Consider the following 121,896-nt stretch of genomic DNA (forward strand, 5'->3'; position numbering starts at 1 on the left):
ACATACCATGGAAGGGTCAAACTCATGAGATCTAGATTGAAAGGAGATGAGTTTAGGAGTCTAATGTTTGCAGCTGTTATCTGTCTACATCCGATCTGTAGGAAATTTGGCTGATTCTACAGAAAATTTTATTTCAATTCATTTTACCTTCTTTATTTCTACTGCTAAGTACCTAAAACAAATACTACTGTTGTAACAAATAAACTTTAAAATCATCGCAATGCTACATATTAGATATTTAAAGACATTTCAATGAAGTAAAAATGTATGTACAGAATGTACTATTATACTATATAACTTGGTCACTTTTCACAAATTTAACATACCCACATAAGTAGCCCTCAGATAAAGAAACAGAATGTTACCAATACGACGGAATCCTCCCTTTTTTCTCTTCTGGTCATTATCCCTCTCAAGGCTTAGCCACTGTGCTTACTTTCAAGGAATCAGTTCATGTTTTGAAAAGATTTAATACAATGGAAAACTATTTCCTGAAATTTTAAAGTCAAACATGCAGCATGGATGGCAGAGATTTTGTTTGTAGGGTGGGATGTGCCTACCCTACTCTATCCAATCATTCAGAAATTGACTTTGAAGGTTCTTCCATCTTCAACAGGTATCTACAGTCAGCCAGCAGATGGAGGAAGAGAGAGTGGTGTCACATGGGAGGTTTTTATTGGTAAGCCTGGAGGTCGTTTTCATAATGTCCATTCATAAGAATCCAACTATAGAGCACACCAAAATGCAAAATGTCCAGGATGTCCAGTCTCAATGTGTGTCAAGCAGGAAACATTTGTGATTAGACTCAGTGTCTTCTCCAGCTGTTAACATTCAAATCCAGTCTACCATTGCCTTCCACCTGGTCTAACTAGTAGCCTGTAATAACCTTCTGAAGAATCTTTGCTTCCTTCCCTCACCCAATCTATTTTATGTAGAGAAGATAAAAGTATGTTCTCTAAAATTTAACTCATTTTTGCTATTTCTTTACTAAAATTATGTCCTAAAACCTAATTGAATTGCAGACAGTGAGTAGCCGATAAGAATCCTTGGCACAGCTCCTCACTGCTCATCTTCATCCTCTTTCACTCTTTTCTTATTTGCTGTTACCAGTTGTAACGCTGACGCTCCTTCCATTCCTCAAGTTCTCTTTCACCTCTATCCTTACCTTTGCTCCTACTCTACCTCCAAATTCCAGGCCTCTAATTAAATGTATTCTCCACAAAAGAGTCATTCTCAAAAAAGACGATATGTGAGGAGAACTTTCCCTTCCTTATAGACTTTATCTCAGTCTTTTGTTCTTTATGACACCATTAATATTAATTTCTACATGTCTTTCTGCTCTCTCTCACTGTCTCTTTTATCCTTCTGTTCTAGATAACTCTTAGATAACTCTAAGTCATTTCAGGGCAGAAAGTTGTCTGCTATATTTTTTCATCCCTGTATACTTAGGATCTGGGGTCTCTGGATTATCCTTCAAACTAGAGACTGAATGTGTTGAAGAATTTAAAAATTGAGTGTTTTTTTTTTACATGAGATCAATTGGTGGTTATTCTGAAGTTTTGAGCGTGATGAAATAAGAAATAGACAATGTCATTAAGTAAATCGTAGAATAATAAGCAAAATCCTGGGAAATGAGCATGGAAGAAATTTGGAGAAGAGAGGAATAATGATGGGCTATTTTTTAAAAATATTCAATTCGAGGTAGCATCTCTATAAAAACCTTCTGGTGTAGTTCCTCCCAATTTTTAAATAAAATAAGCAGCTCTGAAAACTAATAATTCAAACTCATGCAGTTCTGGAAACATTTGAAAATAACTTCAATACAAAATATTTTAAAATGAGGAAAATATCTGTTAAAAAACAATGTTATCAAACCATGAAAAGACATGGGGGATTTTAAGTGCATATTACTAAGTGAAAGAAGCCAATCTGAAACGTACATACCATATGATTGTAACTCTATGGTATATTAAATAGCAAAATTATGGAAATAGAAAAAGATCAGTAGTTGCCATGGGCTGGGAAAAGGGGTTAGGGATGAGTAGATATAGACAGGATTTGGGGGGCAATGAAAATTCTCTATATGATAACATAATGATGGATACGTGTCATACATTTGTCCAAACCCAAAGACTCTACGTGGGAGTGAACTATACTATAAACTATGAACTCTGGGTGATTATGATGAGTCAGTTAAAGTTCATCAGTTGTAACAAATGTATCACTCTGACGGGGCTGTTGATACTGGAGGAGGCTCCAATATCACTTGTGGGTGAAAGGTTATGGAAAATCCCTGGACTTTCAAGTTTGCTGTGAACCTAAATCTGCTCTAAAGTAGTATTAGTAATAATAGTAAAAGTCTTAACTTTAAAAAAGAAAGAAAAATGAGAGAAAAATGTAAGTTTTATATCACAAAACAAGGGTCACTACCAATTGAATAAAATGAACTTCAATTCCTCTTTAGTTCCTTGTCTTATCTTAAAGAAACCAATACAAATTACCCCCAAAACTGCTCTTTATGACTCTAAGGAATTGTGTGTGTATGAAATGATATCATTATTGTGTTGTTATTCCTCTTTCTCAGAATATTAATTCAGTAAATTTATGATTCTGTTTTTATTAAAGGTATACATCTTCAAAGTTCAAAAAGTCAAGAATCTAAGAATCCTATTAATGGAAATTAGTAGTCCCTTGCTCCAGCCCTCATCCACCCCAACTTCTTTTCTCCACAGCCCTCAGGTGTTAACAGTTTTGCTTCCTCTATTCTATACATTACTACTTCTTAATATGTTGAGTTAGAAATTACTTACTGGCCTAAATATGAAAGATAAGCATTTGATATTCTTATATTTCCCATCCCTCCTATACACATCTCTTTTTTAGCTTTTTTATGATTTTGAAAATAATTGTTATTGTAATTATCAGTTGGATTTTTATACTAATTTACATTATCTTGACAGCGGAAATTTTCTTCCATCTGGGCCACATGTTGGCCTGTACTCTGTCTTTTTTTAAACAATGTTCTGTTTCCACTGGGTTTCATTTCTCATTAAAATAAATGCATAGCAGATGGTAACTACCCTTATTGTTGCAAGCATTTAGTAATACATCTAAGTGTCACATTACTATGTTGGGCACCTAAAACTAATATAATATTGTATGTCAACTATACCTCAATTGTTAAAAATTGCATAATGTAAAAATTCAATATTCTTTGTTCAGGTAACCTCCCAAAGTGCAGCTATGCCCTCAGTAGACTCAAATACATTTGGCAAACTCTCCCTTTTTTGTTCTCTTTTTTCTCAGCTCTAACAGTTTCTGATTTTTTTTTCCTTCCAACCTTATTGGAATTCATTGCTTTCAAGGCCTGATGCATAACTTATTGTATTGATTGAAATGCTTGTTTCCAATATGGCAACATGGAGATTCATTTTACCTTTCTCCTATTCCCAAGTGTGGATAGTTTGAGGATATTTAAGTTTCTTCACATTGCAGTGCTCTTTTTTAAGAAAACAATCCCCAAATTATGAATGCACATGTATAAACATAGAATTAGGAACAAACATGAGATTTGTTTAGGATGAAGACAATGATAACCAGTCACACATTTAATTAAGCTATTAAAATCATAAAGTCCAGAAAATAAAATTTGCATTAACTATGTGATATAATTCTCTAATACTCTCTTTCCTTAAAAATTTTAATTGTATTTTTGATGATGTTGCCACAGGGTTTTTTTAGTAGACCATTTTAAAGTCTACAGTTAAGTGGTGTTTAGTCCATCCACACTGTTCTACAACCACCACTCATATTAAGTTCCAAACATTGCTCACTCAAAAGAAAACTCTACCCATTTAGCAGTCATTTCCCATCTCTTCTTTCCTGAGACCCTGACAAATACCAATCTGTTTTCTATCCCTGTGGATTTACCAATTTTGGAAATTTCATGTAAGTGAAATCCTACCATGTGTGACCTCTTATGTTTGGCTTCTTTTGCTTAGGATCGTGATATCAGGGTTCATCCATATTGAAGCATGTATTAATACTTCATTGGTTGGATAATATTCCATTATGAATATATACCACATTTTCTGTATCCATCCGTCAATGGACATTTGAGTTGTCCCACTTTATTTTTTGGCTATTGCAAATAATGATGTTATAAACAATATTATACAAGCATTTGCAAACCTCCTTTCAGTTATTTGGGTCAATACCTAGAAATGGTGTTATTGAATCATGGCAATTTTATGTTTAACTTTTTTTTTAATGGATCTCTGGAACTTTCCACAGTGGCTAGGTCATTTTAGATTCCCCCTAATAATGTACTGGGTTTCCAATTTCTCTATAGCCACATCTGCCATAATTGAAGTGTAATTCACTATGGTTTTAATATGCATTTTTATGATAACTAGTGATGTGTAACATCATTGCATGTCCTAGTTGGCCATTTGGAGAAATGTCTGTTCAAACCCTTTGCACATTTTAAAATTGGGTTATTTGTGATTGTTTTCATGTTTTTGTTGTGGCTGATTTGTAACAGTCTTTATATAGTCTGGATACTAGAATCTTATCAGATATGTGATTTGAAAATATTTTTTCCAGATTTTCTCTGTAGTCATTGTAACCTATTTGAAAATTAATTGGCCATAGATGTATGGGATTATTCTAGACTTAACAATTCCATGCATTTTTTTCCATAAAGAACTGAGAGTTCTTTTCAATTCAAGTGTCTTTTATTTATTTATTTTTGTCTAAACCTTCTGGCTAGAACTTCAAGAACAATGAAGAATAGCAGATGGGAAACTGGACATCCCTGTCATGTTCCTAATGTTTAGGGGAGAGTGACATTAGCTGTGGGGTTCTCATGAACATTTGTTAGCAGTTAGGAAGTTCCTTTCTATGCTGAGTTTGCTGTATTTTATCATGAAAGGGTTTTGAATTTTGTCAAAAGTTGACTTTTCCTGCATCGATTGCAATAATCAAGTTTTTTCCCCCTTTATTTCATCTTCCATCTTTGATGTATTATGTAAATTGATTTTTTTATGTTGGATCACCTTACATTCTATCCCACTTTATCATGGAATCTTACTTTTAAATGCAGCTAAATTTGCTTTCCTAGTATTTTTGAGGATTTTTGCATCTATATTCATAAGGGATATAGATCTGTATTATTCTTTTTTTGTGATGTGTTTAGCTGGTTTTAGTATCAGAGTAATGCTGTCCTCATAAATAGGAAGGATATCATAATTTCCATATTTAGAAGAGTTTGAAAGGGATTAGTCTTAACTCTTTAAAGCTTTGGGAAAATTCATCTAGCCTTAGTCTTATTCAGAGATTTTAGATTACTGATTCAATTTCTTTAATAATCATAGGTCTATTAGATATTCTATTTCACCAAGTAAGTGGTAATTTTTGGTCATCTAATTTGTTGATACACAATTTCTCATAATTTATTTTGGTATCCATTTCTATTTCTACAAGGTCAATAGTCCTGAACGAACTCTGATTCCTGATTTTGCAATTTGAGCCCTCTCTCCTTTTTTCTTGGTTAATCTAGCTAAGGGTTTGTCAACTTTTGTTGACCTTTCAAAAGAACCAACTTTGGGTTTGTTTTTTTATATATATATATTTTTAAGATTTTATTTATTCATTCATAGAGACAGACAGAGAGACAGAGGGAGGCAGAAACACAGGCAGAGGGAGAAGCAGGCTCCACACAGGAGCCTGACGTGGGACTCGATCCCGTGTCTCCAGGATCAGGCCCCAAGCTGCAGGCGGCGTTAAACCGCTGCGCCACCAGGGCTGCCCCAACTTTGGGTTTTATTGATTTTCTCTATTTTTTCCCTTCTCCTCTATTTAATTTATCTTCACTAGTATTTATTATTTACTTTCTTTCTGCTGGCTTTGGGTTTCTTTTGCTCTTTTTCTATCTGTAAGTTTGAAGTTATATTATTCATATGAGATCTATCTTTTTTGTTAAAGCAGATATTTAAAGCTATAAATTTCCTTTTGAGCACTGATTTCACTGTATTTCATAGGTTTTGGTATCTTATGTGTCTGTTTTCATTTGTCCCCAGTGTTTTCTAATTTTCTTTGTGATTTATTCTTTGACCCATTAGTTGTTTATGGGTGTGTTTTTAACTACCACATGTTTTTTCATACATACAATGAATTTGGTCCAAAGCCACTGAGAAGGCAAAATGAAGAAGTAAACCGCAAATAGTTTATATTGTCTAACTATGTTTACATTACTCAATTTGGTAGCCACTAAAAAATTGAAATGTGGTTAGTCGACACTGAGATGTGCTGTAAATATAAACACACATCATATTTCAAAGACAGTACAAAATAGTAAAAGGTCTCATAAATTTTTAAATATGTATTAGATGTTGAAATGAGAATAATTTGGATGTATTGGGTTAAACTATCTTATTAAAATTAATTTCACATGTTTTCTTTCACTTTTAAAAAATAAGGCTACTAGAAAATTTGAAGTTACAAATGTGTCTTACGTTTGTATTTTGCATTATATTTCTATTGGACAATGCTGATTTATATCCTCTGCTTTTTAAAATTCACATTATGTATCTGTATGTTTGTTAAAGGTCTAATATATATGTTAGACCCTTTGATATTGTTTCTAGGTCATATAGACTCTGTTTATTAAATAAATATAATTTACTTTTTCTGTTTTTCAAAATGAGTGGTCTCTATTAATCATTAGGTTCACTGACTCTTTTGTTTCATAATCACCTTTCTGCTGTTCAGCCCATCCACTTTTCTTTTATTCTACAAAGCATTTTTGTTATAGTATTTAAAAATTTATTTTAATGTGCATATGTTTAATTTTTGTGAAGAATTCTTATTTATTTCAATTTTCATTGAAAAAAATTTTTTCATTGAAAATAATTTAGCCTTTGATATTTACCCCCATATTTACAATGTTTGGTATTTTTAATTCCTCCATGAAATTCCAGTTTTACAGCTGGATTCTGTTTTCCTCAGCTAAAGAACTTCCTGCAGCATTTCTTGTAGTACAAATGTGTTACTGAAAAATACTCTTAGTTTGATTATCTGAAAATGTCTTTTTTTAAATAATAAATTTATTTATTTTTATTTTTTATTGGTGTTCAATTTGCCAACATACAGAATAACACCCAGTGCTCATCCCCTCAAGTGCCCCCCTCAGTGCCCATCACCCACTCACCCCCACCCCCCATCCTCCTCCCCTTCCACCACCCCTAGTTCGTTTCCCAGAGTTAGGAGTCTCTAGGTTCTGTCTCCCTTTCTGATATTTCCCACACATTTCTTCTCCCTTCCCTTATATTCCCTTTCACTATTATTTATATTCCCCAAATGAATGAGACCATATTATTTCCATTTCATGTTTGAAGATAGTTTCACTGTATAGAATTCTAAATTAGCTTTTTTCCAGCACTCTAAAGATTCCCCTGTTTTCTGGCCTCCATAGCTTCTGAAAAGAAGTTAGAAATTGTTTGAGCCATTGTTCTCTAATATTCATGGTATGTAATGTAGCCTCTTTCTCTAGCTACACTTAAGATTTTCTCATTTCTTTGGTGTTTATCAGTTTGATGATGATGTGTATAGGCATTTTATCATGCTGAAAGATGAGGTATCTGTAAGAGCTCCCTTCATAGATTTCATAGACTTGTCGCCAGGTTCTCACAGGGAAGAAGGGGTAGGGGAGCTCTCAGGACATATGCCTTAGATATACAGAAGTGATTGTTACATTTCAAACACAAAATGAATAGGTATTTTAGGAAGGAATAAATGGATTAATAAATTAATGAAGGTAAAGGGGGTACATGGTGCTTTACTATAGTATATTTTGTACAGCATCTCCTGAAAACATAGTGGAAGGAGATAGGAAGGAGTCTGTGTATTTTGGCATTTCTTGTGTAGTAAACAAGCCAAAGATCCTCAGGGAAATATTGCTTCTGAATCTGAATTCCTTGGAGAAATATGCACACAGTTTACAGCATTCCCTGGGAATAAACCATAATCATTTGATAGGATAAATAGTTGTTTAATTTTAGTACTGTATTGTATTAGCTTAATAGGTAATCATGAAATGTCTATAAGTGTTAAAACTTATTTTAAGAATTACACATTTCAGCGTGATGTCTGGGAAGAAGGAAAAAAAGTAAACCTAAGTGCCTTATCCTGCGATGGAAATATAAAAAGTATGAACATCACCAAACGAAAACGTTTGCCTGAATAATTCTGTTTCTATGGCTTTAAGAATAACAGTTTGTAAGTTTTAGTGTTTTGTAGACTGATTTATAATTCACATACTGAAAACAAATCTAAAACTCTGAGTACTTAATTTATATTAATAATTTTTTATTCTAATTCATTTTAATTGTAGAGGATCTGAAATTGATTTGTTAAATGACACCATTTTTGACTAAAAGTGTTCATGATTTTATAGTTAGGGAAAATTTTCTTTCAGTTTTAAATGTAAACATTAATAAAAGTAATAGGCTTGCTAAACATTATAGCACACTGTTCCAGTATATCTAGGGAACTGGGGAGCAGGAGTAAAACCAGGTCTGGTTTGATAAAATTATTACTTGTGGGGGTGATGGATCTGTTTTTGACTCAAATGACTGTAGCCATTGTAATACAATTAGTTGCCTCAGGAATTGTTCCTTAGGTTTGGGAGAATGTGTGTTACTACTAGGAAGATGCTATTATACATTGGCACTAATAACAAGGATCTCTAGAACCTTCAATATTCCCTGTAGAAAACCGTTATTATATTCTCTCTGATAAATTTTTGTTAATTTATGAGTTTTCATTCTTAAACACCTTTTCACAGTGTTTATTCTACCTAAAATGCCTTACTCTGCTTCCTAAGCTATTTTCAATGCTTAGTTTTAGATCCATCTTTTTTTAAAAAAACAAAAACATCTGTTCTTATTAATCTCCTTCCATCCATAAGCCCCATAGTAAGAGTGAATCTCATTTACCATTAAGTTTATGGCACATTGTACATTGCTGTATTCAAACACAGATTTTGTCACCTCAATACATTGGTAAGCCACAATAGGCAGGGATATTGACATATACTTCCTTGACTCCTTGGTGTATAACAATGCATTCTCCATGGACCTAAAAAACAACTGGGAATGCAAACTGGTACAGCCATTTTGGAAAACAGCATGGACGTGTCTCAAAAAGTTAAGAATAGAACTACTCTATGACCCAGCAACTGCACTACTAGGTATTTATCCAAGGGATGCAAACACTTGCCTCTCAATGTTTATATGTTTATAGCAGCAATATCCATAATAGCCAAACTGTAGAGCCCAGATATCCATCGAGGGATGAGAGGATAAACATACGTGGTATGTATATCAATGGAATATTACCTAGCCATCAAAAATAATGAAATCGTGGGGCAAGAAAGCGGAAGAGTAGGGTCCCCAAGTCACCTGTCCCCACCAAATTACCTAGATAACCTTCAAATCATCCTGAAAATCTACGAATTCGGCCTGAGATTTTAAGAGACACCAGCTGGAATGCTACAGTGAGAAGAGTTCACGCTTCTATCAAAGTAGGAAAACGGGGGGGGGGGGAGAAATAAAGAAACAAAAGGCATCCAAGGGGCAGGGGCCCCGTGAGGAGCTGGGCTAAGGCCGGGGCGAGTGTTCCCAGGACAGGAGAGCCCCCCCCCCCCCGTCCCGGAGAAGCAGGAGCTGCACCAACCTTCCCGGGCGGAAAGGGGCTCGCAGGGAGTTAGAGCAGGACCCAGGAGGGCGGGGATGTCGCAGGGAGTTAGAGCAGGACCCAGGAGGGCGGGGATGCCCTCGGGCTCCCTGGGACACTAACAGACACCTGCGCCCCGGGGAGAGTGCGCCACACCCGGCGGCAAGCTCCCTGAAGGGCTGCAGCGCGCACACGGCTTGACCCGGGAGCAGCTCGGCTTGACCGGGGGGCAGCTCCGAGGGGCTCGGGGGCGGCTTCACAGAAAGGGGGCTGCGCGGCCGGGAGCGCGAATCCAAAAGCGCAGGCCCGGGAGCACAGGGCACCGGGACACAGCCCAGGATCCAGCCTCCCCCCGGGACAGGCAGAGGCAGGGAGGGCCCAGGACAGCAAGGACGCTCCTGCCCCAAGCTCAGCAGATCAGCGGCCCCGCCCCGGAGCCTCCAGGCCCCTGCAGACGGAGAGCTCAGTAGTTACTGCGGGAGCTGAATCCAGGTTTCCAGAGCTGGCCCTGCCACTGTGGTTGTTCCTCCTGGGGCCTCACCGGGTAAACAACCCCCACTGAGCCCTGCACCAGGCAAGGGGCTGAGCAGCTGCCCCAAGTGCTAACACCGGAAAATCAGCACAAAGGCCCCTCCCCCAGAAGACCAGCTAGACGGAAGTCAAGGGACTTAAACTATACAAAATCAGAAGATATTCCCCCATGTTGTTGTTGTTGTTTGCTTTTTGATTGCTGTTTGCTTCCCCCACCCCTTTTTTTGTTTCTTTCTTTTTCTCTTTTTCTTCTCCTTTTTTCCTTCCTTTTTTCTTTTTTCTTTTTCTCTTTTCTTTCCTTCTTTCTCTCCTCTCTTTTTCTCCTTTTCCCAATACAACTTGTTTTTCGCCACTCTGCACTGAGCAAAATGACTAGAAGGAAAGCCTCACCTCAAAAGAAAAAATCAGAAACAGTCCTCTCTCCCACAGAGTTACAAAATTCGGATTACAATTCAATGTCAGAAAGCCAATTCAGAAGCACTATTATAAAGCTACTGATGGCTCTAGTAAAAAGCATAAAGGACCCAAGAGACTTCATGACTGCGGAATCTAGATCGAATCAGGCAGAAATTAAAAATCAATTGAATGTAATACAATCCAAACTAGAAGTCCTAACAACGAGGGTTAACCAGGTGGAAGAATGAGTGAGTGACATAGAAGACAAGTTGATGGCAAAGAGGGAAACTGAGGAAAAAAGAGACAGACAAAAGACCATGAAGATAGATTAAGGGAAATAAGTGACAGCCTGAGGAAGAAAAACCTACGTTTAATTGGGTTTCCCGAGGGCGCCGAAAGGGACAGAGGGCCAGAATATGTATTTGAACAAATCCTAGCTGAAAACTTCCCCAATCTGGGAAGGGAAACAGGCATTCAGATCCAGGAAATAGAGAGATTCCCCTCCCCTAAAATCAATAAAAACCGTTCAACACCTCAACATTTAATAGTTAAGCTTGCAAATTCCAAAGATAAAGAGAAGATCCTTAAAGCAGCAAGAGACAAGAAATCCCTGACTTTTATGGGGAGGAGTATTAGGGTAACAGCAGACCTCTCCACAGAGACCTGGCAGGCCAGAAAGGGCTGGCAGGATATATTCAGGGTCCTAGATGAGAAAAACATGCAACCAAGAATACTTTATCCAGCAAGGCTCTCATTCAGAATGGAAGGAGAGATAAAGAGCTTCCAAGATAGGCAGGAACTGAAAGAATATGTGACCTCCAAACCAGCTCTGCAAGAAATTTTAAGGGGGACTCTTAAAATTCCCCTTTAAAAAGAAGTCCAGTGGAACAATCCACAAAAACAAGGACTGAATACATACCATGATGACACTAAACTCATATCTTTCAATAGTAACTCTGAACATGAACGGGCTTAATGACCCCATCAATAGGTGCAGGGTGTCAGACTGGATAAAAAAGCAGGACCCATCTATTTGCTGTCTACAAGAGACTCATTTTAGACAGAAGGACACCTACAGCCTGAAAATGAAAGGTTGAAGAACCATTTACCATTCAAAGGCTCCTCAAAAGAAAGCAGGGGTAGCCATCCTTATATCAGATCAACTAAAATTTACCCCGAAGACTGTAGTGAGAGATGAAGAGGGACACTATATCATACTTAAAGGATCTATCCAACAAGAGAACTTAACAATCCTCAATATATATGCCCCAAATGTGGGAGCTGCCAAATATATCAATCATTTAATAACCAAAGTTAAGATATACTTAGATACTAATACACTTATACTTGGTGACTTCATCTAGTGCTTTCTACACTCGAAAGGTCTTCTAAACACAACGTCTCCAAAGAAACAAGAGCTTTAAATGATACACTGGACCAGATGGATTTCTCAGATATCTACAGAACTTTACATCCAAATTCAACTGAATACACATTCTTCTCAAGTGCACATTGAACTTTCTCCAGAATAGACCACGTACTAGGTCACAAATCGGGTCTGAACCGATACCAAAAGATTGGGATCATCCCTTCCATATTCTCAGACCATAATGCCTTGAAATTAGAACTAAATCACAACAAGAAGTTTAGAAGGACTTCAAACACGTGGAGGTTAAGGACCATCCTGCTAAAAGATGAAAGGGTCAACCAGGAAATTAAGGAAGAATTTAAAAGATTCATGGAAACTAATGATAATGAAGATACAACCATTCAAAATATTTGGGATGCAGCAAAAGCAGTCCTGAGGGGAAATACATCACAATACAAGCATCCATTCAAAAACTGGAAATAACTCAAATACAAAAGCTAACCTTACACCTAAAGGAGCTAGAGAAAAAACAGCAAATAGATCCTACACCCAGCAGAAGAAGAGAGTTAATAAAGATTTGAGCAGAACTCAATGAAATTGAGATAAGAAGAACTGTGGAACAGATCAACAAAACCAGGAGTTGATTCTTTGAAAGAATTAATAAGGTAGATAAACCATTAGCCAGCCTTATTAAAAAGAAGAGAGAGAAGACTCAAGTTAATAAAATCATGAATGAGAAAGGAGAGATCACTACCAACACCAAGGAAATACAAACGATTTTAAAAACATATTATGAACAGCTCTACACCAATAAATTAGGCAATCTAGAAGAAATGGACGCATGCCTGGAAAGCCACAAACTAACAAAACTGGAACAGGAAGAAATAGAAAACCTGAACAGGCCAATAACCAGGGAGGAAATTGAAGCAGTCATCAAAAACCTCCCAAGACACAAGAGTCCAGGGCCAGATGGCTTCCCAGGGGAATTCTATCAAACGTTTAAAGAAGAAACCATACCTATTCTACTTAAGCTGTTTGGAAAGATAGAAAGAGATGGAGTACTTCCAAATTCGTTCTATGAGGCCAGCAACACCTTCATTCCAAAACCAGACAAAGACCCCACCAAAAAGGAGAATTACAGACCAATATCCCTGATAACATGGATGCAAAAATTCTCAACAAGATACTAGCCAATAGGATCCAACAACACATTAAGAAAATTATTCACCATGACCAAGTAGGATTTACCCCCGGGACACAAGGCTGGTTCAACACTCGTAAAACATTCAATGTGATTCATCATATCAGGAAGAGAAAAACCAAGAACCATATGATCCTCTCATTAGATGCAGAGAAAGCATTTGACAAAATACAGCATCCATTCCTGATCAAAACTCTTCAGAATGTAGGGATAGAGGGAACCTTCCTCGACGTCTTAAAAGCCATCTATGAAAAGCCCACAGCAAATATCATTCTCAATGGGGAAGCACTGGGAGCCTTTCCCCTAAGATCAGGAAGAAGACAGGGATGTCCACTCTCACCACTGATGTTCAACATAGTACTGGAAGTCCTAGCCTCAGCAATCAGACAACAAAAAGACATTAAAGGCATTCGAATTGGCAAAGAAGAAGTCAAACTCTCCTTCTTTGCCGATGACATGATACTCTACATAGAAAACCCAAAAGCCTCCACTCCAAGATTGCTAGAACTCATGCAGCAATTTGGCAGCGTGGCAGGATACAAAATCAATATCCAGAAGTCAGTGGCATTTCTACACACTAACAATGTGACTGAAGAAAGAGAAATTAAGGAGTCAATCCCATTTACAATTGCACCCAAAAGCGTAAGATACTTAGGAATAAACCAAACCAAAGAAGGAAAGGATCTATACCCTAAAAACTATAGAACACTTCTGAAGGAAATTGAGGAAGACACAAAGAGATGGAATAATATTCCATGCTCATGGATCGGCAGAATTAATATTGTAAAAATGTCAATGTTACCCAGGGCAATTTACACGTTTAATGCAATCCCTATCAAAATACCATGGACTTTCTTCAGAGACTTAGAACAAATTATTTTAAGATTTGTGCAGAATCAGAAAAGACCCTGAATAGCCAGGGGAATTTTAAAAAAGAAAACCATACCTGGGGGCATCACAATGCCAGATTTCAGGTTGTACTACAAAGCAGTGGTCATCAAGACAGTGTGGTACTGGCACAAAAACAGACACATAGATCAATGGAACAGAATAGAGAACCCAGAAGTGGACCCTGAACTTCATGGTCAACTAATATTCAACAAAGCAGGAAAGACTATCCATTGGAAGAAAGTCTCTTCAATAAATGGTGCTGGGAAAATTGGACATCCACATGCAGAAGAATGAAACTAGACCACTCCCTTGCACCATACACAAAGATAAACTCAAAATGGATGAAAGATCTAAATGTGAGACAAGATTCCATCAAAATCCTAGAGGAGAACACAGGCAACACCCTTTTTGAACTCGGCCACAGTAACTTCTTGCAAGATACATCCATGGAGGCAAAAGAAACAAAAGCAAAAATGAACTATTGGGACTTCATCAAGATAAGAAGCTCTTGCACAGCAAAGAATACAGTCAACAAATCTAAAAGACAACCTACAGAATGGGAGAAGATATTTGCAAATAACATATCAGATAAAGGGCTAGTTTCCAAGATCTATAAAGAACTTATTAAACTCAACAGCGAAGAAACAAACAATCCAATCATGAAATGGGCAAAAGACATGAACAGAAATCTCACAGAGGGAGACAGTCATGGCCAACACGCACATGAGAAAATGCTCTGCATCACTTGCCATCAGGGAAATACAAATCAAAACCACAATGAGATACCACCTCACACCAGTGAGAATGGGGAAAATTAACAAGGCAGGAAACCACAAATGTTGGAGAGGATGTGGAGAAAGGGGAACCCTCTTGCACTGTTGGTGGGAATGTGAACTGGTGAAGCCACTCTGGAAAACTGTGTGGAGGTTCCTCAAAGAGTTAAAAATAGATCTACCCTATGACCCAGCAATTGCACTTCTGGGGATTTACCCCAAAGATACAGATGCAATGAAACGCCAGGACTCCTGCACCCCGATGTTTCTAGCAGCAATGTCCACAATAGCCAAACTGTGGAAGGAGCCTCGGTGTCCATCGAAAGATGAATGGATAAAGAAGATGTGGTTTATGTATACAATGGAATATTACTCAGCCATTAGAAACGACAAATACCCACCATTTGCTTCAACGTGGATGGAACTAGAGGGTATTATGCTGAGTGAAATAGGTCAATTGGAAAAGGACAAACATTATATGTTCTCATTCATTTGGGGAATATAAATAATAGTGAAAGGGAATAGAAGGGAAGGGAGGAGAAATGGGTAGGAAATATCAGAAAAGGAGACAGAACATAAAGACTCCTAACTCTGGGAAATGAACTAGGGGTGGTGGAAGGGGAGGAGGGCGGGGGTGGGGGTGAATGGGTGATGGGCACTGAAGGGGGCACTTGACGGGATAAGCACTGGGTGTTATTCTGTATGTTGGCAAATTGAAGACCAATAAAAAATAAATTTATTAAAGAAATAACAGTAATAATGAAATATTTCCATTTGCAATGATGTGGATGGAACTAGAGGGTATTATGCTAAGCGAAATAAGTCTGTCAGAGAAAGACAATTGTCATATGATTTCACTCATGTGGAATTTAAGAAACAAAACAAATGAACATAGGGGAGTAGAGGGAAAAATAAAATAAGATAAAAACTTAGAGAGAGGCATACCATAAGAAACTTAACTACAGGGAGCAAACTGAGGATTTCTGGAGGGAAGTTGGGTGTGGGGATGGGCACTTGATGTTAATTAGCATCAGGTGCTGTATGCAACACATGAATACACTAAATTCTACCAGTGAAATTAAAAAAAAATGTTTAGGGATCCCTGGGTGGCGCAGCGGTTTGGCGCCTGCCTTTGGCCCAGGGCGCGATCCTGGAGACCCAGGATCGAATCCCACGTCGGGCTCCCGGTGCATGGAGCCTGCTTCTCCCTCTGCCTGTGTCTCTGAGCCTCTCTCTCTCTCTCTGTGACTATCATAAATAAATAAAAATTTAAAAAAAATATTAAAAAAATGTTTAATAAGTGATTCATATTGATGATGAACTCCTTAGAGAAGCATAACTGATAATGAAGTCATAAAACAAGAAAGTTGCCCTCAAGGGATGAAATGTTTATACCTAGGAGTTTTCATGACATTTAGCTTAATGAGAGCTTATGTAATATTCAACCACATAGTCAACTCCATTTGCACGGGCTTATCTGTGGTCTTACCACATTATTTGGGGGCAGTCAGCATTACTTGCAAGTGTCTAAAAACACTTGCTAAGTGACTGATCATCTGAGTAAAATTTGCCAGAGTTTCTTCTCTGTATTCCTCTTGGTGGAGGTAAATTACAGCTTTGCTGTAACTCATTTCTATCTATCAGGTAAGAGGCCCAGAGCTAAATACCAGTCACTGTCACATCTGAAGAAAAATCCAATATTAATGGTAAGTTTTTCTCTTTATGGTCTTCCCTTACTGTCTTACCTCTTTTCTACTTCTTTTGTCTTCCTTCTCTTGTTTACTTTTTCTTCTCTATTTCCCTTCTCTTTGAACACTTATTCACTTTATTTTGCATTTCACTTCATTATTCTTATTCTCTTCCTGTTTTCAGAACTATAACCAGAAGAAACACTGAATTTGTTTAATTCTGTTCAAGTCAATTTTACTATGTAATCAGATAAGTTTAATATTGGCATAGGAGGCAGTAAAAGTGAAGAAATGAAGAGATGGAATAGGGACAAAACACTGATTTACAGGAATAAAAAAATCAGGACCAAGAAAGAGTGTTCATTATCTAAGTAGAGGCAGTGCAGGCCAAACCAAGGAAGAGCTACAGTTGTTACCCGGAATTACTTCCAGAATTAAACTTAAATCTAAGCTTGATTTCTATTTTCAACCATCATAAGTATTTATATATCACCTTGTTTCTCTGTTGCACTCATGGTCAGTTCCTTGAGGCAATGATATTTATACAGTCATCAGGCTGAGTAGTACTGTGACATCTTAGCGCTTACATACTGAGAAAAGTAGAAATAATTTTTTCACATGCTTGTTCATTTCTTTACCTCATTACCATAAATCTAAGCCAGACTACAAAGATGATTTATAAGATAGTTTTTTATTCATCAGATTTGTAGAAAATATTTCTTTCCTCAAAAATAAAGTAATAAAAATAATAAAAAATATAAGTACTAGTTTTTGTTAGAGTTTATCTTACATTAATCATTTCAAAAATGTGCCCTATTAGTATGTATAATAAATAGCAACTACTAATATTCTGACATAATTATCTTCATAATTTACTATTGGTTCCTGTGCATATTGTTTTCTCAATATTTTTACCAGAGCAGAAGCGTATCAAGAGGTCAAGATGGAAAACCGTACAACTGTGACAGTATTGACGGAGGACCCAAAACTGAAGATTGTGCTATTTGCTTCCTGCTCCTCATCTACTTGCTAAACATCTCAGGCAACTTAGTTATTATTACACTCACTTTGCTGGACTCACATCTCAAGACCCCTATGTATTTCTTTCTTCGAAATGTTTCTTTCTTAGAAATTTCTTATACGACTGTCTGCATCCCCAAATTGCTTGTAAGCATGGCAACTGGTGAAAAAACCATTTCCTATAACTGTTGTGCAACTCAGTTGCTTTGCCTTCCTTCTTGGAGCATCTGAATGTTACCTCCTGGCTCTCATGTCCTACGATCATTATGTCGCCATCTGCAAGCCCCTGCATTACACAACCATTATGAGCAGCAAAATCTGTATCCAGCTAGTCCTTAGCTCTTGGATCACTGGTTTCCTCACCATCTTTCCAGGACTCATTTTAGGCTTAAGCCTGGACTTCTGTGATTCCAATGTCATTGATCATTTCTACTGTGACACTGTTCCCTTCCTGCAGATCTCCTGCACAGACAGACACAGACAGACACGTGTTGGAAATGATGAGTTTCATCTTAGCTTTGGTGACTCTGCTGGTCACTTTGGCATTAGTAATTTAGTAATTCTATGATACACATATATTGCCCTGACAATTTAAAAAATTCCTTCTTCCAACCAGAGAAAAAAGCTTTCTCCACCTGTTCTTCTCACATGATTGTCATCTCCCTCTCATATGGCAGCTGCATCTTTATGTACCTTAAACCCTCAGTCAAACAGAGGATATCCTTGATGAAGGGAGTGGCAGTTCTCAATACTTCTGTTGTTCCACTTTTGAATCCCTTTATTTATACTCTAAGGAAACAGCAGGTGAAGCAAGCATTTTATTTTTCTGTTCCATTGTAAGCATTCTCAATTTTTAAAAACATTTTTAAAAAATATTTTTCTTATTTATTCATGAGAGACACAGAGAGAGGGGCAGAGACACAGGAAGAGAGAGAAGCAGGCTCCCCTTTGGGAGTCTGATTCAGGACTAGATCCCAGGACCCCGGGATCACGCCCTGAGCTGAAAGCAGACGCCCAACCACTGAGACACCCAGGCATCCCAACATTCTCAAATTTGACTCATTTCTTCTCTGCTTCTTCCTTTTAAATGTAGCAAATACTTGAAAAATTATTTTAGTCAATTTTATATATTAGTTTATGGAGACTTAATTATTTTTATATCTATGCGGTATATTTTGTTCTTATATTTGATTTTCTGCAAAATCTTGATAAGTTCGAAACAATTATATATCTTCCTTGGGATTTTACCTTTCCTTGGCTTTTATGGCCTGATACACATTCTCTATTGTTTTAAATAAATATATTTAAAAGTGGGAAGTTGAGATTAAAATATCAATATCATCCTTTGTCTTGAGAATTGAAAAAAACCCCACTATGCTAGTGTAATAAAATATTATATTATTTTTATTGTACATTTTATGTCATATAAGTAAATAAGTAAATAAATACTGACTCATGTATGTGTACTAAATCAAGTAACTTTGATTAAGAATAAAATGCATCCTGGAGAGAGAGATCACATTTGATGCTTTATCAGCTATTCCTTATTCATCTTGGAACTGTGTTCCTTAAATTCTACATCTATAACATAACAAGTTTTTTTTATTTTGAGATATTTTAAGGCTAATTTGAAAGTATAAAATCAGTATTCTCCAGATTAAATAACAAAATAAAATGAAAACTTGTAGAATAAATTATTTTGATTTTATCTTGTAAAAAAATGCACTTCGGAGAGGTACGATAAGTTACTCTCGTCACATAGCTAGTCAGAGAAACAGAATTCAAATTCATTTCTGCTTGATTCCAGAGGCTATGTCTATCCAGTACCAGCAATCCCCAACCAGTTTGTAGCAAAGACTCGTCTACGTGTATTCTGAAATGATGATGGATTCAGTTTTGGGGTTGAGTGTAGAGATGCAATTAAAGATTCTCATGCTGATTCCATTGCCTGCTAATGTAATTTATTGTAGTGCTTTGTCATCTTATATATGTGATATTCTACTTAAAAATCTGGATAACTTCTTAATGTAGCAATTATGTACTTAGAGGATGCTTCCTACAGTTTTACCATATGGTCTGGTATAGAGTCAAATTGTTTTGAAGTAGATAATTGCTTTTGTATATCCTAAATAAGCTCCCTCTCTCTCGCTGTCTCTTCTGACTTTTTCTCTCTTTCTCCCTCTCTCTCACATACACACATACACATCTTTCTCTATTTCAATACATTTTTCTTTTTTCTTCCATTTCTTTTCTTTTTTTCTTTTTCTTCATTATCTTCTTTTGGTAGAATGACTTCTGTAAGTCATATGTGGATCTATAAACCATAGTTAGCTAATCAAGGCTTTGGACTCCATGATTAGTTCAAGACTACACTTCTACTCTGGGCTTTACAAATGATCATATTCTCTCTACAAATAAGAACTCAATTAGTGTTGGGCATGAAACTAAAGTCAGTTCAGTAAAACTTGATGTGATAAAAATTTTGTAAATGTTAGAATATTCTTTTCTGTTATAATTACAGCTATAAAAATAAACCCAGAACTTTCAGGAGTTCATTAAATAGAGCATGTTTACCTCACTATGAAACTAGGGTAAAGAAAAACAGAGCCAAGAAATAAACTGAAAGAATATGAATGCCAATAACTTAATTTGATTCTCCATAACCAATAATAATGAAAGCTCATCCTGAAATGGAATTTCAGGTGGGACTCATAACTAAGGTGAATCTATCTAATTATCCTATCTACTAAATGTTCTCTTTACCCCTTGGCCCTTGGTGGCTTTGTCCTCAGGTAGAAAGCAAGAGAAAATGAAAACTTTTATTCCCCGTTTTTTTGTCTACTACATTTTACTTAATGTTTATGCAAATACCATCAGGCCAGATAGTCCTAGAAATCTGTTTCAGAAAGGGACAATATTTAAGGTGCTAATTTTAGAGCACTTTTAGGTATACAACAAAATTGAAAGGAAGGTACAGAGATTTCCTATATACCCATGGACCTCATACACACACAGCCTTCCCTATTTACAACTTCCTTCAGCAGAGAGGTATGTTTGTTACAACTGATGAACCTATATTGATACATCATAATTACCCAAAATCCATATTTTGCATTGGTTCACTCTCAGTGAGTGTTCATTCTATAGACTTGGAAAAAATGTATAATGATTGGTATAAAGATATAGCTAGGTAGATGATATATAGATGGTTGATAATAATACAGATATTGATGATATATAGACATAAATCCTCTGTGGCCTGCCTACTCATCACTCCCTATCGCTCAGCCACTGAAAACCATTGATTTTACTGTCTTCATTGTTTTTCCTTTTCCAGAATGCCATGTAGTTGGAATCATAAAATTTCAGATTTTTTTTTTCACTTAGTGACGTGCACTTAAGTTTCCTCTGTGTATTTTCATGACTTGATAGCTCATTTATTTTTAGCACTGAATAATATTCTATTTTCTAGAAGTATCATAGATTATCCATTTACCTACTAACAGGTATCTTAGCTGCTTCTAAGTTTGGGCAATTATGAATAAAGCTGCTATAAAGATCCGTGTGCAGGTTTTTGCGTGGACATGTTTTCATCTCATTTGGGTAAATATCAAGATGAGTGATTGCTGGATCCTATGGTAAGAATGTGTTTAATTTTGCAAGAAACCACCAAACTGTCTTCCAAAGTTGCTAGATCATGTCACATTCTAACAGCAACAGATGAGAGTTCATTTTTCTCCACATCTTCATCAGCGTTGGGTGTTGTCATGTTCCAGGATTGTGTGTAGTGGTGGTATCTCCTTATTGTTTTTTTAATAAATTTATTTTTATTGGTGTTCAATTTACCAACATACAGAATAACACCCAGTGCTCATCCCGTCAAGTGCGCCCCTCAGTGCCCGTCACCCATTCACCCCCACCCCCTGCCCTCCTCCCCTTCCACCACCCCTAGTTCGTTTCCCAGAGTTAGGAGTCTTTATGTTCTGTCTCCCTTTCTGATATTTCCCACCCATTTCTTCTCCCTTCCTTTATATTCCCTTTCACTATTATTTATATTCCCCAAATGAATGAGAACATATAATGTTTGTCCTTCTCCGATTGACTTACTTCACTCAGCATAATACTCTCCAGTTCCATCCACGTCAAAGCAAATGGTGGCTATTTGTCGTTTCTAATGGCTGAGGAATATTCCATTGTATACATAAGCCACATCTTCTTTATCCATTCATCTTTCGATGGACACCGAGGCTCCTTCCACAGTTTGGCTATTGTGGACATTGCTGCTAGAAACATTGGGGTGCAGGTGTCCCGGCGTTTCATTGCATCTGAATCTTTGGGGTAAATCCCCAACAGTGTAATTGCTGGGTCGTAGGGCAGGTCTATTTTTAACTCTTTGAGGAACCTCCACACAGTTTTCCAGAGTGGCTGCATCAGTTCACATTCCCACCAACAGTGTAAGAGGGTTCCATTTTCTCTGCATGCTCTCCAACATTTGTGGTTTCCTGCCTTGTTAATGTTCCCCATTCTCACTGGTGTGAGTTAAAAAAAAAGAAAGAAAATTCTTAACAAAACAAAAACAAAAACAAAACAAGATCCGGGATGCCTGGGTGGCTCAGGGGTTAAGCCTCTGCCTGCGGCTCAGGGTGTGATCCTGGAGTCTGGGATCGAGTCCCACATCGGGCTCCTGGTGGGGAGCCTGCTTCTCTCTCTGCCTAGGTTTCTGCCTCTCTCTCTCTCTCTCTCTCTCTCTCTCTCATCTCTATCTCTCTTTCATGAATAAAGACAATCTTTAAAAAAAAACAAGATCCATGTATATGCTGCCTACAGATGCTCACCTTAGACCTATAGACACCAGCAGATTGAAAGTCAGGGGCTGGAAAGTCATCTATCACGCTAATGGACATAAAAAGAAAGCTGGAGGACCCATACTTATATCAGACAAACTAGATTTGAAACCAAACACTGGGGACACCTGGTGGCTCAGTGGTTGAGCATCTGCCTTCAGCTCAGGGTGTGATTCCGGGGTCCCAGGATCGAGTCCCACATCGACCTTCCCTTGGGGAGCCTGCCTCTCCCTCTGCCTATGTTTCTGCCTCTGCTTCTCTCTGTATATCTCTCATGAATAAATAAATAAAATCTTTAAGTTAAAAAAAGAAAGAACAAATACTGTAAGAAAAGATGAAGAAGGGCATTATTCCATAATTAAGAAGACTCTCTATCAATCTCTATCTGATTATCAGATCAAACAACTGTAAACATTTATGCCACCAACATGGGAGTACCTAAATATAGAAACCAATTAACAACAAACATACAGAAACTCACTGATAATAATACAATGACAGGGGATTTTATTTTATTTTATTTTTAATAAATTAATTTTTTATTGGTGTTCAATTTACCAACATACAGAATAACACCCAGTGCTCATCCCGTCAAGTGTCCCCCTCAGTGCCCGTCACCCACTTATCCCCACCCCCCGCCCTCCTCCCCTTCCACCACCCCTAGTTCGTTTCCCAGAGTTAGGAGTCTTTATGTTCTGTCCCCCTTTCTGATATTTCCCACACATTTCTTCTCCCTTCCCTTATATTCCCTTTCACTATTATTTATATTCCCCAAATGAATGAGAACATACATGACAGGGGATTTTAATACCCACTTACGATCATCTATGCAAAAATCAACAGAGGAACAATGGCCTTGACTCTCTGGACCAGAGGGACTCAACAGATAGAGTCAGAACATTTCATCCTAAAGCAGCAGAATACACATTCCTTTCAAGTGCACATGGGACATTCTCCAGAACAGATCACATCATGGGCCACAAATCAGCCCTCAACAGGTTCAAGAAGATTGAGATCATACCATGTACATTTTCAGACCACGACACTATGAAACTCAAAGTCAAGAGCAAGAAAAAATTTGGACAGACCAAAAATACGTGGAGATTATGAACATCCTACTAGAGAATGAATGGCGCAACCAGGAAATTAAAGAGGAAATTTAGAAAATGTATAGAAACAAATGAAAATGAAAACATGTTTCTCCAAACCTCTGGGATGCAGCAAAGGCAGTCCTAAGAGGGAAGTACATAGCGATACAGGCCTACCTCAAGAAACAAGAAGTCTGCAATACAAAAAAAAAAAAAAAAAAGTCTGCAATACACAACCTAACCCTACACCTAAAGGAGCTGGGAAAGGAATAGCAAACAAAGCCTAAAGCCTGCGGAAGAAGAGAAATAATAAAGATGAGAGCAGAAATAAATGATACAGAAACAACAACAAAACAGTAGAATGGAATAATGAAACTAAGAGCTGGTTCTTCAAAATAATTAATAAAATGGATCTAGCCCTAGCCAGACTTATCAACAAGAAAAGAGAAAGGACCTAATAAAATCACAAATGAGAGAGGAGAGATCACAATCGACACCAGAAAAATAAGACAATTATAAGAGAATACTATGAAAAATTATATGCCAACAGGGGATCCCAGGGTGGCTCAGTGGTTTAGCGACTGTCTTCCACCCAGGGCATGATCTTGGAGTCCCAAGATCAATTCCACATCAGGCTTCCTGAATGGAGCCTGCTTCTCCCTCTGCCTGTCTCTCTCTCTCTCTCTCTCTCTCTCTCTCTCTCTCTCTCTCTGTCTCTCTCTCTCTCTCTCACGAATAAATAAAATCTTTTTTAAAAAATTATATGCCAACAAACTGGGAGACCTAGAAGAAATGGACAAATCCCTAGAAATGTACAAACTACCAAAACAGAAATAGGAAGAAATAGAAAATGTGAATAGACCCATAACAGGCAAAGGAAGTGAATCAGCAAGGCACCTGGGTGCCTCTGGTTGAGCATCTGCTTTGGCTCAAGTCATGATCCCGGAGTCCTGGGATCAAGTCTCACATTGGCCTCCCTGCATGGAGGCTGCTTCTCCCTCTGCCTGTGTCTCTGCCTCTCTCTCCATGTCTCTCATATATAAATAAAATATTTTTTAAAAAGGAAAAAGATGAGAAAGGACCCAAATAAAATCACAAATGAGAGAAGAAAAATAACAAACAACAACACCATCTTATAATACGAACTATCATAAGAGAACATTGTGAAAAATTATATGCCAACAACTTGGGAAAACCTGGAAGAATAGATAAATTCCTAGAAATACGTAACATAGCCAAAATGAAAAAGTAAAAGTAATAAACTTGAACAGATAACCAACAAAGAAATTGAGTCAGCAATCAAAAATCTCCCAACAAACAAAGTCCAGGATCAGATGGCCTTCCCAGGTCCTTTCTACCAGACCTTTAAAAAAGAATTAATATCTATTCTTCTCAAAGTATCCCCCCCAAAAAAAAGAAAAGAAAGGAAAACTTTCAAATTCACTCTGTGAAGCCAGCATTGCCCTGATACCAAAACTAGATAAAGACCCCACTACAAAAAAAGAGAGAGAGAGAACTAAAGGCCAATATCCCTGACTAACAGAGATCAAAAACTCTCAATAAAAAACTAGCACAGTGAATCCAACAATACATTAAATAAATTATTCACCATGATCAAGTGGGAGTTATTCCTGGGTTGCCAAGATGTTTCAATATTAACAGATCAATCATTGTGATACACCACAATATTAAAAGAAAGAATAAGAACCAAGTGATCGTTTCTTTTTTTTTTAAGATTTTTTATTTATTTATTCACGAGAGAGAGGCAAAGACATAGGGAGAAGCAGGCTCCATGCAGGAAGCCCGATGCGGGACTCGATCCTGGGACTCTGGGATCACACCCTGAGCCAAAGGCAGATGCTCAACCACTGAGCCACCCGGGTGTCCCACCAAGGGATCATTTCAACAGATGCAGTAAAAGCATTGATAAAACATAACATTCAGTCATGATGAAAACCCTCAACAGATTAAGTTTAGAGGGGATGTACCTCAACATAATAGAAACCTTAGATGAGAAACCCAGAATATCTGCTCAACAGGGAAAAAACAAGAACTTTTCCTCTACAGTCAGGACCAAGACAGGGATGTGCACTCTCATCACTGTTATTCAACATAGTCCTGGAAGTCCTAGCCACAGCAATCAGACAACGAAAAGAAATAAAAGGCATCCAAATAGGCTAGGAAAATGTCAGGCTTTCACTACTTGATGATGAATGATTTTCTGTATAGAAAACCCAAAAATCTCTATCAAAAACTGCTAAAACTGATAAATTCAGTAAAGGATACAAAGTGAACTTGCAGAAATCTGTTGCATTTCTATGCACCAATAATGAGGCAGCAGGAAGAGAAATTGAGGACTCAATCCCATGTAGACTAGCACCAAAAACAGTAAGATACGTAAGATTAAGCCTAACCAAAGAGGTGAATGCCCTGCACTGTAAATCCTATAAAACACTGATGAAAGAAATTGAAGATGACACAAACCAATAGAAAGGCATTTCATGCTCATGGACTGGAAGAAGAAAGATTGTTTATCTTTTTTAAAGATGTATTTATTCATGAGAAACAGAGACAGAGAGGTAGAGACACAGGTAGAGGGAGAAGCAGGCTCCATGCAGGGAGCCAGACATGGGACTTGATCCCAGGACTCCAAGATCATGCCCTGGGCGGAAGCTGGCACTAAATCACTGAGCCACCCAGGCTGCCCTATTCTTTAAAAGGCTATATACTGGGATCCCTGGGTGGCGCAGTGGTTTGGCGCCTGCCTTTGGCCCAGGGCACGATCCTGGAGACCCGGGCTCGAATCCCACGTCGGGCTCCCGGTGCATGGAGCCTGCTTCTCCCTCTGCCTGTCTCTCTCTCTCTCTCTCTCTCTCTCTCTCTCTCTCTCTCTCTCTGTGTGTGTGTGTGTGTGTGTGTGTGACTATCATAAATAAATAAAAATTTAAAAAAAAAAAGGCTATATACTACTCAAAGCAATCTACACATTTAATGTGATCCCCATCAACATAGCAATGGCATTTTTCACAGAGCTGGAACAAATCCTAAAATTTGTATAGAACCATGAAAGATTGAAAATCGCCAAAGCAGTGTTGAAAAAGAAAACTAAAACTGGCGTTTCGGACCTCAAGTTATATTACAGAGCTCTAATGTGATCCAAAGAGCATGGTGCAGGCACAAGAAGTAGACCCTTAGATCAATAGAACAGAATGGAAAACTGAAACAACATACAAACCTGTAACTCTATGATCAATTAATCTTCAACAAAGCAGGAAAGAATATCCAACGGCAAAAAGACAGTCTCTTCAACAAATGGTATTGGGAAAACTAGGCAGCCACATGCAGAAGAATGAAACAGGACCACTTTCTTACACCATATATATAAAAAACAAATTCAAAATGGATTAAAGACCTAAATGTGAGACCTGAAACCATAAAATGAAGAAAAGATAAGCAGCAATGTCTTTGACATTGGCCATTGGATCTTCTTTCTAGATATGCCTCTGAGGTGAGGGAAACAAAAGCAAAAATAAACTATTGGGACTTCAGCAAGTTGAAAAGGTTCCACACAGTGAAGGAAACAACCGTAACTAAAAGGCAACATAAAAATAAGAGAAGATATAGCCAATAAAGAGTTAGTGTCCAAAATATATAAAGCAAATATAAATCTCAGCATCCTAACCACAAATTATCCAACTGAAAATGGGCAGAAAATATGAATGGACATTGTCTCTGACAAGACATCCAGATGGCCACCAGACACATGGAAAGACACTCAGCATCACCCATCATCAGGGAAATGCAAACCCAAACCACAATGAGATGTCACCTGACAGCCGTCAGAATGGCTAAAATTAACAACACAAGAATCAACAGGTATTGGTGAGGCTGGGCAGAAGGGGGAGCCCCCTTACACTCCTGGTGGGAATGCGAACAGGTGCAGCCGCTGTGGAAAACAGTGTGGAGGGTCCTCAAAAAGTTCAAAATAGAGCTACCCTATGATTCCGAAATTGCACAGCGAGGTATTTCCCCCAGGGATACAAAAGTACAGATTCGAAGGGGGACACACAGCCCAATGTTCGTAGCAGCGTTATCAACAACAGCCAAACTGGGGACATAGCCCAGGTGTCCACCGACAGATGAATGGGCACAGAAGATGGGATAAATATACACACTGCGACATCACTCGGTCATCAGAAGGGATGAAATGAAGCCATTTACAATGACGTGGGAGAAGCGGAAAGGACTTTTGCTAAATGAAATAAGTTAGAGAAAGACAAATACCATACAATTGCATTCACATGTGGATTTTAAGAAACCAACCAAACTGGCAAAGGGGTGAGGTGGGAGGAATGAGAGAAGAAAACCAAGAAACACACTCTTAACCATAGAGAATAAACTAATAAATACCAGAGGAAGGGGGGGGGACGGGGAATCGGAGGATGGGGATGACGGAGGGCACCTGTGATGAGTACCAGGCATTGTAGCCAACAGTTGAATCACTATGTGGTATACCTGAAACTATATTATACTGTGTTAACAAACGGGAATTCAATTAAAACTTTAAAATAACAATTGTTAGTATTGATAGAACGGATGCGCACAAGAGATAAAAACAAAAAGGAAACTGGAAATCCAAATAAAGAGTATTAAAAAAATAAAATAAAATAAAATAAAATAAAATAAAATAAAGAGTATTTAGAGCCACAAATCCCCTCCTGATCCCAGCTCAGGAGATGCCTGCCATGGCTATTGTCACCTCAGCAGAGGCCTGGAGTTTGATTCTCTGCAGAGGCCTCTGAATGGATGGGTGCCAGGCACATACGCTAACCCAAAACATAACTATAACGCTTAAAACTAACCAACTGAAGATACTGGGAGTCCCAGTGTCAAGCATATGACCAGATACAATCTCTACTTGTATACGGACAATAACCCTAACCCTAATTTTATTTTTTTTAAGATTTATTTATTTATTCATGATAAAGAGAGAGAGAGGAAGAGACACAGGCAGAGAGAGAAGCAGGCTCCATGCCAGGAGCCCGATGCGGGACTGGATCCCGGGACTTCAGGATCGCACTCTGGGCCAAAGGCCGGTGCCAAACCACTGAGCCACCCAGAGATCCCCACTAACCCCAATTTTAACCTAGCCTAACACTAGACCTATCAGTAATCAAAAACCAAACGCTAACCCCTAGTCCCTAATCCATATACCTAACCCTGATTCCAACTATAACCCTAACCCTAACTATAACCAGTAACCCTAATTCTAACCAGTAACCTAAACCATAATCTGTAACCCTAACCCTAACTCATAACTATAACCTAACCCATAACCCTAACCCCAAACAGTAACACTAACCCTACCAGTAATCTAACCCCTAACTGTAATCCAAACCCTAACCCTAACCCCGAGCCAAGCCCCACATTCAGCGTCCCCCTGAACACAAACCCTGAGTCTGAGCCTCATCCTCACCTTTGCCCTCTACTCAGCTCTCAAGGCAGATCTCGAAACTACCCCCACCTAGGACCCTCCAAAGCTCCTGGGCCCTAACCCTAACCCTAGACTGGGTTCTGATCTGACCCAGTCCCAGAGCCTGGCTCTGATCCCCAAGAGATTTCAGACACCTGAATGACACCAGAAGATTTGGCCTCCAACACAGTAGGAAGTGTGACTTTTGGAGATTGGCAAGGAGCAGAGCAGAAGAAATCTGGAGGAAACCTAAGCCCATGCGCTTGTTTAATGCCCCCGGAGTACAAACTGTGAGCCTGATCCTCACTCTAACCCTCACCAAATCTTGCCCTATACCGTAATCCTAATCCCCAATTCCTAAACCTAAACATTAATCCTAACTACAGTAAGAAAATTGGATTGATTGGATCCGAATGGTAAAGACATTTTAGACAGTGGGCAGGTGGACACAGGTGGGAGCTGTGCTCGGGTTAGGATGCGTCATCTGTGGCATCTCCTCCGACAGCGCTGTGTGCTGCGTCCTGGGGAGGGCCTCCCGGGTTACGCTGAGAAGGGGCAGCCGAGGTGAGGGGACGGAGGCTGGGGCGTCTGGGGGCTGGGGTACAGAGTGTCTGTGCTGCGGAGACAGGTTTCCTGCAGGTCTGAAATCTCGGCAGAGTGGGTGACTCCGCACCCACGTCAGCACCCCGCCAGGAGCAGAGGACGTCCAGCTCTGTGACGGGGGCCAAGTGCCACCTGCACCCAGCTCAGCCGCAGCGGGAGGCTGCCTGTCACCCAGAGGCCCCTGTGTCTGTGGCGCAGAAGAGGCAGGGGACTCGGATTTCCAATTCTCCACAGCCCTCCAGCAAAACCTGGTGACAAGTGTGACAGTGAATGAGGGGAACCGGCAGTTAGTGCACTGGGGTGTCTAGGCGGGGAGGCTGGAGGGGGAGCCCGCCCCGTGTCCAGGACAGGCCCCAGCAGGAGGACCCCGAAGGAGAGACGCCGGCGACAGGCCCCAGCAGGGGAAGCCCGGGTCCCCCACGAGACCCTGACCCCCGCAGCCCGGCCCTGAGGAACCTGCTGCTCCCGCCCCAGGGAATAATGAACAGGTGACAGGCCTGCTCCCCGACCCGCACCCCCGGAGACACCCAGGGCGACACACAGCCACGGGGACCCTCCGTGCTCGGCGACCGGAAGGCCCGATGCTGTGAAAATACCGCTCCCCGAGGCCGTCTACACAGCGCAGTCCTTCCGACCTCCCAGCGGCGTGGTCACGCGCACGGAGCCAACAGCCCCGAAGCGGTGTAGACGCGGGATGACCCTGCAGGCGGAGGCGGAGGCGGCGGGAGCTCCCGGGCTGCAGACGGCCTGAGGGGCCGCAGGACCCGAATCCGTGTGGCGCCTAACACGGCGAGCGCAGCCGCCCAGGGGATCCCGAGCCCAGAAGGGGGGACGCCCCAGCCCCGGGCACGGCCCCGCGCGGGGCCCAGGTCACCGCAAACACCGCCCGGAAACCCCCGCGTCGGTGCAGCGCGCCATCCTCCGCGGGTCCTGTGAGCACGGCCCCCTGCAGCCCCGCTCGGCGGCGTCTCCTCACCTGCTCCTCCGCGGCGGGTCCTGAGGGGGCTCCTGTCAGCGCGGACGCGCACCCACCTCCTCCGCGGCGGGTCCTGAGGGGGCTCCTGTCAGCGCGGACGCGCACCCACCTCCTCCGCGGCGGGTCCTGAGGAGGCTCCTGTCAGCGTAGACGCGCACCCACCTCCTCCGCGGCGGGTCCTGAGGGGGCTCCTGTCAGCGTGGACGCGGCCCCACCTCCGCGGCGGAGGCGGAGAAGGCTGGGCTCCTGCCACAGCAGGCAGAGACTAGGCCTCTGGTGCTCGCCCGCCGCCCTGCGCTGGTCTGGTCGGGAGCTGGGCCGGGGCACCCCGGGGCGGGGGCGGTGCAGGACTCGAGGGCACTCAGTTCAGGAGAAGCGCCCGCCCCTCCCAGGGCCCAGCTGAATCCAATAAATGCTAGAACTTTCTCAGGGAAATGGAGTACAATATCCCAGCTTCTCCAGAAATACCTAAGGAACAATTACCTGGAAAGCATATAGAATGCGGGCCGCTGGGTGGCTCAGTCGGTTAAGCGTCTGCCTTCGGCTCCGGCCTTGATCCCGGGGCCCTGGGGTCCCCCGCACCGGGCTACTTGCTCAGCGGGGAGTCTGCTTCTCCCTCTGCCTCTGTCTGCTGCTCTGCCTGCTGGTGCTCTGTCTTTCTCTGAGTCAGATGAATAAATAAAGTCTTCTTTAAAAAAGGAAAGGATATAGAATAAAATGTAGACAAAAACTTTATAACTTACAGTGAAATTATTATACATAAATTTAAAATACACAAGTATGGGGCACCTGGGTGGCTCAGTCGGTTAACGGTCAGCCTGCCTCTGGGATCATGATCCCTGGGTCCTGGGACACAGCCTGGCGTGGAGCTCCCTGCTCAGTGCTGAGTCTGTTTCTTTCTCTCTCTCTCTCTCTCTCTCTCTCTCTCTCTCTCTCATAAATAAAATCATGAGCGACACAGAGAGAGGCAGAGACACAGGCAAATTTTACAAAAGTAAAAAAGAATTGTTAATGTGAACTTCATAAAATTAACACTCCTACTATGTGAGTGACCTTGCTCAGAGAACTAAAAGACAACCCACAGATTGCAAGGAAATATTTGCAAAGCACATACCTGATAAAGGATTTGTATTCAAACTATACAAAAAACTCTCAGAACTCAACAATAAGAAAACAAAAAACCTGACAATAGGTATATCTGAACACACATCTGCACAAAGAAGTTATACAGATGCCTAAAATGACATATTCGTTGCTAATAATATCTTCTTTTCCATTCTCTCTCTGCCTTAAAGAGCCTTTCCTTTTCTACAACTCCATGGAGATGCCATCTATTTGCTAGATACGATGCTGCCAGACTCATGAATCATTGAATAAAGCCACCTGGATCTTTCAATTTACTCAGGTGGATTTTGTTTCTTTTTAAAGATTTTATTTATTTATTCATGAGACACACAGAGAGAGAGGCAGAGACACAGGCAGAGGGAGAAGCAGGCTCCATGCAGGGAGCCCGATGTGGGACTGGAGCCCGGGTCTCCAGGATCAGGCCCTGGGCCGAAGGTGGCGCTAAATCACTGAGCCACCAGGGCTGCCCTGGATTTAGTTTCTTAACAATAGGTTTATCACCCTTAGAGTTACAGATAAGAAGAAAAGGTTACAACATCCATGAGATGGTGGATGCAGTTGGAGACATCAATATAAGCTCATCCTTAGTTTAATGTGGATAGAATCGACAGAGAAACTGTCAACCTCAAAGATAGAATTACCAGTTATTTTACCAGCAAAATGAGTTGCTTTGGGAATAGCTGAAGAACTGCAATTCAGGACAACAAACAAAAGACAAAGGTAAGGTCAGTTTGTGTTGGGTTTAAATAGGAAATTAGGGAGTATTGTTGCGCACCGTTTAAAAATGGCAGCACTTAGGGGGGTCCCTGGGTGGCTCAGCAGTTTAGCGCCTGCCTTTGGCCCAGGGCGCGATCCTGGAGACCGGGGAGTCCCACGTCGGGTTCCCGGTGCATGGAGCCTGCTTCTCCCTCTGCCTCCCTCTGCCTCTCTCTCTCTCTCTCTCTCTCTCTCTCTCTCTCTCTCTGTGTGTGTGTGTGTGTGTGTGTGACTATCGTAAATAAAAAAAAGAAGAAAAAGAAAAATGGCAGCACTTAGACCAAGTTCTTTCTGCTGATTGTGGTTCAACCCGTGGCACGTGTGTGAGAGCTCCCCCTTCAGGCTTCCTGGCTCCAATTTAAGCAAGGTTTCCTTTATTTAATTTTTTACAAAATCTTTAAAATTGGGATGCCTGAGTGGCTTAGTGGTTGAGTGTCTGCCTTTGGCTCAGGGCATGACCCTGGAGTCCTGGGATCAAGTCCCACATCCGGTTCCCTGCACGGAGGCTGCTTCTCCCTCTGCCTATGTCTCTGCCTCTCTCAGTGTATCTCTCGTGAATAAATCAGTAAAATCTTTTTTAAAAATTTAAAATATTTTTAAAATCTAATAAGAGAACACTGGAAGCCTAGAGAAAATGGGTAACTTCCAAGTAAAAACACACAGTAACAAAATGGGCCCTGACATGATGAAAACAGAAACAGACCAATGAACAGGAAAAGGTCACAGTAAGGCTTGGAAATCTCCCATTGGAAAAGTCCCCAGGAACAAGTAAGTTCATAGTAAACACCCAAGTGTTCTGGTTATAGTATCAAAGCTTGATACTATACTACAAAGCTTGACACAGAGAGGCAGAGAAACAACAGGCAGAGGGTGAAGCAGGCTCCCCACAAGGAGCCCCATGTGGTACTAGATGCAGAACTCAAACCCAGACCCCAAGATCACGCCCTGAGTCAAAGGCAGATGCTCAACCACTGAGCCACCCAGGTGTCCCAACACAGCAACTTTTCAATGTGCATCCAACTGTCATATTGACAATTGTCAAACTGTCAACATCGGAAGAGAGAGGACCTCATGTGAGGCCCAGGGTAGCCAGGCAGCCACCCCACTCATACCTACTCAGGCCCCACTCACACTTGCAGCCAGATGCTCTCAGAGGTTCTCCTCTCCAAGAAGCAGAATCTGTGAAAAGTACTATGGTGTTCCATGGCTATGAAAGGCCAAAGCCCTGATGAAGGGACACGTCTGTAAGATATGTCCTGCTGAAATGCTACAGGAGAAAGTACAAATAAACCCGTGAGAAAGTCAGAAACAGGTTTCTGTGCTCGCCTACTGATGACACATCACTGGGGAAGCCGCCCTGAGGACCGTCTCCCTATTTTGTCCTCACAACACCAAACTGTCTGGACATCCCCACCACTAGCTCACAGTTTAGCTATGGCCAATTCACCTACTTAGGAAAGCCTGGGGAATCTCTGAAACTTAGAGTTCTGTGTATTCAGTGTCATAACTTGGAAATTCCAACTGAAAACAAACTACAAGGTCAATGTACAAGTCAATTGACATGAGGACTATGGTGTGAGTGTTTGTGTTCCCTCCAAATTCAGTGTTAGAATCCAAATGAAAGGTGTGATGGTGTTAGAACAGGTTATTAGGTCATAAGGGTGTGGTCTCCTCATAAAAGAGACCCCAGCACCTTTCCCTCAAGTGAGTATACAAGTCTGCTGCTGGGGGATCCCTGGGTGGCTCAGCGGTTTGGTGCCTGCCTTTGGCTCAGGGGCGTGGTCCCCAGGTCCCGGAATTGAGTCCCTGCATCGGGCTCCCTGCATGGGGTCTGCTTCTCCCTCTGCCTGTGTCTCTGCCTCTCTTTCTGTGTGTCTCTCATGAATAAATAAATAAAATCTTAAAAAACAACAACAACAAGTCTGCTGCCAGAGATACCCTAATCTCAGACATGCACCCTCCAGAACTGGAAGAAATAAATGTCTATTGTTTATAAGCCACCTGGTCTGTGATATTTTGATAGCAGCCTAAATTAACTGAGATGATCAGCAATGATATACAGAACAAATGGACATGAAATGAAAAAAAATTACAGCACAAAAATTAAGGTTCTTAGGTATAAATCTAACAATGTACATAAAAATATTCATAAAACATTAAAACACAGATGAGAGAAATCAAATAACATATAAATAAATGCGCCTTTTGCCTCGTGCATCCAAGAGAGAGCAGGATGGCTCACCAGCAGCTGCACTGGAGCCATCTGAGGAACTTGGGTCAGGGTTCCTTTCTTCCACCTCTGCTCAAACCCATGCAGTCTGACCCGGAAATACTGCCTCAACAGGTGCTGCCAGAGTTTCTGTCAGTCCATGAGGGATACCAGCTTCAGTAAATTGGATTAAATGAGTCTCCTTGAATGGATCATCCCATTCAAGATCCCCATCCTTCTGCCTCAATGCAGATATCCAAGATAACCCCCTCTTTTTAAAAAGATTTTATTCATTTATTCATGAGAGACACAGAGACAGAGAGGCAGAGACACTGGCAGAGGGAGAAGGAGACTCCCTGCAGGGTGCCCGAGGCGGGACTCGATCTCGGGACTCCAGGATCACACCCTGAGCCGAAGGCAGACACTCAACTGCTGAGCTACACTGGTGTCCCCAGGATACCCCCTTAATGTCGACTCACTGTACATAAAATAAAAATACTTCAATTATGAAAACAAAAACATAGATAACTGCAAATAAATTCCTTGTCCAGGAGCAAAGCACTTGATATTGCTTTTTTTTTTTTCTAAGATTTTATTTATTTATCGGAGAGAGAAAGAGAGCATGAGAGGGGGGAGGGTCAGAGGGAGAAACAGACTCTCCACTGAGCTGGGAGCCCAAGGCAGGATTCAATGCAGGGCTGGATCCTGGAACTTGATCCTGGGACACCAGGATCATGACCTGAGCTGAAGGCAGACACTTAACCAACTGAGCCACCCAGGTGCCCTGTACTCAATATTGTTAGGATGGCAATTCTTTCTTTTTTTTAGGATTTTATTTATTTATTCATGAGAGACACACATACAGATGGAAAGAGAGAGAGAGAGAGGCAGAGACACAGGCAGAGGGAGAAGCAGGCTCCACGCAGAGAGCCAGACGTGGGACTCGATCCCAGGACCTCTGGGTTACGCCCTGAGCTGAAGGCAGACGCTCAATCGCTGAACCACCCAGGTGTCCTGCAGGACCAATCCTTACAGAGATTTTTTTTGAGGGTGTGATAACATGTATAACATAAAATTTTTCTCTCCTTAATTTTTATTTTTAATTATGGTAAAATATACATAACAAAATTTACAATTTTCAACATATTTTTTGAATTTTTATTTATTTATTCAACAGAGACACAGAGAGAGAGACAGAGGGAGGAGCAGGCTCCCTGCAGGGAGCCCCATATGGGTCTCAATCCCAGGAACCTGGGGTCACACCCTGAGCCAAAGGCAGACAGACGCTCAACAACTGAGCCACCCAGGCATCCCATTTTCAACATTTTTAAGTGAATATTCACATTGATATGTACCCCTCACCAGTATTGTTTCTCAACTCCATCCACAGAGCATGAGAATTTCAATTTCTTCACATCCTTGCTAAAACTAACTTCCATTTTTTAGATGACAGCCATCCCCTGAGTGTGAAGTGGCATCTCACTGTGGTTTTCATTTTCATTTCCCTGATGTCTAAGGATGTTAAGCATCTTTTCATGTGTTTGTTGGGTTTGGATTAGGCCATGGTTTATTGTATATGGCACCAAATAACATGCAGAATTTAAGAAAATGTTTGAAAATGGAATATCTGATATGACTTTGGTATCAGAATATATAAAGAGCTCCTACAGCTCAACACCACAAGGACAAGCAACCCAATTTAAAAATAGGCAAAGGACTTGAACAGGATTTTCTCCAAAGAAGACACACAAGAAGCACATGAAAAGATGTTCAACATCACCAACCATCAGGAAAATGTAAATCAAAATCACACTGAGGTACCACTTTATACCCAGAACAGTGATTTAAGGGATGCCTGGCTGGCTTAGTTGGAATAGCATGTGACTCTTTTTTTTTTTTTAGGATTTAGTTATTTATTTTAGAGAGAGTTAGAATGACCGAGAGGAGCAGAGGGAGAGGGAGAGAGAATCCCAAACAGATGCCATACCGAGTGCTGAGTCCTACACGGGGCTCGATCGCGTGACCCCGAGATCATGACCTGAACAAAAACCAAGAGTCGGACACTTAAAATCGAATGTGCCACCCAAGCACCCCAAGCATGGGACTCTCGATCTCAGGGTCGTGAGTCAAGCCCCACATTGGATGCAGAGATTATTTAAATTAAGAAGCTTAAAAGGGGCAGCCCCGGTGGCGCAGCGGTTTAGTGCCGCCTGCAGCCCGGGGTGTGATCCTGGAGACCCAGGATCGAGTCCCACGTTGGGCTTCCTGCATGGAGCCTGCTTCTCCTTCTGCCTGTGTCTCTGCCTCTCTCTTCGCTCTCTCTGAATGAATAAATAAATAAATCTTAAAAAAAAAAAGAAGCTTAAAAAATATATTTTTTTAAAGGACACTAATAACAGTTGGTGAGGATGTGGAGAAATTGTAACCCAAGTACACCATTGATGTAAAATGCTGAAGTCACTGTGGAGAACAGTTTGGCAGTTCCTCAAAACTTCTAAACATAGATATGATCATACCATGTGATCTAGCAATTCCGTTCCTAGGAATACACACAGAAACAGAGAAAACAGGTACCAAAAAAACTTTTCCATGAATGTTCACAGCAGTGCTGCTTGCAACAGGGAAAACCTGGTAACAGCGCAAGGGTCACAGTAAGGGTGAGGCCACTGATGCCGCGAAGTGGGCGAACCTTGAAAACACTACACTGAGGAATAAGGCCGTGGGGCAAGTCACGTACCCTGTAACTCCATTTCTACAAAATGCCCAGAAGAGGCGATCCATGGAGACGGGGAGCTGGAAAGGGGCTCCGGAGGGCCCAGGGGGAGCGACCGCTTCACGGGCAGGGGATTTCCTGTGGGAGTGACAACGTCAGACATCAGCATGTACTGAATGTCACCGAACTGCACACGTTGAAAGAGGGTTGGACTACATGGATTTCACCACACTGGAAACCAAGAAAGCGGGGCGCCCAACTGGCTGTCGGTGGAGCATGCAAGTCTTGATCTTAGGGATGTGGGTTCAGCCCCCACATTGGGTGTAGAGATGGCTTAAAAATTCAAACCAAAAAAAAATTTTAAAAACAAACAAACCAAGAGAAACCGTTGCACATCTTCCCGCGTCAGGGAGAGTCCCCTGCCCTCGCTGCCCTCAGTCTGGCCTTCCGGGCCTTCCGTGGTCCAGCCAGCCCTGTGTGGGGCCCTCAAGCTCCAGCGGCGCCGCGCACCCAACCCCCTGGAATCAGCAGCCGCATCGAGGACTGGGGCTCCGGTCGCTGGCCCTCCGACTCCTTCAAACCGGTGCTCAGCGACTTCCTCCTCCCAAGGTCTCCCAACCTGGCTCTGCTGCGAACTGGACCTCGGGGCCACAGTGTCCAAGGGTCATCTCATCTCCAAAGGGGGAAGCCAGAGTTTTCTGGGCACAGAGGTGTGCAGGTGACTCGCTCAGGGGAACTCAGAGCAATGTGGCCAAAGGGGCAGGTCACGCAGCCTCCAAGGGGCTGCATGCTCAAGCTGCAGCCCAAAGCTGGGTCTCTGCGTGTCACTGAGAGAAAATGTGATCCACAGAAACAGTGTCTCCGGCCGCGCAGAGGAGGTGTCCCAGCTGTGGGGGTCACTCGTCACATGCAGGTTCCCTGGGAAGCCACGGGGGCCACACAGATGCTGCTCTGATACCAGCCCAGCGCTCCCCAGGGGTGGGCTCCAGGAAGTGGATTCAAGCTATTTTTTTTTATCCTTGGTTAGAACTAAAGATGCCTGCACCTCACTTCCGTCCACACCCTTCCCGCTCTCTACAAGCTAAAAATACATTCTGGGTCCTGCTTCCCCGCTGCTGACCACAATCTGGCTCCTCTGAGGCTCCCCACAAACCCCGGGGGCGCCAGTGGCATGCAGAAGGGAGGGGGAAGCCTGTCTGAGGCAGGGGGGCCTGTGCCTTTGGGAGCCTGGAGCTGCAAGTGCTTTCTCCTGCGTGGACCACAGGGGTCACCAGAGCCCCAGGGACAGGCACCTCCTCCTCCACTTGACCCTACATGTAAAACCTCAGCACCTCCAACCCCAGAGAGCCTGAGAATAGACTGACCCCATTCCCTCGTACTCCTCCGGCCCCTCTCCCAGCCAGCAGCGGTTTGAAAGACCCACTGGACCCCTTCTAATCTCAGGAGGAGAGGGACCTCAGGAAGGCACAGAAAGAAGTCATAGCACCTCCTCTGCGTCTGCTGGGTGCAGGTGGACCCTTTAAAGAGGTGAGGGCAGAACAGGCTGTGGGCCCACACCCTTCTTTTCTGAAGGGTCTGAGTGAAGCCAGATAGCAGGGAGGGAAGTGGTGGCTGGGGAGGGGGTGCTGAGTGGCAGGATGCTGAGGGGAGGGGAGAGGAGGGGAGGGGAGGGAGGAGGGGGTCACCCGCTGGCCTCCGTCCCGTCCCGACAGGATGTCTGTGCAGGGGCTCCATTCTCAGAGAGACTTTGGTCCATTTTCCGCAAAATGGACATCATGCAGCTGGCCAAGTCCGGGCTCTAGATCAACCCCGGTGACTGCAGAGGGTGGAAGCGAGGCGACCACCCTGAGGTCCTCATGCGACCCATTCAGCAGGGTCTTGCCTCTCACCGTGACTGACTCCCACACAGGTACTTCCTCGCCAGGCATCCAGGCTCTGCTGGTCACCAGAAAGGCCGTGGGCCAAAACCAGGCTGGGCCCAGAGCTCCGTGTGCTTCCTGGGAAGGTACAGGGGTGGCAGCCCCCAGAGCAGCCCAGGGCACAGTAGTCACCACTGCTGCCCTCTGACTGTGGGGGAGCTGGCCTGGGGGCTCTCGCAGGGACCCAGTCCTCCTGTGGCAGGTAGGCAGGCAGCTGCCCTCCCTGTAGCACATGCCCTGCTCTCAGCACAGCCTCTGGGAGGCCGGCGCCAGGGCCCTCCTCCTCGTCCTCTGGGACCACTGACTGCCAGGGATCCACTGGGTCATAGGTCAGCCACGCAATGACTTCCTGGTCGCTGGACTCCGAGGCTCCTTGTGGGGGACCGACAGGGTCCGGGTTCGGCAGCAGGCCAGTTCTGTGGGCCCTGATCCAGGTCTAGAACAGAGAGCATGGGGTGTGGGTAGGACTCTCCCTGGAAGCAGCCTTTCCTCCTCCTCTGAGAAGCTCTCCTGAAATCCTCGCCCAGAGTCCAAACAATGCCTGTGCTCAGAACATTCCATCTTACCTCCACGTGCCAGCGTATCCGTAGCCCAGGACCCTCAGTAATAACCCACCTCACCACACGGTGCTCACAGCAGCCCGAAAGAGGGTACAGGTAGTGACAGGTGCCAAGGACAGAGAAAGTCCCTGGCTGCTGCTCCAGGCGCTTCCATGGGCTACAGAGACTGCGGCCCTCTCCTGGACCCCCCACCCACACACTCACACACTCACATGGAGACGCTGTCGGGAACGGCACCTTTGGGCTGAGGGAGGCAGACCTGGACCCTTCCGTGGGGCCACAAGAGGCCCCCCACTTCCCAAAGGGAAGTATGTCCTAGGTGAGACCAGGAGCCACCACCAAATGGACCACACATACCTTGCCCTCTGTTACCGCCCTGCTCCCTGGAGAGCCCGCCCATGGCTCCAGACCACCCCCACACCCACCCCACCCCCCAGGGGTCTAAATAACTTGGCAGGTGACATGGGTCTCCAGAGGAGGGCTGGGTGCGTGCAGCCCACATGACCTCAGGGGTCTGGACAGAGACGGCCACTACCCGAGAGAAGGAGGTGGCCTCCACCAAAGACAAGATGCTCCGCTTTAAGCCTCGAGTTATACTCTTGGACAACAATCTGAAACTGAAAACTGGACTCCCTTTCTAAATTTTGTTTTCTGTGCTCCCTTTCTAGAGACACAATGATGAGGCAGAGGGAAACCCAGCAATGGCAGGGGGATTGGGGAAGAGCAGGCCCAAGAACCCCAGGAAGCATCACATGCCATCCTCCACCCGCAGTGGGGAACTTGAAACCACCTGCTGGAGCCCAGAGGGCAAGAGCCCCCAGGCCAGAGGGAACTGAAGAGGTCTGATGCGAAGACCCCGCTGGTGGCGCTCACCGGGGCACTACAAAGGGGGGGATGTGGAGTGTGCTCAGTGGCCAGGGTGCCAGCATGCTACCCAGGGGAACAAGGAAGGGCCAGGCGCTCCCCAGCGACCACCAGAGCAGTAGCCCGCAGACCACCGAGGGCCCCAAGGACAGCACCAGCACCAGGCCCTCCCCGCAGACACCTTCAGAGAAGAAGCAGGCACAAGACACGTGGCAGCTGCAAGACACCACCATAGTCTGCACCACAGAATGACCATCTACCTCCCAGGGGCTGCTCCCCGCAAAAGAAAAAGAAACCCGCAATAGAGAATACAGCTAATTGTTTTGATGCATTTGAGACACAGCGTGTAAATTTAAACCCACTACGTATACCAAAAAAGCTCAAAGCACTGACAAGGCCCCCACACTAGCCCCCACTCTCACCGAAGCCCACATCCTGGGCAGGCCAGGCCCGTGGGTAACCCCAGCCCTGCCCCCACCCCTGCTGCGGGCCCACATGCACCTGGAAGTCCCCGCAGTGCACACTGTAGAGGGCCTGGAAGAAGGGCGCCGGAGAGGGTACTTCCCGGTAGAAGCTTCTCTTCATCCTGAGGCCGGGAGAGGACAGCTGGAGGCCTACGCACACCCAAGGGGTTGGGGGAGGGGGTCCTCAGAGGCCCCAGCTCAGGAGGCCTGAGGTCCCGTGGGAGCTCCACTCCCTTGCAGCAGAGGCAGCCCTGCGTCATCTGCGCTGCTGCCTCTCTCGCCTCTAGCCGGGCGCAGACCTGCTCTCAGGGCAAGACCCAGCACGTGCCTGTGCGGCCTCCCGGGCCCATGACCCTGCAGGGCTCCTTACACCAAGACACGTGTCCTTACAGGGTGAGCTGCGAGGTGGGTTTAAGGCCACAGGGAGAGCCCTGGCGTCCTCCTCCCAGAGGGAGCCACACGTGTGCCCCCAGCAGCCAGGAGGCAGCCCGCTGCCCCACCTGACTTCTCCCTGAGCAACAGGCCCGCTGGCCCCCCACAAAGATGTGGCTCAGGACACAGCAAGTCCCCGCCTCAGGGGCCCACGGTCACAGCTCATCCGCCCCCTCAGCTTCTCTTCCTAAGGCCTGCCGGTTCCCTCCACATGGCCCCCTCTCTGCTTCTCCCGCCAGCTCCAAGCAAATCACCACCCTCTGGACACCACCAAGGCCTCCAGGTGGGTCCTAACCCACCCCACTCAAATCTATTCTCAAAATACAAACCAGGCCTTGTCGCATAGTTTCACGTGGTTCAAAAGCTTTCCTGTGCTCCCAGGTCAAGTCTGGCCTTCACGGCCCATCCAGCATCTCCTCCCGATCCCCTCCCCACCAACACCCCACTCTCTTGTTCCCACTTCCTCACATACTTCCTGCTGCCAGTCCACACCCGGTCCATTTCCTATGGGCCCCCTCCCATGACCTGACAGGGGTGATGGTTGTCAACGGGGCCGCGCCTGTTTTGTTCTCGGGCATTCACCAGGGCTCCGAGCACAGCAGATTCCCAAGACTGCATTTTCGTAGAATGCATTTAAACATGAGCAAACCACAGAGCACTTCCAAAGACCAGAGATGAGGCTCTTGGGTGGCTTGGGCCCAATGAATTTGGATCCTTCTGAGCCTCTTTGGAGCCATAGGGCCCTCAACACACCCGGCAACTGGGAGCTCTCCATGGGTCCAGGGCAGAGGCTTCAAAACCCCCGCCCCATCCAAGACCAGACGGTGGGGAGGGATGACCAGTCTGGCCCGAGATGCCCCACCTACCACACACCTACACGCACACACTGACTCACATCCACACACATGGACACGCACACAGAAACTCACACAGAGACATGCTAGCACAATAGCACGTGTGCACACAGACACACACACCCTGGCTACAGACCTGGGTGAAAGCTTGAACACGACGAGGTAGGTCAGGCTGGTCAGCAGTAGAAAGATGGGCACAGCAACAAGGGTGCTGCTGTCGAGCTGTCCCCGAAGCAAGAACAGGTGAGAATCTACGGGAAGGAAGGGCCCAGGGCTGTGAGCCTCTCTGGCACCAGGACGTTCCCCTAATTCCACATGGCAAAGCACCCCTAGGAGTGCCCTGGGCCACACTGGAAATTTGCTCATAGGCCACAGGGATTGTGTCGCACCTGCTAATGAATCGCCCGCCCCTGGCCCTCACCTCCTCCGTCTACAAGGTCATCGGGGTCAGACCCCTTCCCACCAGTTCACAGGGGTCAGCCCTGCCCTCCCTTGGGACAGGAGACAACGTCCAGGCTCCAGAGACAGAAGCATAGGCCCGGAGTGCCACCCGGGGCCACACTCACACCAGTGACAGACAACAACCACAGGTTCCGAGAGGCCCAACGTTTGGCAGGTGATTGTTTCCTCCTTAAAACTCTCCTGTCTCCAGGGGAGGGTGGTCAGCTGGGGCATGACTGCCTCAGGGAGGGGGTTCCAGGAGGGCGAGAGGGTGGGACAGTGCGATGCACGAGTGAGGGGAGGCCCTCTGGGAGGGAGACCCCACCTTGGGCAGGGCTCTGAGGAGATGGGAAGCACACAGACTGGCTCCATTCGCTCCACTGGCCCTCATAGTGCTGCTCCTGCCCCATCTCCTCCTTCAGTGTGGCCATCTGGACACGCAGCCTGGCCTCATAGCTGGAGCCAGGGTCCAGTTCGACAGCTTCAAGGGTGAGGCGGGTCACCCCGACAATGTGATCCTTGTGCCGGGCCTGCTGTGGGGCAGAGGACAGTTAGCAGGCGCTGAGGGTGAGACAGGGTCCACTGACCCTCAAGAACCCACACGCACACATATACGTGACCGTGCACACGCACATGGGCACAGGTACACATGCACAGCACACAGGCCTACAAGCACTAAACGCAGGTGCACTGAGCTGCTGCTCCCAGGAGAGAGCGTCAGCCCAGCATTACCTCCCAGGACTCCTCCTGTTTCTTGAAGGCCAGCTCGTAGCTGAGGATGGCGGCCAGAGGCTCCAAGGCAAGACTGACGCCCCAGGTCAGGACACAGGACCCAGAGCTGACATTGCTCTGTAAGTCCGGGGGAGGGTCCAACTTCACTGAAACACAGTGAGGCTACATGAGGGCATGTCTGTCGTGATGCCCAGGACTGGGGGGTCTGAAAGATGCTGGGGGGAGTGGGGGCATGGTCGAAGCCCTCTCCTCCCAGATCACCGGCCTCACTGGGAGGCAGGTCCCCCAGGGAGGGCCTAGGTGCAACACGAGGACAGTGCGTTCCTCCAGCCCCTGCAGCCAGACAAGGTGATTTCAAATCTTGCCCGCATCTTCCTTCACAAGCTGCTGCCGGAAGTGCCGGCCAGTGTCTTACTGGAGTCCCTCCTACTATGACTGAAGTGCATTTCAGGTGACTCAAGTTGTACCCCAACCTGAAGCACTACATCTTCATCCTCCTCCAAAGCCCTGCCTCTCCGGTAAGCAGTGGGCTCTTGCCCTCCCAGGGGCCCAGCCTGCTCCCAGCCCTGGGCCTCTCTTAGCAGGGACAGAGAACATTCGCTGGGCCATGGAGGATAAGGGCAATGAGATCTTGTCTCCCAATCTCCTTGAACCCAGGATATTCCCTGTCCAGGCACCCAGCCCAGGCCTCACCGTGTCTCCGGGGCAGGTACTGTGGGTCCACCAGGCTGACCTGCTCCTTCCCAGACACATAACGGTGGAAAGTGATGGTGAAGTTGTCGGAAGGCACGAGCACCTCCTCGGGCGGCAGCACCACAGTGCACTCGCTGGCCCGGAAGACGCATCTATGCTTGTTGCCCAGCACGTGGTTGCTGGAAAGGGAGGAGGTCGGTACCAAGGGCCCACCGCACCCGCCCAGGCCTGCTGCTACTGTGGGGATCCCACCATCACAGCCCTCATGGAGCCTGGCCCTCCAGACTCACCTGGTAAAGAGGAGCCAGGGACTGGGGCCCTGACCCAGCTCTGGGGCAGACCAGTGGCAGTTGATCCTTAGGACGTTGTTGTTGAGGCAAGTGAAAGATCCAGCCTCGAGCCCTGGGAACAGTGATGGCTTGGAGCCCCCCGTGGCTGCCTCCGGGCAGGGTTAGGGTCTGGCAGCTGACACTCTGACAAGGCAGTCCCCCGAGAATGATGCCAAGGGAAGGCATCACGGGCAAGGCTGGGAGGTGATGGGCTCTGAGCCCCGGCGCATGGGCGGGAATGAAGTCCAGGCAGGTCCCTGAGGACACGCCCAACACCCTTCCCGCCAAACCCTTCCCTGGGGGTGAGAGAGATGGCAGCCCTGCCCACCAAGCTCTCTACCAACCCACCTCACACAGAGATGGGTGCCAGCCCTCACCTCCTCCTTCCCCGTGGACGGAGGCTCCGGGCCCAACCCAGGTGCTGACGCAGGTGCAGATCAGGAGCCAGGTGCTCCACTCTGGCAGCAGGGCTTCACTCTCCAGGGACCAGCCTGCAAAGGACTGGGATGAGAGCGCTCCCCAAGGGATGCTCCCCATGAGACCCCGAGGGCTGCCCCCCCCCCCCCGCTGTGGGGCATGCTCCTGGCCGCGAGCTCTGAGCTGGTCACCACCTGCACCGTCACCACAGGCCATGCAGAGATGGGGCACCACCGCCCCAGCTGTGCTCCGGAGACACTGGCGCTGCGAGACACCGCTGGGCACAGCGCAGACTCATGGCCACCCTCCCCTCAAGCCCACGGCTCCTCCTGAAGGGTTCCAGACTCTGAGCTGCTGCGTGGCTGAGTGTGCCTAGAAGCGTCCTCTCCGGCTCAGGCACCCCCTGCCAGGACGGCTCCCGTCCCTATCGCACAGGGCAGCTGGGGCAGGACGAACTCGGGCCCGGCGCAGCACGAGTGGAACACTTGAGTCCCCCCAGCAGCCCCGTGGGGTAGACTCACTGTCCCTACTTACCGACAGGTGAGTCCTGGGGCGGGGAAAGCCTTGCCCCAGGTCACGCGGCCAACATCTTCCCATGCCCTCCCCTGCTGGACCCACAAATAAAGACCCACTTGCAGAGGCTGTGCGCTGCCCCTCCGCCAGCTCGGCCGGCCGCGCCCCTGTTCTGAGCTACCTGCCCTACAAAGGGAGCGCCTCAGGAGAGCAGGGCCCTAGTGTGGGGGCCCACCTGGGCAACAGAATCCCTGGGGGGATGGGGGCTTAACTGGGGACAGGGGCTCTGCTAGGAAGCGCCTGGGTGCGGGGAGGCTGCTGACGTCCTGTCACCCCATTTGTAGCTCCAGATGGTGCACTGATAGTTCCTAAGCAGGAAGCAGGGCCAGCCTGGTTATGCAAGCCCGATGGCTGATAAGGAGGCAAAGAGCAGCAGATGCGCTCACAGACCACAGCACGTAAGCCCTCCAGGAGCCTGCACGCGCTCAGGCAGCAGACGCCATGCCAATGGCCCAGGAGACGTCCAGGTGCCCACAGGACAGACCCCTGTTAAGATCCGTGCTCAGGAAGACTGCACCGCCATCCCCGGGCACCAGCAGCCACAGCACGGGAGGTTGTAGCAAGCTTACCCCAACAGCATCTGTCCCCTCCTGCGCAGTGACAGGGTGGAGATGGGGGAGCAGCCTACAACAGCCCACGGTCAGGATGGTGATGACAGGATCAGATTGAGCACCGAGATCTGCGGGGTCTGAGGAACAGCAGCCACTGCCCAGCTGAGGGGTCCCTGGGTGGAGGCACCCCTCTGTCTGTGCAGAAGTGGACCAGCCCTGCCACGGGCCAACCCAGGAGCAGATGGTTCGGGAGCATGGGGCGGGGGTGGGGGGTCCAAGCTCCGCAGACCCCAGGGCAGGGACAGCTGAGAGCTGCCAGTGCCAGGACCCACTCTGGGCGAGCAACAGAGACCTACACGGGGGGGTGGTCCCTGCTCGTCCCCTGAGAACTCTTTCCACAGAGAACGCTTCTGTCTACACAGCGAGCTGGCCAGGGCGGGGCCGCCACCCTCTGAGAGGAGCAGAAGCCAAGACCAGGGACAGCAGCAGCTCTTCCCCAACGCCTGGCACCTGGTACCTCTGTGCTCGGCACATGTTCAACCAGGGTCCACACAGCCTGGGAGCTGCCCACCATGCCCAGTGCACACATCACTGCTCTGTCTCCCCTCAGGGCTACCCACGCCTCTGACTATAGACACTGGGCCAGGCGTCGTAGAAACCCCAACCCACACGCTCCCCAGTCCTGGAACAGGCAGTGGGAGGACACCGGGAGATCTGGTCACAGCTCAGACAACACTAGACCATCTCGCAGCACAGCTGATGCCACCACCCAGCGCTGCCCTTGTCTCACCGGGTCTGAGGACACTGCCTCCAGCCCATGAGCACTCTGTTCCCTTCTCAGGACCCATCTCCTCCATGACCTCAGGGCCAAGGTCCAGCCTGTGAGGTCTGACTGCTGGGGCCTCACAGCTTTCCTACCCTGCTCTCCTGGCCCACCATGAAGCCGGGGACCCCTGCCTCAGAATCCACACACACTGTCAGACCCAGGGGCAGGTCTCCAGACAGACACAGCCCCTCACCCACCCCAGCCCCCAGGGGAATCCCACCAGGGCCCGGTGCCTTGAGACACGCCCTCCCAAGTTGGCTCCACCCGGTCCACTTACTGTCCCCTCTCACACAGACTCTTCATTTTTAACGGAGTGCTATCCCTGTCATTCTGCGTACCCACTCAGAAAGCTGGCAGACATAGAGGAACGGAGGTTGCTATTTCAGTGGACATTTATCTAGCACTTTCTTCCCTCTTCTGGGGAAAGAGGAAGCAATTGAAACCCTCATGTATCTGGGTCTTGGGAGGTGCATGTCTGGCAGCCGTGGCAACACCAGGCCGGAGCTGTGGAGACAGACAAGCTGGGCCCAGGCGGCCTCAGGTGGACATGGACAGGGGGAGGGACCCAGGGCAGAGGGCAGAAGGAAGAAGGGAGATGAGGATGGAAGTCTGAGGGGCACAGGCGGATGGGGGCCAGGGGAGCTCACTCTGGGTCCCCTGCTGGCCTAACCTACCTCACACTATCCCCCCTGCCTGACTTCCTTGAGCATCGTGTGCCTATTCCTTCACGAAGCTCTCTCTGGCCAGACAAGACACCCCCAGGCGAGGCCAGTCAGCTCATGGCAGGAGCAGGGAAGCAGGTAGTGCTGGGGAAAGGTCTAGAGTAAGGGTGTTGACACAGTTCTGGGGGACCTGGGGGCTAAGGGAGGAAAATGATGCACCTGCTCTTCCCACAGTTAACACTGACCTTCTCTGCCCCAAAATGTCCTCATAGCTCCTTTGTAAGCACGTCAGCAAAGCTCGTAGCTATGCTGCCTCTTTACACCAGGCTCTTCCAGGGGAGACCTGATTCATGTTGTGCCCCAACAGGGTAAGAAATGCTGACCTTGCCTCTCGATGGTGTTAATGCTTCAGACCCCTGGGAAGAGCGCTCTGGGACATGACTTAAGCACGAACCCTCACCTCCCCTTCCTCTGCTTGGCCAAGTTGACCTTCCTTCTGGGATCCCACCCTCACCCGCTGCCCGCCCACAGCTCCAAGGGGAGATCCCCAGACTCTGGCTCCTCTTCTGCCCGAAGGCCCACCCCTCCCAGGACATAGGGTTTTAAGGTGTTTTGCCAACCCCAAGACCGGGACCTCATCTCCACTCATGGTCCTTACAGCTCAGACCATCTGGCCCCACAACAACCCCTAGCTCAGCTATTGAGGAAGAAGAGTCTCTTCCACACCTAAAAACCCTGCCTAACAAACTTAGTACTCTTCCCTCTGCCCAGCAATACTCAGGACTGGAAGTGACAGCCTGTCATTCTTTAGCAAATATTGCCAAAATGCTGTCTCTGGGAGGCACCCAAGATCAGGACACTGGAGGAGGTAAGACTAGGGTGATGGTCCCCACTGCTTCCAAGGTTCATCCACAGGCTTCTCCCAGGGCCAGGCTGCCTGCCCCTCTCTGCCATCGGCTCATGCTGACTTGACTGCCAGACTCACCTTCCCAGATGCGTCTGCTGGGTCCCATGGCAAGTCTGAAGGGAACCCAACCCTCCAGACCTGGAGGTGACCGTTCCTGTGTTTGCAGCAAAGCCTCTCAGCCTGATTCAGGATATAAGTGCAGTGAGCAGTGACGTGAGCCTCCCACGGCGGGCTTTCACAGGCCGCCCACATCTGAAACCACGATGCAGAGCAGAGCAGCTGTCCCAAGTGGGGCTGACAGACGACTGCCACCAGTAATCATAAACCTGGGAATTAGGAGGTGGGATGACCCTTCATTCCCCATAACACCCAAGGTTGCCAAACATGGACATTGATGACCTGTCCATTGATTGGCAGATTGTCTGTTATGTTCATTCCGACAAACTCCCCTGGAGAGGGTGCTAAGCACAAAAGTGATGCACTCTTAAAGAAAACAAATGATACAGGAAAAATAAAAATTGAGTCCTCTTTATCTCACCCCAGAGCGAGCTTCTGTGAGAAGTTGGGTCAAATCCTTCCAAAGACGTGCAAACAAATGCACATTTTTGATGGACTCACACTGTGCTGAGCGTTGCAGACTCCTTGTTCCTCTGGCTATTTTCAACATCCTTTAGGTCAGCACATTAAAACCTGTTTTTTGCCTTTAATGGTAGTACGTGCCACGGTTCAATAAACCTACAGATGAACATTTGGATTGCTGCCTCTATACACTATTTTTATTTTTTGAGATATGACATATAACATTATGTTAATTTCGGGTGCATATATGCAACTTAGTGAACAGTTCTGGTCATGGATCTTTAATCAGCAGAATGAGTATCTCTGCACAAAGAATTTTTAGGGATGGAACTGTGGGATCCAAAGTTCAGCATTTTAAAATACAGGTACTACCAAGTGGCACTCCAAGAACATGCCACCGTCTACACCAGAAGTCACCAACAGTGTACCTTATCAGTCTTTTTAATCTTCGCCTATCTGATAGGCAAAGATATTTCAGTGTTGCTTTCATTTACACTTCACCGGTTATTAGTGAAGATATGCATCTTTTCATTTACTTATTGGCTGTGTGTTCTTTAGGGTACCAAATAAGGTCACATTTCAGGGTGCATGTGTGTGTTCTGTGCATCAAAACATCTGGGGTAAGGTTTGGATACCCCAGAGCTACAGCTCTGGAGTCTGAGAACAACCAGGACCCACAGAGAGATGAAATCAAAAGTTCAAGCCCATGAAACAACTTAGGAATGGCCAGAAACATAAATCACACATCTATTTTTTGAGAGGGGGAGGGGGCAGAGGGAGAGCAAGAACCTTAAGCAGGCTCCATGTCCAGTGAAGAGCACCCGAGGCTGAAACTAGAATTTACTACCTTAAGTCCCCCAGACCACACAACCCACACCACGACCACAAAGGCTGGAAAGGGAGGATATCCCAAAGGGGTGGAGCGCACCAAATTCTACATCTAAACTCTACTTCCTAAAATAAACAAACAAATAAACACAAACTTTACCAAAGTCTCTGGATGACTTCTGAACTACATGTGTATAGGCCAACTCCAAGCAACCCAGCTAAGGTTAAACCACCTGAACAGAAGTTTGGGCTGCTGCCTATATCAGAGACAGAGTTTACAGCCTGCTTTAAATACAAATAAAAAGTCAACACTCTCCAGAGAAACCTAACAGGATCTAGTATCTACAATCTGTATCATTCACAATTGCCAAGATAAATCGAAGAGTATTAGACATGTGAATAAACAGAACTAGGTGACCCACACTTAAGAGGAAAGGTAATCGATAGACAAGACTCCCAGGACTAAGAGGTTGGAAACAGCACAGGTTTTTTGTTTTTTGTTTTTTTTTAATATATTTTATTTATTTATTCATGAGAGACAGAGAGAGAGAGGCAGAGACACAGGCAGAGGGAGAAGCAGGCAGAGGGAGAAGCAGGCCCCATGCAGGGAGCCCGATGCGGGACTCAATCCCGGGTCTCCAGCATCAGGCCCTGGGCTGAAGGCAGACGCTCAACCGCTGAGCCACCCAGGGATCCCCCCAGCACAGGTTTTTAAGTAGCTACTCTAACTATGCTCAAAGATGTAAAGGAAAATATGTTCCCAAGGAAGAAATGGGAAATATGGTAGGAGAGATACACACTATAAAAAAGAACTAAAAGGAAAATATATGAGAAAAACACAGCATCTTAAATAAAAAGGATACATCGTAATAGTGCAGAAAACAAGAAAAACCCCTAAGAGGACATCTGTGGAAGTTAACCCAGTGCCCTTCCTGGGTGATGGGAGGGAGCCAGGGAGAGTCCTGGAAAATCACTATGACTAGTCAGTTCTAAATATGAAGCAGCCGTATAAATATATACATATGTGTTTTTTTTTTCCCTTAACCTATTACCAGTGCATACCCATCGTGACAAAACAAGAAAAGTGGACCCTGAATGTAACATTTTTTACGGCACAGCGTAGATTACTGCATCATCAAATTGGATGGCAAAGGACTGTTTACTATGGAATGACACTGCAGCAGACTGTTATCCAAACACGCACAAAGCCACTGGCACTATTCTCAACACACCACAGAATTTCTTCAAAAAACTTAAATATGAAAATGAAGCAATCAAATTAAATTTCCAGGTGACTCATTGGTTAAACAAGCCAGGAAAGCCACTTATGATGGTGACTTGTACTTAATTAGAGCAGCTGAAGAAGTGTGTCCAGAGAAAATAAATATGACTATGCCTTTTAGAGAATGGTTGTAAAAGCTAAGGACACTGGGAGCAACATCAATAGTTAAAAATGAGGCGAATGATTTGAAGTGATTTTCCTTGAATCTGGATGAATCCACCAATGTTACTGATACTGTTCAACTGTTTCTCTGAAAAGTCAATGCCTCAGCACTGAGCTGGGAAGTGACTGAAGAATTAGCCTGTATGCATGGTGTGCGTAGAACAAGCAACAACCATAGGCAAGAATATTTTCAAAGCTGATAAAACACTATTTCAGTAGACCATGGATTGGAATCTGCTGATACAGGTTACAAGAAATTCTTTGTGGAAATTATTTGCATCTGTCATCAGTGTTGGCTCCATTCAATCTATTGGTAATGGCAACAGTTAACTTCATTTGCTCTCTTGCACTTAACCAGCGTTAACAGATGCATATTTGCAATCTAGTTTGATAAGAAATGCTAACTTTGAACCCCAGTTAAGCAAAATGATATCCATTCTTTTTTTTTTTTTTTTTAAGATTTATTTGAGAGAGATAGCAAGGTGGGGGGATGAGGAGCAGGGAGCCCAACATGAGGCTTGATCCCAGGACTCCAGGATCACACACTGAGCTGAAGGCAGACACCCAACTGAGCCACCCAGGCGCCCTGATATCCATTATTTTCAACAGACCCCACATTACAAAATGCTGTACTCAATTACTGTGATTACATTCTGAATCTTGTCTATCAAAAAGTTGTGAAAGTTTGTTCTCCTAGACTTTGAGTCTTGACCCACAAAGTCTAAAATATTTACCATCTGGGATGCCTGGGTTGCTCAGTGGTTGAGTATCTGCCTTCAGAGATCCCAGAGTCCCGGGATCGAGTCCCACATCGGGGTCCCTGCATGGAGCCTGCTTCTCCCTCTACCTGTGTCTCTGCCTCTCTCTCTCTCTCTCTCTCATGAATAAATACATAATTTTAAAAATAAATAAATAAAATAACATTTGGCCCTTTTCAGAAAGTTTGTAGACCCCTGAAATTGTTATCACCACTTTATACGTGAGGAAATGAAGGCAGAGGTTTGGCAATTTGACTGAGGTCTCCCAGCTGAGAAGCAGACGTGTAGGCTAACTTCAGAGTGCATGATCTTCACCACTGACCAACAGCAAACACAGAAAATCTGAGGAGGGGATCCCTGGGTGGCTCAGCGGTTTAGCGCCTGCCATTGATTGGCTCAGAGCATCATCCTGGAATCCTGGGATCGAGTCCCACGTCGGGCTCCCTGCAGGGAGCCTGCTTCTCCCTCTGCCTGTGTCTCTGCCTCTCTCTCCCTCTCTCTGTGTATCTCATGAATAAATAAATAAAATCTTAAAAAAAAAAAAAAAAGAGAAAGAAAATCTGAGGAAATAAAACTGACAGTGCACACACACACACCAACCAATTGATGGCATAAACAGAACATACTAAAGGAAACACCCACATTATAAAATTTCATCATCACCACAACAAACTGTTTTGGAAAATAACCAAACCAAGAGATGATGGGCTCAGAACCTGATCTACATGTTACAGCAAAAGAAAGCCATCATGTTGGGGCACCTGGGTGGCTGTCAGTTCAGCACCTGACTCTTGATCTCAGCTCAGTTCTTAATCTCAGGGTCATGAGTTCAAGCCCTGCATTGGGCTCCAATGTGGAGCCTACTTAAAAACAAACAAACGGTGGATCCCTGGGTGGTGCAGTGGTTTGGCGCCTGCCTTTGGCCCAGGGTGCGATCCTGGAGACCCGGGATCGAATCCCACATCGGGCTCCCGGTGCATGGAGCCTGCTTCTCCCTCTGCCTATGTCTCTGCCTCTCTCTCTCTCACTGTGTGCCTATCATAAATAAATTAATTAATTAATTAATTAAAAAAAAAAAACAAACAAACCATCACCATCGTGCCAAACTTAGATTATTCATGTCTGGAAAAGATACCGTCTCAAAAACGTAAATATTTCTATCAGAGGTATAAATTTGCATCCCATGATTTCACAAGTGAGACTTCATTTTTAAGAGATTTAGAAAAGTAATTAGGTCTGAAGTCCTGAGCAAGAAACAAAACCATCCACCAATTAACACCCTACCCCCCTCCAGTCCAGGATGTCCTTTTCCTTTTACAAATAAAAAGATGAAGGGCAGCCCAGGTGTTTCAGCGGTTTAGCACCGCCTTCGGCCCAGGGCCTGATCCTGGACACCAGGGATCAAGACCCACATCAGGCTCCTGGCATGGAGCCAGTTTCTCCCTCTGCCTGTGTCTCTGCCTCTCTCTCTCTCTCTCTCATGAATAAATAATTTAAAAAAAAAATGAAGAAAGCATAAATATAGTCTACCTAATAAATTTATTGCAATCCTAGGAAACAAGAACAGAAATGATAAATTGAAAAGCATGTTATCAGTATTCTGTTACCAGGAGAGCCCTAAGCATGGCAGTTGTTTGATGTCTGCTTCTCAAAGCACTCAAAACAATGAGAAAGCAGTCTCTTGCTGCAGCAACACGAGTGGGAGGACCCAGCACTGGACTCGGGGTGGAACTCCACAGATCGCTTTAAGAAAATGGCAGAAACTGGACACGGGGGAAATCGCCAGCTTCGATAAGGCCAAGCTAAAGAAAATGGAGATGCTGGAGAACACCCTGCCAACCAGAGACCATCGAGCAGCAGAAACAGAATAAAATTTCCTAAGCATCTAGAGGGTTCCCCACCCACAACATCTTCGAGACACCCGGGTCGTGATGTAGAGGAAGAGCCACCTGTGAGATGGCCACGAGTGACAAGCTGTGCTGTGAACCCAGGCACTCCATGCTGAAGGCTGCCAGCCTGCAGGTCTCTGAGGGCCGCCCCCCAACCCCCACCCCGCCCTAGTCAGACTGCCAAACTCTGCAGTTTGCCCTGGAATATTATAGCAAATTATTTGTATGATTAACGAAAATAAAATATACTTCTTGGCAAAAAATTTAAAAAAAAAATAAACACTAGAAAAGCAGTATTAGATTTTCCATTTTAATTAAATATTCAGAAAAGATAGTGATAAGTTTACAATTAAGTTAAATACTTAGATATATCTAATGTCCTACATTATGACATTTTACTTTATTAGTTGTGCAATCGGAGTGCATATTTAAGAAGGATAATGGTGAAAAGATGTCAATTAGCCAATATACCTACAAGATCCACAAGCAGTATATTAAAAAGAACACACTTACTTATGGATACCCTTCCCTGCACACACAATCCCCCTGGATATAAATGAGCTCATCCGCTGACTGCCAGATGGGCTGGTACCCTGACCAGCTCCCGTGAAAGGGTTAGCTTTTGGCCACATCAGCAGAGACGGTTCAGGACAAACAGTTCACACTCCTGGCTGTGAATCGACCCTAGGGAACAAGGTAGGCAGACAATGACACAGCTGGATCCTGGCCCTAGTCCCTCCAGCGGTGTCCACACTGAGCATTGCAGCACTTGTAGAAGGTGGTCATTGGCTCGTCTGCAGAGCGAGTCTGAAGCTGCATGAAATAGGCACGAGGATGTTCGCATTTAGGACATGACTCTGGCAACAAGAAAAACAAGTGACCCACGTTATTAAAAAAAAAAAAAAAAAAAGATGCTCTTGACCAAACACACCTGCTAGAAGTAGGTATTAACACACCAAATCCCTCCCTGACCCCAATCATCTGGCATCCCCTGCCTAGGGCACCTTGCACCATGACTGAAAGGCTGTAATTAGTGGCATCATTCCCACTACACTCTCACACTGAGGGACCTGTGACTCTGGAAAACACTCCTGCTCCCCTCCCTGAGTCCCATTTTTCTTCTCAAATCTGGTTGAAGACTAGCTGGAAATGTGACATGAAATGTGGCTTATGGCTACCATGTTCATGATGGGGTCCACTCTGGGCAGATTCTTCCAAGTGCATCTCCATCACCTAGGCCCTCTCAACTTCCCGGAGGAGCCCCCAGGGGATGACAAATCCAATTCCCATTAAATTTAGGGACCCATCTCGGCAGCAGTTCCTCAGGCCGTTCTTATGAAGACCTCACCATACAACCCACACCTTTGCCAAATACCTCAAGGCAAAGTGACTTCAGTTCGGGAAACTGACCCTATGCTTGATAATACCTTCAAACACTCACAAACAGCACTTTGAACATTAGGTACCAAAATCATTTTCTTTTCTTTTTTGGCAAATTCTGCCAATGCTAATTTTACCGTATCAGATTTGGATGTTCTTCTATGGGGGAGAAAAGATAATACTAAACAGAAGTTGGGTTTTCCTCCGCTCAACACAAATGTGTTTAGGGCTCTCCTCTTTCCTTCCCTGATCACATCTACCTCTATCAGACAGGAAACAAGACTTGAAATAAACATTTGAATGCTCTCTGCCATCAACTTTTAAGAATCTACACCAGGAAGAAAAATAAACAAACAAACAATTAATTAATTAATTAATTAAAAATAAAAATCTACACCAGGGATCCCTGGGTGGCTCAGTGGTTGAGCATCTGCCTTCCGCTCAGGGTGTGACCCCGGGGGTCCCAGGATGGAGTCCCACATCGGGCTCCCTGTATGGGGCCTGCTTCTCCCTCTGCCTATATCTCTGTCTCTGTGTCTCTCATGAATAAATAAAATTTTTTTAGAGATAACTAATTTTAAAAAATCCACAGCTGAACAAATGTACCATATACTCTTCCTTAGGCTCCGACGTTCATTACTGCCGTCGGTTGCTCCCCGCACAGCCGCCACTTGCGGACCACGCTAGAGGCCAAATGCTGCGGGGCTCCCTTCACGCTCTCACGACGGAGAGAGGCCACCAAGGTCATGCGATGTTAAAAGGCTGTGGCTTTGAGACTAACCCACACCTGTACGTCTCTGGGGTTTATGCCAATATTGCCTGTGTAAGAAATAAATCACTACAGGAAAAAATAAACACTCTATTTTTAGGAGCTTCCTTCCTCAAAGGCAGCGCGGCCTCAGCTCTCACCTGCGGTGGAGTCCACGTTCTCCCAAGCCGCCGCGCCGCCGAGCACATCGTCCACTTCTTTCAGCTTCGGGTACTTCCGGTTGGTGACCTGGCGAACGGTGGCAGGTGTTCAGGCCGCGGGGAGGGGCGCGGTGCTGACCCGGCCGCCGACTGCCCTCCTCCCCGCGGGCTGCACGGTCCTGGGCAGCCGCGTCTCTACACCCGCGGCGCAGGGCTCAGCCCGGGTCCAGGGGCTCCAGCGGCTCCAGCGTCGGGCCGGCCCAAGAGGCGGGCGCAGCCGGGACCCCACCCCCACCCCCCGTCCACGCTCGGCCCGGGCCCTCCGCGCAGGCCCCCGGCTCCGTCCCGGGCGTCGCGGCGGCGGCCCCAACTCCCGCGGGCAGCTCGGGGCGGGCGGTGCGCCCCGGCTCCGTCCAGGGCCCGGGTTGGGGCCGCAGCACCGACCCCAGGCGCGCAAGTCCCGTAGAGGCGTGTCCGCAGGTGACCCGAGTCCGCCGGAGCCACGCTGCGCGGCACGACCCGAGCACGGCGGGGCTGCGGGCGGGGCGGGGAGGGCAGCGGGAGCACGTGCAAAGGCCCGGCGGCCGTGTCGGTGCGCGGCGCGGGCTGCTCCCCGGGGGCTGGCGGCGTCGGCCCGGACCCGCCGTCAGCCGCGCCAGCGCACAGGGCGGGCCTGATCCGGCCACGGCTCCGACGAGGCCGCCCGGGCCGCCGTCGGGGACGCCGCCACGGGAGCCAGGTGAAGCCAGGCCGCTCCCGATACGGCGGGGGGCGGGGCCGCTGGAGCACCCCGGCGGGGCGGGCGCCGGCTGCTGGGCGGGGGGCGGCGGGCGATCACCTTGCGCGTGATGTTGTGCACGTAGGGGCAGGTGTTGCAGGCGAAGCGGTGGCAGCGCTGTCCCTCCTCCACGATCAGCCCGTTCCCGCAGCCGGGACAGAAGAGCAGCATGGCGGCCCAGCGCGCTCCCGGCAGCCCCTGCGGCCGCGGGGCGCCGGCGTCGGGCCCGTCGCGAGCTCCCATTGGCCCGGGCCGCCGCCGTCCCAATGGCCGGGCCGGGTTGGCGCTCCCAGCAGCCCCTGCGGCAGGCCGCCCCGAGCCTCCCATTGGTCCCCGTGGCAGCCCCGCCCCTCGCGGCCGGAAGCTGCGGCGGCGCGGGCGGAGCGCGGGGCTGGCCGGGCGCCCTGGAGCCGGCCGAGGCAGAGGCCGCGGCGGCGCGGCCCGAGGCGCCCGAGGCCGAGGAGGACGAAGAGGAGGCGCTGCCGCACTCCGAGGCGGTGGACGTGTTCCAGGAGGGGCTCGCCATGGTGGTGCAGGACCCGCTGCTCTGCGACCTCCCGATCCAGGTGCGCGGCCAGGCCTCGGCGCCCGACCTCCCACTGTGGGCGCCAGAGGTGAAGATGCGGCGGGCCTCGATTCTCCCGTGTCCTTTAAGGTCCTCACTGACCCGAGCACGAGCGAGGGCAGCAGGGGACAGGGACAGGCGGACGGTCGTCCGGTCCCAAGGCGGACCCCGACGGAGCCCCGGGTGCCCCGGGCGCGGCTGCGCGGCAGGTGCAGGTGCTGGTGCTGGTTCTAAGGTCGTTTCCGTAGTTGAGGCTCAAGCGGGGAGAGCAGCTCCACCCCGGGACTCCGCATCGAGGCCCGCGCCCCCGCGCCCCGCCCGAGGACGTTGACTCCTGGGTTGGGCGCCCTGGTCACCCTCGCACACCCCCCCCCCCCCGCCCGCCTCCCCGCCCGGTGTCGCCCTGGATCCCGGAGTGACCGCGCCTCCTCTTTCCCAGCCCCAGAGCCCAGATCCGGCGCTCACCCTCTCCTGTTTCAGCACTCCTCTTTTCCTGAGCTTTAATGCACTTTGCACATTAAACACTTTTAAAATGTAGGTGCAACCGGGAAACCCTAGCATAGAAGTAAGAAATCTTGTCTCTCGTCGTAAGATATGGCACTGCTTATCGGATGCTATCCGCTTGTCTTCTCTTGCGGTTTGGGATAGCAAAGGCAGCCAAGGCTCCCACCTCCACCCTTGGTCTTTCTGCAGGTTACTTTGGAAGAAGTCAATTCCCAGATAGCACTAGAATATGGCCAAGCGATGACAGTCCGCGTGTGCAAGATGGATGGAGAGATAATGCGTAAGTGCTCGCCCTCTCCCTGTGGACCCTGCGGTCCAAGCTGTCGCGCAGACAAGACGCTGCCATGGCTGCTCAGGGGAAACTCAGGAGCCATGTACGTCAAAGGGCATCGGGGCAACCACAAGCCTACCCCACCTGAATTTGAGCCTCCGTCCAAAACAGTCTGGACAGAGCTTCTGGTTCCTTCCCTGCCGTCCGAAGCTGTGGCTGTGGATCCTAACATGGCTCTTCTCCCGCAGCTGTGGTTGTGGTGCAGAACGCCACAGTCCTGGACCTGAAGAAGGCCATTCAGAGATACGTGCAGCTCAGGCAGGAGCGTGAAGGGGGCATTCAGCACATCAGCTGGTAAGTGGAGCCGCTGTTGCACGTGTGCCACAGAGCACCGAGGAGTTCCCTGTCCTGAGCGTCCCGGCGCGGTGGGTGCCACGGTGCCTGGGAGTCCTGCCTCAGTTCTCTTTCATCTACATCACCTCACCCAGGCAACTGGGCTTCTTAAATGAGGGCACCTTGGAGCATTTCTAGCATAAGTCGTCTCCTTGGTTACAGACAGTGCAGCTGCCAGCGGCCCTACCCCATCTTCCCCCGGGTGGTCTCCTCACTCCTGCAGCATGGGTCGTCTCTGTCTCCGTGCTGTAGCCTATTTCATTAGGAAGGTGTGTTTGGCCCCCAGCCACCCCACACAGCTCTTTCAGAGCGGTGCCTCCTTCGAGCTACCTCGGGCCTGGTGTGTACAGGGTACAGGACAAGCCAAGAAGAAGCCGCCTGCCCTGGGCCCCCTAGAGCTGAGCATCCCGAGCCCATCTCGCACACAGCTACTGCGTCCCAGCTGCCCAGTCACCCTGCTTGTGGTTTACCCGGATCCTCATCTGGATTTTGCAGGTCCTATGTGTGGAGGACCTACTACCTGACCTCTGCAGGAGAGAAGCTCACAGAGGACAGGAAGAAGCTTCGAGAGTAAGTTCACGCCACATTTTGAGCTGCAGAGAGGCACCTGGTCTGTTGTCCTCTAGTACCCAGGCTCTGCCAGAAGACTGGGGCCTCTTCCGAGGGAGGAGGAGTCTTAAATCAGTCACTGGAGAATTTGCGAGACCAAGAGAGTCCCTGGCTCGACCGACACCCTCCTGCAGGGAGGTTCCTGAGGGCTCACCCTACTGGAATGGGAGGCGTGGGGGCAGTGTGAGTACTGCTCACCAGTGGTAGAGCAGGGCTTCCTAGAGCCAGAGGAGGGCAGTGTGTGGGAAGGTGAGAGGCTGCCTGCTGGCACGACCTAGGTCCATGAGACGATGGCCACTGCCACTCCTCACCTTTCCAGACACAAGCTGTTCCTTTTTTTTTTTTTTTTTTTTAAATACCCTCCCAAGTCTCAGGTGAGGCTCCACACATACCTTCTGCAGATCACACACTAGAGCTCTTCTTCTTTTCCAGTTATGGTATCCGGAACCGGGATGAGGTGTCCTTCATCAAAAAGCTGAGGCAGAAATGAGCCTCCAGAAAGACAACTAGGTGCTGGTGGCCTGCACCCAGCTGGAACAGAGCTAAGCCCTAGGTCCAAACATCCTAGTCACATGGCAGATGGGCAAATAAATCGTTTGCTTCTTAGTTTGAAAAGTCAAAAAGCCACAGTTCCTGGAGCAGGAGGGACCACTGCTGCCCAGGCACAGAGGGGAGGCAAGGGCAGAGGATGGTGCAGGTGAGTCCTAAGGTCCAGAATGCTTCCACTTGAGCTCTGTGGCCAGACCATCCCCTCGCGATAAGACCTTTTTACTGTGATTTCTACAGCAAGGGGAAATAAAAGCAGATGCTGGCTTTCTGTGTGTGCTTCTGCAGAAACGGGCTGTGCACCCACCAGCATGTGGCTGAGGTCTCCAGCCGCGGCTCACAGGGTTCATCTATAATGACACACTTCACCCTTTGGCTCTTGGAAAGGGAGGTGGCCTGGGGCTGAACTTGGAGCTGCTGGCTAGAGAGAGAGGGCTGGGGTCAGAGTGCCTCTCCGTGTGCCAGGCGGCGGGGGTGGGGTTGGGGGGGCGGAATGAGACAGCACAGCCCTGGGTTCTTCTCATTGTCAGCTGCCGGTCACCCTGGGGAAGGGGGCAGGAGAAAGCCGTCCACCCGGCTGAGGGACTTCACGGGGAGGTATATCTCACACTTACTTCCCTGTTCTGGGGAACTGTAAGGGGAGGGGGGTGCGCAGAGGCCTGAAGAACCTCTCCCTCCACGGCCCTAGCCAGAAACCAGAAAGACGAGGCAGCTCCAGTAAGTTAGTGGCAGCTAAAACGCTCCCGGTCCATTTATTGGCCACCTGAGGTGGTCGTCAAGAAACTAGTTAGAAGGTAATCGTGGGAACTAGTGTAATAAATGCCCTGAAGCACAATAAGTTCACCAGGGTGAACAAGGCACGAGAGGTCAGGGCCCGGCAGCAGGCAGGTCGCAAGCCCTGCACGTGAGGCCCGGGGTGGGCCTGGGCAGCTCTGGCCTGCCGGTGCATGCCCCAGGCCCAGCAGCCCACCGACTCAGTGGAGCTGGGCATCCAGCTCGTACTTCTCGCAGAACTTGTCGGTGAAGGGGATGCAGGTGAGGAACTCGCACCACTCGCAGCGCACGGGGTAGAAGTAGAAGAGGACCACCAGGCCGGCCAGGAGGCCCAGGAAGACCACCTGGAAGACGATGATCTGGCAGCGCTTGCGGTACAGGTCAAACTTGCCGAAGCTGATGTAGGGCAGGAAGGCGAAGGACAGGAAGAGGCCGCTGATGAAGCCCGAGATGTGAGCGAAGTTGTCAATCCAGGGCAGCAGCCCGAAGGTGAACAGGAAGAGGACCACAGCCGACAGCTTGAAGAAGGCACGCCAGGGCCGTGCCAGGACCTGCCAGCTCTGGAAAAGCTCCACGAACAGGCAAGCCAGGATGCCAAACTGCGAGCCGGCTGGGCCCACCTGGCGGCAGCGTGGGTAGCTGTGAGCTGCTGGGGCCCAGCAGGCCACCCCAGCCTGGGCCCCCGTCTCCCCATCCCACTTCCCGAGACCCAGGGCGCATCACGATTGAGGGGCCCAAAGGAGATGCTCCCAGGCTGGGCTCTCCAGGGACCCAAACTTGGTGCCGGATACGGACCCAGTTTATGATGGAGAGTGGGTGCCCACGGGATGGTCCCCACCCGGGGGGACAGCTTTACCTCTGCCCGGTATGGCAGGAAAATGGCACTGGCCAGGTTACCAGTGACACCACTCAACAGGTAGATGATGGCTATGCGGTGCCAGCCTGCCAACTTCTCCAGGTCCCGCAGGACGGTCATCTGGAAGCAGACAGACACCAGGCAGTGCAGGATCCTATGGGTGGGGGCAGGGCGAGCACTCAGCAGAGGGACTACCCCTTCCCCATCTCTGGCCAGCCCCTCTGGGTGCCTGGGACCACCCACCCCACCTGCCTCCGCCCAGCCCACGTGGTATCACTTGCCCAGCGTGCAAGAAGAGGGACAGCCACAGGCGGTAGAACTGGTCGGGCACCTCAGGGTTCAGAAAGGGCAGGAGCCCACACACGTCATCCATGCAGTGCACCTGTGCAGAGTGGCCCATCAGCACCCACTGTGGCTGGGAGGGAGCAGGGAGGGACGCTCACCCTGGAGGCCTACCTGGGAGCACAGCGTGGCCTCCTCGTGGAAGTAGCCCCTCATGAAGTCACAGTACTCCCGGGAGGTGATCTCACACCTGAAAGGTCAGGCCAGGGTTGAGAGGACCTGGAGAGGGGACTGCTGCGGCCCAAAGGCAGAGGCACCGACTGCCACCCAGGTCCCTTGGAATCTTGGGTTATTTCAGAAGTTGCTGAGGGAGAAGGGCACAGCCCCAGCACAACACACATCTACCTGCCCTTGGTGCCGATGCAGCAGGGCCGGCCTGTGAGGACACAGTCCATGTGCGGGTGGTTGGTGTGGTTCCCAGCGCTGTTTTTGGTGCAGATCTGGGTTACAAACAGGTGAGTTGGGTTAGGGCCTCTCCCAACCCTGGGCCCCACACCATGCCTGGGGATTGGGGCAAAGATGGACAGGCTCCTAGGGTGGGGAACCGGCCCCCCTTGATTGCAGGCATGCTGCCACACCCTGAGACCAATGAGCCATCTGTCAGGTTGGAATAATGACACTTGACCTCCCAAGCTTCCCCCTGGTTCCCCTGTTCTGGCTACCTGCTTGGGTGTTGGCAGGCAGACAGGTTGGGCAAAGGCCAGGAACATGCATCTGAATATACAGGGTGGTCCCACGATGGGGATCGCTCTGGCATCATTAACTGGTGAAGTGTGGATTCCTACCCCACTGACAAGGGTGACTCCCAAACAACCCTTCCACTGTAGCTCACCGGCCACTTGGTGATGTCATCTGGCCACTCGTGGGGGTCCTCTGAGGAGGGCTCATCACACACCCTGCATGAGGCCAGTATGTGGTCAGACCTCGCTTTGTCTCCTTGGCATCCACACCTGTCCAACTCGACAACAAGGGGGGCTGTGCCCTCTCCCCCCGCCCCAAACCCCATGAAGCCATGGACAAAGGCGGTCCTCCCCCAGCAAGACTGACCTGGGGTCCTGGTGGCAGACAGAGCCAAACTGCCTCTTGTGGCCAGCAAGGTCTGGGGCACTGGGGTGCAAGGGCCACTTCACCCACACCGCCAGCGTGGACTGTAGGAGGACACAGGGTCAACCCCTGGTCAGAGCCCACCCCTTGACCAGTGCAGTCTCAGGAGGCAGGAATTAAAAGCAAAGCCACTGAGACTCTCACCCTTACCCACAACCCAATCTCCATGAAACAACACTCCAAGGACACCTGGGGGTGCTCAGTGAAGCGTCTGCCTTCGGCTCAGGTCATGATCCCAGAGTCCTGGGATCAATTCCTGAATCAGGCTCCTTGCTTGATGGGGAGTCTGCTTCTTCCTCTGCCCCTCCCAGCACCCCCTACTTGTGCTCTGTCTCTCTCTCTGTCTCAACTAAATAAATACAATCTGGGCAGCCTGGGGGGGCTCAACGGTTTAGCGCCACCTTAGCTTGATCCTGGAGACCCAGGATCGGGTCCCACGTCGGGCTCCCTGCATGGACCCTGCTTCTCCCTCTGTGCATACTCTCTCTCCCTCTGTCTCTCTCATGAATAAATAAAATAATAATTAATAGAATCTTAAAAAAATAAAAGACGCCTGGGTGGCTCACTGGTTGAGCATCTGCCTTTGGCTCAGGGCATGATCTGGGGGTCCTGGGATCAAGTCCTGCAGTGGGCTCCTTGCGTGTAACCTGCTTCTCCCTCTGCCTCTCTGCCTCTCATGGACGAATAAGTAAAATATATAAAAAAAAAAATTACATTCCAGAATATACAGGCATGTTAGGAAACTGTTAAAAGGATCTCAACAACAACAACAAAAAAGGATCTCAACAGCAGAATTCGTATCAGCTTAAAAATACAACCAAAATAGGGAACTGGTATAAACTATAGCAGCTCCACAGATGATGCAGTAAAAACTTGGATGAGAGGAGCCTGGGGGGCTCAGTCAGTATCCGACTCTGTTTTAGCTCAGTTTGTTTGTTTTGAGATTATTTATTCACGAGAGATACAAAGACAGAAGCAGAGACACAGGCAGAGGGAGAAGCAGGCTCCATGCAGGGAGCCCAACGTGGGACTCAACCCCGGATCCCGGGATCATGACCTGAGCCAAAGGCAGCCGCCCAACCACTGAGCCCCCCAAGCGTCCCTCAGCTCAGATTTTGATCTCAAGGTCATGAGATTGAGCCCTGCACCCGGCTCTGCCCTCAACAGGGAGTCTCCTTCTTCTCCCTCTGCCACCCCCACCCCTAATTATGCCGTCTCAATAAATACTTCTTAAAAAAGCAATTAAGAAAAAAATTTTTGGATGAATCTTCTTTGTTTTTTGGGTTTCTTTTAATGGCTCGGTGGAAAGAATAAGGAATACCACTTGCGTAAACTTAAGACACGTGCACAAAATTGAGACACGTGCAGAAAGAACACACCCAAACCAAAGACTGGCTACGGCTGTCATCTGACATGAAGAGGCAGGAGATGAGGGAGGCAAGGCGTAAACGTGAGCGGAGGGACTCTGCTTTAAGTCCCAAAGTAAGCACAAACGCACGGTGGCGGGGCACGCACCGAGCACTCCTCCTCCGATGTCTGCACACAGCCCGACTGGTCATTGCGCACGCAGCAGGCTGAGTGCTTCTCACGCTCCCGCGCAGCACGGATGAAACTGTGCACCTGCGGGTCCTGACGCATGCAGGGCGAGAACTTGGCACCCAGGTGAATGAGAGCCTCCTGGGGACAAATGGGATATGCTGCTGCGGCCCTGGCCCCTACCAGCCCAGGGTCCCCCCCCTTCCCCCACACCCGCGACACCCACAAGGCCCTGTCCTGACCGAGCTGGGCCCGATCCAGAAGTTCTCCTGCTGCACATACTTGACATTCTCATAGACCCCGCGGTTCCGCAGCACCTGCAAGGTTGGGGAGAGAGATCACAGAACCCACTCGGGCCCTCTTCTCCCAGAGTGAAGCAGGAGGGAGTTCAGAGCCTAGACTCCAGACTCCACGGGTCTGGGCCGGGGAGGGTGCCTGGGCTCACCGAGTCCACGGTCTCGTGCTGCGAGAAGCCCACAGGTGCGATGCCGTAGATGCACACGGCCAGAATGGTGACGAGCGAGTGCACGAAGGTGAGCCAGTAGGTGAAGAACGGCCTGTGGGGCGGCGCGTCAGCAGAGGCAGCACCCCCACCCAGAGACCCGGCCCCAACCTGGAGCTGGCCGGCTTCGAGCTGCGCCCCACCCCGCACTCCCACTGCGTGCCTACCTGTGGTCATCCATGTCTTCGATCTGGCGTTTGACGTAGCTGTCGATGCGCTTGCGGTACGTGCGGTTGGTCAGCCGGCCCACCATGCCTAGCCCATACGGCCGCTTCTCCCTGGCAAAGAACTTGCGCACCGGCATGGCGATGCGCTGGCCGCGCCGCTGACCCGCCGTGCTCACGACCTCCTGCCGCAGCCGCACCTTAGGCTGCGGGGCAGCTGCTCCACCCTCCTTCTGCTTCCGCCAGCCTCGTTCCAGGGGCCTGGGGGGAGGGGCACAGTCACCCCCCTGCCTGCTGCAAGCCCTCAGCAGCACCAGGGTGACCTTCCCACCCTGACCTGCTCCATGCAGTGAGGGCCCTACGCAGCCATTCAGCCTCCAGCTTAGCAGCACAATCCGTCCCGAGCCCCTGTGGGGACGGAAGCGGGGGGACCTGACCCTTACGAGAGTCCCTGGAGCACCTACAAACATGCATTACAGCACCCTCCTCCTCCCCTCTGGATTCCGCCCAGCCCAGGGGTTCTGGGATTACGTTCCTGTCGCCCAGGTGGGCAGCTGAGCATTGAACGGCGCCCCGCCTCGGGTCCCACCAGCACAGTGCACAAGCCGGGCTCATGATCCACAAGCCACCTCCTTCCCTGGCCCGCCAGAGCGTCAGCACCCCAGGGCCCAGCTGCTCCTGCCAGCCCGAGCCCAGCCCCCAGCCCCCCGACTGCGCACAGGGCAGCAGCACTCACAGCATCAGGTGGCTGCGCTCAAGCTCGCTGCGGTCTAGGGCGCCCCCCGTGAGGTCGCCCTGCTCCGTGGCTTTCTCCCAGTCCTTGAGCGCTGCCTCCGAGGGGGACTCAAACACCTCGTCTGGGTACGTGGACAGCTCTTCATGGAGGACTCCTTCCTGAGCAAACACACGTGGTCAGGGTGGGGCAGGCAGGCAGAGGGGCCGTGGGGGATGGCCCTGTGCTCTTACCCGGGCGAAGAAGGACGTGTCCAGCTCGTCAGGGAAGTCAGCTGTGTCCTCCTCCAGGAAGCTGGCGGGAGTGAAGCTTCGGCGCTGCACCCGGCGCAACGTGCCATCCCTAACAGAGCGGCCCTGCCAGCAAGGAGGTGAGCATGCCGCGAGGTGGCCGGCGCAGTCTCCACCCCACCCCAGCCCCGGCACCCACCTTCACTAGGGCCGCGGCTGCCCGGAAGCTCATCTTGGCCACTGATTCACGCTTGCGTCGCCGCGGGAACCGGTTGAAGCCCGAGCGGGAGCTGGAGAAGGAGCAGAGGGAAGCAGCACCAGGCGTGACAGGTGTGTGCGGGGTACTCAGGCCATCGGCCGTGTCATCCGCCACGCGGAAGGCCCGGCCCCGGGCCAGGGGGTCTATGATCTGGCAGAGGGAAGGAGACGTTAAAAGTCAAGGTCTGGTCATCGCTCTGGGGGCTCCTTCCCCCCCTAGAGTCGCTGCCCCTCCCACTCCCCAGTGGGTCCCTGGACAGCCGTGTAGGTACCTAAAAGGGTCCCCCCATCCTCACCTAGGGCCTTTGCACTGCTCTTCATCCTGGGAGGGTCTCTCATCCAGAGACTGGACCCATGGTACAATCCCAAGACCTGTCCCCTCCCCTGGTCCCTGGTCCCTGGAGAGTATCTTAGGTGCCTTTATGGGGCCATCTGACCCCCTCCCACACCATGAGCTCCGAGGAATCTCCTCTGTCCAAGGTGGCTGTGGCCCCAGGCCCGGCCCAGGGAGCAGAGTGAGAAGCTGGCAGGAGGCAGCAGGGGACGGGCATACCTTCTGCATGCCCAGCTGGCACGGCCCCACATACAGTGGAGGGGGGGTCTCGGTGCTGGTCAGGGACACGTTGTCCTGGCTAGGCAGGTCTAGCTCCCGGATGACCTGAGGCTTCAGCTTTCCATAGCGCTGGCTGCAGTGGCGGATGCTCTTGCGCTGCCACTTCTGGGTGCTGTCACTGTCCTTGCTCACTCCGAACCAGTCAGCTGTGCCCCTGCCATGGGATGGTCTCAGCAAGGGGAAGGCAGATCTTCCCCCGGCCCCGGGAGGGGCCTCAGAGGCCCTCTTCTTGGAAACATGCCCCAACCCAAGCCTCCAATCACTGTGGGGCCCAGGCTCCAGGTAGGCTGGGCCTAATTAAGAGGATGAATAGGTTCTGGCTCTGGCCACCCCCTACACAATTAGCCAACTGCACATTCCCACTAGAACCGTGCATGGCAGGCCTTGCCCAAGTGAGTATCCTACACAGACCCTCCACACACCACAGAGACGGGTGCTCAAGGGGAGGCACCGAGTCCACAGACGGCATTCAGAGCTCAGCCCTTGGCCAGAGAGCTAGGCCCTGGGCAGCAGCTTGACCTGCGACACCACAGAACTTGGGCGGCGGCCACTTGCAAGCCCCCAGCTCTTGAACATGCACGGAGAAACACTACCAGCACCTGCTGTTAGGAGTGCCCAGGGAACACCAAGGACAGTGGCAGCTCCCCAGAGACCGCAAGCCATGCACCCGCCGCCTGCTGTCCACACACTCATGCCCTGCCCCGATACCTGAGCAGGGACCGAGAGAGAGACCGGCGCTGGGGGAGAGCCCTACGGGCAGCAGGGGGTCCCAAGAGGGGCAGAGTGTGGACACGCCCAAAGCGCACCTGTCGGCTGTTCAGGGGCCAGAGCATTGGGATGGGAGAGACAGAGAAGGAGAGAGCGAGTGCTGGAGGGGAGCAGAGAAGGCGGCAGGTGAGAGCAGTGTGTCCCCAGAGCAGGACAGGGCGACATGGGGCTTGAGATGGAGGAGGGAGCTGAGTCGGGGGGACCCTGGCCCCCTTCCCAGCCCCAGGACCCGGAGGGGACCCCGTATGCCCTCTGTCCCCCCAGCCCCACCAGCGGAGCAGCCGAGGCCGACCGGTACCTGCGGATGGTCTGCGTGATGGACGTCTGGCGCTGCAGCCCCGGCCGCCGGAGCTCCGGGTGGGGCGAAGGCACGGGGGCGGTCTCTGCCGGCATACTCACGCTCCGCAGGAAGGCCTGACGTCTCAGGGGCTGGGCGGCGGGGTCAGAGTGAGGAAGCTGGAGGGGGCCCCCCCGCAGCCCCCCGGCCGGGCCTACCTGCAAGCAACTGGGCTCCTCCGGGGCCGGGGGCGCTGCGGCCGGGATGTCCAGCTTCAGCCAGGGCGGCTTCTTGCGCTGCAGGCTGCTCGCGCTGTCCCTGCGGGCCTCACTCATGGTTCCGCGCGGGGCAGGGCGGGCCTGGGGATGCGGCGTGGGGTCACTCAAGAGCCGTGCTGAGCCACTGCCTGAGGCTTCCTGGGCCGGGGACGGCCCTGCCGTGAGGCCGAGCTCCTGCTCGGTGCTTAGCACTGATCCCAAGAGACATGCGGGGCCTGAGCGAGGTGCCCAGATAGTACAAACTCATTCATGTTGGGAGACAGGTGCATGACAAACACGTGAGCACCCACTATGAGCCACTCCTGGGGCTTAGGGATATGTTGCTGGAGACACACGGAAACGGAACCAGACAAAACCCCTGCCTTCCTGGAGCTTACGGTGCAGCCAAACCCTGACCCTACAAGTACCGATGGGGCACCTGGCTGGCTCCATAGGTTAAGCATCGACGCTGGCTTTCGGCTGAGGTCATGGTCTCAGGGTCATGGAATCGAGCCCCTCGTGGGGCTCTGTGCTCAGCCAGGGTCTGCTTCTCCCTCTGCCTGCGTCTCTCTCTCCCTCTCTCTGTGTGTGTCTCTCATGAATAAATAAATTAAATCTTTAAAAAATAAAAAGAAAACGCAGCACATGACAGCTGCTGGGGCAGTGATGCCTCCCTGCGAGGTGACATCTAGCAACGACTGAGGTGGCCAAACAGTGAAGCAGGCCGTTGCATGGGGCAGAGCCGCTCCCCACAGGATCAGCCCGCCGGTCTATTGGAGCGGAGGACAGAGGCGGCCCGAGGGCCTCCGCATACCCCAAGTTTGCCCGACCCAGACCTTGCCCTTTCACCGCGTGCACTTGCCCCAAGCACAGAAGACCCAGGGCACCTCAGCCAGGGCCGCGATCCCTCCGTCTCACAGGAGTGGCCGCGGCTACAGGGTCAGGGGACCCCCGGGGCGCCCCACCCCCACCGGGCGCCAAGCACCCCCTCAGCACCTGAGACCCGGGACCCAGAGCAGAGGCCAGGCTTTGCCCTGGGTCTCCCCGCGCCTGGCCCAGGGCTGGTGAGGCAATGAGCATGTGACCATGGCCCCTGGGACTCTATCCCCCCCCCCCCCGGAAAGGGCACTTTCCAGGCAGCACTGGTTGCCCCTCCACAGAGACGGGCCACACCAGGAGACCCGGGCTCCCCGCACACACTGGGGCGCCGGCATAGCAGGGGAGCGGCCACGCAATACTCGGAGGGCAGACACCCCAAATTATCGCAACTACATCAAAGAGCTTGGGACCCAGACAGATTGTGATGTTCAGGTTTCGGGGGTTGCCGGGGGGCCGTCGGTGAAGCCTGACTCGGGCTCAGGCCCGACCTCAGGACCCTGGGATGGGGCACCGCCGTGGAGTCTGCTGGCCCCTCTGCCCCTACCACCGCCCCCACCCCCGCACCCCCAGCCTGTACTCTCTCTCAAATAAAATCTTTAAAAAAAAAAAAATCTGGCTTGGGAACCCACTCACGAATGCCTCTGGAAACAGCCCCACAGCTGCCGGGAACAGATGGAGAGAAAAACCCACGCCCGTTTTGCGAACAGGCAAACTGAGCCCTGGGGAAGGGTGGCCAGCGGGTCGGTACCGGGACGCCGCAACGCCAGCCCTGTCCCCCAGCCCCGCCCCATGCAGCTCCCCTGGCCCCGCGGCCTCCCCAGGGACCCCCTGCGGCCCACATCTGGGCGCCTCAGCCACTTGGTGCCCCGTCCAGCAGCGCACGGGCCCTTGCGGCCCATGGCGACACTGGCATCGGCGACCCTCCGGCTCCCGCCGCCCCGGCCTCTCCTCACACCCACCCCTGCCCGCCCTGACAGATGCGCCCGGCCCTGTCCCGGCGGGCGCACAGAGCCAGGGCAGGCTGGGCCCAGAGCCGCTCTGTGCACGGTCGTCCGCAAGATCCGGAGCGTGCAGGGTCCCTAAGAAAGACCCTTCACTTGGGTCCGGGAGGAGGAGCTGAGCACAGATGAGGTGGGGCAGGGACAGACAAGCAAAGAAGCAGAAAAAGGGTGGTGAGGCCCACGGGGACCTGCCAGCCTGCCTACAGCTGGTCCCAGGAACACAAGAGCCAGCTGAGCTCTAAGGGGAGCCACCAGATCCCCGCCCGTGCGCCCCGACCTCCTGGTGTCCCTCACCTCCACCCAAATCCCTCCAGTGTTTGGGGCGGAGGCAGGAGGGTGCTCTGGGATCCCCACCCTGCCCCTAGTGCTGCGGGTTCCGGGTCAGCCCCACCCCTCTGTGCATGGTTCCCCATTGGGGCCTCAAGTGGTTGGGATTCACAAGGGGGGTGCTCCACAGTGGGCCCCAGGGGCGGGGGAGGGGCAGGCCCGGAGGACAAAGAGTCTGGGCTGGGGAGGGACACAGTACCCACCCAGAGGAGACAGTGGCTCAGTGTCCAGGCCTCCCCCAGGCACACACTGGGCTCTTGTTCCCAGAGAGCCCTTCAGGGGGGAATCCCAACAGCATCTCTGCTCTGCTGACCCCCTCAGGGCAGGAGGAAACCACAGCCCAGGGAGGGCCTGACTACTCAGGGTCACACATTCTGAGTCACTCTGGCAACGCTCAACACTGCCCACCCAGGCCCCAGCCCCATCAGGAGACCTAAATGGGCATCTAGAAGTGAAGAAGAAACTGCTGACAACTGGGTGGGGACCAAGCAAGGGGGCACGAAACAGGGGCACACTACACCCAGGCACTCCGGGCAGCACAGGACAAGTGCGCGGGCTCATGAGGGCCCGAGATGGGGCTGAGGGACAAGGGTCCCGCAAGCTCACAAGACCACCAGGGCTGCTTCAACTGGAGGGAGCGAGGTGGGAGTAGCTACAGCCTCAGGACAGAGGGCGAGGTGGAGAACAGGGGCAGATCCTACCGAATCCTGTCCCTGCTTTGGGGATGAGTGGGGACCCCCCGGGCTGGCACGGCGCATAAGTATAAAGGGGGCCAGGGCCGCCTGGGTGGCTCAGCGGTGGAGCTTCTGCCTTGGGCCCAGCACGTGACCTGGGGGTCCCGGGATCAAGTCCCACGTCGGGCTCCCTGCATGGAGCCTGCTTCTCCCTCTGCCTGGGTCTCTGCCTCTCTCTCTCTGTGTCTCTCAAGAATAAATAAATAAAATATATTTTAAAAATAAAAGGGCCAGGAAGCCAGTGGAGGGAAGCCACTGGGGAGAGCCTGGCCTGAGCCAGACCCTGTTCAAGCAGGGAAACGGCAACCCTCTGCAAGCCTCATTTTTTTTATCTGAAAATGAGGGAGCACAGCAGTGCCTGGCACACTGTAGGTGCTGGCGAAGCAGCAGCTGAACCAGAGGCCCAGGCTGCCAAACGCCTGCTGGTCTGGGGGCTCCCTGAGGGCAGCCAAAGGAGGAGCAGGGAAGGGGAGCAGGAGGGCCCATGAGCATCCATGACCAGAGCATAAGCCACGGGCGGCACCTGGACACGGAGCCTTCAGAGATGCCCAGGGTGGCTGTAACCAAGAGGCAGGAGGAGATGGCAGGCAGTTCTGGCCTGCCGCAGCCTAAACACTGGCCAGAACCACTGCGAGGCCAGATCCTCAGGTGTGAGCAGGAGCCACTAGAGCACTCAGGCCCCCTCTGCCAGCTGGCAGGATGGTGCCAGGAGGGGCTGCTGGAGGCTGAGCAGATAGCAGGGGTGCCCCAGCCCCAGGACAAAACCCACCAGGCCCTGGCCCCACCCTGCTCAGGGGACCGCCCACCGCCCAGGTCAGCTGGAGCAATGGGCCCCACCCCAGGACACCTGCCCAGACGTGTCCCTAGCTCACCTGAGCATGATCCCAGGAGGGGCCAAATCCTCCAGCCTCCACACTAGAGCCCTGACCTCTGACCCTCACTCTTCCATTTGACCCTAATCTGAGACCCAACCCCAGAAATCCCCTGGCAGTGGGGAGCACTAGCTGTCTGGTGTCCCACAGTCCAGTCCTTCATACCACAGGCTACTGTGCAGCAGAGCCAGTCACCTGGCCTCTCCGGGCCTCTATCCCGTGTGTTAACGGCCCCATGCTACACATGGTAACGGCCAGGTCCTCAACCCGCCTCGAGCCTCCCAGGCCTCACACGTTTTCTGTGAAGGAAAAGGGGTCAGAAAGGAGCAGGGCAGCCTAAGATCTAGCTGATGGCCTGCACAGTGTCCTCTGCCCATCCCCAGGAGGACACACCAATCCCTACATCCCCTCGTCACCCATCACATGACAGACATCACCCCAGAGGAGTGTGTAAAAGGCCTGTAACAGACCAAGAGGCTCCCCGCTACAGGAGGCCCTGAAGGCACAGGAATCCCTGGTGGTAATTACACTGTGGGACCTGCGCAGGGAGAGTGGTGCAGAGGGCGCTCTACGGGCACGTGTGAACCCGGGAGTCACAGACGACCCGAAGCAAAGCCCCTGCCCACACGAGCTCTGGCCCCAGGGTGGGGAGCCCCAAGACTCCGAGAGGTGGCAGGTCTATGCCACACGGCCAGTCAGCAAGGCCACAGGGAGCCAACTTAGCTACAGCGGATCCTGGCTGCGACCATCCGAGGCCCAGCTGACCTCAGGAGTTCGGTGAAAGGCTGCCTCGGGCCGCCGAGGGGAAAGGCCCACATCCTACCAACACGCCCGGCTCGGGGCAGGGGAGCAGCCCAAGCACCAGGCGAGCCTTCACAAGTTCCCCCACTGACGTGACACACGTTTCCTGGTCCCCCGACACCCTCAGGCTTAGTGACCTCCTTCCGGACGGGCCAGCCGCTGGACAGTACAGGGAGGCCCCAGGAGGGGAAGCCAAGTCCCAAAGTCTGTTAGAAGAACAAACGGCTTGTCCTCAGAAGCCTGGCATACTTGCCTGAAATCTGGCTCCACCTGACCCTGCTGACCTATCACGAGGCCCCTGGGAAGGGGCCTCCCTACCCATCCCACAGATACAAAACCTGAGGCTCAGAGAGGACAGTCGTCTACCTGAGGTCACCGAGCCTCCGAGGGAGTTCAAAGCCTTGGACATGCCTGCCCAGGAGCTGGGGTGCAAGAGGCCTGTGTGCCTGCCTACCTGCCACCCAGGGGTAGGGGCAGACCATCTGGGTCCTCAGCTTGGGGAGGGCTGCCAAGCCCAGCGGGGCCCCGACTGCACCCTGTCCTGGCCCAGAGCACCTCAGGGAGGAGGGGGTTGCCCAACAACACACCGAAGCAACACAGCAGCCGGAAGACAAGGATACGGTCCCTGGGCAGAAAGGGGATCCTGTCACGGACACCACGGTGGGGTATAGGACCTGGAGCTGGCAAGGGGGGTGCGGGGGGGGGGCTCACATCCAGGGACAAGAGCAGCAGGCTGCGCCCTGAGCAGTAGCTGGGAGCTGAGAAGACCCTGAGGGGGTGCCCGAAAAGGCAGGGGAGACCTGGGTGATCCCCTCTGAACCAACTTAGAGTATGAGCTCCCCTGGACAGTAATGCTGCATGAGGGACGTTGGTCATAGCAATTCTCCAACTCTGCTGCCGTCACTTGGCCTGTCTGTGCAATGGGAGGCTGGCTGGCTGCTTAGAAGCGTTGGGATGGGGCCTGGGGGGCCCAGCACCTTCCATTTGGGGCCACTTGCTCCTGTGCCTACCTACTAGCCCGCTGCCCGGTTCTCAGGGAAGGGGGAAGGGGACCGAGCTCCCCCGGGATGGCCGCTGGTGGCAGGCGGCTCAGCCTGGGGACCCCCTGGACCGCAGCCCGCTGCTGGGGTCCTTACGGTCCTCCCAATTTCTGGGGGCTCTCCAGGGGGCTGGGCTCCGAGGGGGTGGGGAAAACCCAGCATCCAGCTGGGCCAAACCTGAAAAGCCAGTTTCATCCTTGAATCTTCGCAGCCAGGAAGTCCTGGGGTGGGGGGGAGGGGGTTCCCCAGCAGCGGGCCGGGCCTCCCGACGCAGCCCCGCCCGCCGGCCGGACCTGGAGTCGCGCAGCCCGGCGCCCGGAGCGAGCTCTAGGGACCCGGCCGGGCCTCCGCGCTCCCGGGGTCCCCGCCCAGTGCCCGGCGACCGACGGACGCGCAGACAGGCAGGCCGGGCCCGCTGCCCCGCTGCGCCCCCGCTATCCTGGGGAGCCCCGGGCCGGGCACCGGGGTCGCGGAGCGGGGGCGGCGCGGAGTCGGCGGCTCCCGGGCCCTCCCGCCCTCCCGAGTCCCGGCGGCGGCCGCGGAGGGACAGCCGAGGGGGGTGGGACCGAGCCGCAGCTGTCGGCGGGTGGAGCCGCGCTGTCCGGCCCGCTCCGCCGCGGGACCTGCTAATCCGCCCGCGGGGCTATTTTTGCGGCGCGTCGGGCGAGGAATCCCGGGCTGGGCCGCCCCGCGGGGCTCGGGCGCCTCCGGGCACGGGAGTGAGGCCGCCCCGGCCCGCCCCGGCCGCGACCCCCGCGCCCCGGCCCCCGCGCCCCGCTCACCGCCGCCGCCGCCGCCGAGGGCTCCTCGGGGTCCGGACGGCTCCGGGGAGGGGCCGCCGCCGCCGCCGCCGCCGCCGCCGCCGGGAGGGCGCCCGCGCCGATCCCCGCCCGCCCGGGAATGCCATGGAGCGAGGGGCGTGCGCGCCGGGGGCGGGCCCGGCCGGAGGGGGCGGCCGCGCTGACTCAGGGCTCAGGAATGCGCGCGGCCCGCCCGGCCCAACCGCCTCCTCCGGGAAGGCCGCGGGGCTCCGCTCGCTCTACAGCGAGGCCTGGCTGACCTCACTGGGCCTCGACTCGGGCTCCAGAGGGAGGAGGCTGTGGGGCGGCATCCCTGGATCCCCTGCAAACTGCCCCCCACCACCTCCGGAGGCCCACACTCACCCCACACTCCTCACCCCACACTCACCCTGGCCACGTTCACACACGCGCGTGCCCATGCGTTCCTGCACACACACACCCACACGCTCCGGCCACTCCCACTGACGCTCACACACACTTGTTTACAGGCTCAAACGCACACGTAACTGCGCACACCTTCATACCCACCTCCATCCACTTGTACACGTGCACACGACCACAACCGGACACTCCCACTCATGTACGTACCTCCCAGGACACACTTGCACTCACAGCAGAGGCAGGATCAGAGCGGGTACCCCGTCCGCAGTCCCCGCTGCTCCCCAGCAGGCACCCCCAGGCCAGGCGGGCCTTACACCCTGAAACCTTCAGAGCAGAGGCAGTGCTGTGTGGGGCACACACTCCAACTTTCAGACCCTGCTCACTGCCCCCCGGTACGCTCATCCCTGCATTCTCGGGGCTAGACACAATATGACCCATTTCCTTGAGGCTGAGATGCTGGTGGGAATTTCCCAGCGATCCCTCCCTCTTGACACTGCAAGAGTCTGTGGACCTGAATCACCCAGAACCCAGAGGAAGACCAAGGAATGCAGGAGGGCAGTGCCAACAGCAGGGCGCAGGAGGGCTGACCAGGTGCTATGAGTGCTGGGGGGGCTTCCTCACGGGGGTCTCTTCTATTGCGCCAGAGAAAACAGAACTGGAACCACAAGTCTCCGAAGGACCCTTTCACTAGATGCCAGAACACCCTAGGGCACCAGTGGCACAGCAACTCAAGCCTCCCGGTGCCTAGAAAGATGTCCTCAGGCCCTTTGCTGTCCTGTGACCAGGTGGCACTGGCCCTCTCTGAACAGAGCCACTGCCACCGTCAGCAAGTCATGCCAGGCCTGACTGCAGACAAGACCTGGTTCCTAACTACACAGAGAATAAAGCTGACAGGTAGCAGTGGCAGCCACCTTACCGGCTGGCCCTGGAACCTGGGCAAGGGACCTTTGATCATATCCTCACCGGTACCAGGGGCCAGAGCACCGCCTACACACACTGGATCCTATTTGAACACGGGCATATCAACACAATTCTTAGGTAGAGGGGGAAAAGCAAAGCTTTGGAGGAGCCACGGGAGGACTCCTTCACTGGCGGTGGGGACAGTGACTACCAGTGGATGGGGGACACAAGGCAAGAGGGAGGCTGCCCAATGCTGATGCTCATGGCTCCTGCAGCCTACACGTGCTACTCCTCCCTTGCCAGGCTCTCAGCCAGACAGGACAGTCTCTCCATACCAGGCATTCTCAGGCATTCTCGACCCCTGCCAGGGATAAACAGGCCCCACCCACCTGGATGCCCAGACTAAGCTGGCAGGGCTGGCGGTGGTGTCATCTCTGGAGTCCAGGGCCCGGGCTCGCCTCCAGAGCATGCCATGGCTGAGCATCCAGTGTTGGCAGGTCCCCTCCTGCAGCGGATGCTGCAGGGTGCCACCCAGACCCGCTCCATGACACAGACACTCATTCCCAGCTGCCAGGAGCATCACCCATCGCTGGCTCACAGCTGAAAGCCCCCTCCAAGGAGTCACCTTCAGTGGACAAGAGCGGTCTTGCCAAAAGTCATGCCCCTCCCCAAGGGTGGTCTACGCATTCAGTGACAGCTAAATGGCCTCCCCATGTTCATTCAAGTCACCTCTGAAGGGCCCTCCTGGTTCCTAAGCTTGAGTAGGATCCCCCGCAGCCTCTGTTACAAACCCGCGCCTCTCACAGGTGATGCTCCCAAGGCATACCCCAGTATACCCTGGCAGGCAAACCCCGGAATCCCCAGGTTCTCAACACACCCCGGCACCTGAACAAGGACCTTGGAATCAAGGCATGGTGGGAGCAGAGGCCTGGACACGAGTGCTCGAGCCTGGACCTAGTCCCCACGGACACACGTATTTGGGTATGTGTGCTCCGCCTCAGGTCTGCCCCACTGCCCTGTGCTCTGGTGGAGCCCCGACCCGGAAGGCCAGCTCCCAGTCCCTCGCCTTGCTCTCCCTCCAGCCCCAGAGAAATGGGAACCAACGGCATCTGCCCAGCATGTGCACAGGTCACTGAGGGTGAGTGGATATCTGGGCCACCTCCATGACTGTGGACTTCACCCCAGGACCTGAGACGGTAAGTTCCCAACCAGTAGGAGGAGTCCCCATCAGCTCCCCTGTAATCCTCAGCTCAGCAGGCCAGTTCCTGGGCCTTGGGTAGCCTGGGTGGGCCCAGCACCAGCCCTGGGCTATTTGGGGAGGAGACAAAAGTGGGCCAGGCCAGCCAGGGGCCTGAAGTCACTGACTATTTCCGGGGCAGCTGCCCCTCCCCGCGTCTCAGTACCCGGCAAGGGGCAAGGGGTCGCCTAAGTACCTGCATCCAAGCTTAGCAAGGGAGGACGCAGCCCCCACATGCCTCCTCTGGCTGCCCTCTCTGCCCGAGGAGGCTTGGAGGCTCTGACCCCCACAGAGCCCGTCAGATCCAGGGAGCCCTGGAGGACAGTTGGGATGCCAGAACCCGAGAGGCTGCCAGAGGGCCTTCTGCCGTCAGAGACGCGGCCCACCGGGCTCTGACCCAACTCTCCGTTCCGAGAGTTGGCATCCCTCCGTTAGGGAAAAGGACACTGAGCCAGCATGCCGGGTGCCCTGGGACAGTGCTGGTGGTGGCACTGTGGCCTCCGTGCTATCCTTTGTCTCAAGCCTTCAGTCACTGGCCCTCCAGCAGGGCCCAGGGCAGCCCACCCCAGCAGCAATCCCTTTCAAAGCATGTGGGGTGTTCTCACCTCCATCTTGCACTGACATCCTCCAACACACGTCTCCCGGCCCAGCAGCGGGGCACACCCGGGACAGAGAAGGCCCTGGGCCCCTCCTCCCACCAGGACCAACTTCTCTCACCCCCGGCCGGCCTACCCAACAGGCCACAGTGGGAATGCTCGGCCCACCACTTCCAGCCTGCGGTGGAGCCTCAGACCACCAACCAGGAAGTGGGGCGGGGCGGACCAGGGCCCACCCTGGAGAGGTTTCTCAACCCCTGCACTCAGGCTGGAACATCTGGAGAGAGTGCATTGCTGGCACCGGCTCTGCGTCCTCCTCCTGGAGGCCGGGGCTGTGCTCTGAGCCTCTGTTTCCTCATTCTCAAGGTGGGGGTCAAACACCCCTTCGGAAGCGAGTAGACTCCTCAGGGTTTCCACAAGGGCCATGCGCCAGTTGTGAAATGGGAGTAAGAGTTCATACAAATGGCACCCAGCCTGCCCCAAGCACCACCGGGAAGAGGGGGCCCAGCTGGGGCCTGCTTCCCCCCTAGAGAAAGGAAGAGGGACTGGACACAAAGGAAGGCAGGAAGCAGGACTCATTGTTCGGGCAGGATGGCTGCAGGGGTGAGAAGGAAAAAAGGGGAGGGAGTCGCAAGGAGGCCAGCCCCGCAGGCCGGGACGGATGCTCGGGGCCCAGCCCGGAAGCCGCCCGAGAGCCACACACCGCGGGCGCCTGGAAGGCTGCGCCCTTCCCTGCCCAGGAAGTCCCGGCGGGGGCCCCGGGGGAAGCGCGCGGCGGGGCCTGGGCCAGGCTGGGAGACGCGCGGGGCGGGGGCCACCGCGGGGGCCTGCAGGGGCGAGTGTGCTGGGCGCGGGGCCGCGCTCACCGTCCTGGCCAGGGAGCCTCGGGGGGTCCGGGGGGCTCGGGCGGGCCGGACCCTCCCCCGCAGCCTCCTCGCCCCTGACACCCCGCAGCTCAGGGCCGCCCCCGGGCCACCGCGGCGCCCCACCCGGCTCCGGCCAGTCCTCCGCGCGGGCGCCCGCCCCTCCCCGGCCCGCCGCGGCAACCCCGCAGCCCCGCGGCCTCCGCCCCGGATGAGCCCCGCCCCCGGGGTGGAGCCCCTCCCAGCCCGCCCGCCTTCCGTCCTCCTCCGCGCAGGCGCCGGCACTTCCGGGGCGCCCGGGGGCGGACGGCGGGCGGCGCGGTTGGGGCGGGTCGGGGCCGCCTGGAGCCCCGCGCACCCGGACCCCGTGCACCCGGACCCCGTCCCCTCGGAGCCCGCCCGAGGCGTGGGATGACGGCGCGCGGCGCGGCCCAGGTGAGTGCGGTTCCCGGAGGGGCCCGACCCGGGTGCCCGTGAAGCCCTGGTAAGGGCTGTGCCCTCGAGCCCCCGCAGCCCGCGCGCCGCCCTGCCGCCTTCCCCCCCTCCCCACCCCGCGTCCGGACGGCCGGTCGGTGCTGCTCCGCCAGGTGCTCCTCCAGGTGGTGCTCCTCCCGGCCGGTGCTCCTCTGATCAGTGCTCCTCCAGCCGGTGCTCCTCCAGCCGGTGCTCCTCCAGCTGGTGCTGCTCCGGCCGGTGCTCTTCCGGCCGGTGCTCCTCTGCGTGCCCCCATCTGCATGGAGGGCAGCGGGGCCGTGGTGGGCCCACACGCAGCCACACCACTTCCCACCGCCCGCTGCCCAGACCCACTCCGGCCCAGGTTGCCCCCCAGGGACACGGTGGCTGCAGGGTGCCTCTTCCTGACCCCGAGCCCCTGCTGTGTACCCACCTCGTGCCCACCTGGCTTCTCCCGCGTATCCTCATGACCATCTTGTCACACATTGGTTCCTTTTTGGCAGATGAGGAAACAGAGGCACAGACGCTTCGGGTCACTTTCTAGGGCCCCTTGTTCTGGGAGCCGCCGGTTGTGACTGGGGCAAGGGATGCCTGTGAGGTGCCAGGCAGGGCTCACCCGAGCACAATAGCACGGTCACCCTGCCATACCCAGTCCTGGGGCCAAACCATCATCACAAAGGCCTGTGAGGCAGGTTCAGATTCTAGGTCTGTGATAGGGAAACTGAGGCCTGTCTGAGCCTCAGTCCCCGGGCAGTTTCAGGAGTCCCTCAGCACCCAGGGTGGGCCAGGGCCGACCCAGAATGACCTGAGCGCCGCAAGGCAGGCAGGGACTGGACTCCAGGCGGCAGCATCCCAGCGTCCGAGCCCATGGTGGGTATTGGCAGATGGGCTGGGCCGCAGAGACGGTCACGTCAGCACCCACTCTCAGTGGACCAGCCGTCTCGTTGCACTTACAGTAAAAATAACGGGTTGGTCACATGCCAGGGAGGCAGACTCTGCAGACCAGCCCTTGGGGACGCTGTCGCCAGGCCCAGGGCTCAGCTGCGCTTTGTCTACTCCCACTGGCTGTGGAGCTGCTGGCCCTAGAACAGTTGGGCGGGTGTGGTCAGGTCTCTTGGCAGCAGGTGGGAGGTTGGGTCCCTTGGGAGACCTCGGCTTTGCCCCACTTGCTCCTTGTCATTATGACCTCCTGGGTCATGAAGGAGGGTAGCTGGGGACTCCGCAGGTGTCATGCTCTCAGCACATGAGTTGGAGCAAAGAAGAGCGCCTGGTGCTCACCCTCCTGTATCAGGCCTCCCTGGCCATTCTGAGGAGGGGATGGCACGGTGGGAGCCCTGCCCGCATGTCAGCCGGGTGGGAGGGACTGCAGAGGACACCACGGTCACCAGCGTTCTTGGCTAAGCCCCAACAGCATCTCGGCCGTGCTTTATACTTCTGGTTAGAGGGGCACCTGGCTGACGCGGTCAGAAGAGCAAAAAATGTAAAAAATTAATTCCTGGTTAGGGTCGGTGCAGACAAGGTCGGGGGTTTGTCTGGAGTCTGTGTAATGAGTGGGAATCGGATACCAGCCCTCCTTTCCTGGGCCCGGGTGCCTGCTGTCCCTTCCTCGGGCCCGGCAGCCCTTTGCCATCACCCTGCGCATCTCGCGCGGGTGGAGGGTGTGTGGGTCGGAGTGGCTGCGCCGTGCTGCCTCCGACAGCCTGTCCTCTGTGCAGTCCTTTCCCAAGGCCTCGCAGGGCCCAGCATGGGGCTGAGGACTGCAGGTGTGGCGCTCCGTTTGCACCTTGGGACAGCCCGCCAGGTGGCTGCGCCGTCCGGCCCATGCGGCAGGAGTCACGCGCGGTCTGACCTCCGCACTGAAGCTGTTCACAAGGTTTGTCTCATCTGTTCCCGTTACAGCTTTCCTGCAGGACGGGCCAAAAAAGGCAGCGAGTGTTGGAGGCAGACCGTGAGAGCCCGCAGGGCAGGGCCCAGACGCCGTCCCCTGGGGAGCCCTGCTTGGGGCCACCGGCAACCCTGGGCCCTCGGCGCAGCATCTATTTCTCTGGCCCAAAGAGCCACTCTGCGCAGCTGGGATCGGACTTCTTTGACCAGCCTGCCGTCGCCCTGGCACGGGCGTTTCTGGGACAGGTAACCTAACGTGGCCACGGACCAGGTGGAAGATCTCGAGGCCGAGGAAGACTCGGCCCCCTGGCGCCCGGCTCCTCTGCGGCCCGGGCTGCATCCTGGGTGCTCCGTTGGCCCGAGAGCCCGTCCTCAGCGGGCCGTGCTGCCCCGCCCCTGCCAGCTGCGGCCCACTCCTCCCTGGCGCTCTGCCCCGCTGACCACTGCGCACCGGCTGCGGTCCAGGCCAGGGGCACTGCGGGGCAGCTGGTCCCGCTGCTCAGGAAGGCCTTTCACAGACGGGTGGGTGGGAGCTAAGGGGCCGGTCCTCTGCGGTCAGTCCCGCTCAGTCCAGGCTCTGGGTGTCCGGGGCAGTGGGCAGGGGCAGCTTTGGGGCCCGTGCCTTCCTTGCTGCCCTGCCCCAGGCTAAGCATTTAAACCCAGCAGACTCGGGGAGGAGGTGGCGGGAAGGTGGGGGGCCCCACCAAGGGGACGGGGCCTGTGTGATTCCCTGGTGCTGGTTCTCCAGCCTGGTCCTGGCTGGAGCTTGAGATAGCGGCTCTCTGTGGATGGGACACTCGGTGACCATCGGGACTCTGTTCCCGGGGCTGGTGGGCAGGACAGAGGGGACAGTGGGGCCCTGGCTGGGCCAGGTGCCCGGTGCCTCCTGAACTGGGGAGATGAGGCCTAGGCTGTGGACTGTCGGGGTTGAGTGCACGTCTGCTCCTCTGGCCCTGGAAGCAAACAGACTGCCCACAGGTCCTAGTCCGGCGACTTGACGATGGCACAGAGCTCCGTGGCCGCATTGTGGAGACGGAGGCATATCTGGGGCCAGAGGATGAAGCTGCCCACTCTAGGGGTGGCCGGCAGACCCCCCGCAACCGTGGCATGTTCATGAAGCCAGGAACTCTGTATGTGTACATCATCTACGGCATGTACTTCTGCTTGAACGTCTCCAGCCAAGGTGAGCAGGGCCGCGGTGCCAGGTGGGACCACAGTGCCACAGCTGGCAGCTGGGACATCCCCAGGATGCCTAGACGGGGCAGGTGTCTGAGCAAACAGGGATCACTGCTAAGCTAGGTTGGGGTTTAGGGATTCTGGCCAGTGTCAGGGACATAGGTGCCAAGGGCCCCCACTGGGTAGGGGTCGTAGGTTGACCTGAACACACAGCTGAGAGGCTCCACGAGTATACCGATGGTCACTGAGCTCAAAGGTGGGGTCACCCATGACCCAGGCTAGACCTGGGAGGAGCTGGTTGTGGGGCGAGGGCAACATCAGTTTAGGTTGAGTTGGGCTCCGGCCGGAGCCTCAGCTGGTGGTAACTTACAGGGTCTGAATCGGTCACTCTCAGCTGGGGAGGACTTCGCCACCAGGGTGTCGTGAGGCGGTGTCCAGAGGTGTTGGTCATCCCAGGGGAGCAGTCTTGCTGGAGGGTCTGGGTCGTCGTCTCCAGCCATGCAGCCCGGACGGCATCTGGGCAGAGGCATCTTCCTGGCTGAGCCCCTTGATCCCCTAGGCCCTCTGGTCTCTAAGAGTAGCTTGGACGGGGGCGCCTGGATGGCTCCGTCAGTGGACCGTGTACCTCTTGATCTCAGGGTTGGGAGTTTGAATCCCATGTCGAGGGGAAGGGATTACTTTAAAAAGACAAAAAATCTTAAAGTAGTTGGTGTGGTAGGCAAAGGGCCAGGGGTGGAGGGCCTGCCGGGGCGGGGCTGCGTTGGCGTCCCCCGCATGTCTCCTCGCTGGCTCACAGGGCAGGGCTGCCCAGCCTCAGCCTTCCAGCTGGCCCAACAGATTCCAGAAGGACAAGGCACAGGGGTCAGATGCAGCCCAGGCCCGAGGCTTCCCGGTGGGATGACCGTGCTCGGGGATGACTGGCCGCTGGGACGCCCCTTGCCAGCCTCACAGTTCCCGCCCATCACTGCACCATAGGCGGCTGGGGAGGCGGCCACCTACAAGCACCCACCACGCTTTTTAAAAAATAAGGTTCTCCCTGGGTGGCTGTCAGGCACTGAGGCTTCACGGGGAAAGCCCACCTGTCCGGCGGCACGGGCACCTTGCAGATGCAAGTGTGCGGGAGGTGGGGGCAGCACGCACAGGGGTGCTCGGGGAGGCAGCTGGAGGTCTGGCTTTCCAGGCGAGGTGTCTGTCCCACAGGGGATGGGGCGTGCGTCCTCCTGCGAGCGCTGGAGCCCCTGGGGGGCCTGGAGACCATGCGGCAGCTCCGCAGCACCCTCCGCAAGGGCGCCACGGGCCGAGCCCTCAAGGACCGCGAGCTGTGCAGTGGCCCCTCCAAGCTGTGCCAGGCCCTGGCCATCGACAAGAGCTTTGACCAGCGGGACCTGGCCGAGGACCGAGCGGTGTGGCTGGAGCGCAGCCCGCCGGGGCCCAGCGAGTCAGTCGTGGTGGCAGCAGCCAGAGTGGGCATCGGCCACGCAGGAGAGTGGGCCCGGAAGCCCCTGCGCTTTTATCTACGGGGCAGCCCCTGGGTCAGCGTGGTAGACAGAGCCGCGGAGCAGAACGCACAGGCCTGAGCGACAGCCTCCTCCATCCAGGCTTTTTAATTTTTTAACAACCAAATAAACACTTTATGTCTAGAACACGGTATTGCTTGTATCTCCTCAGCAGCCCACTCAGCGGCCAACGTGTGCTTGGGGCCCGCCCTCCCCCCAGACGGGATGCTGGGGGCCTGTGTGTGCAGGTGGGACGCGTTGCTCCTCAGGCCTGGGAGGGAGGGTGGGGGGCACCCATGCGGACTCACCCAGGCCCTCGTGTGTCAGGTGTCAGAGTGGCTGGGTGATGGCTCAGTCGCAAGCCTCCTGCCAGCTAACGGGGAAGGGCACTGGACATGCTGGGAGGAGCAGAGTGCACGCAGGCCAGGGCAGTGCTGGGCCTCAGGGCACAGGCCAGGCACCCACCCGCGCTCGGCTCAGGCAGGGGTGGTGATGACACGTTTCTGTGGATCCCCTCGGGTGGCCGTGGGGAGGGTGGGTTGGGAGGAGGTGGCCCGAGTCTGAGAAGCCAGCAGGCCTCTCCTCCAGGCCGGAGTCCTGGCCACTCTGTCCATCCCTCAGTTCAGGCCCTGAGGCTGCCCCAGCGTGGGCGCCGCAGCCCCGGCTGCTGCTGGACACTGCTCGGGCTCCCAAGGACGTGGCCTGGCCTCACGGAAGCAGCGCCTGGAAGATGGCGATGACCGGGTCCTCGTGGGTGGTCACCACCAGCACACTGCGGAACTTGTCAAACAGCATCAGCAGCTGGGAGCGCCGAGTGTTCTCGTTGTACATGATCTCCTCCAGGTGGTGGCGGCCGCGGAAGTAGTGCAGGAGCCTGGGGCGGGGGGGGGGGGGGGGGGGGCAGGTGAGTGTCCTGGTCCCCGGAGTGGCCCGTTTGCCCTCAGCACCCTGACCTGCAGGGCTGGGGGCTGCCAGGGCTCCTTGTTCTGCTATGGAGCGAGGCCCTCATGTTCCAGGGGCTGTTTGCGGCTGGGGCTGGCACACCAGCAGCTTCAAAGAGGTGCCTGGCATGAGGTTCTAAACGGGGGGCCTCCCCCCACACAGAAGACCATACGCCTGCAGAGCCCCCCGAGTTACAGCTGGGTTTCACGTCTGTCACCACGTGGGGGCCTTTCCTGGTGGGGAAAGATCCCTACTAAGCCCCGTGAGGATGAGAACCCGTTGCTGCTCCCGAAGAAGTAACAACACCCAGTACTGAGGGCACCCACAGGGCTTGAGGCGCCACCTCAACCAGCGACTGCCACCGGTCACCAGTGGACTGAGCTGGGGCCGTGGTGGGTAAGTCCCCATCCACTTTGTGTTCGGACCCCACCTGGCAAACATGCGGAGGTCCTCAGGGTTCTGGGCCGCAGGCACGCTGAGGATGGCCGCCCGCTCGTGCTCCGACAGGCTGGCCAGCAGGTTCTCCGTCATCCTCTTGTTGAGCGGCGAGTCCCCACTGGGCAGCAGCTCTGCGCTGGAGTTATCCATACTGGGGCTGGTGAGGGTCATGTCGTCACTGCTGGCTGTGGGCAGCACAGGTCAGGGAGCAGTCTGACCCCACACACACCCTGGTGCCCCAGCCGTGCCGTCTGTTGCACCAGGCATCGTGGCCACACCCCAGGCCCGCTCGCTCCCCGCCCCCACGCAGACAAGGCAGGGCCCTGAGCAAGGCTTGGCCCTGCACTGAAGCTAGACGCCAAGGTCAGGCCTCAGGCCCGGGAGCGTCCCAGCCCTTCGTTTCCCCCGAGCCTGGGGCTCAGGCTGCGTCCTCTGGGCACCTGCCATGGCCGCAGTGGCTCTTTCAAAGAGGGAATGATCATCAGGGTCTCCTCCCAGGCCCCATCCCAGCGGGCTCAACTGTCCTCCCAGGGATGTGGGACATCTGCTCTGCTCCCTGGCTGCCCTGGACTCGAGCCAGCCCCTGCCCAGGAGCCCAGAGCCCGGAGGTGTGAGGTAGGGGTGGGGTAGGGGGCGAGGGAAAGGGGTCTCCTGCCCGCCTTCAAGGGAGCGCTGCTCTGCACGTGGCCACGGGAGGCGGCCTTGGTCACGCCCAGCAGAGCCCATGTCGGGGTCCTGGCTGCCGCTCCCAAGTACCCCCCCAAATGCTACCCCCACCCACCAGACAGACGCCCTGGGCAGGGGGCTCCTACTTGGGGAACCAAAGCTGAGGGCATTGGGTGTGCTGAGGCTGCGGCCGCCAACCCGGGCGGTGAAGGGAACGTCGTCCTCTCGAGGGTGGGGATCCTCCTCACTGGGCGAGGCCATCAGGCACACGTAGGTGTGCAGCTGGACGAGGAGTCTGTGCTGCAACATCCACACCACCATCTGAATGAGCTGGGTCTGCAGGAGAGCACGCAGGAGGCCCGGGGCGGGGGTTAGTGGGGGAAGGCTAGCCCTGTTCCCCTCCAGGGGCGATCAAAGAAACCTAAGACACGACCCCCGGGGGTCATCCCAGAGGTAAGGGGTCCATGAACTCCAGGAGCCTGTCCCTGTGGCACAAGGCTCCCCCCTCGGAGAAAGACCTCAGCTGCCAGCCAGGCTGCAAGACCAACTCCCTGCTCCAGGGAGGGCAGCAGGGCCGCAAGGGCACTAGGGCCGCACCTGCACTTCCCCATACACACCGGGCCGCCCCGTGTCTGGGCTTCTGCACCCAGAGCTGGGGAGCAGCACCCACTCACAGAGGCCCCTGCGCTGCCTCGTGTCCACCAGCCCGCTCGGACCCCCTACCACACAGGGCTGGGCCTGCCGGGACCTCAGCACTGTTCACCAACAGGCTGCAGGCAGCTGCCCTGAGAGCAGGAGTCCTCTCCTCAGGTCGACCTGGACGCTGGCCCAAGGACAGGGAGCCCTAATAGTGTGTGGTCCCGGCATGAGTAGTCCTCCCCTCTCATGGGGCTGCCCCTGACCAGGGCCAGTGAGGGGCATGGGGGAGCGGGACAGTCACACGGCTGCCGGCTCGGCCTTGGGAGGACCCTCCCGGGAGGGGACAGCTAGCCAGCCAAGGAGTAGGGATGGAACGTGGGCAGGTTATGACCTGGTCAAAAAATAAACTTAAGAATGAAAACAAAGAGGCTTCATAAATGAGCGCTCATGAGCACGTTCCAGACCCCGGAGCAGGAGGCGTGACAAGCAGGTGCCTCACCCCAGGACTGCTCAGAACCAAACCCGAGGCCCATCTGGGCCCCTCGACCAGGCACGACCTGGAAAATCCACCCGCCGTCTGGACCATTAGGAAGCTTCTGCTGGGGAAGCGGGGGTCCGGATGCACAGTGCGTCTTTTATTCAGCTGGCACAGCCTGGCACAGTTCCTGGAAGCCAAAGCCCCCAGGAAGCACCGCCTTTAGAACTCCGTCGCACTCAGCATCTCAATGAACTCAAGCACCAGGATCTCCTCCTCATTCACAACTTGAGAAGGGAAAGAGTTTAAGGACTGGTTTTGCCTAACACTTAATAAAAAATAAAAATAATTAAAAAAAACCCACAAAATTTTCCTTTTGAAGACATAGCCTTGAGAACATCCAGCCCCCTCTAACACCTGCACCGTTGGCTCTGTGCTGGGTCCCTGCCCAGAGCCCCAAAGTCCCAGGCATCAGCACAGGGGACACGGCAGAGCCTCGTTCTTGGGTCCAGCCTGCACCCGACCCAGAACTCACCTGTTCATCACATATGCCTCACACCTCCCTGGATGAGCCCTTGCCATATCCAGCAACACCCCCTGACCCTCGCCTTCACCCAGGCCTGTCCTCTTCAGATCCTCTTGGAGGAGATTCTGGGGACCAGTGAGCCCAGGACGAGACCCGCATACCCTGTGGCCTCCTGGACCACGGAGCAGGAGAGAGCTGGGCCCAAGCTCAGTGAAAACAAGGTGACTCTGCATCCAACAGGAAAGGTTACCACTCTCTTGCCACCTGGGCCTCTTTACTCCATTCTAACCCCCAGAACAGCTCACTGCAGCCAGGGTGGGCTCCCCAGGGCGGGGGGTGAGCAGGAAGCCTTGGGAATGCCCGAATGTCTGCAGGGGGCCTGGCCTGGCTGGCGAGCCAGCCTTTGGTCACCCCGGCACGACATGAAGCACCTACACAGCAAGCCCACGCCCTCAAAACCCAGGTGCAGCAGCACTGAGGCTCTGAGACAAGGGACCGACACCAACTGGGTGGTCTCCAGACTCCCTGGACTCCAGCGACTTACCTCCTGCACAGGGGGGGCGAGGGGGTTCCTGAATTCTGACAAGGAAACTGGCAAGGAGAACTTAGCGAGGACAGACGGCAGGTCGTGAGCCGGAAACTGACGGGAAAACTGTTCAGCCAGCGGGGAGTACCTGGGGACAGGTGAGGTGTGCGTGCCCATGAGCTCAGCAGACCTCTGCAACACTCCGTGACCTCTGTGCCCTCGGCATGAGCCCAGGGTGGACAGCAGGGAGACACAGCATAGCAGGCAGCCAGCATGGGTGCGATTCCCTCAAGGGGCAGCAGGGGCCACAGGCACAGGCTAAAGCCCCTCTGAGCCCCCAAGTCAAGGTCAAGGCCCCCAGCTCCCACCAGGCCCCCATCCAGAGCCCACTGGCCAGCAGGTATAGGGGAGACAGACCCCGCATATGGCACTGACCAGGCTAGGATTAGAACGTGGACGCAGCAGAGGCCAGCAATTGAGCCCAAGCAAGGGCCCGGCTTAGCAAGGGGCAGCCAGAGGTACTCACAGACACACGCTGGCATTGGGGGAAAGCATGTAGACGTTGTTCTCGCACAGCGGGTAGATGATGATGGCCTTGCCCCAGTACACCAGGTGGGCCGCCAGCTGGAAAACCTGCAGGCAGCGGAAGGTGGGAGGCTGCTCCCCAACTCTCTGGCTCCCTAGCTGGGCCCGTGGCAGAGCACTGGTCCCTGCTGTGCTCCCCGACGGTCATTTCCCATAGGACCCTGACCAGGCTGGCACTGAGGGAAGGCCTCCTGAGCACGGGGACTTCTGAGGCGCCCAGGACCCGGGGTCAGCAGCTGAGCAAAGGCCTTGGCTGGCCAGCCCTACCCCCACCAGGAGCCCCGCTCGGGGATGGGTTTCCTCGTGGCAGCGGGTGTGGGTCAGTGAATCCGTCCTGCACCTCCTCCACGCGTCCCCGTGCGGCCCAGCATCCCCGGACGCTGACAGGATGGGCCACAGACATGCAAAGGGGGGCCTGGGTCTGCAAGTGCCGCACTGCAGAACTTCAGGGCAGGGCACTGGACGTTTCTGCCTCTGTGGCAGCTGAACAAATTCAACCGCTGAGTCACCCAGGTGTCCCAGATTTTATTTTTTCTTAAGGAACCTCTGTACCCAATGTGGGGCTCCGACTCACGACCCCGAGATCGGGAGTCACACATTCGCTGGCTGAGCCCACCAGGCGCCCTGGGAACGAATGTCGTTTTAAATCTTCTGATGAGAGGCCCCCACGTGGCCCTTCGGCTCAGGCCGTGACCCCGGGTCCTGGGGCCCAGCCCTACGTGGGGCTCCCCGCCGAAGGGGAGCCTGCCTCTCCCTCCCCTATGCCCCCTGTTGTGCTCTCTCACTATCTCAAGTACAGAAAATCTTAAAAAACAAAACCATGTGATGACAGCCACACCTGAAGCTGACACTTCCTCCCCGGGAGGCCATCGGTGCTTGGGCTCCAACGGGGCCAGCCTGGCTGTCCTCGGGGCCACTGGACCACCGGCCACTGGCAGCAGCACAGGCCAGGGAGACCCGCCACCACACCAGCAGGAAGCGGTCTCCCGAGGACCAGGGGACACGGCTCTGTCTTCGTCCAAAGAGACCGAGCAACTTGAAAGCTTTGGCCGCGTGTGTGGCCTGCAGCGGTCAGAGCACCAGCCTGAGGTGTGGACAGAGCAGCCATGGAGGTCCTGTCCAGTGGAGGCTACGAAGGCCGGACGTGGCCCTCTCGGGTCCCGCCCAGCTCAGGAGCCTGTGTGAAGACCCAGGAAGGCAGCGTCCAAGAAACAATCCCGGGGGGTGGGGGGCAAAGGTCATGGGGCACAGACGAGGACAATCAGCACAGAGGCCTGAGTGAAGCCCGCCCAACGTGCTAAGGACCAAGGCCAAAGGTGGGCGGCCCAGGGGGCCCAGGCTCCAGCCTCCCGGCCTCAGAGCCACCGCTCCCCGCCGGGTCCTGCTGCCCCCTGGCGGCCACATGGTGCCCACCATTCCCAGACCCCGCTCCCACCCTCAGCCTCACTTGGAGGCACCCCTGCCTGGGGACCCTTAGCATCTCCCTGTGCTTCTGCTCACGCCCTGGTCCCCACACGGCTCCAAGGGGATCACAGCAGGACTGAGGGGCCCTCCCTCCGATCAGGAACTGTGGGGACGCCTGGATGGCTCAGGTGCTGGGGCTTCTGGCTCTTGTTTTCAGCTCAGGTCATGATCTCGGGGTAGAGACTGAACCCCGAGCTGGGCTCCGTGCTTGGCTGGGGGTCTGCTTGGGATTCTCCCCTTTGCCCCTCCCTCTGCCCCTCCTCCAGCTCACGCGGCTCCTGCACTCTCTCTAAAATAAATAGGGCAGCCCGGGTGGCTCAGCGGCTTAGCACCAGGGTGTGATCCTGGGTCCCGGGATCGAGTCCCTTGTCGGGCTCCCTGTGTGGAGCCTGCTTCTCCCTCTGCCTGTGTCTCTGCCTCTCTCTCTCTTTCTTTCATGAATAAATAAAATATTTTTTAAAATAATAATAAAATAAATAAATCTTTAAAAAGAAAGAGAGAGAAAGAAACTGCAGTCCAGGGGCACATGGCTCAGGAAGAGGGAGGGATGTCACCCAGAACGCAGGCCAGCCTGTGCACATGAGGGAGGCGTCAGGGCCACCGGGTGAGGTCTGGTTCTGCACACAGCTGGGCCCTCATCTGAACTTCCTGCCCTCACCTCCCACACTGGCTTCTCCATGGCGACACCCTGCGTGCCCCCAGTCCTGGCACCACATCCTCCACAGCCCGGTCATCCAGCCCCTGGAGGGCCTCACGCCTCACAACTCCTGGACACAGGACAACTCCAGTCCTACAAGCAGCGCACAAGCCAGCCCTGAAGCCAGGCCCGACTCAGACTGCACAACTCCAAGCCATCCCACCACAGGCCGCGCAGTGGCTCTTGGCTGGACAGGGGTCCTGGGGACAGAGCACACAGGCAGCCTGCTCTCCTGATGCCCTGACCTCCTACCTTCACCCAAGACCACCTGCTCTGATGTGCCCTCCCCCACCCTGCCCTTTCCCCCCCATTTAGGGTGTGCCCAGGCCCGCGGGGGTTACCTGCAGCAAGGCCAGGTCTGCATCCTGGGCCAGCTGCTGCAGGTTCTTCACAGCAGAGGTGGTCTTGATCACACGCACCAGGGCCGGAGAGCAGTCAAGCGGGAGCTCAGCCAGCAGGGACTTCTCATCGCTGAGCAGCAGCAGAGCATGGTACGGGCTGCAGAGCAGAGTCACAGGTCAGTGGGACATGCAAGCTACAGGCCCCCTGACTGGGCACGTCCTTGGAGCACACACCGAACCTGGGAGGTCACTGGAAGGGTTAGACAGAGGGGCAGTGGTGTGTCCAGGGGCCTTTAAAAAGCCGCAAGGAGGGACATCTGGGTGGCTCAGTGGTTGAGCATCTGCCTTCGGCCCAGGGCGTGATCCTGGGGTCCCGGGATCGAGTCCCACATCAGGCTCCCTGCATGGAGCCTGCTTCTCCCTCGGCCTGTGTCTCTGCCTCTCTGTGTGTCTCATGAATAAATAAATAAAATCTTTAAAAAAAATAAATAAAAATAAAAAGCCACAAGGATTACTACAACCCTCAAAAAACCCAACTGAGCAAAACTGAAAAAGGCCTGACAATCCAATTCCACCTCCCACTTCTGGGATTGCCCAGCAAACATTTGTTGACTGGAAAAAATTCATGAATCTTTTCCAAGGAAAGAGTCCCAAATATGGAAAAACAAAATCTCTGCCACAGGCTATGAATAGAAATACATAAAAATATACTCAGCAAGGAAGCCCAGAAGGAAGGACACAGACTTGGAGCACAGAAGGCTAGGCGGTGCCTTGCTCTCTCTCATCTACAAATTTTCTGTAATGTGCCTAGATTTCTTTTTTTAGTTATAAATAAAAATATCTAAGGAGACAGAGGAATTTAATGGGGGAGGGGGGGTTGTAAAACCTGAGCTTAGCTCTTTCCTTGCAGAAAATCAGTGAGATGAAGGAACAGGTCCCACAAGCTCTGACTCAGGCGCAGGAGGCCCGGTGAGCAGCAGCAGGAGGCCAAGATCCCTCCCACCCTCTGGCTTCTCATCAGGGTGCTCGGCCCCAACAGCCCCGCGCAGACCCCCCCACAGAGCACCATCGCCCCGGCAGTGCCAAGACAGCCCAGAGGAGACCTGCGGTCGGTCTTTTCTGAAAAAAACAGACCCCAAAATATGCATTTTTACTTCTATAAACAGTAGAGCCTTACCTGCCAGTACCTGTGGCAGGAAGAGGGAAAGCCAACTCTGGAAGGAGGTCACTGAGGCCTCAGGCAGATGCTACAGAGAAGGCCCCACAGACCCTGTGCGCGTGCGTGCATGCGTGCGTGCATGCGTGCATGCAGGCCGGGCCGGCACTCACCGGATGGCTTTCAGGCTCCGCTCGATGGCCTCGGGGGGGATGAGGCTGGAAGCAGCGTAGTGGATCTTGTGGGGCAAGCAGAAGCTCACCTCCAGCCAGCTGTTGATGTGGAGTCGTACCACGCCGGACGTACACAGGCTGCAGAGAGCAGACCCCACCCCCATCAGGTGCCATCGCTGGTCCACAGCCGCTTCAACCACACACTGAGCACACAAAACCCCAGCTGAGGGTGCTGCCTCCCAGCACACTACTCCTGCTGCTGCGAATGCAAGTGAAGCCCTTGGGCAGGACAGCACCTTCCCAGATCTTGGTATGTTCAAGTCAAGAAGCCGCATTAGGAACACACACACACACACACACACACACACACACACACGTGTTTCTCTGTAGCCCTGGAATATGGAATCCAATCGGGTCCCAGGACTTGAAGGAAGCCTCTCCGACATCTGTCCCAGAGGCTCGGTGTGCCAGGGCGAAGCTGAGGGATGAGAGGCAGGCCCTGGCACAAAGGGGGGCTGGGCAGGAAGGGTGAGGGGCCGGGCTCCAAGCCCCCCAAAACATCCTGCTGGGGAGGAGCCCACGGCAGCCACCCCAAAAGAGGACAGCAGCACCCCAGTGCACCACGGCAACTGCCCAAGCCAGCCTCCGCTGCAACCCTTCCACGCCCCCCACCCCTCCGTGGGGATGGCAATTTGCCTCTTTCAGGGCCAAACACTGCTCAGGCCACATACAGCCGCCCGGTCCCGGAATCCTTGTTTCTCCCACATCCCACCTTGACCATCTGTAAGTCCCATCAGCTCTACCTGCAGGGAGGTACCAAGTCCAGACCTCCGCACCAGCCCCCCTGCCTGCCTCCCTACTCAGGCCCTCCAGTTCCCACCCTGGCAATCTCTCAGCCACGGCCCCCAAATGCCAGGAGCCACACGTGACCTGCCCACTTTTCTCTGACCTCGCCTCCTACCCCAGACCATGTGGCTCCACCTGCACTGGCCCAGGTGCCCCAGGTTCCTTCCCTGTTTCCTGTCTCTTCCCAAGCACCACCTTCCGTGAGGTGAGCCCGGACGCAGCCCCACAGGCACTCTGGCTGCTGTGTGACCACGTGTATCTGGGTCAAGACCACAGGACGCACCCACTTGTCTGCTAGTTGATGCAGCTTCCCCAAATAGAATTCTGTCACCAGCTGTGGCCTTATGTCTCATAGCTGCTCCCCACACAGCTGGTCAGGTGTCAGGTACGTGGGGGGCACTGAGAACCTCATGGATGGAGGAAGGAAAGGGGCCCAAGGACCACGCTGCAGACTGCACGATCCCTCAGGAGGCCTCTGCCCACAGCACAGGTTGCTGGTGGCTCCCCGTAGACAGGTGGCACCGTCTGCCCTGCACCGGAGAACCACACACAAGGAGCTGTTTCCAGCAGGGGGGGGGGCTTCTGAACCCTCCAGTGAGAAGCAGCCTGACAGTACCCGAAGCCTGGTGCATGGCCCCTGTTGTGCTAAGAGCCAAGAGCACTTGGTACCCGACACAGAAGAGACGTGGCTGCTTGGGCAAAGCCCCTGTGGCTGGTTCTCACCACACCCCTGGCAGGCGGACAAGAAGGGGCTGCGTGCCCACTGCCAAGGCCTGTCCTGTCCTGTCCTGGTCCAGTTCTTCCCATCACATCCCAACCCACGCTACCATTCCCAAGTGGCCAGAGAGGCCAAGACGTCCACATCCGGCCACTTGTGGGGCGCACCATGGCTCAGGGAGCTGTCTCAGACCTCCCACGGGGACACACAAATCCACGGTGCTGGCAGGCGGCCCTACGGCCCTCACAGCCCAAACCCACAGGCTGTTCCTACCATCTCTTCCCTGAAGCCTCAAGCGGCAGACCAAGTACCACAGGTTTCCCCACGGGTTCACCCAAAGGGCCAGCGGAATCTGTGGTCAGCAGTTTTCTCACGCAGGAAGCATGTAATGAGGAGAAAACTCAGGGTGAAGAGCAGAGAACACATCCCTGACCTCCACGACCCCCTGGGATGCCGGCCAGCGCCACCATCTGCTCACTGCCAACTGCCCCACGCTCAGCGAACACCCTCTGCCTGCCCTGCCCCGAGGCATCAGGAAAACCCATACTGCACTCCCAGGACGTTTGTCCCCTGAGTGGTCCTCCAAAGGGAGAGTCAGAGCACCCAGGGCTGCAGAGGTGTGGGCTGCAGCTGTGGCTGAGGCTGGAAAGCAAACGTTTGGTCACTGCCGATGCCACAGTCCCTCAGGGGGAAGCCCATGAGTGGGTCTGAAGAGTGTCACAATCTGGGGAAGAGACCCCAGATCCCTCCCCAAGGCCCCAGAGGAGGGCCTCTTCCAGAACCGGGTGCAGAGGGAGGTTCCCAGAGCCTCAGCAAGCTTTGGGCAAGAGTCTTTGCAGATGGACAGCTCCCATCAAACCCCGAAAAACAGCCTCTCACAGATCCAAGCTCATCCAGTGAGGGCTGCACAGAAGATGAGATTCTCAGCTTCCACGTACAAAAGAGGGAAGAGAAGACTGAGGAACAGCAGGGCTGCAGGGAGAATGAGCTGAGAAGGACAACACGAGCTCCTCCTCTGTTTCACTGTATACGTGGACAGAAAGGCTGGAAGATTGAAAACAAAGGTCTGCCTTTGAGCTGTCCTCTTTAGGGTATGGCTCCAAGTAGCGGCAGATCAGCGCAGAACCAGAATTAAACACTGAGGCTCCTATTATGTCCCATGGAGTGGCTTTTGCTCCCCCGGGAGTTAGGGGATGCCCTGTGCATGCACACAGTGGCGTGCAGTCCTCTCCTTGAGTGGGAGACACTCCCGTGTTGGTTCCCTGGTTTGCAGGTGGATTTTACTTCCCTTTGCCAGGCATCTGCTCACTCCCTTGCACCCTCCGCACCCTCCACCTACTGGGTACTTTGTGCTGAGATGCCGTGAGGAGAACCGTGACCACGCCCCCCACGGGAGCCCCCAGGGAAGCCCTGTCGTACCCCTGCAGCGAGAGGTCCGCCAAGAGGAGGGGAGCGTCCGGGTGGAGGGAGCCTCCTCCGAGACTCTCCCTGTTTTTATTATCCTTACGGCAGCACAGCTGACAGTGAGCTACGCTTCGGGTTTCTGGTGGGCCTGCACAGTCCCCGGGGCTCACCGCCTGTCACCAAATAACATCATCACAGTGTCACGGAGCATATGCCCTGGGCCGTATAAAGTGCACTTTAAGACAAGACTCTAGAGAGCAGCGCCATGGCCGTCAGCAAGAACAAGTGCCTTACAAAAGGCGGCAAAAAGGGAGCCAAGAAGAAAGTGGTTGATCCATTTTCTAAGAAAGATTGGTATGATGTGAAAGCGCCAGCTATGTTCAATATAAGAAATATTGGAAAAACACTAGTCACAAGAACTCAAGGAACCAAAATTGCGTCTGATGGTCTCAAGGGTCGCGTTTTTGAAGTTAGCCTTGTTGATCTGCAGAATGATGAAGTTGCATTTAGGAAATTCAAGCTAATCACTGAGGATGTGCAGGGTAAAAACTGTCTGACTAACTTCCATGGCATGGATCTTACCCGTGACAAAATGTGCTCCATGGTCAAAAAATGGCAGACCATGATTGAAGCTCATGTTGATGTAAAGACTACCGATGGTTATTTGCTTCGTCTATTTTGTGTTGGTTTTACTAAAAAACGCAATAATCAGATTCGGAAGACCTCTTACGCTCAGCACCAACAGGTCCGCCAAATCCAGAAAAAGATGATGGAAATCATGACCCGAGAGGTGCAGACAAATGACTTGAAAGAAGTGGTCAATAAATTGATTCCAGACAGCATCGGAAAAGATATAGAAAAAGCTTCTCAGTCTATTTATCCACTCCATGATGTTTTTGTTAGAAAAGTAAAAATGCTGACGAAGCCCAAGTTTGAATCGGGAAAACTCATGGAGCTTCATGGTGAAGGTAGTAGTTTTGGAAAAGCTATGGGGGATGAGACCGGTGGTAAAGTTGAACGAGCTAATAGATATGAACCACCAGTCCAAGAATCTGTTTAAAATTCAGACATTTAATGGTGACAAATAAAAACATATTTGTGGGATCCCTGGGTGGCGCAAGTGGTTTGGCGCCTGCCTTTGGCCCAGGGCGCGATCCTGGAGACCCAGAATCGAGTCCCACGTCGGGCTCCCGGTACATGGAGCCTGCTTCTCCCTCTGCCTGTGTCTCTGCCTCTCTCTCTCTCTCTCTCTCTCTCTCTGTGACTATCATAAATAAATAAAAAAAAATTTTTAAAAAACATATTTGTGATGTTTAATTTCTTATCATTCTTTTCAAATAATCAGGCTTGGTGAAGCAGATGTTCTGAACTGACAGTGCGAACTTTTCAGAACTGTTGTATGGATCTTATCCATTGCTCTTGGCTACTAAATAGCTGCAAAAGGGTAGTGATCTATTTTAAGCTGTAGTGATCTGGATGGAAGTGTTATAGATGGTTAATAAAAGGAAACTTAAAAAAAAAAAAAAAAAAACAAGACAAGACTCTAGCAGAGTAGGGCTTCGGGGCCTGGAAGGTTCCTGCTATGTCTGTACTTCTGTCTGTGGGCGGTCGCATTCGGTCTGGGTACACTGGACGAAAGGCGCTGCCCCCACGGGAGGCTTATCCAGCCAGTCACACAGTCGCCCAGCCCTATCTGCCACCCAAGATAGGTGCTCCCAGCAGAGCCCTGAGCCCCAAGGCAATGACTGTGCATGGGGCACCACACGGGCCTTTCAGACACGCCCTTATCTTTCCCATCCCAGAGAGAACGCATTGCCTCCAAGCTCACTCCATCACCCTTGCATTTCACCGCCTGAGAAGGAGCTTCAGCTCCTGACGTTCAGCCGAGCCGAGAGCCCCCGGTTTGGTCTCCCCGTCACCTTTCTTGCTGCCAGCCCAGCACCTGTGGATCACTCTGGTCCCACACGCGGCCAGGCTTCCTACTACATGGAGTGGGACGCTGTACACAGTCCAAGAGGTCCAGGTGAGCTCCAAGAGGGCCACCTTCAAATTTCACACGAAAGGCTTATATAAGTGCATTTTTAGGGAACAAAGAACTAAAACTCCCAGGATATGAAAGGAGGTGTCCATGGGCCCATCTCTGCTCTGAACAGGCAGCAACGAACCAGCGCAAAGTCCCCAGCACACCCGCCCGGCTGGGCCCTGGGCAGCCCCCCGGGCTCTGAGCCTCCTGGTCCCAACACAGGCCCCTTAGCTCTGAAAACCATCCAACAATCACTCGGTCAAACCACGCACTCCACAACAGCACAACCCCTGCTTACTCATTCCTTCAACTACCAGCAGGCGAGCCGTGCTCCCCGCAGGCCAACCACAAGGTCCATGTTACAGAAGGGGCCTCCATGGGGGACACAAGCTGACAGTCACACAGATGAGTGGACATGGTCGCTGAGGTCCCCCAAGCTCCACGGGGAGAGACAGATGCTGGAACAGTCAGGGTGGGCTCCCGCGGGGTTCGTGCTGCCCGCCTACAGGCACCGGACTTGGGTTCCGGGACACGAGGGCACCAGGCCAGTCGGCCACACCACAGTCCCGGATTTCCCTTAAAACAGCAAAGCCAGAACAATTCCTTTGAGGAGTCTCACCCCCATCTCCAACCTCCACGTCTCTCACTTCTGTCGGAGAAAACCCTCCCCAGGATCTGCTGGAAAGCTGCCAATGGGAGAAGAAAGCTCTGCGTCCTGTGCTACTGGATCAGTCATGTCAACTCAGGTCTCCCTTTCTTGGCTTCAGAGTGAGCCCACCCTGCAGCAGCAGGCCAGGCAGGGCCGCAGGCCGGACGGGGTCCTATGACTTGAGAGCCTCTGCTACCGGCGGGCTGGGACAAGGTGCAGGGGAGGATGCCACTCCCCAGAGAGGCAACGGCGGCTGGCGCACCTGAGGCGGCCCCAGGACCCAGGACTCAGCAAGGTGGGGTCTGGGAACTGGAAGTGGGGGTTTCACCCCGAGGAAAGGGATCCCGAACCTCACACACCAGGATGCCTGCGCCAGAGGAAGGAGGGCACCAAGCGCTGAAGAGCAACAACGGGAGGTGAGTCTTCCCGGAGACGGAGCTGTGTCGGGCGCTGAAATAATGACCACTGGGGGGCGCTGAGCTGCCTCAAGCTCGGAGTGGTTGCCGGCGGCCGACTCCCCAGAACCCACTGCCTCCAACTTGCAGTTCAAACCCAAGAAATCACAGTCCAGTCTTTCTTAGACATAGAGAGTGTGGCTCTGGCTTGGGGTTCACCTGCTGCTTAGCCTCAATCGCGTGTGGTCTGACCGGAGCTGAGGCAGGCAGAGGACCACTCGAAGCAAGGCAGCCTCTTCCAAGGAGCGATTGCAGACACCAGCCAACCCCAGACCAGAGGGCAGCATGCCTCTGCCCGCAGAGACCTCGACGTGGTCATGGGTGATGTCACGGGACAAAGAGGAGGGGGGACAGCGGCACGAGAGTTCTGTGCCCGGACACCCAGCGGCCGCCAAATCAGGACAAAGGAACACTAGCCACAGCTTCTGCCACAGACAGCTCTGCCTCCTGAACGAAGGCACCTTTCCTCCCGACAGACAGACGCACGGAGGTCTGAGTAGAGCTAGACAGGGAAGGGGACACGCACAGGTGCATTGACACGGCTGTGCAGATGCCGTTGTGACCCATCACGGTGCTCAGATCTGAGAGCCCCCCGAGACCGGCGCCGGCACAGCCAGAGGAAGAGGCATCTCCTGTGTTGCTAGTGGGGGTGCAGCCTGAGGCGCAAGGCCCGCAGGGACATGCACCAAAATTACAAGTGCATCTCACCTGTGGACCTGGCAATCCCATTCTCAGGAATGCATCTTACTAATCAACAGCAACCCCTGCACGACACTGACCAGCAGCTCTTACAGCACCAGAGGCTGGCACCAACGAAATGTCCAAGGGCTGGCTGATTATGCAACAAAAAAAGAAAACAGAAGAAGTCCTTATGTACCAGTATAGACAGGGTCCAAGCGACACTGTTCAACCGAGATGACGAGGGTGGTCGGCATGCGCAGCGGAAAGGGACAAAGGGTCCGCATTCGCCCAGGCCCTCAGCCTGTCTGCGCGGGATGGCACAAGACACATGGCCCACAGAAACGCATCCTGCCACCAGGATGGGGCCTGCTGGTGGTACAGCAGGGAAGACACTCCACCTCTGGCCTGCGGACTTGACAGAGAGGGGATCTTCTCAAAAGCTTCAGTTAAAACAGCAAAAAAGAATGAAAACTTCCAAAATGCTCGTAACGATTATGAGTGGGTCCGGGACTATAGATAGGCTTTGTTTTCTCTCTACTTTCCTAGATTTCCTACATACCTATAACAAGTATGTATCGTTGGTGAGATCGGGGAAATTATTAACGCCAAAAAAGGAGAGGACCCCCCGACAAGCCACCCTTTCTGCACCTGGATGACACAGGGCATCGCCAGCCACAGCTCTTAGATACGTGGGCGGTGTGGAGTCCACCGATGGAGTGAAGCCCCGGGAAGGCCAGAAGAGGGCATTGGGCCGCATGCCAGGTAGCAGCAGAAGCCGCACCTCTGTGCCGCCTGTGCAGCAACGTGCCTGGTGCCATGCGGTCCCCTCAGCAGTGAGTCATGGCCCATCATGAACCAACAGTCCTAGAGCATGGTGGAAAGGCCACACTTTCAGGGCAACGGTCACTTGGGCACCTGCCCAGGCTCCCCTCCACCTCCCACCCACACTGCAGACCCAGGGTCTGAGAGTGGTAGACACTCTTAAAAAGAAAAGAAGTTCTTTGCTTCTCCACAGAGAAAACTAGAAACGCCAAAATAACTGAAACAACCAGGAGGCTCTGCTGTGTCTGCGATGCCTGTGCGTCCTACACTCAGGCCCAAACCCCAGGTCCTGCAGAGCGGGGGGCACCCTCAGACCCGGAACATGGCACTATGTCACACTGACCTTGCAGCTGATGACTCACAGAAACTTCAGGCTCTCACACGTGACCTCAGGTTCAGTTCTGGAGCAGAGGGGCCGGCACTCCCAGTCCTCGCTCACCCCCATCTCAGGGGCACGACAGGAGAACAGCTCAGGCAATGAGGCCCACAGGCAGGTGCATTGACCACTCCGCTCACCTGTCTTACCTGTCATAAGCTTCCTTGAGGTCCCTGGCCAGCTTGCACTTGGGCAGAATGTGATGAAATGGGGACTGAGGACCATCATTTGCTGCAAGAATCACAACAGAGAATTTAGAATCTCCAAAGCAAGGAAACTTGCAAAGGCTAGAATGGAAAAATACCTTTTATTTTTATTTTATTTTATTTATTCATGAGAGACAGAGAGAGAGGCAGAGACACAGGCAGAAGGAGAAGCAGGCTCCATGTGGGGAGCCTGATGCAGGACTCAATCCCAGGACCCCAGGGTCATGCCCTGAGCCAAAGGCAGGCGCTCAACCGCTGAGCCACCTGGGCGTTCCTGGAAAATATCTTTTAAAATGAGAATAACTGGGTTGCCCGGGTGGCTCAGCGGTTGAGCATCAGACTTTCTTGGTTTTGGCTCAGTCATGAGATCGAGCCCTGTGTTGGGCTCCACACTCAGCAATGAGTCTGCTCAAGATTCTCTCTCTCCGGGATCCCTGGGTGGCGCAGCGGTTTAGCGCCTGCCTTTGGCCCAGGGCGCGATCCTGGAGACCCGGGATCGAATCCCACGTCCGGCTCCTGGTGCATGGAGCCTGCTTCTTCCTCTGCCTGTGTCTCTGCCTCTCTCTCTCTCTGTGACTATCATAAATAAATTTTTAAAAATTAAAAAAAAAAGATTCTCTCTCTCCCGCTGCCCTTCCCGACCCTCCCACACTCATGCACACACTCTCTCTCGCTCTAAAATAAATAAATCTTAAAAAAAAAGTTTAGCTGAAAATAAATTTTAAGTCATTTTAAACCAAACATTAGGCTATTTATTCCCCCACTGCATCCTATAAAATCTGTGCAACCACTGGAGACAAGACTTGGGCTGATCTGTCTTTATACAGGACATTTCTGTGGCAACTTCACCCGTGGCTCCCCTGACCCTGCAACCACAGGCAGCACGGGGACAATCCAGGTCACTGGTGGCCCCAGAGCACAGACCACCACAGCCACCATCACGTCTCCACCCATTCATTCATACTAACTCAATTCATTTTTATGATCAAAATGTTTTCATTAATCTTTTCTCATTAATGCCTTAAAAATATGTAGTTAAATTGAATTTTTAAAAATTTTCTGTGATGGGGTACCTAGTGGCTCAGGGGGTTGAGCGTCTGCCTTCAGCTTAGGGTCCTGGGGTCAAGCCCCACATGGGACTCCCTGCTCAGCGGGGAGCCTGCTTCTCCCTCTGTCCCTCTCCCTGCTTGTGCTCAGCCCTCCCCTCCCCTCTCGCAAATAAATAAAATCTTAAACAATATTTTTCTCTACAGCAGCTTTCTCTTACTCTAAAGGTAATTCTTATTTTATTTTATTTTTTAAATATTGTATTTATTTATTCATGAGAGACACAGAGAGAGAGGCGGAGACACAGGCAGAGGGAGAAGCAGGCTCCATGCAGGGAGCCCGACGTGGGACTCGATCCCGGGACCCCAGGATCCTAAAAAAAAAAAAAAGATATCTATTTTTTTTTTAAGATTTTATTTATTTATTCATTCACAGACACAGAGAGAGAGAGACAGAGACACAGGCAGAGGGAGAAGTAGGCTCCATGCAGGGAGCCCGATGTGGAACTCGATCACAGGTCTCCAGGATGACATCCCAGGCTGCAGGTGGCGCCAAACCGCTGTGCCACCGGGGCTGCTGGAAAGATATCTTTCTAAAATGTTAGTTACTAGATCCAAATGTATTTAAGAAGATATTAGGTGCCCCATAGAGAAATTTTTTTATTTTTTTTTAAGATTTTAGTTATTTATTCATAGAGACACAGAGAGAGAGAGAGTGAGAGGCAGAGACACAGGCAGAGGGAGAAGCAGGCTCCATGCCGGGAGCCCGACGCGGGACTCGATCCCAGGTCTCCAGGATGATGCCCTGAGCCAATGGCAGGCACTAAACCGTTGAGCCACCCAGGGATCCCCTTACTGCTAAAATTAGACTGGGTTCACCCTCAAGTCTGCTTCTAGTTCTCTCTTTTGTACAGAGGCGCTGACCCGAGATGGAGGTGGAGTGTGCGTCACAGGCAGGTGTTTCTCTGTGGCTGGAGGTGTTCATGGAATGCCTAAATCCACACAGTGAGCTACTGGCAAAAAGTATCTTTAATAATCAGTCAGGTGATAACTCAGTTGGGTCTGCCTTCAATTCACCTTGGCAGCTCAATGTTCCCGCTGGCCCCTCACGTGTCCTCCTGCCGCAGGGAACCGCAGCCAGCAGGAATAGGGCTGACTGGGCAATGCCCGACCTGCCCCCGACCTGCCTGGACAGCCATCCTGCAGCTGGGGCATGGGGCGCCGTTCAGGCTGCGGGATCAATTCCGGCATCAGTTCAGGAGAACTGCTCTCCAACTGTGTCCCTTGGGCGTCCTCCCACGTGCCCAAGGGAAGGACACAAGATCACATAACCTCTCGGTGCTCAGTTTCCACCTCTGCAAACCTGGACCAGGGTCCCGCCTCCAAAGGCTGCCTGCCATGCTGTGGGGTGGGGTAGGAGAGATTCCTGCTGCACTCACCATCAGCCACCGCGGACACCTCGTCCTGCAGCGCCAGGATCAGCTTGGCCTCTCTGGTGAGGTACTGGCAGCGGCGTTCCTCATGCTGCAGCACTGTGGCAATGCGTCGGGAAAGGTTGTGCAGACAGTTTATCACTGACGGGTCCGCATTGGCCTGCAGGAGAGGCCACTTGTGAGTCAAATGCAGCGTACATACAGGGAGCACGTGTGCCTAGATGCCTCAAACCATGGAGGAACCCTCTCCTCCTTTTCCACATGGCCCACTCCAGGGGCCACTGCTGTCTCATTTCCTATGTCCCCTCCAAGGTCCATCCACCAACACCAGTGTGTTCAGTATCCTATCTTAGGAACAGATGCCTGGATGGCAACACAGAGAAGGGTCTGTGGGGTCCCCCAGCTGGTGAGGGGACAAAGGCATTTCCCACAAGCATCTGCAGGGCACCCCAGCAGGGCCATCCAGGATGGGGCTCAGATCCAGCATCTACCAGGCCTGACAAGAGGTAGCCCACTGGGGCCATGGGGTGGCTGAAGACACAGGTCCCACTACCCACCTACTGTGTGATCACAGGCTTCCATCTGGGAATGTGTAACAGCGGCAGCTCCCTCCCCAAGGAGTCTGACAGACCCTGTGCAGACCACAAGCCCTGGCAGTGTTTACAGTCACCAGTGTCCTGCTACTGCTGGTGGGCAGGACCAGGCTTCGTGAGAACTCAACCACACAGACCCCGTTACAACAGGGGCATGGAGCATCGGAAACGCAGACCCCAAGCCGACTGTTGGTCGGACATGCGGTCCTCAGAAGAGGCTCTTCCAACAGAAACAAGTCTGGCTAACAACAAAGACAGCAGGCTCCAGGCCACTCTTTTCCCCACAAGCTCCCTTGGCACCCCAACGCTAACTCCAGAACCTATCAGACGCCGCAGGGAGGCCAGGCGGGCACACCCGCCCAGGCCAAGGGTGGGGCAGGCAGCTGTAGGGTCTCTCAAGATGCTCCACACAGCAGATAACTGGCCAACCATGACTCAGCACTGCAGGAGGACAACAGGGCTGCTGAGTCACCCAGGGTGGAGGTGGGAGGAGTGAGAGGCATACATGGTGCTGATTAAAACCTGGGCTGCCTCCCCTCCTGTTTATCTGGCAGGCCGGGCCCTATCAGCAGGGTGTCCACAGCCAGCCTTCTGGACCAAAACCCAGACTCAGTAAACACTTTCATACCTGCAATTGGAGAGATTTCCTGAACCCGTAGCAGATCTCGTGTTCACAAACAGAATTCACACCTGGCAGCAGCATCTCTATGCTGGGAGAGGAGTAAACACTGCCCTCGTGCCGTGCCCGCCCTTCACGTCAAGGATGGCCCCTCAAAATGTCCCCAAGATTGTGGAACTGGAGGACCTACATTATAAAGTATGTACAACTGCCTTAAAATACACTTTTAGAAGAATCTGTCTTGGGACGCCTGGGTAGCTCAGCAGTTGAGTGCCTGTCTTTGGCTCAGGGTGTAACCCGGGGTCCCAGGATCGAGTCCCACGTTGGGTTCCCTGCATGGAGCCTGCTTCTCCCTCTGCCTATGTCTGTCTGTCTGTCTGCCTCTCTCTCTCTCTCATGAATAAACAAATAAAATATTTAAAAAACAAAAAAAAAGAATCTGTGTCAAAATAGTCTCAGCAGCAAAGCAGAGGAAGGAGAATGATCCTATGCAGATGTTACCCCTTAAAGAAACAATCAAGTCACACCTGAGAGCCTGACCCTATGCTCAAGGTCCCATTGGCTGGGACAGGACAGTGTTTTAAGTCAGAAGCCTGAGCCTACCTGTCCCACATTCCCAGGCACGCGAGGGGGGGGGTCACCCAGGCAAGGCCCAATGACCTGCACTGGTGGGGTGTGGGGGGGGTGTCCTGTTTGGCTTCACAGGCCAGGCACCACTCAAGGTGCCTGCAGAACACAAGGTTCCGTCCGGCCACAGTGAGAGAGGTACCACCTAAGACGGGCCAGCCCCAAGTAGGAACTCTTAGAAACACATTTGCCCCCACAGGTGATACAAAACAGCAGGAAATTTAGGGTATGACCTGTGCGACTCTTGCTCTCAAAACATGTACCAAAGGACGCCTGGGTGGCTCAGCGGTTGAACGTCTGTCTTTGACTCAGGGCCTGATCCTGGAGACCGGGGATCAAGTCGCATGTCGGGCTCCCTGCGTGGAGCCTGCTTCCCCCTTGCCTGTGTCTCTGCCTCTCTCACTGGGTCTTTTATAAATAAATAAAATCTTAAAAAAAATGTACCAAAAATGTAATGAGGGCTTCAGAGCAAATGTCCAATTTGCAGGCAATACATGAACAAGAGCAAGTACTAGGAGATGAATCCAAACATGGGCCATTCAGTGGGACCAAGGCGGTGAGACCTAAGACACAGCCCATACCCTTGGGAGGGCCAGGTTTTCATCCTGGTCCAGACAGGCCAACGGCAAAAACTATGGATGGCAACTGAGGGAAGTTTCAACAGAGCAGGCACTAGCTGATACCCCATGACCACCAGCTGTATCGGGTGCGAAAGGGCATCATGGTGTAACATAAATGTTCCCGTTTCATAGAGCTGGCGCCTGAAGTACATACAAGGAACAGACACGAGGCCTGGGGCTTGCCTTGAAACACGGGAGCAACGGGCAGGGCCGGGGGCCTGATGACATCATGGGACATCAGAGTTTCACCACCTACTGTCATTGGTTTGGGGTTTTTTTAAAAGCCTTCAAAGTAAAAAGTAAGTATACATCTTTACATGGCCATTAAAAGAACGTCCTACCTTACGATATCAACACTACATTAAAATTCCTCCCACTCTTCAGCAGTGAGGCCAGTGCTGCACGAGGTCCTCCAGTACCTGGTTGCAGGCTGGTTTCACCTGGCGCCGACGCATCTATACTCTTCCCAGCTCTGGCCTCATCCTCACTCCTCACTTTAACAGCCACAGATGTGCCAGTGTAATAATTACCACCTTGTCTAACCAATCCCCAGCTACTGGATACCAGGATTATTTCCAGCCTAAGTATTTATTTTATAATATATTTTTAAAAGATTTTATTTATTTGACAGAGAGAGAGAGAGAACGCATGCAAGCAGGGGGAGCAGCAGCAGAGGCAGAGGGAGAAGCAGACTCCCCGTTAAGCAGGGAGCCTGATGTGGGACTTGATCCCAGGACCTGAGATCATGACCTGAGCCGAAGGCAGACATTTCATGACTGAGTCACCCAGGTGCCCCCTAATGATTATTTTTAAAGTCTTCATACAACTTTAGAATCTGGTTGTTTTCTTGATTGCTACAGCCAGGGTGTCTCCCATTCTGCTATCACATGCTGTTTCCCAGAGCCGAGGGCCTGCCTGCAGGGTGGGGCCGTGGCTGCTTCTCACTGCCCATCCCACAGGGCCTATCAGTGCTCACAGACCGCATTCGTCATGATTTTTGGTCTTTTGTTTCTTCCTGGAGTTCTCTTTGGGGGTGTCTGCATTAGGCAATTTCACATATCATGCCCTATATTATTCACCCTGTGAAAATGCCAGAACTACTAAGGCAAAGGTCCCTCTTGGAACCACACACCCTAGGGACAGCCAGTGTTAACCATCCCAATGCTTTTTTTTTTTTTAAGATTTTATTTATTCATGAGACACACACACACACAGAGAGGCAGAGACACAGGCAGAGGGAGAAGCAGGCTCCTTGAGGGGAGCCCAATGGGGGACTCGATCCTGGGACTCCTGGATCACCCCTGAAGGCGGCACTAAACTGGTGAGCCACCCAGGCGCCCCTTAACCAATCATTCTGTCTTAACATATGGTTCCTTATTTATCGGCAAGGTCGTCTAGTTTTAAAAATTAAACTCCATTCCAAAGGACCTTTTCTCTGGCATTATTTTGGTTTTAAGCCATTCACAGTGAATGTGGTGTGGTCTCCACACACAGAGCCCTCAAAAGAGAGAAGCACCTTGAAACTTAAAATGCACCAATTTTACAGGTGCCCTGCGTAGTGTTGTTTCTGCCACCCGAAGACTTTCAAAGCACACACTGTTCCTTGTCATGGAGACTCAGTCACTTTGTCTGAGGCATTTCTATGAAACGCCATCATGAGATCACATGTGCCCAGCCAGAAAGAACTACTGAGTATTTTATTGCAAACAGATAGTGGAATATTTCAAAGGAATTCCGCTATGTAACAGCCACCCAATATAAATTTCCTAGGCAATTTCATGGGCGTCCTTTCATGGGATGCCATGGGATGCCAGCAGCTGAGCATCTGCCTTTGGCTCAGGGCGTGATCCTGGAGTCCCGGGATTGAGTCCCACGTCGGGCCCCCTGCATGGAGCCTGCTTCTCCCTCTGCCTGTGTCTCTGCCTCTCTCTCTCTCTGTGTCTCTCACGAATAAATAAATAAATATTTCAAATAAATAAATAAATAAATAAATAAATAAATAAATAAATAAATATTTTTTAAAAAGAAAATAACAATGTTGGTGTGAAGGTAGAGACATTGGAACACACACACACTGCTGGTCGGGATGTAAAATGGTGCAGAGGTCTGGTACAGTTCCTCAACAGGTTATCACATGACCCTGGAATTGCACTCCTAGATATATGCCCAAAGGAAAAGAGAACAGGTGTCCACACAAACATTTGGACCCAAATGTCAGTAATAGCGCTGGTCACAGTATAACACTGATGAACATGTATCGTCCGTAATGGCCGAAAGGCAGAGGTAACACAAACGCTCGTCAACAGATGAATGAATGCATAAACTGTAGTCCATCCAAACAATGGAATAGAATTCAGCCACAAAAAGGAATGAAGTCCTGAAACGTGTTACCACATGGAGGAACTAAGTGAAAGAAGACAAGACACCAAAAGTTGCATATTGCAGGATCCAATTTCCATGAGATTGCAGAGTAGGCAAATCCATAAACAAAGCAAATTCTGGTTTCCAGGGGCTGGGAGAGGAGAGAAGAGGGGGAGTACATGGTCTCCTTGGGGGGCAATGAAAACGTTCTGGAACTGAAACAGGTGACAGTTACACAATGTGGCTATGGGATGCCACCAAACTGCACACTTTAAAATGGTTGAAATAGTAAATGTTATGTGATGTACATTTTATTTAGAAAAAACAACACGGGCAGACTCCTCCAGGACCCCAGCCGGGCAGCAGCTGGGCCAGCTCAGCAGTCTGAGCCAATGACACACTCACCAGAAACGAGCTACTGTCACTCTCCCTGGACTCTCCTCCCTGACCCACCCATGCTCTTCAGCCACTTGTACTCACTCACCCTCAGTGCAAACACCACATTAAAGAGAATCATGGTGGGAGCTTCCCTCTTCGGAGATGGATCTGTTTTTGAAACCTGTAAAAGGAATGGAATTGTAATGAGTAAGAGCCACCACATCCCAAGAAATCCTGTTTAGTGCTATTCTTCAGGCACGGGGAAAGGTTCCAGAATAGAGCTGACCCAGAGTAAAACAGAGCTCTTGGGTCTTTGAGAAGTGCTCAGTGCCTCAGTATGGGCAAGCAAAGGCAGCAGATACAGAAGGAGATGCAGCTGAGACAAGAGCGGGAAAGTCAATGCTATGATCCTGAGTGATGACGCTACCCCAGTCAACAGAAGTCAGCTAAGGTGCCCACTCCAGACAAGACGGGGAGAGGCTTAAGCAGATGGGATGTTCTCTGCTGGGACTCTCCCTCCCCCATTGCTGTTTTCAGCATCCACCTGGGTTATCCATCTCAGCCAGGTATGGCAACCACTCAGGACAATTAAGAGACAAGAAAACGCTCAGAGCGAGCAGAGACCAAGGGGATGCCTGGATCCAACCACCCCAAGTCACAAACATCAAACAGAATACACGTGTTGCCGGGGGGGGGGGGGTCACATCTCTCTGGGCCATCCCAACTAGCTCTTTAACCATCCTGCTTGTCACCCCAGTTTGGTCAGGTGCAACTCCTGGCAGGACGTCAAATCTACCCCAGAACCCAGGAGTCAGCAATGGGGACTGCACCCTGTCTGCAGGGCTCTGGGGAAGGAGGAAGGTGCCACCGTGGGGTCCAGTGCACCCAGCCATGGCCCTACGTCCTCACACCTCCACTGCCTCAGAAGCTCCTTCCTTGGGCTTATTCATGGATAAGATTTGAGAACTGCATTCTGGATCATATAAATGGAGCGAAATCTCGTCCTGTCTTATGAAAGCCCTGATTTGATTCAGCCTGCGTGCAAAGGACTGACTAGCAGGTTATGGTGTCAAATTCCCTTGGTGGGCAGCCCGGGTGACTCAGCGGTTTAGCGCCACCTCCAGTCCAAGGTGTAATCCTGGGTCCCGGGATCGAGTCCCGCATCGGGCTCCCCACAGGGAGCCTGCTTCTCCCTCTGCCTGTGTCTCTGCCTCTCTCTGTGTGACTCAGGAATAAATAAATAATATCTAAAAAAAAAAAAAAAATTCCCTTGGGTAATAATGCATTCAATCTTGCTAAAACCTCTCAGTACTGGAACATCTTCATCACAGAATGCACATACAGGGTTTAGCACAAATGTAGGAAATAATCAGATTTGCTATGGCATCATTGAATAAATAACAAAAATGCTTGCACCACTTTAGAAACAGGTGTCCTAGATATCAGGGGAAGGCAGCAGTCAGGAAAGACCCAGATTACAGAGCCAAAGCCAGGAGCAGAGACTAAAACCACAGAGGCCTGTGAGGGTATGCAGCCAACTGCATGCACGGCAGGACACGATGGCGGCCCTCACTAGAATCAGTGTGAGCCACAGCCCCCCAAGGGCTCCAGAGCCAGGATGGACCATGCCTGCTCAGGGAGAGCTGTGCCTACCCAGGAAGGGCCATATCTGCCCCAAGGAGAGCCATACTTACCCCAGGGAGAACCTCACCTGCCCCAGGGAGACCTCACCTGCCCCAGGGAGAACCTCACCCGCCCCCAGAGGGCCATACCTGCCCCAAAGCATGCTGCAGCAGTGTTGGGTGCCCAACAAACCGTACGTTATCAATCTTCAGTTCAAATTTTTGGCCACACATTTCAGACTTGGTTGCCAAAATTGTTGCCAGAATGACATCTGAAAACCTTAAAATTAAAAAAGGGCAGAGTAGAAATAAGTAAACAAAGTGCCACAGTACCATGCCCACCTGCCCTCAGAGGGGAAAGGCCTCAGGACATGGCAGCTTCGTGCGTGGAGTGCTCTACCCCCCACTGCTGACCTGGAAGCTTCTATCAGTTGCCCTTTTGAAGCAATCCCCAAGATTAGGGACATAAAATCACCAGAATTACAAGGTAAAAGGCATGAAAAGCATAGACTGAAGGCACATGCTGTCATTTCTTGGCATGCTCTATGAAATTCAAGAGAGAAAACAAGTTGCAGTTTGCTTTTAAAGGGAGGACAACAGCTGGAGCCGACACTGCCCTAAGTAGCCACTCATTAAGGCACACGAGGATTGGGGGAGCTCCCGACTGGCCCAGGTTTGCTGGGCTGACCCCTCAACCCCCAGGACCTACCACCCCCAGGTGTGTAAAGGACAACACTAACTGCAGTGTGCTAATTACCTTCCTCACGGCACAGCTGCCCAGTCGTTCCCTCCTGAACATTTCAACCTTCTACTTTTTAACTAGGGAAGAAACTTTTAAGATGTGCAAAATCTGTAGGACCGATGATGTGATATGAACTTGAGGATGCACAGGACCGGATGCCGTGGTAAAGTGGGAATGGCTGTAGTGTGACAGCAGGTTTGGCTATGATCTCTGCAAACTACAGAGCTCATCCCTTCTCAAGTTGCCTCTGTACACCTATGTCTCCCCACTAGCAACCCTGTGCCTTCCTGCCCAAGGGGATGCAGATAAGGGAGAGTCACCAGAGGGAAGAGAGTGCTGGGGGTGCTGTGCAGACTCTTATCTCAGAGCCCAGGCTCCAGAAACCTCCACTCTAGAAACACTCATGTGTTGTGTCTGATCAGGAGCCAGAAGGGAGACAAGTCCTGTGCTCATTTCTCCACCTGGAAAAGCATCTCTAATATCCAGCTCAGAACGGCACACTGTGCTGGGGAAGGTGGCTCCAGCTCCTCCAAGGCCATGCTCTGCCCCTGGGCAACAAGACCCCTACCGTCCTGAAGAGGCCAATGAGGACAGATGCTCCGGTGTGTGTCCTGGGCCTTCACTGAGGAGCTACAGTGAATGAGGGACCAGATGCTTCTCTCCTAGAGGAGCTTGCTATGGGACGGACGGCGGCAACTAAACCCCAAAGGGAAGCTCTGCGGCAGACTGCAGCCACAGGGCAACTCTGAAATAGCTAATGAATGGCTCTGACATGAAGTGAGCTAGGAGGGGGGGTCAGTGCTCTGGGCTCCCACACTCGGCGGGGCTCACTGTCCAACACACTTGAAACCAGCCTGGAGCAAGGGCCTCGCTGTGTCACCACCTACACTAAAGCAAAGCAGGCCGCTGTGGGACTCTTTCCAGGCCTCTCCCCCGCAGGCAGGACGGAAGCCAAGGGGGGCTGGTCACACTGCCCTCCAGCCTTCCCCCAGGACCTACGTGGTCCTCTAGGTGCCCTTGGTTGCTCTGTGGTCCCCAAGCAAACCAGATGCAGGGCATTGGGTCAGAACGGGCCGCCCTGCCTCCTGCACGGTCAGGACTGCAGTTGGACCTCCTGATACCAATGTTGTCAGAGACATTCTGGGAACCTTGAGACCCACAGCTCAAGCCCTCGGCTGCCCAATGTGGGTCATTCCTTCCCAGGAATACCGCTCTCTGGGAGTGAATAAACCAGAGATGGAAGATTCCAGAGTCTCAGGCAGGAGGCATTACATGCTTTCTTCAAAAACTCCCTGGCTCACTCTGTCCTGTAACTCCCACCTAAGGGACACAGTGACGGTGGAGAGGGCTCAGGATGGCAAGACCCTAATAAACACATCAGCTCTAGTAACTGATCCAGTGCTAATATTTCATATGCTATCTAAACACACACTACCCCTCCACTCTGCCACCCGGTGATACAAGGGATACAGAGATAACAGACAGAAGAACAACTTCCTACCATTCCAGAGGGTTCACTTTTTCTTGTGATATCCAAAAATCTCCACTAAAAACCTCTGCTCCATCACAAAGAGCCATAGACGGGCCTCGGCCCTGGCCATTAGCCACCAGTCCAGGAACCCAAGTCTGGCTGTGAGATTCAGAGGCAGACGGTGGCGGCCCAGCTCACCTTTGTAAATATCCAAACCCAAGAGGTACCCTTCCAAGAGCCAAATAAAAAGCACTTCCCCGTCTGAGTCCAGAAAGGACAGAACAGAGGAGGCCAACTTGAGAGCCGTGTACTGCTGAAGTGAAAAGCCACGCTGCCCTACATGGCCCGTCAGGGAGGCCTCTCCGGGGTGGCCAGCAGGACGGCGCTCAGCTGCTCTGCGTGTCTGAGCTAGTGTGACCCACACAGGAACCTGCTCACGGGACACTAATATCACACATTTACAATTTAAAAAAAAATACTTGAGTGGGTTACACTTCACGTTCTGCATCTGCCGACGTAGCACTCACCAAGTCAGAGTTCTATCGTGAGATTTGGGGGAGGGGACATAACTGATGGAAACAGCAAAGTAAAACAAAAATAACTGACAATATTTGTTTTCAGAATTTACAAAAATCCTTTCCCCTTGCTTTGAGGAGGAACAGCCTGGGAAATGTGTTACAACAGAATAAAACAACTGTTATAAAAACTAACATTCCCGAAAGAACTTCAAAGTTCAAAAAACATAAAAGCATTTGAGATGAACCAGCCCAGCTGGAAAACAGGCAGGGCCGTCCACTGCTGCTGGGATACTCAGGAGGGGCTTTTCCTCTGGCTTGACAAAAAAAAAAGAGAGAGAGAGAGAGAGACAGTGTGGAAAGGAACTCCCCTCTGCCCCCGGCCGTTTAAGGGGAGAGGGGTGGCTCACAGATGCTCCAGGCACCCCCAATAACCGGGGGGGATGCCCCATCAGGGGCACAGGGGAAGGGCCATACAAGCTCCACGGGAACACGTCTGCCTCTCACGAGCACACATACATCTAAGTCCAAGCATCACATTCAACACCTGGTCCTCAGGAGAGGCCTCCTACAACCCCTCTGAGAAATGAAGGCAAGAAGCAATGAACAAGGGTCTCTGTAGGGGGAGGCTGCTAGAGAGGTAAGGAGCTCTGTTCTTGCTTGCCTACCACATTCCTGGGGCCACTGGGGCCTTCCTGGAGGAGGGGAGGTCTGTGTGCATACCTGGTCCCAAAAGTCTCCCTGGCCCTGGCCAATGTTGTCTTGGCCTCCCAGGTAATGTGGAAAAGCTGAATAACTCCAGGTGGAGAAAGGGCAGGGGCCATGGGAAGCCTGCGTGCTCGTGGGGGATTGGGCAGTGAGGTCCGAGCCAGAGCCTGTGTGCCTCGTTAGTCATTCTTCAACACTGAGGGCGATCAGGAGTTAAGCACAATTACAAGAGAAGGCAGCAGGAATCAAGACAGGCAGGTGGTGGAGAAGTCTTGCTCTTACCCTGCAACCAATCGCTCATCGGTTGGAGGACATGGCTCGCTGGAATGGGAACAGGACCATCAAGACCAAACAAACACACCAATTTTAAAAATCATGAATCATTACAAGGCTGTTTCATTAAAACGGTATTAATGTCTAGCAGAAGCACCACCGTAAACGTTAACTGCGGAGAGCAAGGCTGAGCAACTTACCGGACAAGAAAGAAGAGACAGACGCTTGCCAAGGGGAAGACTTACCACGGTTTTCTCACAAAAGCTCAGACTCCCACAGGTAAACAGAGCCTGGGCACAAGTGAGAGCCCGTTTTCAGAAGCAAGAGCGAGGCTAGAAGATCTGGGTTGGAGCCCAGCACCACAGACACTGGCCGGACACCCACGCACAAGCACTGCATCTCGGGAAGGTCCGCAGAGATTCCCGTCCAGAAAAGCCTTATGAGGACCGCAGGATGCCACTGAACACTCGGCCCCAACTCTTGAGATACTGTGACTGCCTACGCACCCGCGCTCACTGAGCCTCTGCTCAGCACAGAACCACGGGCCCTCTGGCAGCAAGAACGCTGTGGCGAGTCTGTACATGATGTATGGGACCTCCGCGCTGCGCAACGTTAAGTTTTTTAGAGACTATGTTTAAAAGAGTCACGTTACTGTGCAGCGGACCGTGTTCTGGGACAGGCTGCTTTCCCAGTATCCAGGACACAGAAAGGAGGCCAGACCCCAGACTGGAGACAGCACTGGAGGGACAAGAGCCGGCTGCGCTGCTGTGCCATGATCGCGGGGCCGCCCCGCGGGGCCTGCTGCTCCCACAGCTCTCACCAAGGCACACAAGCCACAGACCCACGTGAGAGAAACACACAACAGGGAGCTCCTGTTTTCAACAGCTCCCAAAGGTCAGTTCATCAGTGTGCACAGTATGGAAGGGGTAAGACGTTTTGGGGCCTTCCCAAGATCACCCTGGTCAGAATCCCCTAGAAGCCCAAGTCCAACTCCTACAACTTTCATCTTCGGCAAGCAGACAGGTCACAACAAAACCCCTCTACTTTCAAAAGGGAAGAAGCATGTGGGGCTTCCAAGTATCAGCAGCCGTCTTTTCTAATGCTGTAGAGGTGACATGTTAAGCCCCCTACCCCCCGCAGCATGTTCCATGAACCTGTGTCCGCCCCTCTGAGGGAGGCAGAGGCACCAGCCAGTACTCTCACCAAGACCCAGATGTTCCCACAATAGCAGACCTGGGAGGGGGAGGCCAAGGTGCCTTGCCACCCTCAGGCAACTTAAGACTGAGGGTGGTGGTAAACTGAGGCTGTGGTACGAGGAAGGGGCCCAAGATCACACAATGCAGGTGCACAATGAGAGTCACACCCAGAACCCAAACCACTACTTGTCCCAGCACACGGCCTGCAGGCATGAGCCCGTGTGGATGCGCCAGCGTAGACGTACTGGCTGGGCCAGGAAAGGGCTGGGGGATGCCCAAGCTTGAGGACAACACTGCTTATCTGTCTTCTGTGCATTGATAGCAAAGCTATCAGGAGAGGCCTGCTGGGGCCCCCGGTGCACCTGGTATAGCGGACCAGCGGCGTGTCAGTGTGCAAACCCTCCCATCCAGCGGAGGGTGTGGATGTGCCCCAAAGCTGACCCACTACTTAGAGAGGGGTGGGCAGCACTGCCACCTGATTCCACCGCCCCCACGACACCAACTGAGAATTAAAAGGTATGGCCAGAAATCTTTCATGCTTCCAAGGTCTTCTGGATGATATCCCAAGTAAAATGATTTCTGAGTGTTTCAAAATGAAGTCGACTCTTCTCCAAGCTACCAGCTTCCCCTTCTCTGAGACAGTACCCAGAACAATCCGACTGGGAGGGATGGTGCCAGTGACACCCATTGTGACTGACAGCAGGCTTTCTCCAGGACCTCTCCTGATGGTTTTTGCCCCTGCAAGTGTGGTGGATGCAAAATGCTATTAAGCATGACCTCCCCAGGGGCACCTGGGTGGCTCAGTCAGTGAAGCATCAGCCTCGGGCTCAGGTCATGATCCCAGTGTCCCGGGATCGAGCCCCATGTCAGGCTCCCTGCTCATCAGGGAGCCTGCTTCTTCCTCTCCCTCTGCCCCAGGGTGTGCTCTATGTCTCACTCACTCCTTCTCAAATAAATAAAAACCTTAAAAAAACAAAGCAAAGCATGAGCTCCCTGGTCCCCAATACTCATCCAACAGGAGTGCTACAACTTTCCTACATTTGAATTTCAAACCTTAAAGACAACGGACAGTATCCATTTTCTTCTCTCCTACTGAATTCTATGAGGCTTTTTTTTTAAAATAAAAGAGTTTACTGTGTTTTTTTTTTTTAAACCTGACAGTTAATTCTTATACCCTGAACCAGCACACACACTAAGCCACTGTTGTCCAACAGAACTTTCTACAGTGGTGGAAATACTCTAAATCTGAACTACTCAGATAGTAGCCAGTAGTCACCTGCAGCCCCCAAACACCTGAAATGCGACGGATGAACTGAATTTCTTTCTTTCTTTTTTTTTTTTTTTTTTGAATTTCATTTCTATTTAAATGGTGACTTCACGCCTGGGCAGCACAGCCCGCATCCTCATCCCTCCAGGGCAGGGCCCATCTCTCTGCACACTCAAGATGCTGCACGAGTGGCCTATTAACATGGCTTCTGTCTGACAAAACAACAAGCAGGGACATTCTACTGGTTCCAGAAAAAAAGCACCTTAGACCCCTGAGAACACTGTACTGCTCCAGGAAGATGTCTGAGCCATGACACGGCTCCTCAGGCACCAGAGGCTTGCTTGGCAAGCCAACGTGATGAAATACAGCTGGGCGCTCAGAGGTATTACCCGTATCTCTGAAAACAAGGGCGGGTGGGGAGTGGGATCATCAGATACTATAATATGCTACAATTACCAAAGGAGGGAATTCTTAAACTTGAGAGAGTACAGAGAACCAGCTCTTATTGAACAGGGTATCTGTGATCCCGATAGGCCCACAATGTCTTGCTCCCTTCCCATGGTTTCTCCTCTTCTTTATGCCAAATTTTGAAATAATTCTCTAGAAACTTTCTCTTAGTCTTTTGTTACAAGCCTTGAGAGTTAACAGCAGGGGTCAGGCACTGCCAGCCTCCCAGGAATCCCACAGAGACCTTTCCCAGAGCACTTTCTGCATCTTCTGCAGCCTGAGCCTGACATCTGAGGAGCTCGGGGAAGGGCAAGCAGGTGGCCAGCCCTCCTCTAAACAAATCTATGCCACAGATGGAGGACAAAATGCACCCACCCCACGGGGCAGGGCAAAAAGCTTTCTGTGCACCTGTAGCCAAGTGGAGTTTGTTCCAAGTGGCCCACGTCAGAGGACACGGTGAGCATGGCTTCTACATCATGCAGGACCACCCATGGATGTCCAACGGTCAGTTCCCCGCACCCCCTGCTCTCTCCTTCAAAGCTTGCTGCCCTCAGAGGCGGTCATTGGTCATGCCAGAGGCCCCCAATATCCTCACCAAAAAGGCTAAAAACCAGACCTGCGGAACTGCACAATACCATGGCAGGGGTGGTGCCTCATCACGAGAACTGAGGAACTGAGGAGACTGTGCTCGTCCACTCCATGGCAAAGGCCTGGTGGGGGCCTCAGCTACTCCGCCATGGCACGGTGCAGGCTGTCTTCCCTTCATGCATGTCCCAGCTGTGTACAGAGGCACCAGGACTGGCTACCTAAAATCCTTCCTCCTTCAACTGGGCCTGTTACCACGTACTAGGCTTTACAACGAACATAAGACAATGACCACAGTGGTTATTTCTGATGCTTGCCACCTGACAGCACTTCCCAGGAAAAGCAGGGGGAGGACACACAGGAAGGAAAAGACCTGGGACGCCTGGGCAGCTCAGTGGTTGAGGTCTGCCTTCGGCTCCGGGGTTCCAAGATTGAGTCCCGCATCGGGCTCCTGCAGGGAGCCGGCTTCTCCCTCTGCCTGTGTCTCTGCCTCTCTCTGTGTCTCTCATGAATAAATAAATAAATTCTTTAAAAAAAATTTTTTAAAAAGGAAAGAAAAGACCTTTCACCTCTGCCTTAAAGGAGCAAGGGTCACAGCAGCCCTGGCTCTCAGCCCTCCTCACCACCTGAACAAGCACCCACATGTGACCTCTGGGCGCACACTTGAAGAGTCAGGTCTGAAGACAGCACCAGGGTCTGCTTCTCTCCCTGTTCCTCTCACCGAAGACAAATGTTCTCTCTGGTCTCATCTGTTCTCCAGTCGGCTTCACCCAGAACCAGTTCCACGGCTGGAATGTGTGACCAAACTATGCAGCAAGTCAGACATTGGTGGCACCCCCTCAGCTCTGTACAACCTGAAATACCCACCCAACGGGAAAAGGACAGCAGGTTTCTCACGGGAGACCACCTCTGGGTCCCAGGCCCGGGGGCAGGACGAGCCCCATCACAGTGACTGCAGGCTCTTACCTGGAATCACCGTCCTGGTCATCAGCGTGGTCTCCAGTGTTGTTGACGGCATATCTGCTACGAGGCTTATCTGAGTGAGGGCAAAAAAGGGGAGAGCAGCTAGAAAACAGGATCCAACCACATCCAGGAGGATGGTGACAGCTTCTAAACCGTGGTGTAGGGGCGCCTGGGGGGCTCAGCAGCTGAGCGTCTGCCTTTGGCTCAGGGCGTGATCCCAGGCCCTGGGTCGACTTCCGCATCGGGCTCCCGGCAGAGACCCTGCTTCTCCCTCTGCCTGTGTCTCTGCCTCTCTCTGTGTCTCTCAAGAATTTAAAAAAAAAAAAAAAAAAAAGTAAAAAATAAAACGTGGTGTATATACACAATGGCCATAAAAAGAACAGAGTTCCTGATACATGCTACAACATGGAGAGCTGGAAAACATTAAACTCAGTGAAGGGAACCAGACACAGAAGGACAAATACTGCGCTTATTTTTTTTGTTAAGATTTTATTTTTTCATGAGAGAGAAGCAGAGACACAGGCAGAGGGAGAAGCAGGCTCCATGCAGAGATGGTTCCTCACTCAGCGAGAGGAGTCCACTGGAAGATCCTCTCCCTCCGTGCCTCCCCCCACTACACGTGCTCACATATGCACATGCTCTCTCTTAAATAAATAAATCTTTTTTAAAAAAAGTTTTATTTTCCGGACGCCTGGGTGGCTCAGTGGCTGAGGGTCTGCCTTTGGCTCCGGGCGTGACCCCGGGGTCCTGGGATCGAGTCCTGCATCAGGCTCCCCACAGGGAGCCTGCTTCTCCCTCTGCTTGTGTCTCTGCCTCTCTCTGTGTCTCTCAGGAATAATAAAAAAAAATAAAAAATAAATAAATAAATAAATAAAAAAAAAAATAAATAAATAAATAAGATCTTTAAAAAAAGAGGAAAATATGTTCACTCAGTCATAAGACAAATGTACATCAAAACCACTATCAGGACACCTGGATGACTCAGGTGGGACTCCATTTCAGCTCAGGTCATGCTCTCAGGGTGGTGAGACTGACCCCCCCCCCCATGGGGCTCCACGCTGAGCACGGAGCCTGCTTGGGATATGTTCATTATCCCCTAGATACAACCATCCTACTTTGGGGAACTCATCCTCTATTTGGAAAAATGATAATGTTTACAGAAAAATACATTGATACCGTTTGTATTAGCCAAAGTGTGGAGACAACTTTTTTTTTTAAATATTTTGAGAAAATGAGAGAAAGGTAAGGAGCTGGAGGTGAGACAGAGGGAGAAGCAGGCTTCCCACCAAGCAGAGAGCCCAACCTGGGGCTCGATTCCAGGACCCCGAGATCATGACCTGAGCCCAGGGTGGATATTTAAACCACTGAGACATCCAGGCGCCCATGGAAACAGCTCAAATGCCCATCAACAGAGGACTAAATAAATATAGTATGTTCATCCCATGACTCTGACCATAATCCCAAATGTATATTCAAGATGTAAAGTGAATAAGAAAACAACAGGGCAAAAGTGCGTGTAGTGTGTTCACTTCTGTGTTGGGAGCGGTCCCGCAGTGCGAGGCAAGGTTCCAAGTTGAGCCAAAGCTCCTTGTCGTCCCTAGCCAACCCGCAGTCCTGCGGCGCGAGGCAGGGTTCCAAGTTGAGCCAAAGCTCCCTGTTGTCCCTGGCCAACCCGCAGTCCTGCGGCGCGAGGCAGGGTTCTGGGTTGAGCAAAGGCTCCTTGTCATACCTGGCCAACCTGCTGGGGCTGCACCTAGCTCTTCCCCCTTATGGAAGTAAATGTACATATTTGCTTCTCCTTTAAAATGTTATCGAGACAAGTTCCCATAAAGTAAGCAAGAAGGTGGCCTGACACATGACCGCCTTGGCAGACATTACTTAATAAACAAACTTCACTGTTTAGTCTATATGTGGCCTTCATGCTCTATTGCTTAAACAAATAACAGGTGTCAGTCTTAAAAACAATGTATGTTTGTGCGCGAGATGTACTTCTCCTTAAAGAAATAAGCCGCCTGCTTACAGAGGCTATATAAACTCTACATGCAAAAATAAAGCTTGTCCATTGCGGCCATCAGCTGCATGGAACCTCCTATCCCATGAACTTTTAGTCTCTTGTTTCTTTCTCATCCCCTTGCCCTCGGTTCCTGAATCCGGACCTTCTCGCGCCAGCCGCGACACTTCTGCTTAGAAAAAAGAACATGGGGGCACCTGGCTGGCTCTGTCAGAAGCACATGCAACTCCTGAGCTAACGGTTGCGAGTGGAAGCCGGACGTGGTGTGTAGAGATTACTCAAAATAAAAATTTGAAAAACATAGGATTTTTAAAAAAGTGTGCACATGCTTGTGTTTACACGGAAGGTTCAGGGAAAACGCACAGGAAAACAGTAGCAGCAGCTGCCCCTACGAGGGAAAAGGAGTGCCTGGGGGAGTGTGGGAAAGATCGTCCCTTTCGTCATCTATACCTTTTGTACCTTTAAAACCTGTACCATATTAACGAATTTAAATGTAATTTTAAGACAAAATGTAGATGAAGAACTGCACATTCGTGATAGTGACAGACCGCAAGCGACCTCAGTGTGTATCCACAGGGGAAGGGGGGGGTCTTTCTACACCCTGGGAAGGGCTCCACGGAGAGAGGGGACCGTGGCAGGACGGCGCGCAGCCCTACAGCAGGGGCAGGTGCCCGAGGGCAGGTGCTCGCCCGCGAAGGCGGGGCGGGGGTCCCCGGAACGCAGGGCCTCTAGGGCCTCTACCTGCAGGTTTGTGTCACTCAAGCTGACAACGTTCATAGGATGCTTAGATACACACTTAACGCCTGGAGGCACTGCGGGGCGTCGGCGGGTGGGATTACCGTGATGCTTCTGACTGTGCTTTTCCGAACGCATGGAGCAGGCATTGGCCTCAAGGTCCACGGCGTGCCCACTGGCGCGCGGGGGGGGGTAGAGAGAAGGGGGCGGGGGGGAGGGGGAGGGGAAGGGAGAGGGAAGGGGAGGGGGGAGGGGGAGAGGGAAGGGGAGGGGGAGAGGGGACGTAAGGGAGAGGGGAGAGTAGGGGAGGGGCGTAGGGTGGGGAGAGGGGAGGAGCAGGGAGGGGGGAGGAGCAGGGGGAGGGCAGGGAGGGGGGAGGGGAGGAGCAGAGGGAAGGGGGCAGGGGGAGGGGGGGCAGGGGGAGGGGAGCGCCGGGCCCCTCGCCCGCGCTCACTTACTTGTCTGGGACGCGGGGTGCTCCTGGCTCCTCTGGAAGGGGTACCTGAACAGCAGTTTATTGCCCCTGCTGCCCGAGCTCACCAGAATCACGCTGATGGGGCTGGTGTTGTCGCCCATCTTGCCACGGCGGGGGGCGGGGCCGGGACCTGGGGGCGGGGCTTGTGTCGGGGCGGGGCTTGTGTCGGGGGCGGGGCCGGGCCGGCGGGGTCCCCGAGGAGGCCGGGCCGCGGGGCGGGAGGCCCCGGGCGGGGCGGAAGGAGCCTGACGAGGTCGCGCCCAGGGCTGCGGGACTGGGGCGCCGCGAGCCTCTACACCCACGCCCGCCCCCCGCGTCCGCCGAGTTCCCGAGGCCCGCGCGACGAGGCCAAGCAGCCCCGCAGAACACGCCTGCGCGGGGGGGGGGGGGGAGGGCGGAGGAGCGTCCGCGCAGGCGCAGGGGACCAGTGCGCAGGCGACCTGCGCGCACGCGCGGGGCCGGTCGGAAGGCGGGGCGCA

General features: G+C 52.3%; 7 protein-coding genes and 1 pseudogene across 13 annotated transcripts; 4 read left to right on the top strand and 4 right to left on the bottom strand.

Moving 5' to 3' along the window:
- The first annotated feature begins 17,527 nt into the window (after window positions 1–17,527).
- LOC129519819 (olfactory receptor 6C76-like) lies at window positions 17,528–20,417 on the top strand (annotated as a pseudogene).
- A 15,473-nt stretch (window positions 20,418–35,890) lies between these two features.
- LOC129519820 (interleukin-9 receptor-like) lies at window positions 35,891–46,794 on the bottom strand. Its single transcript, XM_055340654.1, has 9 exons — window positions 46,738–46,794; window positions 46,154–46,259; window positions 44,641–44,785; window positions 44,351–44,529; window positions 43,658–43,803; window positions 43,251–43,458; window positions 42,621–42,735; window positions 41,236–41,320; window positions 35,891–39,746 (listed from the first exon to the last, which is right to left on the bottom strand). Exons 1-9 carry the CDS (start codon window positions 46,792–46,794, stop codon window positions 39,246–39,248), a joined length of 1,542 nt encoding a protein of 513 aa, XP_055196629.1. The 3' UTR covers window positions 35,891–39,245.
- Window positions 46,795–54,409: 7,615 nt separating this feature from the next.
- POLR3K (RNA polymerase III subunit K) lies at window positions 54,410–57,401 on the bottom strand. Its single transcript, XM_055339899.1, has 3 exons — window positions 57,241–57,401; window positions 56,403–56,490; window positions 54,410–54,970 (listed from the first exon to the last, which is right to left on the bottom strand). Exons 1-3 carry the CDS (start codon window positions 57,349–57,351, stop codon window positions 54,843–54,845), a joined length of 327 nt encoding a protein of 108 aa, XP_055195874.1. The 5' UTR covers window positions 57,352–57,401; the 3' UTR covers window positions 54,410–54,842.
- A 30-nt stretch (window positions 57,402–57,431) lies between these two features.
- Window positions 57,432–60,335, top strand: SNRNP25 (small nuclear ribonucleoprotein U11/U12 subunit 25). The gene is made up of 5 exons (XM_055339892.1): window positions 57,432–57,746; window positions 58,439–58,529; window positions 58,769–58,874; window positions 59,409–59,483; window positions 59,955–60,335. The coding sequence occupies exons 1-5, from the start codon at window positions 57,447–57,449 to the stop codon at window positions 60,010–60,012; spliced, it is 630 nt and encodes a 209-aa protein (XP_055195867.1). The 5' UTR covers window positions 57,432–57,446; the 3' UTR covers window positions 60,013–60,335.
- Window positions 60,336–60,786: 451 nt separating this feature from the next.
- Window positions 60,787–79,026, bottom strand: RHBDF1 (rhomboid 5 homolog 1). 4 transcript variants are annotated; one of them, XM_055339812.1, is made up of 18 exons: window positions 78,060–79,025; window positions 68,444–68,584; window positions 68,247–68,377; window positions 67,121–67,334; window positions 66,509–66,718; window positions 66,313–66,435; window positions 66,083–66,240; window positions 65,350–65,607; window positions 65,126–65,237; window positions 64,923–64,997; window positions 64,660–64,821; window positions 63,088–63,188; window positions 62,873–62,936; window positions 62,386–62,480; window positions 62,155–62,230; window positions 61,980–62,080; window positions 61,699–61,852; window positions 60,787–61,462 (listed from the first exon to the last, which is right to left on the bottom strand). In XM_055339812.1, the coding sequence occupies exons 1-18, from the start codon at window positions 78,063–78,065 to the stop codon at window positions 61,043–61,045; spliced, it is 2,601 nt and encodes an 866-aa protein (XP_055195787.1). In that variant the 5' UTR covers window positions 78,066–79,025; the 3' UTR covers window positions 60,787–61,042. The 4 variants fall into 4 exon arrangements, with proteins under 4 accessions (XP_055195787.1, XP_055195784.1, XP_055195786.1 ...); XM_055339809.1 differs by having other exon boundaries at window positions 68,247–68,584; window positions 78,060–79,026; XM_055339811.1 differs by lacking the exon at window positions 78,060–79,025 and adding an exon at window positions 74,919–76,593 and having other exon boundaries at window positions 68,247–68,584.
- MPG (N-methylpurine DNA glycosylase) lies at window positions 76,608–84,069 on the top strand. Of its 3 annotated transcripts, XM_055339877.1 has the most exons (5): window positions 76,608–77,198; window positions 77,300–77,413; window positions 81,266–81,496; window positions 82,211–82,433; window positions 83,627–84,069. In XM_055339877.1, exons 2-5 carry the CDS (start codon window positions 77,381–77,383, stop codon window positions 84,001–84,003), a joined length of 864 nt encoding a protein of 287 aa, XP_055195852.1. In that variant the 5' UTR covers window positions 76,608–77,198; window positions 77,300–77,380; the 3' UTR covers window positions 84,004–84,069. The 3 variants fall into 3 exon arrangements, with proteins under 3 accessions (XP_055195852.1, XP_055195851.1, XP_055195853.1); XM_055339876.1 differs by having other exon boundaries at window positions 76,608–77,413; XM_055339878.1 differs by having other exon boundaries at window positions 76,608–77,413; window positions 82,229–82,433.
- NPRL3 (NPR3 like, GATOR1 complex subunit) lies at window positions 84,015–121,562 on the bottom strand. Of its 2 annotated transcripts, XM_055339840.1 has the most exons (14): window positions 121,401–121,562; window positions 118,200–118,269; window positions 113,748–113,786; window positions 110,180–110,309; window positions 108,514–108,588; window positions 103,216–103,369; window positions 100,674–100,755; window positions 92,551–92,688; window positions 91,222–91,378; window positions 88,661–88,767; window positions 88,153–88,282; window positions 86,115–86,304; window positions 85,295–85,487; window positions 84,015–84,796 (listed from the first exon to the last, which is right to left on the bottom strand). In XM_055339840.1, exons 1-14 carry the CDS (start codon window positions 121,516–121,518, stop codon window positions 84,631–84,633), a joined length of 1,749 nt encoding a protein of 582 aa, XP_055195815.1. In that variant the 5' UTR covers window positions 121,519–121,562; the 3' UTR covers window positions 84,015–84,630. The 2 variants fall into 2 exon arrangements, with proteins under 2 accessions (XP_055195815.1, XP_055195816.1); XM_055339841.1 differs by lacking the exon at window positions 113,748–113,786 and having other exon boundaries at window positions 121,401–121,561.
- LOC129519398 (40S ribosomal protein S3a-like) lies at window positions 95,743–96,645 on the top strand. Its single transcript, XM_055339887.1, has one exon. The coding sequence runs from the start codon at window positions 95,784–95,786 to the stop codon at window positions 96,576–96,578; it is 795 nt and encodes a 264-aa protein (XP_055195862.1). The 5' UTR covers window positions 95,743–95,783; the 3' UTR covers window positions 96,579–96,645.
- Window positions 121,563–121,896: the final 334 nt, after the last annotated feature.

Source organism: Nyctereutes procyonoides, unplaced genomic scaffold (genome assembly GCF_905146905.1).
Source record: "Nyctereutes procyonoides isolate TBG_1078 unplaced genomic scaffold, NYPRO_anot_genome, whole genome shotgun sequence".
Taxonomy (NCBI): Eukaryota; Metazoa; Chordata; class Mammalia; order Carnivora; family Canidae; genus Nyctereutes; species Nyctereutes procyonoides.

What these genes read in the sequence shown, in the direction of transcription:
- LOC129519820 (XM_055340654.1), bottom strand. Translation starts at nt 46,794, where the DNA reads ATGGTGGGCAGCTCCCAGGCTGTGTGGACCCTGGTTGAACATGTGCCG. An exon ending in CCCTGGCTCCTCTTTACCAG is followed by an intron (nt 44,530 to 44,640) that starts GTGAGTCTGGAG and finishes CTCCCTTTCCAG; the next exon opens with CAACCACGTGCTGGGCAACA. An exon ending in GTGTTCAAGCTTTCACCCAG is followed by an intron (nt 41,321 to 42,620) that starts GTCTGTAGCCAG and finishes TCCCGGCCTCAG; the next exon opens with GATGAAGAGAAGCTTCTACC.
- POLR3K (XM_055339899.1), bottom strand. Translation starts at nt 57,351, where the DNA reads ATGCTGCTCTTCTGTCCCGGCTGCGGGAACGGGCTGATCGTGGAGGAG. An exon ending in TGCACAACATCACGCGCAAG is followed by an intron (nt 56,491 to 57,240) that starts GTGATCGCCCGC and finishes ACCGTTCGCCAG; the next exon opens with GTCACCAACCGGAAGTACCC. An exon ending in GAACGTGGACTCCACCGCAG is followed by an intron (nt 54,971 to 56,402) that starts GTGAGAGCTGAG and finishes TCTTGTTGCCAG; the next exon opens with AGTCATGTCCTAAATGCGAA.
- SNRNP25 (XM_055339892.1), top strand. Translation starts at nt 57,447, where the DNA reads ATGGCCGGGCCGGGTTGGCGCTCCCAGCAGCCCCTGCGGCAGGCCGCC. An exon ending in TCTGCGACCTCCCGATCCAG is followed by an intron (nt 57,747 to 58,438) that starts GTGCGCGGCCAG and finishes GTCTTTCTGCAG; the next exon opens with GTTACTTTGGAAGAAGTCAA. An exon ending in GACAGGAAGAAGCTTCGAGA is followed by an intron (nt 59,484 to 59,954) that starts GTAAGTTCACGC and finishes CTTCTTTTCCAG; the next exon opens with TTATGGTATCCGGAACCGGG.
- MPG (XM_055339876.1), top strand. Translation starts at nt 77,381, where the DNA reads ATGACTGTGGACTTCACCCCAGGACCTGAGACG. An exon ending in TCACCCCAGGACCTGAGACG is followed by an intron (nt 77,414 to 81,265) that starts GTAAGTTCCCAA and finishes TTCCCGTTACAG; the next exon opens with CTTTCCTGCAGGACGGGCCA. An exon ending in CTTGAACGTCTCCAGCCAAG is followed by an intron (nt 82,434 to 83,626) that starts GTGAGCAGGGCC and finishes TCTGTCCCACAG; the next exon opens with GGGATGGGGCGTGCGTCCTC.
- RHBDF1 (XM_055339809.1), bottom strand. An exon ending in GTCTGCCACCAGGACCCCAG is followed by an intron (nt 62,937 to 63,087) that starts GTCAGTCTTGCT and finishes GGCCTCATGCAG; the next exon opens with GGTGTGTGATGAGCCCTCCT. An exon ending in AGGCCACGCTGTGCTCCCAG is followed by an intron (nt 62,081 to 62,154) that starts GTAGGCCTCCAG and finishes CACTCTGCACAG; the next exon opens with GTGCACTGCATGGATGACGT.
- LOC129519398 (XM_055339887.1), top strand. Translation starts at nt 95,784, where the DNA reads ATGGCCGTCAGCAAGAACAAGTGCCTTACAAAAGGCGGCAAAAAGGGA.
- NPRL3 (XM_055339840.1), bottom strand. Translation starts at nt 121,518, where the DNA reads ATGGGCGACAACACCAGCCCCATCAGCGTGATTCTGGTGAGCTCGGGC. An exon ending in TGCAGCATGCTTTGGGGCAG is followed by an intron (nt 108,589 to 110,179) that starts GTATGGCCCTCT and finishes TTCCTTTTACAG; the next exon opens with GTTTCAAAAACAGATCCATC. An exon ending in CCTCAGCTTTGGTTCCCCAA is followed by an intron (nt 85,488 to 86,114) that starts GTAGGAGCCCCC and finishes TGCTGCCCACAG; the next exon opens with CCAGCAGTGACGACATGACC.